The sequence below is a fragment of the Protopterus annectens genome, chromosome 14.part0 (assembly GCF_019279795.1).
Source record: "Protopterus annectens isolate FY-2018-M chromosome 14.part0, PAN1.0, whole genome shotgun sequence".
Taxonomy (NCBI): domain Eukaryota; kingdom Metazoa; phylum Chordata; order Ceratodontiformes; family Protopteridae; genus Protopterus; species Protopterus annectens.
The window spans coordinates 493,086,895-493,231,073 of NC_056748.1; positions in this window are offsets into that span (position 1 = coordinate 493,086,895).

A 144,179-nucleotide genomic window follows, 5' to 3' on the forward strand; every position below is an offset into this window, starting at 1 on the left:
TTCTGGTACTGGTTGAATAGCCCCCATGTTCATGAGGGGCAGTACTTGTTTCTGGGCCTCTGCCCACTGATTTGGGGGCAGGTCTGGCCATCCGTTTGAGATTGGCAACGTGTGGAAATGAAATCTGTATCCCTGGGATACTATATTTAAAACCCATTCGTCCTGGGTTATAAGTTGCCAGTTTCTTGCTTGAAGTGTCGGTTTCCCCCCAAAGGGGCGGCTAAAAGGTAAGTGCTTGGTAAGTGTAAAGGGAAGTCATAGAGACTGCTTACCATAGGGAGGTGTCTGGTTTCTTCCAGATTTCAAGGCACCTGATTTGTTTTGTTCTAAAAGTCCCTTGTGACTGAAACCTGGAGGCCTTTGGAATGTCTGGGTTTGACTTGAGTGGCTCTCAATGGAACTGGAAAGGACCAGTTCTTAGTAGGCCAGTGCCTACTAAATCTTGGAGATTGCACTTGTAAAAAAATCTTTCACAGTTTGCATAGATTTAGCTTTATATTCCATCTTTTTTAAAAGTTCTTCAGCCTCATTACCAAAGAGGCAGTCCTGTTGTAAAGGAGCATCCAACAATCTTGCTTTAACATGATCAGGCAGAGTTTGCTTTGAGCCAAGCATGCCTTCTTAGCACAGACCCAGTTACAGCAGCCCTGCAAGAGGCCTCCAAAGAATCAAAACATTGCAAAGTATGTTTTCCAACTTGTTCAGCTGAATGCAATAGATTCTGTAAATCTTTATTTTCCACACAGTCAGAAATTATCATAATTTTCTGACTAAGCAGCCCTATGATATGCTGTTGATATTTAAGCACATGAAATTGACAGTTTAAAGCCCTGATTGCCAAGGTTGCATTAGTGTAAACCTTCTTACCCCATCTATCCAGCGCCCTGGAATCTCTATCAGGAGGAGTAGGATTTTTAGCAGTAGAAGCCTTAATGCCCTTGGGACCCTGAGAAATGGTTTCAGGATCTGCAATAGGATTTTTGAAAAGAAATTTATGGGAGTCAGGAACCCTGTAGTATCTGCCTGGCTTACAAGGGGCCAGAGGCAGAGAATCAGGAGCCATACTAGATTCTGAAAAACCATCAATGTCAAGAACAGGAGGTATAGCCAAAGGCCGATGCTGAGGAAGAAGAAAATCCCCAAGTCTCGTTTAAGATTCAGAGAAATCCTGACTTTTCCAGTGGAAATGTTCCCTTAAGGTATGTAAAGTTTCCCCAAAAGAAAAATCCTCTGGGAGAAGCAGAAGGAATGGAATATTCTGCATCAGAGTCCTTATAAGTAGTTACAGACACATCCTGTTCATTAGAAGAGTCAGAAGAAAAGTACAGTTTTGTACCTACCATAAATGTAGATGTTCGAAGATCCACATTGCTGCAGTCATAACCTGTGGGTAGTCCGCTGTCCTCGGTCGGCCCGAATACCAAAGTATTAGGCTGGCGTCGGTCATGGGCGCTCAGATCTGACGTCAGTGCGTCATGGTATTAAAGCGCATGACCGACGTCATATCCTCAGTCTTTTCTTGCCCCAGATGTCAGAAAGGCCCTAAAAAGAAAGGCCACAGCCAAAAATAGAAAAACCTCCAAAACCCATGTACAAACAACATCTACGACCCAACCCATACAATCACTCCAAACTACAGAGGGGAAGGAGGGAGGGTAAATTGGACTGCAGCAATGTGGATCTTCGAACATCTACATTTATGGTAGGTACAAAACTGTACTATGTTCTTCATCTCACATTGCTGCAGTCATAACCTGTGGGTAGAATCCCAAAGCAAGTGTAAGGAGGTTGGCAAAATCATAAAGCATTGGGAGCTGCTAATATGCCCTGTAAGACTGCAGTGGCAAACCCAGCCCTAGATTTGGAATAAAGAGGGAGATGGTAATGTTTAGAAAAAGTTTGCACTGAACTCCAAGTAGCTGCTTCCAAAATATCTTTAGTAGCTACACCCCTTAAAAAAGCAGTAGAAGTGGCAGTAGCCCTAGTGGAATGAGGTCTGATACCAGCCGGAATCTCCTTACCATGATGAGAATAACAAAAAGCAATACAATGGCCAATCCACTTAGAAATAGTTTGTTTTGAAACAGGTTTCCCCTGAGAGCCCAAAGCAAAAGAAACAAATAACTGTTGAGACTGTCTGCACTCTTTAGTCCTGCTCAAATAATAACGCAACTGCCTGTGAATATCCAAAGTGTGCAAAATTTTCTGCCCTTTATTTTGGGGATCAGCATAAAAAGTAGGCAAATGAATAGATTGGTTCAAGGCCACATTTGAAACCACTTTGGGCATAAAAGTAGGGTTAGTCCGCAGAGATACCCTATCCTTATGAAAAATCAGGAAGGGTTCAACTGCCATTAGAGACTGTAATTCAGATACCCTTCTAGCAGACGTAATGGCCAACAAAAAAGCAGTCTTCCAAGACAAAAACTTTAACTCAGATGTAGCTGCAGGTTCAAAAGGAGGTAAAGTAAGTTTTTCCAACACAAAATTGAGATCCCAGGAAGGAGTAGGAGCTCTATGCGGGGGTCTTATATTCTTTGCCCCTCTAAGGAATTGCTTAAACAAAGGATGAGAAAATAATGGTGGGTCACAGTCATAGTGAGCAGAAATGGCTGCAGCATGAACTTTTACAGAGGAGAAAGACAAACCCTTGTCTAATAATTCTGTAAGGTATTGAAGAGAAACACTCAAATCAGGCCTGGAAACATCAAAGCACTTTGCTTTGCTCCAAATAAAAATTCTCCTCCATTTATCAGCATAAACTTTCCTTGTACTAGGCCTTCTGGCCTCCAAAATAACATTCAAAACTTGTTGAGGAAGCTGCGACCCTCCAGGTTCTAGAACAGAATATGCCAGGCTGTTAGATGCAGGGACTGAATCCTGACATTGAGGAAATGATTGCCTGCCTGAGACAAAAGGTGTGGAATTGAAGGCAAAGGCCAAGGAGGCTCCCGTACTAAACTCCTCAGCAGAGGGTACCAGTGCTGTCGAGGCCAATCCGGAGCTATTAGAATCATGGAGGGCTTGTCTTGTCTGACCTTCAAGAGCACCTTGGGAAGGAGAGGCAGAGGAGGGAAGGCATAAACGTGAAGATTGCTCCAACTGAATGATAGCGCATCCACTTTCCAAGCTGTTGGATGAAACATCTTTGTGCAAAACTTTGGCAACTGGAAATTTAGTGGAGAAGCGAACAGATCTATGTCTGGAGCCCCCATGTCACTGTCAACTGTCGAAATACATGAGGATCCAACTTCCACTCGTGGGGATCCACCATCTGTCTGCTCAAAACATCTGCTAAGGAGTTCTGTGCTCCTGGCAGAAACCTTGCCTGAAGAGTGAGGTGCAAACTGAGAGCAGTCTCCCACAAAATCATAGCTTGCCTGCAAAGAGGGTACGAATGTGTTCCCCCCTGCTTGTTGATGTACCACATGACAGTTGTGTTGTCTGTTTGAATCAACACTTGTCCTGGGTGAAGTAGATCCTTGAAAGCCATCAATGCAAATTGGACTGCTAACATCTCCTTCAAGTTGATATGTAAATGTTTAAGTCTGGCAGGCCACGTGTCTTGAACCCATTTTCCATTGAGGTGTGCTCCCCAAGCCTTGTCCGAGGCATCTGTCGTTAAGCTCTGACTCGCCTCTGGTCGGGTCACAGAGAGTCCCTTGTTTAGGTGACATTCCTGGGTCCACCACAAAAATTCCTTTTGAATGCAAGGTATTATCTGAATGACAGTGTCCAGATCGTGGCAGTGTTGTGTCCATACATTTTTGAGATACCATTGTAACTTCCTCATATGCAGTTTGGCATTGGGAAGCACCAGAATACAAGATGCCATGAACCCCAAGGCTTGAAGGACTGTCCTTGCAGTCAGCCTGGACCGTAGAGACAATTGTTGGAAGTAAAGTGTAAGGTTCCTTTGCTTGTCCAGGGTCAAAAAAGCCATCTGGGAAGCTGTATTCAGTCTCACACCCAGAAAGCACATTTCCTGAGAGGGTACTAGACTGGACTTTGTTTCGTTCACAGAATACCCTAGGCACCTTAACACTGCCATAACATACTGTAGGTGGTGTAGTAGCTTGTTTTTGTCTTGAGCAAGAATCAGGCAATCGTCCAAATAAGGATAAATTTGTATTCCTCTTAACCTTAAGAAGGCTATCACCGGAGCCAGAACCTTTGTGAACACCCTGGGTGCAGTAGATAAGCCAAAGGGCAATGCAGAGAACTGATAATGTAAAGTCCCAGCCCGAAAACGCAGGAATCTCCTGCAACTGGGTCTGATAGGAACATGAAGATAAGCCTCTGAGATCCAGAGTTACCATCCAGTGATCTTTGCCCAACAGGGGCAGAAGTTGTTGCAACGTCAACATTTTGAATTTTGGAATGTCCAGGTATGTGTTGAGAATAGATAAATCCAAAATTGGCCTCCAAGTGTCTCCTTTCTTTGGTACAAGAAACAGGCGAGAATAAAATCCTAGGCCTACTTCTGACAGAGGGACCTGCTGTATAGCCCCCATTTGAAGAAGTAAAGAAATCTGTTTGTGAGCTTCTACCCTTTGCTGAGGAGGAACGTCTGGCATGCCTTTGAAAGGAGGCAATGTGTGGAAATAAAACTTGTAGCCTCGGTCTATAATGTCCAACACCCATTTGTCCTGGGTGACTAAAAGCCAGTTTTGCTTGAAGAGCGCCAACTTTCCTCCCAGAGGAGCTGCCAGACAGGAAGGATCTGGCAGCTGAAGATGCAGGTCATTGGGCCTGTTTACGAAAGGACTGGCCCCTGCCCTCACCTGTAGATTGTGCAGGGGAACTCCACGTTCTAGTCCTGAAAGAACCCTGAGCTCTGCCCCTACCACATCTAGATCTGCCCCTAGACTGTAAATCAGAAGAAGGGTAAGCCCATCCCTTAGTAGGCCAATTCCTGCTAAACTTAGGGGGCTGCACCTGCAAAAAATCTTTAACAGCCTGCATAGACTTAGCTTTGTCTTCCATTTTCTTTAAGACAGACTCCACAGGAGAACCAAACAAAACTTCAGACTGCAAAGGAGCATCCAAAATTCTAGCTTTAACATGCTCTGACAAGTTCTGATCCTTAAGCCAGGCGTGCCTGCGAATAACTGATCCAGTGGCAGCCACCCTGGAAGAAGCCTGTAAAGCATCGAAACCACACTGCAAAGAATGCTTACCCACCTGGTCAGAGGCATGAACCAAATCCTGTAATTCCTTACACTCCATGCCCTCTGCCAAAGCATCTACCTTAGATTTTAACTGAGTAAGGAGAAAATTCTGGTACTTCAACATATGAAACTGGCAATTCAAAGCCCTCATTGCTAGAGTGGAAGAGGTATACACTTTTTTTCCCCACCTATCCAAAACTCTTGAGTCTTTATCCATAGGAACTGGATTCTTTACAACAGAATCCCTGACACCCTTAGGTCCCTGGCTAATAGTTTCTGGGTCAGCCCTTGGGCTCTCATACAGGTATTTATGAGCCTCTGGCACTCTGTAATACCTATCTGGTTTAACTGGCGCAGGAGGCAAAGAGTCTGGATTAAGAGAAGCCTCCGAGAAAACATCCTGAACAACATCCAAAACAGGAGGTACAGCCAAGGGCCGATGTTGTGGCAAAAACAAAAATTCCCTAAGCCTCTTTCGGGAATCTGAGAAATCCTGACCTTCCCATTTAAAATGCTCCCTCATAGAATGCAGGGTTTCTGAAAAAGAAAAATCCTCTGGAGGAGAAGCAGAAGGACTGGAATCCTCTGCGTCTGAATCAGAATAAGGAGGAAAATCCTGAATGTCTTCAGCCGAAGAATCTGAGTAATCTGAAGCCTGTTCCAAACTTTCCACCTCTGGCTCCACCCTAGGCCTCTTATCTGGAGGGGGCATAGAACCCCTGATTAAGGAAATCAAATCTTCTGCCATTTTAAGCATGTGTTTTTTAGGCACAGAACCTGCAGAACTAGGACTGACACCTGAGGAAGGCAAACCAGGCCTGACCTTGGAAGGTACCTTAGAGACAGAAGAAGGCCTAACCACCTTAGGCAAAGAAGGGAGTACAGCAACCTGAGAGGCCCCCTCAGCCTGACCTGACTCCTGAGTGGCCACATCCTGCAAAATTAACGGCTCCCCCTGAGACTCAGCTGAAACCTCGGCTGGATCCACAGATTCCACCGTAGTTTCTAAAGAACCGGCGTCCGGAACGGACGACTCGTACTGCTTGGACCTTAACGATTTTTCTTTGCGCTTCTTAGCGGTAGCGGGCGGAGGATCCGACGGCATATTGTAATTACACCGCTTACCGAAGACAAGCCTAGCGCAATCTAACCTACGTTTAATGGTGCGCTTATTAAACCTAGCACAAAAGCGACACCCGACTACGGTGCTCAGGCCCCAAACAAGGAATACAAAGAGTGGTAATCCCTATGCGGTATCTGTTTCCCACAAGAAATACAATTATTCACTTTTTCTGACATCCGGAATTAACTGAGGCAAGAAAAAACAAAAATATTCCCCAACGGGGTATTTAGCCCAACTTGGTTTCGGTCTGAAACTCAGAATACGAAAATTTCAGAACGCCGAACGGCACTTGCAAACGCTGCTTCTGCTTCGGACCATGCGGCAAAAAAGACTGAGGATATGACATCGGTCATGCGCTTTAATACCATGACGCACTGACGTCAGATCTGAGCGCCCATGACCGACGCCAGCCTAATACTTTGGTATTCGGGCCGACCGAGGACAGCGGAGTACCCACAGGTTATGACTGCAGCAATGTGAGATGAAGAACATCCGAATCCTGTTCAGAAGACTCATACAACGTCTTGCCTAGGCCTCTTAGAAGGGGAGGGGGTTCGCTACCCCCTGATCAGAGTAATTAAATCTTCAGCCATGTTGATAATTTGTTTTTTAGGCATAGGGGCTTACACGTGGCCCAGGCATCGGTTTTCTTAGGAATAGGTTTAGATTTTGGCCTTAGTTTTGAAGATGGTGTCGGTCTAATATACAAATCTGTAGGCCTGAAAACACCCACAGAAGCCGGTGCCTGTACAGCGGCTCCGGACCCATCTAAGGTAGAGACATCCGCGGGTTCCATAACTGAAGCATCTCGCGGACAACCGGACTCCGAATGGGTCTCAGTAGAGGCCTGCGAATCAGAAGTAGCAGGTATCAGGGGCTGCGAAAGCACCAGGCGAACTGGCGACTGGCTTAGGAGAAGCGTAGTCAGTTTTGGACCTCGACGGCCTCTCTTTTTCTTTGCATTTTTTTAGGTATTCCAGTAGTTGGATTGCTAACAGACGACATTTCTGGACAATTAAAGCGTGAGCCAAAATATTTAGAAGCAAAAATGTACAGACGTTTAATAGTGCATTGATTAAATTTAGCACAAAACCGACAGAAAGGTATGTTGTGGGCAGGGCCCTAGGCAAGGAATACAGTACAAATGAAAATCCTTATGAGGTATTTGCTTCCCACAAGTAATGCAATTAACTTTTACTGACATCGGTAAGAAGCAAGAAAAAGTTTCCCCAATGAGGTACTTGGCTTTTTAGTTGAGGACTTCAGTTCTGAAACTCTAACGAAAATTTCAGGAGTCGGCCGACTGGCACTTGCGAACTGCTTATGCTTCGGCCAATGCACGGCAATAAAGACTGATGTAATGGTGTCAGCTGCATGTTTTATACCCCTGATGACCTGACGTCATGGAAGAAGGGACAGCAACCAACGCAGGACCCAAGACTTTGTTAATCAGGCTGACTGAGGGCAACCTGTCAGCAGATTACCCAAATGTAATGACTGCAATAGTGAAACACGAAGAACATCTGTTTTGCTGACAAGCTGGTTTGTGTGTAGAAGGTCCTGGAAATCTCAGAGATAAATTTTTCTTGGGGTAAAAATGCCTTCATTAGGTCTGTCCAGATCCAGCACCCTAGGAAGACCTTGTCTTGTTCTGGGGATAGGGATGATCTGGGGAGATTCAGAGTTAAACCTAGTCCCTGAACCAGGGACATGGAGAACTGGAGATGCTTTTTCAGGATCTCCACTTGTTCTGCTGGAATGAGGATATCAGCCAAGTATGGAGAGATCTGTATGCCCTTGGTTCTGCAGAATGCTATGGTGGGAGCTAAGTATTTTGTGAAACCTCTCGGTGCAGTGGACAAAACAAAGGGCAAGGCAGTAGATTGAAAATGAGAGCAGGTACCAATAAACCTTAAGCATTTTCTGTAGTTTGGGTGCATGGGGATGTGTAGGTAACCCTCCTTCAGGTCTAAAATGGCCATGAAAGCTCGTGGTGGCAGTAGTGGAAGCAGGGTCTGTAGAGACAGCATTCTGAAAGAAGGGACTTTCAGATAAAGACTTAGGGTGGATAAGTCTAGGATAGGTCTCCATGGTCCATCTTTTTATGGCACTAGGAAAAGTCTGGAGTAGAAACCTTTTCCTTCTTGCCCCAATGGGATGGGTTCTATGGTTCCTTGAGCCTTTAGGTTCTGTATAATGTGAGGAATTATGTGGAGTTGATTTTTTGGTGGGAAAAGAATGACATGAAGCTATGTTTTTTCTACCAGAATAGGAAATATCAGTTTTCTACTATTGCCAGCACCCAGGTGTGTCTGAGGCGATTTCTTTCCAGACGGCTAGACAATGGGAGAAACTGGAAGTAGGGCAAGGCAGTCACACATTGTTGCCATTATTTCTGTCCTGAAAGGACCATCTTTGAGGTGGCTGAGAAGAGGTCGTCCCTTAAAGGAGGTAGTCTCCTAGTCCCTTTTCTGTACCTACAAGAGGGAGGAGGGGCCACAGAAGCTAGCCCTTCTGACATAGGATGTCTTAGCAGGAAAGTTTCTGTAGAACTCTGGTATGGGCGAGACCAGCAGGTGTTTAATTTCCTGCAACTCTCTGCTGTTTTCCTGCAGATTTTTAAAAAGTTATGCAGATTTCTTTCCAAAGTGGAGGTTATCATTAAAGTAGGGTTTCCAGGATTTTTCACTTGAAGTCCTCTGGTAGAGTTGGAGTCTGAGGCAGGAGTATCTACACAACAGATGCAGTTGTTCTAGCAGAGGCTTTTGCTGTATCATAACTACATCTTATAGAATACCTGACCACCTGAGATGCCATGGATAGCTTAGATGCTACCTTAGTTTTGTTAGGAAATCAGGCAGGAAATTGAGAAGAGTACTATCCTGGGAAACTTAAGTCCAAGGCAAATTTAACCATACGAGCTTGACAATTAATAGCGCTGAAGGCCAGGATAGAGAAGTTATACGTTTTCTTGCCCAGCCTACCCATAATTTTACCGTCTTTATCCAAAGGTAACAGAGGGGAGGAAGGGAGTAACCTAGATTGTCTATCAGGGGCCACAGCTATGACAGCAAGGTCTGCCAAAGTGGGCTCAACTAGGAATTTCTGGTCCTCAGACACTTTGTAGAAGCGGTCTGGGTCTCTTTGGGGCTGGTGGCTGTAAGTCAGTGTTCTTAGAGCAAGAAGTAAAAGCAGCAAGGAAAGCAGGGATCACCAAGGGAATGGCTGATGAGGAGGGTGATTCAACCTGCAGCAGTTCAAAGTATTTGAGTTTTTGACATTTAGGAAGAATCCCATTTGAAGTATTCCTTCATTTTTAGTGATGTTTTCACCAAAAGCAAAGTCCTCTGGAGGGGAGTCTCCTTCAATAAAATCTTCATCTGGACAATATTCCAAGGGTGAGGCCATTTCTGAAGCACAGGAGATAGACTCCTCAGAAGCAGATAAGGCCTCTTCATCTTCTTCCTGGGGATAGGAAGGAGTGAGGCAGCAGAGGTAGGCCTTCAACTGAGCAAACGAATGAAGGGGACTGATGATGTTGCAGGCCTTAAGGCCATGAAGGCCTGCATCAGGGAAAGACAGACTGGCAGTCAGGTTGACTACCAGGCAGGCTAGATAAATGCTTTTGTTTTCTTTTAGTAGTAGTTGTTTTGGAAGACAGTAGGCCTAGGCTCAAGGTTTTTAGCCGCTAAAGGAGCCTCGGGCTCGTGAGATCCTGTAGGGCATCAGGTAGAACCTTGTTCCCCCTTGACATCGGGAGAAACCAACGTCAGAGATATCTCCGCGGATGTGCCAGCTGACGAGTATGGCTACCTCAAGGGAGGACGTAGAAACGGATGGCTCTAGTGGGCATTCCTCAACCCCTATATCAGCGGTTTGCAGGGTGTCTGACGACGGAAAGGTAGTGGTAACAGGCCGTGAAACATTGGCCTTTTTCTTTGGCAGTTCTACTGGATCAGCAGATTCCGGATCCATCCTAAGGACGAGTTTTTGAAGCTAAATACAGGTTAAGGGCACCAAAGCAGCTTCAAAGGGTTTTAGGGATGAAAGACTGGCAGATGGCGCAGGAAGTATGGCCATGTTCCTTGCCAAGACAGAAGACGCAACGGTCGTGGGTGTCTATGTGGAATTTGACATCCGCATAGACATTTACCTTTCTTAGTTGACATTGGCTAAAGTAAAGGCAGCTAACCAAGCTTCAACCAACAAGTTAAGTAAATCCCCAATGGGGTAACTTCGCTTTAGACGTCTTGATTGAGAGGAGTGAGCGATCGATCTGATGTTCAACTGCAGCAGGAAAACTGAGGTCTGTGAGTGCAGACAGCACATTTAAGGCCCCTGCGTTTATGGCCCTACATGTGTCGTCCGACACACTTACAGCAAACCAGGCTGACAGCTGTTGTATAGGAGCAGATATGCGGGTCGCCTGAGGCGGAGAATCCCACAGTCATGACTACTGCAACATGAGAATAGAAGGATATGGTCGGTTTGGATACAATTTGGGGTGAAAGGGATACAAAGAGTTGTTTGGACTTCCTGATGTCCTTAGTCTTATCCAGATAAAACCTCAGTTGCCTGTGAACATATAGGGAATGGAGCGCACTGTTTTGTGGTGAAGGCAAGAAGGTACGCAAATGAAAAGATGACAGTTCATTGACCACTTTGGGCATGAAGGAGAAGTTAGTACCAAGAGAGACCCTGTCTTTATGTAAAATGGTGCAAGGTGGAGTACCCATGAGTGCTTGTAGTTCTGAGACTCTTCTAGCCGAAGTGAGGGCTACCAACAAGACAGTTTTTCCAAGTAAAGATCTTCAAAGTGGTGGAAGCTGCTGGTTTGAAGGGGGCAGAAGTAAGTTCTTCTAGAACAAAATTCAAATCCCGAGGGGGGTAGGTTCCCTTAGTTGTCTGATGTGCAGAACCTGCTTAAGAAACAGCTTCACCTCTAATCTTGACAACAGAGGTGGATTTTAGAGTTAAGCAGGTTGAAATGGCTGACAAGTGGACTTTCACTGAAGAGTATGAAAGTTCCGATATTAGGAGCACACACACACACAGTACAAAACTAGAGGCACATCTGCATGGACAGGGTCTAGTTGCCTTTGAAGACATCAGGAGGAGAACCTTTTCCGATCTGCTAAATGGGATATCCTAGTATTAGATTTCCTAGCCTCCTATAGGACAGATCGCACGTCCTCCGAGAAAAGGTGTCTGAAAGAGATCAAAAGTTTAAAACCCACAGGGTAAGACTGAGGATTTGCAGATCAGGATGGATGAGAGATCCCTTCTGTTGAGAGAAGGTCCACCTTGAGGCAACTTGTGGTGACTGCCCTTGGCAAGAGATAAAAGAAGGGGGAAAGAACAGCTGTGTAAGAACTTACCATACCCTTAGATGTCTTTCTATTCCATGTTGCAGTACTCAAAGTACAGTTTTGTACCTACCATAAATGTAGATGTCCGATAGGAATGCATCTGCAGTCCTTACAAATGGGTTGTCCTGTCGTCAGGCAGCCCTTCGGTCGGCCGGATTCCAAAGTCTGGGTCTGGCCTCGGCTGGTGTCGCACTTCATCCGACGTCATAGCTGCAGTTCTTCGGGTATAAAGGCATCAGCCAACGCCATTTTCCTCAGTGTTTCTTGCCCCAGATGCCAGTTGCCCTCTTGGAAGGCTAAATTTGGATAAATGCCAATGATTCCAAATAGTAGAGAGCAAACACAAAAAATAAGCATGTATGTACATATATACAAACAAATACACCATAATAGATTCCCCCAGCTAGCTATAAGATGGGCAAATACCCTAGGAGCACCACAGAGGGAAGGCGGTGGTAATGCTGACTGCAGATGCATTCCTATCGGACATCTACATTTATGGTAGGTACAAAACTGTACTATGTCCTTCAAGGATGCATCTGCAGTCCTTACAAATGGGTAGAATACCATAGCCAAACTGGGGGAGGTGGAAAAATAAAGTTATGGTGTAGTTAGGATCCCTTGCAAAACAGCAGTGGCAAAACCTGCTCGGGATCTAGAGTATAATGGTAAATTATAATGCTTGGCAAATGTATGCATGGAGCTCCAAGTAGCAGCCTCTAAAATGTCCTTGGTAGCCACTCCTCGTAAGAAGGCTGTGGTAGTGGCTGTAGCCCTTGTAGAGTGAGGCCTGATTTTCTCTGGAGTTTTCTTTCCATGGTAGGAGTAACAAAATCTAATGCAATTTCCTATCCACTTGGAGATTGTCTGTTTTGAAATTGCTTTTCCTTCCCTTCCTGTTGCATATGCTACCAGTAGCTGGTCAGTTTTTCTATTGCCCTTGGTCCTGTCCAGGTAGTAGCGTAATTGTCTATGTACATCCAAGGTATGCAGCAGTCTTGCTCCCCTGTTCTGTGGGTTGGGGAAGAATGTAGGTAGGTGGATAGCCTGATTTAAAGAAACTCTGGAGACCACCTTAGGCATAAAGGAAGGATGTGCTCTCATGGACACTATCTTGATGGAAGATCAGGAAGGGTTGTACTGCCATTAATGCCTGAAGTTCAGATACCCTTCTTGCTGAAGTGATTGCCAGCAGGAAAGCAGTCTTCCATGATAAGTATTGCAATTCTGCTGTTGCTGCTAGTTCGAAAGGAGGAAGTGTCAATTTTTCTAGCACAAAGTTCAAGTCCCATGCTGGTAATGGTGGCTTCCTAGGAGGCTTTACATTTTTAATTCCTCTCAGAAACTGTCTGAGCAGAGGATGTGAGAAGATAGGAGGATCCAAGTCGTATTCTGCTGAAATAGCTGATGCATGAATCTTGATGGAGGAATAGGACAGGCCTGTGTGGAAGAGCTCTGCCAAGTATTCCAGGATGTTGGCTATGTTTACCAGCGACACATCTTCTCCTTTTGCAGTACTCCAAATGAAATATCTTTTCCATTTTGCTGAATAATTTTTTCTTGTTGAGGGTCTGCGAGCCTCAAGGATAATGTCTTTAACCCTTTGGGATAAATTTGGGTTAATTGGTCTTATGCAATGTTCCAGGCAGTCAGCTGCAGAGTTTTCAGGTTTGGATGCAGATTGTTGTAGTTGTTCTGTGTAAACAGCAAGGGAACCAGGGGTAGTGGCCATATTTGTTCCCGAGACATGCACCTCAGTAATGGGTACCAATGTTGCCTTGGCCAGTCTGGAGCTATCAGAATGATCCTTGGACAGTCCTCTTTGATCTTCAGTAGCACCTTGTGCATCAAAGGAAGTGGTGGGAATGCATATGCTGTCAGGTTTTTCCAACTGAAGGATAGTGAGTCCACCTTCCAAGCAAGTGGGTGGTACGTCCTTGTGCAGAATTTCTGTAGTTGTTGATTGCGTGGGGATGCAAATAAGTCTATTTCTGGGAGCCCCCATTTTCTTGTAATGGTTTTGAAGATGTCCGGATTCAGCATCCATTCGTGGGCATCCGTGGTAGTCCTGCTTAATATGTCGGCTAGAATGTTTTCTTTTCCTGGTACAAAAATTGCTTTTAACTGAATGTTGTAGCTCAGGGCCACATTCCAGAGGTCCAGTGCCATCCGGCAAAGAGGATACGAATGTGTGCCTCCCTGTTTGTTGATGTACCACATAACTGTGGTGTTGTCTGTCCTTATCAACAATAGATCTTGTTTGAGGAATGGTCTGAATGCCTGAATTGCCAGTTTTACTGCCAGCATTTCCTTTAGATTTATGTGTAGGTGCAGCTGGTCTTGAGTCCATAAGCCTTGTATGCACTTGTCCAGCATGTGTGCCCCCCAACCGAGGTCTGAGGCGTCTGTCGTGATGGTTTGGCTTGGTTGAGTACTGTGGAAGGGCAATCCTGTGTTTGATTGACAAGCCTGAGCCCACCATAGGAATTCTTGCTTCAGGCATGGAATAATGGGAATCTTGGTTTCTAAGCTGTGCTTGTGTTGAGACCATAAATTCCTTAGGTACCACTGTAGTTTTCTCATATGTAGTCTGGCATGAGGAACCAATATTATGCAGGATGCCATGAAGCCCAAGGCTTGCAGTATTTTTCTTGCTGTCAGATGGTTCTGCTTTGTTAAAGCCAAGAAGTAGAGAGGTAGCTGCTCCTGTTTTTCTACTGTTAGGAATGCCATTTGCTTTGATGTGTCCAACTCTGCACCCAAAAAGGTTATTCTCTGGGATGGTATCAGTCTTGACTTTTTTATATTGACTGCGTATCCCAGGGCTTGTAGCAGGTAAATGACCCTTTGTAAGTCTTCTGCTAGCTTGTTTTTGTTGTCCGCTTGTATCAAGCAGTCGTCCAGGTAGGGGTAGATTTGGATTCCCTGAAGCCTGCAATGAGCAATTACTGATGCCAGGCATTTCGTGAACACTCTGGGTGCAGTAGATAAGCCAAAGGGCAATGCTGAGAATTGATAATGCTCTGATCCTGCAAAAAATCTGAGGTATCTTCTGCAGTTTGGTCGTATGGGGACGTGCAGGTATGCCTCCTTGAGATCTAGAGTCACCAGCCAAGACTCCTTGCCCAGCATGGGAAGAAGCTGCTGTAGGGTCAGCATTTTGAATTTTGGAACAATGAGGAATGTGTTTAATGCGGACAGGTCGAGAATAGGTCTCTATTTGCTCTCTTTTCTTGGTACCAGGAAGAGTCTGGAGTAAAATCCCTTTCCTTGCTCCATAGATGGTACCTTTTCTACAGCTCTCATCCTTAATAATTGGGATATTTGTTGTAGAGCTTCTGTCTTTTGATTTGGAGGTAGGTTTGGCATTCCTCTCTTCCCTGGTAGAGTATGGAAGTGAAACCTGTAACCTTGGTCTATTGTCTGTAAAATCCACTTGTCTCTTGTGATGTAATGCCAGTTTGTTGTAAATAAGGCTAGCTTCCCGCCTAAGGGTGCTTGTAGTTGTTCCCTGGTAGGCGGTGCCAGAGCCAAGTCACTGCGATTGACCTGTAGTTGTGGTGGTGGCTGTGTCTGTGGCTGTTCCTCGCTGGTTGTTGCCCTGCCACTGGCGTCCTCTGTAGGCACCCCTGGATTGGTTTCTGCCTCTTGAACGCCTATTCCTGCCTCTCTGTGTTCTGGAGGAGTCTGGAAAGGACCAATTCTTGGAGGGCCAATTCCTGCTAAACCTCGGAGGTTGGACCTGTAAGAAATCTTTCACTGTTTGGACAGATTTTGCCTTCTCTTCCATTTTCTTCAGCACTTGTTGTGCTGGAGAGCCAAACAAATTGATCTTATCCATAGGGGCATCTAATAGTTTTGATTTGACATGGTCTGGTAAGGCCTGTTCTTTTAACCATGCATGCCTTCTGATGACTGTGCCAGTCATGGCTGATCTAAAGGAAGCCTCCAGTGCATCATAGCCACATTTTAAGGAATGGTTACGGACTTGTTGAATGTTATGTACCATTTCCTGCACATATTTCTTGTCTACTGTTTCATCTGAGGACACTTTTTTAGTTAACTGGTCTAGCAAAAATTCTTGATACTGCATCATGTGAAATTGACAGTTCAAGGCCCTAGCTAAAAGAGTAGCAGAAGTGTAAACTTTTTTACCCCATCTCTAAGGATCTGGATTCCCTTTCAGAGGGGAGGGGTTTTTTGGCAGAGGTGGCTGCTACAGCCTTAGGTCCTTGGGAGATAGTCTCTGGATCTGCAAAGGGAGCCTTATACAAGTGGTAATGTGTGTCCGGGACCCTGTAGTATCTATCGGGCTTAACAGGGGCCGGAGGCAGAGAATCAGGAGCAGTACAAGCATCATTAAATGCATCATCTACAACAGAAAGAACTGGAGGTATGGCTAAAGGCCTATGTTGTGGTAAATGCAGAAAAGTTCTAAGCCTTTTTCTGGAATCTGAAAAATCCTGGCCCTGCCACTGAAATTGTTCCCTCATAACATGCAAGGTTTCCCCAAAAGAAAATTCCTCAGGCGAAGAGGCAGAAGGGATGGACTCTTCAGCATCAGAGTCTTCATAAGGGGAGTACGGAGCCTCTGGAGGGTCTGTATAGTTTGAATCATCAGAGGAATCATCTGTAGACACTGGCTCAGGGGGCTCTGCTCTAGGCCTCTTCTCTGAAGGCGGGTGAGAGGCCCTGTCTGGTTGAGGTTGGGATCCTCGGATTAAAGAAATGAGATCCTCTGCTAAACTAAGCATTTGTGAACTAGAGCTAGGCCTGTGAGAGGGGGGCTTAGCAGGCACAGATTTAGAAGCTTTAGCTGCTTTAGCCCTGGCAAAGGCCTTAATGGACATGGCTGCAGGTGGCCTAGCAGCTCCACGTGCAGGGGTTGAAATATCCAAGGGAATAGTGTCTGATAATTCTTGAGAAACTGCAACAGCAGGTGGGATTTCAGAAGCTGATTCCACGAGGTTGGAAGAGGCCTCAGTAGAAGGAAGGTTTTCGGCTGAAGGAAGAACCGCTTGCTCGGTTTCAGCCAAAACCGAGACACTCGCGTTATTTAACCGCGTTTCGGCCGAAACCGCGGACCGCGAGTGTCGGTCCTTTTCCTTGCGTTTTTTCAGATATTTGAGAAGTCGGAGGATCCGACGGCATAATATAAGCGAAATCGGAGCCGAAAAACTCCTCAGCAAATTCCGACCGACGTCTAAGCGTCCGCCAGTTAAAAGAAGCACAGGCTAGACAAGCTGCGACGTCGTGGTCTGGGCCTAGACAAGGTAAGCAGTGAGAGTGGAAATCTTTATGAGGTATTTGTTTCCCACAAGTTAAACAGTTATTCACTTTTTCTGACATCGGCTGAGGCAAGAAAGTGTCCCCAACGGGGTACTTAGCTTTTTAGAAGTCTTCGTAGTAGTATTCGGTAGTAGTAATCTCTGGTTCTGACCGACTGGCACTTGCGAACAGCTTCTGCTTCGGGCGCCACGCGGCAAGAAAGACTGAGGAAAATGGCGTCGGCTGATGCCTTTATACCCGAAGAACTGCAGCTATGACGTCGGGTGAAGTGCGACACCAGCCGAGGCCAGACCCAGACTTTGGAATCCGGCCGACCGAAGGGCTGCCTGACGACAGGACAACCCATTTGTAAGGACTGCAGATGCATCCTTGAAGGACATCAGTAGGGAGGTGGCTGAGTGCAGCACTGGACATCTGGCCAATATACTGAAGTCTTAGGATAAGGGGTATGTGCGACGTTGCATGTCAAAGCCATAAACCGACGTCTGGTATAAGTGACGTCTGCATGTATCCAAGCTAAGACTGACTGCCGCATATAGTAGTACCCCTGATAAACAGGGAAGAAAGCTTTCCTGACCCACACATCCCCAGACAAGGAGGTAAATATATTATAGAGGTATGTTGCAGTTGTGCCCTGCTTCTATGTAAGGAAGCAAGGGGAATCCTACACAAGAAAGAACAAACAAATGAAAGGGGGGGACTGAATACTGCATCATGGAAGAGGAGGACATCTAACATTATGGTAAGTTCTTACACAACTATTCACTGTCCTTCTATCCTCATGTTGCAGTACTGACAACAGTAGGGAGAGTAGCAAAGCTTTAGATAGGAGCCTGGAAGGCAGGTTGGGAGGTAGGATCAATGAGACCCTGTAAAACAGACCTAGCAAACCCAGCCCTGGCACAAGAAATCAAATCTAGTTTGTAATGCCTGGTAAATGTATATAAAGAGACCAAGGACCAAGTGGCCACCTCCAAAATGGAAGCATAGTAAACACCTCTTAAAATAAAAAAAAGGCTGTAGAAAAAGCAGCTGCCCAAGTGGAGTGAGCTCTCACGCTGGAGTTTATTTTCCAAGAAAGGAATAGCAAAAGGAGATTGCTTTAGAAATCCAAGATGCAACTGTCTGTTTTGACACAGCCTTCCCAAAGGCCCTGGGGGGAAAAGGAAAAAAGCTGGTCAGACTTCAACAGTTTTGGTCTTGTCCAGGCACTACCTTTGTTATCTATGCACATCTAAAGAATGTAAAGTTCTGAGAACTTTTGAGGTTGAGGAATGAAAACAAATTACTGGTCTGATTCAAGGAGAGTTCATTAAACACCTTAGGCATGAAAAAAAGGGTTGGTCCTGACGGGACCCTGTCTCTGTGGAAGGTAAGGAGGGGTAGCCATAAGGGCTTGGATTTCTGAGACCCTCCTAGCGGACATAAGGGCCACCAGCAGTACTGTATTCAAAGTACATAGTTTAAATGATGCTGAATGAGCTGATTCAAATGGAGGCTGAGTGAGTTTTCCAAGCACAAAATTAAGGTCCCATGAGAGAGGACTAGATTTACGAGGGAGTCTGGCATGTAGCACCCCTTTAAGAACAGTTTTACATCTAACCTGGATTCCAAAGGAGGTATCACATGAAGGCAGGTGGATATGGCTGACAAAAACACTGACAAAAGAGTACGTCAGTCCTGAATGTAGAAGAGCACACAATCAAGAAAGGACCAAGGGTACTGGAGCAAGATAAGGGTCCCGTTTGCTCAGACACCACCTGGAGAATCTTTTCTATTTAGATACATAATTTCTCCTGGTACTAGCTTTCCTGGCCTCCTGCAGGACATTGAATACATCCTCTGAATACAGGTGTCTGAAGGGGATCAGAATTCTATCACCCATAAGATCAGTTTGAGGTTGAGCAAATGAGAGTGGATTAGAGTTCCCTTGTCTTATGTGAGTATATCAAATCAACGAGATAACCTCTGGTGACTGCCCTTGGCTAATAGATGTAGTAAGGGAAACCAATGCTGTCTTGGCCAAAAGGTGTCACCAACAGGATTTTCAGAAGAACTTTTTAAATCAGTATGAAGGGGGGAGGCATAAAGAAAAGTACAGTTTTGTACCTACCATAAATGTAGATGTCCGAGAGGTATGCATCTGCAGTCCAAACAAACGGGTTGTCCTGCCTCAGGCAGCCCTTCGGTCGGCCGGATTCCAAAGTCTGGGTCTGGCCTCGGCTGATGTCGCACTTCACCCAACGTCATAGCTGCTGTCAATTGGGTATAAAGGCATCAGCCGATGCCATTTTCCTCAGTGTTTCTTGCCCCAGATGCCAGGTGCCCTCTAGGAAGGCTAAATTTGGATAAATGCAAATGATTCCAAACAGTAGAGAGTAAACAAAAATAAACATGTATGTACATATATACAAACAAATACACCATAATAGATTCCCCCAGCTAGCTACAAGATGGGCAAATACCCTAGGAGTACCACAGAGAGGAAGGAGGGTGGGAAATCCTGACTGCAGATGCATACCTCTCGGACATCTACATTTATGGTAGGTACAAAACTGTACTATGTCCTTCAAGGATGCATCTGCAGTCCTAACAAATGGGTAGAATACCATAGCCAAACTGGGGGAGGAGGCACTAAGAAGATTATGGTGTAGTTAAGATCCCTTGCAAAACAGCAGTGTCAAAACCTGCTCGGGATCTGGAGTATAAAGGCAGATTATAATGCTTGGCAAATGTATGCACGGAGCTCCAAGTAGCAGCCTCTAAAATGTCTTTGGTAGCCACTCCTCGTAAGAAAGCTGTAGTAGTGGCTGTAGCCCTTGTGGAGTGAGGCCTGATGTTTTCTGGAGTAGTCTTTCCATGAAAAGAGTAACAGAATCTAATGCAATTTCCTATCCATTTTGAGATTGTCTGTTTTGAAATTGCTTTTCCTTCCATTCCTGCTGCATATGCTACCAGAAGCTGGTCAGTTTTTCTATTGTTCTTGGTTCTGTCCAGGTAGTAGCGCAATTGCCTGTGAACATCCAAGGTATGCAGTAGTCTTTCCCCCCTGTTCTGTGGGTTGGGGAAGAATGTTGGTAGGTGGATTGCTTGGTTCAGTGATACCCCGGAGACCACCTTTGGCATAAAAGTAGGGTTAGTTCTCAAGGACACACTATCCTGATGGAAGATAAGGAAGGGCTGTACCGCCATTAATGCATGTAATTCAGAAACCCTTCTTGCTGAAGTGATTGCAAGCAGGAAAGCAGTTTTCCAAGATAAGAACTGTAATTCTGCTGTTGCTGCTGGTTCAAAAGGGGGAAGTGTTAACTTTTCTAGCACAAAGTTCAGGTCCCATGTAGGCAAAGGTGGCTTCCTTAGAGGCTTTACATTTTTAATTCCTCTCAGAAACTGCCTGAGCAGAGGATGAGAGAAGACTGGAGGATCCATGTTATATTCTGCTGAAATTGCTGATGCATGAATCTTGATGGAAGAGTAAGACAGGCCGTTGTGGAAAAGTTCTGCTAGGGTCTGCGAGCCTCCAGGATAATGTCTTTAACCCTCTGGGATAATTCTGGGTTATTTTGTTTTATGTAAGATTCCAAGCAGCTAGCTGCAGTGTTTTCAAGTTTGGATGCAGGATCTTGAAGTTGTTCTGTGTTAGCAGCAAAGGAACTAGAGGTAGAGGCCATGCGTGTGCCCGAGACATACTCCTCAGAAGCGGGAACCAATGCTGCCTCGGCCAGTCTGGAGCTATCAGTATGATCTTTGGTTGATCTTCTTTGATCTTCAGTAGCACTTTGTGCATCAAAGGAAGAGGTGGGAATGCATATGCTGTTAGGTTTTCCCAACTGAAGGATAGGGAGTCCACCTTCCAAGCAAGTGGGTGGTATGTCCTTGTGCAGAATTTTCTCAATTGGTGGTTGTGTGGGGATGCGAACAGGTCTATTTCTGGTAGCCCCCATTTCTTTGTAATGGATTTGAAGATGTCTGGATGCAGCATCCATTCGTGGGCATCCGTGGTAGTTCTGCTTAAGGTGTCTGCTAGTATATTTTCTTTTCCTGGCACAAATATGGCCTGGAGCTGAATGTTGAGGTTCAGGGCCACATTCCACAGGTCCATTGCCATCCGGCAAAGAGGATATGAATGTGTGCCTCCCTGCTTGTTGATATACCACATAACTGTGGTGTTGTCCGTCCTTATCAGCAAATGACCTTGTTGAAGAAACGGTCTGAATGTCTGAATTGCCTGCTTCACTGCCAGCATCTCTTTTTGATTTATGTGTAGGTTCAGCTGGTCTTGTGTCCATAGGCCTTGTATGCACTTGTCTACCATGTGTGCCCCCCAACCGAGGTCTGAGGCGTCCGTGGTGATAGTCTGGCTTGGGGAGGTCTGTGGAAAGGCAGTCCTTTGTTCAACTGACAGGCCTGAGCCCACCACAGGAATTCTTGCTTCAGGCATGGAATTATTGGAATTTGGGTTTCTAGGCTGTGCTTGTGCTGAGACCATAAATTCCTTAGGTACCATTGCAACTTCCTCATATGTAGTCTGGCATGTGGAATCAATATTATGCAGGATGCCATGTAACCCAGGCTTGCAGGACTTTCCTTGCTGTAAGCTGGTTCTGCGTTATTAATGCCATGAAATAGAGTGGTAGTTGTTTTTGCTTTTCTGCTGTGAGAAATGCCATTTGATTTGATGTGTCCAGTTCTGCACCCAAGAATGTAATCCTTTGGGATGGTACCAGTCTTGACTTTATGTTGACTGTGTATCCCAGGGCTTGCAGTAGGTGAATAACCTTTTCCAAATCTTTTGTTAATTTGATCTTGTTGTCCGCTTGTATCAGGCAGTCGTCCAGGTATGGATAAATTTGAACTCCCTGAAGCCTGCAATGAGCAATTACTGATGCCAGGCATTTCGTGAATACTCTGGGCGCAGTAGATAAGCCAAAGGGCAGTGCTGAGAATTGATAATGCTCTGATCCTGCAAGAAATCTGAGGTATCTTCTGCAATCTGGTCGTATGGGGATGTGCAGGTATGCCTCCTTGAGATCTAGAGTCACCAGCCAAGACTCCTTGCCCAGCATGGGAAGAAGTTGCTGTAGGGTCAGCATTTTGAATTTTGGAACAATTAGATATGTGTTCAGAGCGGACAGGTCGAGAATAGGTCTCCATTGGTTTTCTTTTCTTGGCACCAGGAAAAGTCTGGAATAAAATCCTTGTCCTTTTTCCATAGACGGTACCTTTCCTATAGCTCTCATTCTTAATAAGTGGTTGATTTGTCCTAGAGCGTTTGTTTTTTGGTTTGGTGGTAGGTTTGGCATTCCTCTCTTCCTTGGTAGAGTATGGAAGTGAAACCTGTAACCTTTTGTCTATTGTCTGTAAAATCCATTTGTCTCCTGTAATGTAATGCCAGTTTACTGAAAATAAGGCTAGCTTTCCGCCTAAGGGTGCTTCCAGTTGTTCCCTGGTAGGCGGTATCAGAGCCAAGTCACTGTGACTGACCTGTGGAAGTGGTAGTAGCTGGATCTGTGGCAGTACTCCTCTGGTTGTTAGGCTGCCACTGACGTTCCCTGTAGGTACCTCTGGATTGACCTCTGCCTCTTGAGCACCTATTTCTGCCTCTCTGTGCTCTGGTGGTGTCTGGAAACGACCAATTCTTCGAAGGCCAATTTCTACTAAACCTAGGAGGCTGGACCTGTAAGAAATCCTTGACTGTTTAGGCAGATTTTGCTTTTTCTTCCACCTTCTTTAACACTTGCTGTGCAGGGGAGCCAAACAAACTGAGTTTCTCCATGGGAGCATCTAGGAGCTTTGACTTTACATGGTCTGGTAAGGATTGCTCTTTTAACCATGCATGCCTTCTGATCACTGTACCAGTCATAGTTGATCTAAAGGAAGCCTGCAGTGCATCATAGCCGCATTTTAAGGAATGATTACTGACCTGCTGAGTGTTATGTACCAAATCCTGAAGGGACTTGCGGTCTATAGGTTCAGGAGAGGATAGTTTTTTATTTAGCTGATCTAACAAAAATTCCTGATACTGAATCATGTGGAACTGACAGTTTAAGACCCTAGCCGAAAGAGTAGCAGAAGTATAAACTTTTTTACCCCATCTCTCTAATGCTCTAGATTCTCTTTCAGAGGGAAGGGGGTTTTTGGTAGTTGCTACAGCTTTGGGGCCCTGAGAAATAGTTTCAGGATCTGCAATAGGAGCCTTATACAAGTGATAATGTGTGTTCGGGACCCTGTAGTATCTGTCGGGCTTAGCAGGGGCCGGGGGAAGAGAGTCAGGGGCAGTACAAGCATCATTAAATGCATCATCCACAACTGTTAGTACTGGAGGAATGGCTAAAGGCCTATGCTGTGGCAAATGCAAAAAGGTCCTTAGCCGTTTCCTAGAATCTGAAAAATCCTGGCCCTGCCATTGAAATAGCTCTCATAGCATGCAAGGTTTCCCCAAAAGAAAATTCCTCAGGAGGAGAGGCAGAAGGAATGGAGTCTTCTGCGTCAGAGTCCTCATATGGAGAATAAGGGCCTTCTGGAGGATTTGAGTTTTCTGAATCATCAGAGGAATAATCCGTAGAAGCTGGCTCAGGGGGCTCTGCTCTAGGCCTCTTCTCTGGAGGGGGATGAGAGGCCCTGTCAGGGTGAGGTTGGGATCCCCTGATCAAAGAAATGAGATCCTCTGCCAGGCTGAGCATTTGGGAACTAGAGCTAGGCCTGTGAGGGGTTTTAGCAGGCAAGGCCTTAGAAGATTTAGCTGCTTTAGCCCTAGAGAAAGCCTTGATAGACATGGATGCAGGGGGCCTAGCAGCTCCACGTGCAGGAGTAGATATGTCTAAAGGAATAGTATCTGATAAATCCTGGGTGCCTGCTACAGCAGGAGAAATTTCAGTAGCAGATTCAGCCATGCTGTGTGAGGCCTCGGCTGTGGGAGGTATGTTTTCGGCCGAAGGAAGAACAGAGGACTCTGTTTCAGCCGAAACAGAGACACTCGCGGTTGGCTTAACCGTGGTTTCGGCCGAAACAGCGGACCGTGAGTGTCGGTCCTTTTCCTTACGCTTTTTAGCTAATTGTGAAGTCGGAGTCTCCGACGGCATTTTGTAAGCAAAAGCGGGACCAAAAAACTCCTCCGCAAACTCCGACCGACGTCTAAGTGTCCGTCGGTTGAAGGAAGCACAGGCTAGACAAGCTGCTACGTCGTGGTCTGGGCCTAAGCAAGGAAGGCAGTAAGAGTGGAAATCCTTATGAGGTATTTGTTTCCCACAAGTTAAACAATTATTTACTTTTTCTGACATCGGCTGAGGCAAGAAAGAGTCCCCAACGGGGTACTTAGCTTTTTAGAAGTCTTCGGTAGTAGAAATCTCTGGATCTGACCGACCGGCACTTGCGAACAGCTTCTGTTTCGGGCACCGCGCGGCAAGAAAGACTGAGGAAAATGGCGTCTGCTGATGCCTTTATACCCAACTGACAGCAGCTATGACGTCGGGTGAAGTGCGACATCAGCCGAGGCCAGACCCAGACTTTGGAATCCGGCCGACCGAAGGGCTGCCTGAGGCAGGACAACCCGTTTGTTAGGACTGCAGATGCATCCTTGAAGGACATCATCCCCGCCTAATGAAAAGAGAAGGCATCCACCTTCCAAGATTGTGGATGTGGGTTTCTGGTGAAAAACAAAGGCACAGTACAGCTGCATACACTTACCATAAATGTAGATGTTAGAGTGCATTCACTGTTGCAGTCATCACACTTGGGTTATCCCCTGCCTGGGGTAGCCCTCAGTCAGCCCGAATACCAGAGGCTTACTATTTCTGCGATCACTCCAGGATTGATGTCAGGTAGTCAGTGGTATAAATTCAGGCAGCCAACGCCATCACATCAGTTTTTCTTGCCCCAACTTTCAGGAGCCTGCAAATAGGGAGCTAGGTTATGGTGGAAGAACACCAATAGAAAGTAAATACCAAAAAGTCCCTGTAAGGAGTGAGGAAGAGAGAGAAGTGAGAAAAGGGGGGTGGAGGGTGGGAAACTAGGACTGCAACAGAGAATACACTCAAACATCTACCTTTATGGTAAGTGTACACAACTGTGCTATGTTCTTAGTGTTTCACTGTTGCAGTCATCACACTTGGGTTGATTCCCAAAGCTGAAGGGTGGAAGCAGTCAAGACGACTGGGGGCTGGCTAGGATGCCCTGTAAGACTGTGGTTGCAAAGCCTGCCCTGGATTTGGAGAAAATAGGCAGGTGGTAATGCTTAGTGAAGGTATGTACAGAAGTCCATGTTGCAGCCTCCAGGATGTCCCTGGTAGCCCCCCCCCCCCCCCGAGTAAAACTGCAGAGGTGGAGGTTGCCCTGGTGGAATGCATCCTGACCCCCTTAGGGGCAGTTTCCCATGGTGTTTGTAGCAGAAATGGATGCAGTGTGCTATCCATTTGAAGATTCTTTGGATATGGCCTTGCCCTCTCTGCCCCTGCTGTAAAGCTGAATAGCAATTGGTCAGTTTTCCCAAAAGATTCAGTCCTATCCAGGTAGAACCTGAGCTGTCTGTGCACATCTAGAGAATGCAAAATTCTTTCCACCTTGTTTTGTGGCTGAGGGAAAAAGGTGGGCAAATGAAGAGACTTGTAGACAGCCACACTGGACACCACTTTAGGCATGAAAGTTGTGTTAGTCCTGAGGGAAAACCTGTCAGCATGGACAAAGATGAAAGGCTCTACAGCCATGAGTGCTTGTAGCTCTGAAACGCTTCTAGTTGGTGATGGCCAGAAGCAAGGCTGTTTTCCAAGAGAGGAATTTTAACTCTTCTGAAGCTGCAGGCTCAAAGGGGGGGGGGGTAAGTGTGAGCTTTTCCAACACAAAGTTAAGATCCCCAGCTGGGGTAGGAGCTCTTCTGGGTGGCCTTAAATTGTTAGCCCCTCTTACAAACTGTTTGATGAGAGGGTGAGAGAAGAGAGGTGGCTCTGTGCTGTAATGAGCAGAGGCATGAATTTTAACAGAAGATAAGTATAGGCCCCTGAGTAGCAGGTCTGCTAGGTAAATCCAGGATGAGAGGTAGGGAGAACTCTGATGTTTCAGCTCCTTCAGCCTGGATCCAGGTGCAATACATTTTCCACTTGTCAGCATAGGATGTCCTAGTGCTGGGGTGTCTGGCCTCACGTATAACATCCACGACTTGTTTGCTTAGGCTGGCAGCTGGAGGAGAGAGGTCAGGTGATAAGCCAGGCTGCCAATTTCTGGGTCTGAAATTGTGGATGCATGAATTCTCCATTCTTCTGCATCAGGAGTACTGGGATCTTAGGTAGGTCCCATTGTGGCAGGGGTGACAGGCTGTGCAGTAGTGGGTACCATTACTAGCACGGCCAATCTGGGGCAATCAATATTGTCCTTGTTTTTTCCTCACTTATTTTGAGCAGTACCCTTGAAATTAGTGGCAGTGGGGGAAATGCATAGACTGAGGGGCTTACCCATTGGAAGGATAGAGCATCCACTTTCCAGGCTTTGATGTGAGGTTCCCTGGTGCAGAATTTGCTGAGCTGGTGATTGTTGTGGGAGGCAAAGAGGTACACCTCTGGGGTGCCCCACTTCTGGGTTACAAAGTTGAAGGTACTGTGGTCTAGCAGGATTCTGCTTAGGTTGTCTCCCAGAGAGGTTTGGGAGCCTGGCAGGAATTGTGCTAGCAGATGAATTTGCATGGCTGAAGCAGTGTGCCAAAGGGTCATGGCGAGCCTGCAGAGAGGATAATAGAGTTCCTCCCTGCTTGTTGATATACCACATCACTGTGGTGTCTGTTTTGATCACTTGAGGCCCCAGGGACAGTAGGGGTCTGAAAGCTGTCAGTGCTGAACAGCTAGCATCTCTTTTTGGTTGATGTGCAGATGTATTTGATTTGGGCTCCAATGGCCCTGAATGCAACTGCCATCCAGGTGTGCACCCCAGGCATAATCTGATGTGTCTGTGGTTAGGGTCTGTGAGGCGTGGGGTTGTGAGAAGAGAAGACCCTTGCTGTGGTTGCATGCTGCTGCCCACCAAAGAAAATCTTTCCTTAGGGTATCATAGGTCTGATAGTTTCCAGGTCGTTAGTGTTGACACCAAAGGCTTTTTAAATACCATTGTACTTTCCTCATATGCAGTCTGGCATATAGAATGAGTAGAATGCAGGAGGCCATGAACCCTAACAGCTTGCAGGATTTTCCTTGCGGATAACTGGGTACTGGTGGCTAGTTGAGAGAAGTAGCCTGTCAGCTAGGCTTGTTTTTCTGGAGTAAGGAATGCCATCTGGGATGCTGCGTCCAGGCTTGCTCCCAGGAATACAATTTTTTGAGTAGGGACTAGCTTGGATTTCTATACCCCAGGGAGGGTCAGTAGGTCCTTTACAAATGTCAGGTGCTGTAACAGCTTTTCCTGACTGTATGCCTGAATCAGGCAGTCTAAGTAGGGGTAAATTTGAATATTCCTTTGTCTGCAAAAAGCAATGCCTGGAGCCAGGCATTTTGTGAAAACTCTGGGAGCAGTGGATAAGCCAAAGGGCAGAGATCTGAAAGTGCAAAGATCCTGCCCTGAAACAGATATTTCCCGCAAGATTCCTTGATTGGGATGTACAGACAGCCCTCTTTTAGGTCTAGGGTGGCTAACTAAGCATCCTTGGAAAGCATAGGAAGAAGCTGCTGGAGGATGAGCATTCTGAATTTTAGTATCACCAGGAAGGTGTTTAGAATTGATAGATCGAAGATTGGGCGCCAGGTGCCCTCTTATGGGTACCAGGAAAAGCCTGAAATAGAAACCTTGGCTTATCTGGTCTGCAGGAACAGGCTGTATTGCCCGCAAGGAGAGCAGGGAATGGACTTATTTTTAAGCCTCTGCCCACTGGTTTGGAGGAAGATCTGGGAACCCTTTTGGAGTTGGCAAAGTGTGGAAATAAAATTTATATCCGTGAGACATTGTTGAGGACCCATCGGTCGCTGGTAATACAGGCCCATTTTTTTGCATGGGAGGAGAGTTTTCCTCCTAGGGGCACAAGCAGGTGGGCAGAGATAAGGGGTGGAGGTGTAAAGTAATTGTGAGTTCTTTCCTTAAGGGGGTGGCTTAGCACTCCCTGTTTTTGAAGTGGAGGAACTCCATTGCTTAGATCTCTGCATTCCCTGGGACTGCTGTCTGGAGGGTCTGCTTCCCCAAGGTCTTGTCTGAACTGGCCTGGAGGGGGCCAGAAAGGACCAGTGCTTGGAGGGACAATGCCTACTGAACCTCGGAGGCTGGACCTGTAAGGTCTGTCTGCATAGATTTAGCTTTTTCTTCCATCTTTTTTAAGACCTCTTCTGCCTTGGTGCCAAACAAATTGTCTTTGTTCAATGGTGCATCCAATAGTTTTGATTTGACATGGTCTGGCAAGGTCTGTTCCTTAAGCCAAGCATGCCTTTTAAGTACAGAACCTGTGACTGCTGCCCTGCAAGATGCTTCTAGGGCATTAAAGCCACATTGCAAGGTGTGTTTAGTAACTTGGCATGCAGACTGCATAACTTCTTGTAATTCTTTATTTTCTGCACAAGCAGGAAAGGGTAGATATTTTTTGTTAGAGGAGTTTCATGGTATATTGAGGTATTTCAGCATGTGGGGCTGAATTTAGTGTTCTAATGGCAAGAGCTGCAGGTGTTTATACTTTTTTACCCCATTTGTCTAAAGCTCAGGAATCCTTGTCCAAGGGGGTGGGATTCTCATCTGTGATTGCTTTTATTCATTTAGGTTCTTGGGAGATTACCTCTGGGTCAGCAGTAGGAGTTTTGAAAAGAAATTTGAGAGAGTCAGGAACTCTAATACCAGTCTGGTTTCCTGGGAGCAGGAGGGTTTCAAAAGTCAAACTGGATTCCATAAAGACATCATTCACAACATCCAAGACAGGATTAATGGCTAAAGGTCTATGCTGTGGTAAATCTAAGAATTTCCCAAGTCTCTTTTTGGACGGAGGATAGTCCTGACATTCCCATTCGAAATGCTCCCTTAAAGTAGGTAGGGTTTCACCAAATGAAAAATCCTCTGAAGGACAAGCAGAAGGAATGGATTTCTCTGCATCTATATCCTCATAAGCACACACGGGTTGCATGGCTTCATGTTCAGAAACCTCTGTCATCTATCTCCTGGTCAGACAAAACTGCTAGGGCCAAGTCTCTTTCTTTTGGAAGGTGTAGGCTGGCTTCCCCTAATAAGCATAAGGTCTTCCGCCATTTTAAGCATTTGAGATTGAGGAATGGAAGCAGGTGCCAGAGAGCTTGGGTCGTTTTTTTCAGGAGTAGTTCATACATTGGGCCTTAGAAACTTGGTAGTTTTAGAAAGGACTGAAGACTTGAATCTGTTGGCTTGTGTCTAGTATTAGTAGTGCAAAGAACTTCCTCAGAAGCCGCTGCCTGCTCAGCAGCTCCGGACCCATCCAAGGCAGAGACATTTCACAGGATCCTTAATCAAAGAAGAGTCTTTAAGCATACCGGACTCCAAACGGGTCTTGGTAGCAGCCTGCGAATCCACAGAAGCAGGCATCAGGGGCTGCAAAACCACCTAAGGACTGGCAACTAGCTTAACGGAAGCATTGGCAGCAGTTTTGGACCCGTGTGGTCTGTCTCTGTCTTTATCCTTACATCTTTTCGGAAGATCGGTAGTCGGCTGGCTTACAGAAGCCATTTTGGGATACGGTCATAGAGAGCAAAAATATTTAGCTACAATAAGGGCTTGACAACGTATAGTTCTGGCGTTAAACAAAGCACAAAAGTGACAGCAAGGTACGTTGCGGTCTGGGCCTAAACAGGTGACCAGTAAGAATGAAAATCTCACTGTGGTATTTGCTTTCCACAGTCAAGACAGTTAACTTTTTCTGACATCGGTTAGAGCAAGAAAAAAGGATCCCCAACAGGATACTTAGCTTTAGAAGACTTCAACTTCAATTTGAAAACTAAACTTCGGTAGCGGCCGACCGGAACGTGTCGGAACACCTTCTGCTTCGGGCTCCTCAGCAAGAAAGACTGATGTAATGGCACCAGCTGCCTGATTTGATACCTCTGATGACCTGACGTCAGTCCTGCAGCGACAGCAACCGACGCAGAAATACTAAGCCACTGGTATTTGGGCCAACTGGGGGCTACCCCTGGCAGGATAAACCAAGTATGATGACTGCAACAGTGAAACACGAAGAACATCTGTCTGTTCTGGGAGGAGGCAAAAAGATCTGCCCGAGGAATACCCCACCTGTGAATAAGATCCAAGAACATCTCCCTGCGAAGCATCCATCAGTGAGACGGTGCTGAGGGTGTCTGCCATCACATTCTCTGCTGAAGGAATGCAGACCGCTAGCAGGTGAATGCGGAGTTTTGTTGCTAAGGACCAAATCTGGATTGCCAAAGTGGATAGGACCTTCTCTCCCTGCTTGTTGATATACCACAAGACAGTCATCGTCTGACTACCCTTCAAGGTGCCTGATAGGAGAATTTGTTGGAATGTATGAAGCACCAAGAGAAAGGCCTTCAATTCTTTGACATTGACATGCTCCTTTTGTCTGTGTGGAACACTCTCCCTCAACTTTGTTCTGGTGAATTTCTAGAACCCCAACCCAGATCTGATGCAGCTGTGTAGAGATTTTGAGAGGGTGGGTGGGGGGGGGGTCTACAAGGGTATTTCATGACTGAGGCTGGAGGAGGAAATCCACCATTACAGCTCTCTTTTCAGGAGAAAAGGGAAGGAAACATCCAGAGGACGGGTGTGTTGGCTCCACAGATTCTTCAAGACCCACTGGAACTTTCTCATATATAGTCTTGCAAAGGGAAACATGGGAATCGATGCCATATGGCCTTGGATCCTCAAATTCCCTGGCTGAGATGGTTTGGAAGGGAAGAGGAGCTTAGAGCTTGGACGTAACCGGTGAGGGCTTCTACCTTCTGGCTGGGGATGAAGGCTGCCATCTTGTCTGTTCTTATTCTGCATCCTAGGAAGACCAGGACCTCGGGTAGGTTTCATACGAGATTTTAGTTGGTGAACCCTAGGTCTGCCAAGATCTTGCACACCATGTGTGGGCGGTGGTACAGATAGTGGCAGTCCTGGTGTAGGATTAACAGGTCATCTAGGTAGGGATAAAAGAGTTGTGTAAAATCTTACCATAACCACAGATGTCCTTCTCTTCCATGTTGCAGTATTCTTCTTGTGGGATTTCCTGTCTTCAGGCAACTTGTACGTCAACGCCTATACAAAAGTTTCAGCTGGTCTGCTGCAGCTGCGAAGGATGTCACACACAGGGCCATAAACCAGGGACCTTAAGTATGATGTCTGCATGCACAATCCTCAAAACTTGAACCTAAGCAAGCAAAGTAGATGGCCCAACAGGATAGGCTGCCAAAGGTGACATGAATAAGGCCCTGGGTCTCTATTGTAATGGAGAGAGGCATCAGGGATCAGTTAGATTGGTAGTCTGCGAGGGGGAATGGTGGGTAGGAAAGAATACTGCAGTATGGAAGAGGACATCTATGGTTATGGTAAGACTTTAAACTATTCTATGTCCTTCTATTCCTGTGTTGCAGTATTCTTGGCGTGGGAGAGTACCACAGCTTAGTTTGATGAAAGGGTGGTGGATGCAGAAGATGATTCCGCAAAGCCTTGTAGGAGTGCCCTGGCAAATCCTGTACGTGTTTTGAAGATTTGTTCCAATTTGTAATGTTTGGTGAAAGTGTGGATAGTGGACCATGTAGCTGCTTCCATAATGGAAGCTGTGTCCATGCCTTTTTGGAAAGCCTTGGAAGTGGCCACTGCTCTTGTGGAGTGTGCCTTAACCCCAACTGGAGAGTTTTTTCCATGGTGTGAGAAGCAGAAACAGATTGCTTTTCTAATCCAGGATGCAATGGTCTGTCTGGTGATGGTCTTGCCCAATGCCCTTGGGTGGAAAGATACAAAGTTGTTAGGATTCCTAATGTGTCTAGTCTTGTCAAAGTAAAATCTCAGTTGCCTGTGGACATCTAGGGAGTGGAGTATCCTCTCTCCCTGGTTGGTGGGAGAGGGGGGAAAAAATTGTGTAGGTGAATGGATTGACTTAGAGAAAAGTCACTAAATACCTTGGGCATGGAGGGGTTAAGTCCTCAGTGTGACCATGTCCCTATGAAAGATGGTGTAAGGTGAGCATGCCATTAAGGCTTGTAGCTCAGAAACCCTTCTGGCAAAGATAACAGCCACTAACAGTACTGTTTTCCAAGTACAAAACTGTAGATTGGCTGTATTAGCCAGTTCGAAGAGGAGCTGGGTGAGTTTTTCCAGGATGAAGTTCAGGTCCCATGGAGGAGGGATAGGCTTCTTAGGTGGTCTGATGTGTAAGACCCCTTTAAGGAAACGTTTCACATGTAGCCTGGCTAACAAGGGAGGCTCAAGAGGTAAGCAGGCAGATAATGTGGAGAGATGCACTTTCACGTATGAATAGTAAAGTCCCCCATTTATAAGTTGACACATATATGAAAGGACTAGGGGTGTCAGCCTCGTAAGGGTCCCTTTCCTGTTCCAGACACCACTGAGCAAGTCTTTCCCATTTAGCAAGGCATGATTTTCTAGTAGTGGGTTTCCTGGCCTCCCTCAGGACTGACAGCATGTCCTCTGAATAGTGGTGTCTGAATGGGGTTAGTAATTTATCACCCACAGAGCCAGGGATAGCATTTTCAAGTGTGGGTGTAGGAGAGTTCCTTTGTCTTGTGTCAGAAGGTCCACCTTGCGGGGTAACTTGCTGTGATTGCACTTGGCTAAATTGTGTAGAAGGGGGGAACCATTGCTGCCTTGGCCAGTAGGGAGTCAATAGCAAGAATTTTGGTTTGTCCTTCCTGATTTTCAGAAAGACTTTCTGAATTAGAGGGGAGGGGGGGGAGAAGTAAAGGAACTTCCCCTCCCAGGTGAAACTGAAGGTGTCTTACTCTCCAGGCTTGGGAGGAGTAAGCCTTTGTGCAGAAGGTCTGCAGCTGCCTGTTCTGGGGGAGGCAAACAGGTCTATTTGTGGAGTGCCCCACCGGTGGACTATGTCTAGGAAGATTGTCCTGTCCAACATCCATTTGTGTTGTGGAGAGGATGTTCTGCTCAGGAGGTCTGCTTGCTTGTCCTGCGAAGGGATGTAGCTGGCCTGCAGGGATAGGCTGTGCTTGGATGCTAGGTCCCAAATGAGTAGGACTAGCCTGCACAACTACATCGACAGACGGTGTCTGAGAAAGCTCCGTGGCCGTGCTGGTCTTCGAATGTGCATCGGCCTCCACGAAGGTTGATGGAGCCGATGGATCCGCCGAGCACTCAACTCCTACATCAGTAGCTGGCAGGGCGTCCGGGTGCGAAGCGGCAGGCAATGAAGGCCTAGGCATCTTGGCCAGCCTTTGAAGTGGGATCCATCCTTAGAGCCAGCCAATTGAGCTACGCAAGGTCTTGGGCACAAAAAATTTACAAACGGGGCAGGCATTACGGTCGTGTTCCAGGCCGAAGCACAAAACGCGTTTGTCATGGGCGTCCTTATGGGGAATTTGGCACCCGCATTGGCACTTTACCTTTTTCCCTGACATCAGCTGAAAGCTACAACAATCAAGCCTAAGCAATTCAAAAGACTGGTAAAAAAATGAAATGCAAAAACCCAACGGGTTACTTATCTAAAATCGATAGAACGTATGAAGAGAGATCATACGATGCAAAGTCATCTGCGGCTGAAAAGTTCTGAGGATTGTGCGTGCAGACGTTATTATTCAAGGTCCCTGGTTTATGGCCCTACGTGTGACATCCCATGCTGCTGCAACAGCCAAACTGAAGCTTTTGTATAGGAGCTGACGTACGAGTCAACTGAAGGCAGGAAATCCCACACCAAGAATATTGCAACATAGGAATAGGAGGGCATATATTTATATACCCAGGGCAATAACCAGAGCTACACACGGAACACTCTTGGAGATGTAAACTATCCAAATGGCAATGCAGAAAACTGAAAATGTGAGGAACTTACTAAAAAACACAGGAATTTTCTGTAGCTGGGGTGAATGGGGATATGAAGGTATGCATCTTTCAGATGCAGGGATTCCATGAAGGCTTGGCTGGGGATAAGGGGTAAGAGATGGTGCAAGGTGAGCATCTTCAAGATAGGCACCTTGAGGAACAGATTAAGGGTAGACAGATCCAGAATTGGCCTTCAAGGCCCATCCTTTGAGACCAAAAACATCCTGGAGTAAAATCCCTCATTTGATCTGCAGAGACTACTTCTATTATGCCCTGGATTAGGAGGTGATCCAAAAGTGTAAGGACGAGATGAAGCTGGCTTGAAGTGTCCCCTGGAAGGGTGGAACTGACCACAAGAGTCATGAAATGACCTTTTTGGATGACGGGAGAGGACCCAAGCCTCTGAGGTGATTTTCCACCAAGAAGGAAGGGGGGCAGGGGAGTGGATGTGGGTAGTGGGTTTGAGTCACAGTGGAGGAGCTCTGTCTGGGTCAGGCTGCCTCCAAAAGGGAATAGGGGGGTTGAGATGGAGGAGGGTCTAGCAGTGGTTTCCTTCCTAGGGTGCTTCCGTCCTTTGGATTGGGGAGCAGTAGAATGAAAACTGCCTCCTTACAAAACTGGTCCGTCATGGGTAGTTCCTCTGGTACCTAGAATTGGGCAAGACTAGCAAATGTATTAAATTCTGCAACTCCTTGCCCTTCTCTTGGAAAGACTTTAAGAGCTCTGCAGAAGCAATGCTAAAGAGAGTCTTATTATCAAGTGGAACGTCCAAGTAATTTGGCTTGAACATTCAAGGGCAGGGGCTGGAGTCTCACCCAGGAGTGCCTTCTGAGGACTGAATGTGATGCTGCAGATTTGGATGATGCCTCTACAGCATTGCATTTGGAGTGCCTAATCACGCGAGAAGCAGTAGAGAACAGGGCAAAGAACTGAGACTTTGCAGGAAAATCTGGCATTAATGCAGAAGCCTCGGATAGGGTATCTAGCACAAACTTAGCCATGTGGGTCTGACAGTTAATAACTCTAATGGCTACTGTTGAAGTATATATTTTCTTCCTCTGCCTATCCATGAATTTGCTATCCTTGTCTGTGGGAAACAGACTTGTCTGCTGACACAGCAATGGCTGCTGGGTCTGCGGGGGGGGGGGTTCTTGAACGAGAACTGTGCATCCTGGGGGACTTTGTAAAACCTATCAGAACATTTAGATGTTGGTGGCTGAGAATCTAGAGTCTGATATGCAGCCTAAAAAGGAACCATTAAAACCAGGAGATTCAAGACTAATGGTATCCTCATCAGGAGTAGCAAAGTCCTTGAGAGACTCAATTTGGGAACAGTAAGTGAAGCATTCATCAGAAGAATAGATCTTCCTCCAACTCCACCAAGGTCTGCACAGGCGGTAGGGGAAGGTTGGGGCACCTGGGACTGCAGGGCCTGGAAGGCTCGGAATAAATTCTGGGAAAAGGCTTCCCATCCAGGTGCTGGTTCTGTAACCCTGTGCTTTTATGCTTCTTCTTACAGAAGAGGAGTGTTTTGTAGCCAGGGTGGATGGTAAGGCGGTAGGTAGTAGACCCGCCTGATATCATGAGCCGTGGTTCCCACTCGCCATCAGGGCCTGATGGCTGATCAACCTCAGCAGACGTACTCTGTTTCCGCTGAACCGGCCTTCAACCACGGTTCCCGGTTCCAACTGTAAAATTGATGTCCGATGAGACCCTGGGGTAAAATTTGCCTCGAGAATCTCACTGGACTCCTGAGGTGCAACATGGGCATAGAGTCCAACTCTTTTGGCCTTCTTCTGAGGTGGCTCCACAGAGGTACCTACCCCACCCTCCATACCAAACGACAGAGCCTATGGTTTTCCAAGTACAACTTTAAAGCAGCCAGGCGGATACGCAAAGTTTTAGGTACAAAGGACTGGCAAGTGTCAAGACTTAGTCGTGGCCTTCTTCTAAACAAACCAAACACTGATCCTGTGTGCCCTTATGTGGAATTGGTCTTCCACAAGCACTTTCCCTTCCTAGCAAACACGTACGTCCAGAAAGCAAGGAGGAATATAATAATAAAAAAAACAAAAGGGTACTTATCTGCAGTGGACAGCTGAAGTCAGACAAGCAAACATTCCTGAAGATGGCGATCGGAGGTACGTAGATCACTGCAGCAGAAAAGTTCTAGCTTGGTTAAGTGAATACGTTGGTTTATGGCTCTGACATGCAACATCGCACATACCCCTTATCCTAACACTTGTGTATATTGGCTGGATGTCCGGTGCTGCAGGCACAGCCACCTCCCTATTGTTATGAATACAGCAACATGAGAATAGGACATCCATTGCTGTCTTGGCCAATAGGGGGTCACCAGCAAGATTTCTGGTTTGTCCCGCTGAAGTTTCAGCAGAACCTTCTGTATAAGAGGGAAGAGGGGAAAAGCATATAGGAACATCCCCTTCTAAGAGATTGTGAAGGCATCCACTCCTCAAACTTGTGAGGGGGGCCTTGAGCAGAAAAGCCGTAGTTGTCTGTTCTGAGGGGAGGCAAACAGATCTGTGTAATCCCCCATTGGTGGACAATGTCTAAGAAAACATCTCTGTGTAACATCCATTCATGGTTCTGAGACAATGATCTGCTGAGAGCATCTGCCTGATGCTTGTCTTCTGATGGGATGCAGACCACCTGTAATGTTATACTGGAATGAGTGGCCAACTCCCATGCTTGTATGGCCAGCCTGCACAGTAAATAGGATCTGGTCTCCCCTTGCTTGTTGATGTACATCACTGTGGTATTGTCTGTGAAGACTTGGAGGGGGCCTGGGTGTAGGAGGAGGAGGAAAGTCTTCAGAGCTACGAGAAAAACAGTAATTTCCCTCACACTATGTTTTTTCTGGGGGGAGGCCTCCCACTGAGAGCCATTCATAGTGCCCCCCCCCCCAACCCACATCCAAGGTATCTGTGTACATGTGTTGCACTGCCTTTATTGGCTGTAGTGGAAGCCCTAGATTCTGTAGGATTTGGTGGATCCACCATCTTAACTTGTTTCAGACGGACCAGAAAAATCCGATGGGTGGTTGTGATGGGACCAGACATTTTTCAAGTACCGCTGGAACTTCATGTGTAGTCTGGCAAGGGGCACCATGGGAAGAGTGGCTGTCATTAAACCCAGAAGTCAAAGAAATTCCATAGCTGACATGTGGGTGACTAGGAGTAAATTTTGGAAACGGCTGGTTAGAGAAGTGACCTTTACTGGTGGGAGTAAGGCTTTCATTAGAGCTGTCCTTATTCTGCAACCCAAGAAGATTTGGTCTTGGGATGGAGTGAGGGAGGACTTGAGTAGGTAGAGTGTGAAACCCAGAATTCCTAGGAGAGAAATAGTGAATTGCAGGTGTCTCTGAAGAGTGCTTTCTTCTGCTTGGATGAGAAGGTCATCAAAGTATGGGAAGATTTGTATGCCTTTTGTTCTGCAGAAGGTTTCTGCTGGGGCTAGACACTCTGTAAATACCCTTGGCTCTGTAGACAAGCCAAAGGGAAAGGCAGTAAATTGATAATGTGAGGATGGTATGGCAAAACATAGGAATCTCCTGAAATCTGAGTGGATATGGATATGAAGATATGCCTCTTTCAGGTCCAGAGTGGCCATAAATGCCCCGAGTGTCAAAAGCAGAAGAAAGGTTTGCAGGGACAGCATGCAGAAGGAAGGTACATGTAGGAAGGGATTTAGCAGGGACAGTTCCAGGACTGGCCTCCATGGGCCAACCTTTTTGGAACCAGAAGAGTCTGGAGTAAAAACTTTGACCCTCTTGTCCTGGTTGAACCCTCCCTATAGTTCCTTGTAATACCAAATCCTGAATGACTGGGGGTATCAGGTGGACCTGTTTTTTCTGGAGGGAGGGGTATGCCTTTTGGAGAAGGCTTCTCCTGCCAGGTCATAAATTACCCCTTTTTCCACTACTGATAGAACCCAGCAGTCTGAGGTGATTTGCCACTGGAGAAGACGGTGAGAGATGCAGGCAGAAAGTGGGAGATGGTGAAGGGTATTTAGGCAGCCGCACATAGTTAGGTCTACCTGGAAAGGGCTGCCTGGGAGTAGTGTGAGAGGAGCTAGTCCTAGAGGATGAGGGTTTTCTGGCCCCTTTCCTGGGCTTTGAAGAGGAGGGTGCAGGTGCCCTTCTAACAATGCTTGGTTTTGCTGGGCAGTTCCTACAGAATTTAGGAACTGTAGATACCAGTAGATGCTTCAGATCACGGAGTTCTTTGCTTTTTTCCTGCAGATTTCTAAAAAAATTCTGCAAATTGCTTACTAAAAGGGAACATGTTCACAGGGCATCCAAGATCTTGTTTTTGAAGTCATCTGGCAGAGGTTGAAGTCTGAGCCAGGAATACCAATGCAAGACAAAAGCAGATGCAGCTGACCTGGCTGAGTTTTCAGAAGCATCGTAGCTGCATTTTATGGAATGCCTGGCTACGTGTGCTGCCAAGGAAAGTTTTGAGGCAACTTGAGGCTAAGTTGGAGAGTCAGGCATAGTGGAAAGTAGACTAGAAGTCTGGGAAACTAGATCTTGGGCATACTTTACCATACGAGTCTGGTATTTGATTTCTATAAAGGCCAGGGATGAGGAGTGTAAATCTTCTTCCCTAGCCTTTCCATTACCTTACTGTCCTTATCAGATGGCAGAACAGAAGAGGATGGACCTGCCTAGATTTGTTTGTCAGCTGCCACAGCAATCACAGCATGGCCTGCCATGGGAGGTTTTATGGGGTTGGTGGCTAAGATTCTGGGGTCTTGGAAGCAGAGGCAAAGACGTCCAAGTATGCAGGAATCACAGGAGGAATAGCAGAGGGAGGGGTGGACTTCACCTGCAGAAGCTGGAAGCATCTCCTCTGCACATCTGTCATTTGAGTTGAGTTGAGTCCCACTTGACATTCTCTCATTTTGGAAACTGTTTCTCCAAAGGTTGTGTCTTCTGGGGGAACCTTCATCTGGTGAGTAGTATTCCAGGGGAGAGTCCAACTGGGAGGCGTAAGTGAGAGACTCATCAGTGGAAGAGGAAGTATCTTCTTCTTGGGTATGTGGACGTGGAGGCCTGGGACCAAGAGTTGGCAAGGCAGGTGTTCGTGAAGCAGCAGGCCTCAAGGCCATAAAGGCCTGAAAGAGTGAGTGGGAAAATAAATGCCTGCCAGTCAGGCTGATTTTCGGATGGGGGAGATAAATGCTACTCTCTTGTTTTCTACTGAGAGGAGAAATCTTTTGAGCTGTCCAAGAGGCTAGAGGCCTGGTATCAGACGGCAGGCCTGGGGTAGTAGTGGCTTCCTTGGAAGCAGACAACGGTGGCTGTATGGGTGAGCCAACCCCCCCCCCCCAAACGGCAGAGAGATGTTGCAGAAACCTCAGCAAGCATGCTGGCTGGAGAAGCATGGGTGGCTTCCGAAATAGTACCCTAAGTCTCCATACCTATCGGATATTCCTAAGCCCCTAGACTGGAAGCTGGCAGGACGTCCTAAGTGAGAGGTGGCATGTCAGGCCTAGAGACCTTGGTCTTCTTTTTAGGCAGCTCTGCCTGGATAGCCGATTCAGGATCCATACAGGGGAGCAAGACATTTCAGGCATTGGTTTTCGACAAACAGTTTGAGGGCTGCCAGATGGCTGTGAAGGGTCTTATGGATGAACGGACTGGCAGATTTTACATGCTGTATGGTCATGGGACAGTCCAAGGCAAAACAAGCAGAGGTTGCGTGCATCTTTGTGCGGAATTTGCCAACCGCACTTATATTTTCTCTTCCTAGACGAAATGAACGGAAGTGAATAACCGATATACAGCAACCTAAGCTTAGGCAAACAAAGAAATATTCCCCAGCGGGGTACTCATCTTAAACATAGTCAGTAGCGCGGAGCAGAACAAGCAAGCTGACAGACTGTGGCCAAGAAGTTCCGAGGTCTGTGCATGCAGATGTCACATTTATGGACCATGGTTTATGGTCCCTACATGTGACGTCCCACACACCTTCCAGTAACCAGGCTTAAGCTTTGGTATACTACCTAGACGTTCAAGATCACTTGAGGCGTAGGATATCCCATAAGTGAGAATACTGCAACATGAGTAAAGGACATCAGTAGCTGCCTAACAGAAAGGCGCTAAAAGTCTTAACATTCTAGAGTCCAAACAGGATCAGATTATACTATAGTACACACACACTACAAATGTTGACTGTCTGCTCTTTTTAACCATTCATCACTTCCCTCACCATGTACTGAACTTCATGCATTACATTCTGCAACTTATGTGATGTCTTACTTTTTTTCCATTTGCTCATTCATGTTCGTGTTACTTTTACTGCATGCAAATTCTATGCCATGATTTCTTGGCTTGCCTGAATTTAGTGGTACATAATTTCTTTGCCAATTTTTCTGTTCTATGTTCCCTTTGAAAAACAAACTGTTGAGTAGGGTTAGCAGTAAACAGATTAAATCAACTCTCTCTAGTTACTGCACTTGTATTTGGTTTCATTGCAAATTACAAAGCCTTCCAACTCCGTGATCTCTCGTTAAGATAGGTTGTCTAAGACACTCCGTATGAAACCTGTTCCCTTGCATCTAAAATACACAACTGTCATTAAAGATTGAGGTTTTAATCTCTGAGCGAACACTCAAAGCAAAGAACATTCACTCTAGTGGATTCAATAGTGTCACAAAAAGGGTGGTTTTTTTCCAGCATTCTCTCTCCAGCTGTCCAGCCAGGTTTTTTGCTCTTTTGGGTTGCAGGCCATAGTAAGTAGTACCTTCTGCCCTTCTTATAAGAAGCCTTTTAAAAAGCTGAAGCTCTCATTGCGTATTCTCATTAGATCTTGTACAGTATTCAAAAAGACTAACCAAACATGTATTTCCTATTAATACGTAAAAGATAAGGCTGTTTCAATTGCTCTACATCACCTGTAAATTAAAGCTTAAGGAGAGTAATGTGAAGTTACACAATGGATAGGCTACGACTAAGTTTGAAGTACACGAGTATAACCATAAAAAGTGTTCAAAATGAAAAAAAGGAAAAAAAAAACTCAAACACTATAATAAACACTGCAAACAAGTTAAGAACAGAACTAAGTCAATCTCTTGGGTGTTCATATCACTCCATATTTAGACCTAAACTATGGCTCAAGACACATCTTATGGAGCTGGGAATCTGCTGTAGTGCAGGACGTCCTTCACTGATCACTACTGCAGTACTGCTTACATATGGGAGTATCCTGCCAAGGACACTGTACGCCCAATGAAGCATACCAAAGTTTGTCTTCCTTTCAACATATGGCTCAACAGAGAGCACTCTGTGGTTCATAAGTGACCTACAGGCATAAAAATCAGCACAGTCCTGTCACCGATTTAAGCAATACGTTGACATTTGCACCGGCCAGTAAGCCCTATGGCCCCTGCCAATTTCTACTGTATGTAGGCAGATTAAGTATCTCCACTGGGAAGCCTGCTTTATTTTTGGATGGGAAAAAATGTACCCGTTTTGCTGACAAGATTTTTTTATCTGCAGGAGGCAGATATATAGAAATAGGTCCAAGACCAAACACTGACTGACTATAAGGAGTGTTGTGTGTAGGTTGCTTAGCTTCCTTTACAATCTACTTAGAAAGCAGATATGAAAGGAGCTTGTGGGGTAGGATGGCTGCTAAATCTTAACGCAACATTTCCTGCCAGTTAAACAAGAAGCCGAAGCTGTTGCCTTTAGAGTTTTCTGCTATTTACACTAGGAGGCCTTTGCTGCGGCAGTTTATGAGCCCTCAGACCATCCTGACAGGGCACAGCAGAGGCATACCTAGCATGACCAATCAGCCAGTAAGGATGCGAAGTGGGGTAAGCTCTGAAGAACCAGAGTGCATACCTCAATTCTTAGACAGGAAGTTCATGGTAGCCTTAGAGAGGTACAACAGGGTCAGATGCTCCTTAGTATGTTTTAGCAGACATCCCCAAAAAGTAACAGAAAACTAAACGCCTCAATTCCTTCTACCCCCTAGGGACCTCAAAATAAGTGATAGGATTTTGCTCCAGAACTGTTAGAGGCTATGTCTTTAAAGCCACCTCCAGTTTCTTTCCCTCATAAGATAGTTAAGGAAACTTTTTTTCTGAACAGGAGGACAGAGTCAGAGGTGGAGTCACTGGCTTATTCCTCACCAATCTACATTCCTATCTGTTTTGAATTAATGAATGAGGCTATTATGTCTCTTGATTCTCTCCTTAAAGTGCACTTTTTGAAGAGAGCGCTTTTGAAATTCTAACAGCATTTTCACTGGGAAGGAAAATAAGTATCTTGATGTATGAAGACTGCAATGCACCCTGAGACACACAGGTGTTCCCAAATCCTCTGCCATTCCTCCTGTGCCAGAAACCTTAACAGGACACCTTTGCACAGCCTGTTTGATCCCAGAAAAGTAACCTCCACCCCCACCCCACAAAAAAAAAAAAAAAGAAAATTGACAGGTTTTATAAGGACCCTATAACATACAGTTATCTGTAGAAAAATACTTACTCAGATCCAGCAACAATTTCCATAGGAAATGCTAAACTACTCCTATCTTCTAATGCCCTACCTAATGGACAATGCCAGAGCAGCTATGGACAAGTACAGAAAAAAAGTGTACTTTGTCATGTTTATTTCTTCTGTTTTGCATCAGTACACAAAAAATCTAGATGGGCTCACAGCTGCTGTAATTTTTAAAAACCTGTAAGGAAATAATTAATATGCAATATTTCAAGCATTTTTTCTTCTTTCCTCTGTCTCCAGATTTCAACTAGACGATCTTTTCAAATCAGGTCATTTTTTTTTTTTATTAAAGTACCAAAAAGCACAGAAGAGTAAAAATGTTCACTTAAAAGTTTCAGATGAAAACCAAATCAAACTTTAAGGGATCTAAAGATTCCATCCCTGAAAGCCAGCAAGTCTGACTCTGTTCTCTCCCCCGTTCCCCAATGGACCATCTCCTCTTCCTCTCTCAAGGAGACCCATTCCCTTCCTGTTTAGTGACTTGCAACTTCACTTCAATTAGTTCTCATCAAGAAAGGCTACAAGCTAACACGGCTTCTCTCTTCAAACTATTCAGGTATTCTTCTAATGCCCCCAACACACCACCTGGCTTTACCTATCCTGCAGGGTTTCTACCATTAGGGAATTAAGACAGGCTGTTCCTCTCCTCCAGCAAAAGATTTTATTCAGAACTCAAGAGGGAACCTGGAGGCTCATTACAGGTTCATCAATCCACAACACCTTTTTGTGGATACCAAAATTCATAATGTCTCTGCAAATTCTTCCTATGATCCTTCCTCACTTTCCTGGTTAGCCTGGACCTGAAGGACATTTACTTTTTACATTCCCATTCATCCAGATCACAGAAAATGTACGGGTTTTTGTGCTTTATAATTTCACTTTTTCTGCTTTGTTTTGCCCTCAAGTATCTTTGGAGCTGCAGAAAGACTGATCAAAAGTCTTGGCTCCTGTCAGTGTTGTGCAGGGTCCAGGATATACACATTTTTCTCTTACCTGTAAAATTGTCTCCACAACCCTTCAAGGGACAACCTTTAAGATCTCCAGTTCATAGTGGAACTTCTAAAGCCAGAGTTTCCCACTGAAGTTGTAACAAAAAATCTGTCCTTCCATCCAAAGATCTGTCTCCCCACCCCTTCTAAGGTGTCATTTGAACACACACTACAATGGCATCTCTTCCTTGAGACAAAAGGTAGTTTCTAATCTCTTATTACCAATCTCTCCTTCTCCTAGAATTCAACTCTGCAACCGAGGGGGATTAACAGCCCTTGGTACAGGGCTTCTACCATACAAATAACACATTTTGCTAAACTCATGAGGGAGACTGGTATAACTCGCATCTGTTTTGTCACAGCCCTGCCACCCACAGATTTTCCCAATTCTTCTTTCTCTTTATAAATGACTCTCTCTGGTGGATGAACCAGATATCACTCAATTCAAGACTACCTTTCTTGGTTTCCTCTCCTTGCAAAGAAGTTTCCACAGATGTTCCAGACCTGGCTTGGGCAGCATGTTCCATTAAAATAGGTCCAAAGTATATGGTCAAGGCAGGAAAACCATATACAGGTCAAGGAAATTAAAGCCCCGATACCAAAAGACAACCATCTTTGGTATACAAGACCAACACCCCCCCCCCCCCAATCCTCTCACACAGTGCCACAGTAATATGCACATTAAACTGAGAGGGACTCTACCTTAATCTCTGCAAACTGGCCATGACAGCCTAGGAGATAAAAATTCAAAAAAGCCTGTCTTCCGGCCATTTATATTGCCTTAGAAAGGAGTACAGTGGCAGATAGGTATTCCTGTAGTTTGTCAATCAATGGAAAACTCCCCAAATAAATTTACAACCATTCTGACCAAGTATCTCTGACTACACTGCTCCATGGTTCCAAACTCAAAGGCTTTGAAGAAAGAAGCTAATCACAGGAAAAGGGAAATTACTTTTTGTTTTTCCATTTTCCCCTTTCTCAAAACTGAGGACAATTCAAAAACTTTGTTAGTGGCCCCTTTTAGGCCCTAACGGTGGTTCTCCCTTTTCCACCTGGCCAAGGAAATCAGCACAAGTTACCCCACAAGACAGATTCACACAGAGACTCGTTTACCAAAGCTTGCAAACCCTGAAGATGACAGTTTGCACTATAGGATTTTGATACCATTCATGTACCTTATATCTGATGCCATGCTATAGGAGGCTAGAAAACCTTCTACAAGATCTTAGGTTTTCAAATGGAAAAAGGATGTTCTACTTGTTGCCAAAGGAAAGAACAGGATCCTTTACTATAAGGGTATTTTGCTTGCATGAGACCCTCAATTAAGGATTGGCATATTCTTCCATTAAAATGCAGCTGTCTGCCATCTGTGCTTGCTTGCCTCTGGATCCATCTTTATCAGCATGCATTTTTAAAAGACATCACAAATATTCCTCCAATTCAGGACCAGAATTGTGTCTTGGATAAGCTAACACCCTCTTTTAGGACTAGCCTCTTTCTTCTTTAAAATACTGTGCTTGAAAGATTTATGCTATTGTAAGGGTAACAGCAACACCTTCATGGCTTCGCCACTGCTTAACTTTCACAATGGCAGTGTAAGCCTAAGATTGATCCTTTTTGTACCCAAATAGTTAAATACCCCTAAACCAGTCTATTAACGTCACTGCTTTCTTCCCCAACACCCCCAAAAAGGGGAAATAATTCTGCATAGTCATGACATTCACAAACAGTTCAGGTTTTACCTACAGAAAGACCATTAAGAGTCTGATCAACTGTTTCTTTCAAGGACAGAAAGATGGGTCATCTTGTTTCCGAACAGATAATTTCTATGTGGATTTTTTAGTCTTTTTATTACTCCTTTCAAATTAAACCCTTCCATAACAGGTCAGAGCTCATTCTACCATGACTGTTGCACACACATGGTCCAGGGTCTAAACACAAAAATCCATTATAGAAGGAGCCACTTCACTGCCCAGTCACACTTTTGCAAAGCACTATAAAACCGATGCATTTTTCAGGGCCAGAACTGGTTTTGGTAGATTAATCATCTAAGGAAAGAGACTCCAGTTCCACTCCAAAGTAGTCTCCCCACACATTCTTAAAAGCTTGAAGAATATGCATATTAACAATACTGTAATAGTGATCAATGAAAGGCATAATACAGTTATGGAAGATCTTGTAATGGTAGATGTTCAAACAGATCACTGTGGCAGTATTGGTATGCACCCTCCTTTCCCACTTTTCTTTTGTTCGCTTATTTCCTTTTCTCCTGCCAAAGGTGGACCAGATGCAATTTCTATTACTCTTATTGCTGTGCTGTATTTCTTTCCTTTACTCTGTGTGCTTGTTTCCTTGGTCTGGGGCACAAAAATTGAGGATTTTTCACATCCATACATCCCTCATGTACTGCTTAGCATTCTTGTGCTTCGGTCTTATGGGGCAAGAGGAAGGCTAAATGCACAGTACCCTTGGCAGAATATTCTCGTATGTGAGCAACACTGATCTAATCAAACATTTACTGCTACGGCAAGTTCATTTACAACTGTACTTTCTGACTTGGAAAAGGGGAGAAGGAGAAAAAAAAGCAAAGAATCTCAGAAATTCATGTTTGGCATCCAGTATAAAGTCCTCCTGTAGTCTCTCAATAAATGCCTCTCCTGTGTCTGTTGTATGAAGGGTTTTAAGACGGCATAAATTACCACAGATTCCTTCTGCTTTTGTGCATGGTCTAGGGAGTTTTGAACCTGTTCTATATTACCTAGATAAAATTTTTTTGGAAATATGAGCTACGCTATTAGTAGGCCTTTTCCATTTGCTGTGCTTTTGGTTTATGCTCAAGATGGGTGCTAGTGTTAACGTTGCTGAGGTTTGTAATCTTGTGTAAAGACACAAAAAGCACCAGGGCCACACTGCTTATAGACAGCGAAACGTCAATCCTAGTTTCCTACCAAAGCAAATTTCTTAATGTTCTGAATTGCTCACACAGTATTCAACCTGGACATATAGCTGTCAATACATGGAGCTAACAAGTAACACAGGTACACCCTCAAGCAGTGAAAAGCTGACACATTTTTGGCTTTTAAATGCTGGACCTTCTAAAACACCACCAGGACCTTTAGTATGCTGTGGTGTGAAAAAAAGAAGTTATGTACTTACCATAACATTCCATGTGAGTTGTTTTTCTCGCCTTCATTAATACTGATGGGTTCGGAGCTAATCTCTAACTACGAGGCTTAAGCCCTATCCCACAATGCACCACTACTTTCCCCAGATAATTTCTGCTGCCAATGTAAAACCTACCCCAGATTTCAAGGAAATCATACAGACCACTTGAGAGAGGAAACTCCTCAGGAGAACCAAAACCAAGATAGAAACTCTTGAACTTCCAGACATTGGATGGGGGTAGGTGGGGGGGGGGGTCGTAATAATGAAGGCGAGAACAACTCACATGGAATGTTACAGTAAGTACATAAGGTCTTATGTGAAGTTGTTCAATCTCACCTTCATTCTTACTGATGGGTAGCATCCCCAGCACCAATCTTGGGTGGCTTACAGGAGTACCTGCTTAAGGACAGTAAACCCAAATGAAGGTCTGTCCTTAGAGGCCTTGTCTACTTTGTAGTGAGATATAAAGGTATACGGCTTTGACGAGGTGGCAGATGCACAAACTGAATCAAGAGGTAGCCTGGTCAAAAAGGCTACAGAAGTAGAAACCTATTTTGTAGAATGAGCTTTGACTCATGTAATGCAATGCCTGCTTCAAGGTTAATAAAAGATATACAATCAGAGAGCCATTCAGACAAGGTAGATTTGCATACCGGTGCACCTTTTTTAAAATCTGAGTAGGAGACAAACAGCTGCTCAGCCCTTCTATGGTCTTTTGTCCTGTCCAAAAAGAAACTAAGTTGTCTATGGACATCAAGTTTGTGAAGCATATATTCCAGCTGATTTGAGTGACTGGGAAAGAAAACAGGTAATTCAATCATCTAAGTGTGAATTCGGAACAAACTTTTGGTAAGAACAGATTCGTCCTGAGGAAAACCCTATCTTTCTGAAATATTAAGTAAGGCTGCTTAATACAAAGGACTTGCAACTCTGAAATTCTGCATGCTGATGTAATGGCCATCAAAAAAATGGTCTTCCAAGCAAGATATTTCAGCTCATGAGGAGGCAGGTTCAAAGGGCAGGAGAATAATCTTGGACAGGACTAGGTTCAAATTCCATGGAGCAGTAGATCTGACCGGTGGTTTTAATTGCATCGTAAACTTCAAAAAAGCCTTAGCCAACTTCTTAGACATATCATTTTCAGATGCACCTATATGAAAATTAGAAATAGAAGCCATTTGCACTCGAATGGCTGCTGCTGCAGCTCCTTCATTGAACAGTTTTGTCAAATTCCAAAATATCTGAAATGGAAGCCAGAAAGGGGCCAATGTTCTTTTGCCGAGCCCAGATGGAAAACCTTTTTCCACTTACTTAGATAAAGTTTCCTGGTTGAAGATTTGGGTGACAAGAAAATATTTCGAGCCTCTTCTGATAAATTCTGGAACCTGGCTATTCTGGGAATTGGAGCAGCCAAGCTGTCAGTTTGATGGACTGCACAGAAGGGTGAAGAGCTCCTGAAGAGTGGGTCAACAGATCTAGCACTGGGTCCAGGATCCAAGGCTCCCACAGTAGACGAGGCTTACACCATTGCCTCCCCCCCTGCCCCTGGAGGAGGCTTCACCATGCAAGTTTGGAAAGTCTGCTTGGGTCTTAAGGAACCACATTTTCCCTCTCCGTTGACCTTTGGGATAAGGTCTAGTAGGGGTAGAAAAACGGACTCCTACAGCAGATAGAGTCTTACCATCTTGCCCACAGCTGGTGAGGGTCTCTAACTTTTGGTCCAAACAAGGAAGAACCATTGAAGGGGGCATTCATAAACTACTTAAAAAGTTTCGCAAAAGAACGCAAGTGCATCCAGGAATGTCTTCGCAAAGCAATTCCTGTACCTGCTGCCCTACTCGTTCCATCAGCTGCGTAAGACAGGAGGCACGTGGAAGAGTTTACGATGAAACTGAGGGTAGCAAGCTGAGATCACTGTCCGCCACTGAATCGGCTACTGCATTATGGAGAGCATTTCCAAGCTCCTTCAGAAGATCTCTCTGAAGCTTTGTGAAGTGGGTTAGACAGTTCAACGACCGAAGGGCAAAGGTCGTAGAACTGAACATGAGCTTCCCGTATCTGTCCATGATACTAGATTCTCTATTAGAATAGACAGACGTAGAAGTCTCAGACATCTTTCTTAGTTTGCCGTTGCCACCAACATGGCATCAACAGGTATGGGTTTGGATAAGAAGGACTTATCTTAAGGTGCAGAAATGTATTTGTTGGGCCTCCCTAGGGACAGGCTCCATAGAATCAGGTGACTCCCACGCCCTTCGAGACAAAAGATCCATCAACTCATCGAAGGGTGGAAAAGCACAGTTTTGTACCTACCATAAATGTAGATGTCCGATAGATATGCAACTGCAGTCATAACATATGGGTTGTCCTGCCTCAGGCAGTCCTCGGTCGGCCGGATTCCAAAGTCTGGGTCCGACGTCGGCTGATGTCGCATTTCTCTCCGTCAGAGCGGCTGGAGTATATAAGCATCAGCCGACGCCATTTTCTTCAGTGTTTCTTGCCCCAGATGCCAGGTGCCCTCCAAGGAAGGCTGTAATCAAATTGGAAGACAAAAACAGGATTCCAGACAAATAAGTAAGCAATAAACAGATACACCATAACAGATATCCCCAGCTAAGAGAAACAGGGATAGGAGTGGACCCAAGGCATAGAGGGGTATGGAGGGAGGGAAAATCGACTGCAGTTGCATATCTATCGGACATCTACATTTATGGTAGGTACAAAACTGTACTATGTCCTTCAAGAATGCAACTGCAGTCATAACATATGGGTTGAATACCATAGCTTAGCTGGGGGAGGAGGAATGCTCTAGGAAAGAGATGGTGTGGCAATCAAGCCCTGCAGGACTGCTGAAGCAAAGCCTGCTCTGGATCTGGAATATAAAGGGAGATTGTAGTGTTTGGAGAATGTATGCACGGAGCTCCATGTAGCAGCTTCTAGAATGTCTTTTGTAGGCACCCCTCTTAAAAATGCTGTAGAGGTGGCTGTAGCTCTGGTGGAGTGTGGTCTGACATTGGCTGGAACATTCTTCCCATGGAAGGAATAACAAAATCTGATGCAATGTCCAATCCATTTTGAAATAGTCTGGTTGGAAATTGCTTTTCCTTGTACTCCAGAGGCGTAAGCTACAAAAAGCTGATCAGACTTCCTACTGGTCTTGGTTCTGTCCAGGTAGTAGCGAAGTTGTCCGTGAATGTCCAAGGTATGTAACAGTCTTTCCCCTTTGCTCTCAGGATTGGGGAAGAAAGTAGGCAGGTGAATGGCTTGATTTAAAGAAACCTTAGATACCACCTTTGGCATAAAAGTAGGGTTGGTTCTTAAGGAGACCCTGTCTCTGTGAAAGATTATGAACGGTGGTGTTGCCATTAGGGCCTGTAGTTCCGAAACCCATCTTGCTGAGGTAATTGCCAACAGGAAAGCTGTCTTCCATGATAAGAATTGTAAGTCCACTGAAGCTGCTGGCTCAAAGGGAGGTAGAGTCAGTTTTTCTAGGACAAAGTTGAGGTCCCAAGCTGGCACTGGAGCCTTTCTTGGTGGCATAATGTTCTTGATTCCCCTGAGGAATTGCCTTAACAAAGGATGTGAAAACACAGGCGGATCGGTGTTATATCTAGCTGAGATAGCTGAAGCATGTATCTTTATGGAAGAATATGAGAGTCCATTCTGTACCATATCTGCCAAATATTCCAGGATGAGTGGGATATTCAATAATGATGCATCATGTCCCTTGCTGGTATTCCAAATGCTGAATCTCTTCCATTTTGCTAAGTAAACCATTCTGGTGGATGGTCTTCGAGCTTCTGTTAATATCCGCTGAACTTCCTTGGAGAGAGATAGATTGAGGTTATTCATGGGATCTCCCAGGCTGTTAGTTGTAGTGTCTGAAGGTTTGGATGCACTGTTTTGAAGTTGTGTTGAGTCAAAAGTAGGGGCCATTGGGGAAGGGCCCACTTTTTGTTGTGACATATGCTCCGTAGTAGAGGGTACCAGTGTTGTCTTGGCCAGTCTGGAGCTATTAGGATCCCCTTGGGCCTCTCTGCTTTGATTTTTAGTAATACTGTGGTCATCAGTGGCAGAGGTGGGAATGCATAGATTTTTAGGAAGTTCCAGTTGAATGAAAGAGCATCTACTTTCCAAGCTTGTGGATGGTATGTCCTTGAACAGAATTTTTGTAAATGATGGCTGAGGTGGGAGCAGGGTTGCCAGACGTCCCTATTTGGGCGGGACTGTCCCGAGATCAGCAGCCTGATCCCGAGTCCCGCCCTGCCGGTTTAAATCCGGGCCAGCCTCAGTTTTTTTTTTTCGATTGTCCCGTATACCTGGCATATGGGCCAATGAAAAATTGCTAAACATGGAGCTTCTTGTGTTCCGCATTAAACACAAGAAGCTCCGTGTTTAGCGATTTTTGACTGGCCCATATGCCGGTATACGGGCCAATCAAAAATCGCTAAACACGGAGCTACTTGTGTTGAATGCGGAACTGCAATGCATTAAACACGAGAAGCTCCGTGTTTAGTGCAGAGCGACAGCTACTGCAGGTACTGTTCTTTAATGTGGTACTGTGTTCCGCATTAAAGACCTTTTTTTTTTTTTGGACTTCACTTGCCGTGATAGACCTTTTGTCCCTACCTGGGGTGCTGGAAATCTGGCAACCTGGGTGGGAGGCAAATAGGTCTACTTCTGGCCTGCCCCATGTCGAGGTGAGTTGTGTGAAGATTTTCGGATGTAACCTCCACTCGTGTGGATCTATGAAATTCCTGCTTAGGCTGTCCGCCAGCACATTGTCTTTGCCTGGAACGAACTGGGATTGCAACTGAATGTTTAGGCTCAGTGATTTTTCCCAAAGATTCATTGTCAGTCTGCAAAGGGGGTAGGAATGGGTGCCCCCTTGCTTGTTTATGTACCACATCACAGTGGTGTTGTCTGTCCGTATCAGTAGATGGCCTTGCTGAAGTTGTTGTCGAAAGGCCTCGATGGCATGCATTACTGCCAGCATTTCCTTTTGGTTTATATGCAGATGTGTTTCCTTTGGAGACCATTGTCCTTGTATACATCTGCCCTCCATGTGCGCCCTCCATCCAAGGTCTGAGGCATCTGTGGTCATGGTCTGTGTTATCTGAGGTTTTTTGAATGACATACCTGTGTTTGCCTGGCTTACCGAGGCCCACCATAGGAATTATTTTTGTAGGCATGGAATGAGCGGTATGGTTGTCTCTAGGTTGTTGCTGTGCTGAGACCATAGGCTTTTTAGGTACCATTGAAGCTTTCTCATGTGTAGTCTCGCTAATGGAACCAGGAGAATGCAGGATGTCATGTAACCCAGGGCCTGTAGGAATCCCCTTGCAGTCATCTGGGTGAGTTTTGCCAAACCTTTGAAATAATGAGTTAACTTCTCTTGCTTGTCTTCTGTCAGGTTTGAGAGGCTGTGTCTAGATTGGCTCCTAAGAAGGTTATTTGCTGGGATGGCTGAAGTCTTGACTTTTGAATGTTGACTGTGTATCCCAGAGCCTGTAGCAATTGTATGACATAGTTCAAGTTTTTTGTCAAAATCAATTTGTCGTCCGCTTGTATGAGGCAGTCGTCCAGGTATGGGTAAATTTGGATCCCCTGGAGCCTGCAATGAGCAATTACTGAAGCCAGGCATTTTGTAAATACTCTGGGCGCAGTAGATAAGCCAAACGGCAATGCTGAGAATTTCTAATGCTCTGGCCCTGCAAGAAATCTGAGGTACCTTCTGCAGCTGTGTCTGATAGGGACATGCAGGTATGCCTCCTTGAGGTCCAGAGTAATCAGCCAAGACCCCTTGCCCAGCATGGGAAGGAGTTGCTGTAGAGTCAGCATTTTGAACTTTGGTACTATGAGAAAGGAGTTTAATGCGGACAAATCCAGTATTGGTCTCCATTGAGTTTCTTTTCTTGGAACAAGGAACAGTCTTGAGTAAAACCCCTGGCCTTGTTCTTGTTGTGGAACTCTTTCTATTGCTTTGATCTGAGCAAGCAGAGAAATTTGCTTGATAGCCTCTGCCCTCTGGTTTTGTGGTAGGTTTGGCATGCCTTGTTTTCTTGGTAAGGTATGAAAGTGGAACCTGTAACCTTGGTCTATAATGTCCAAAATCCATTTGTCCTTTGTCAATCTGTGCCAATTGTCTGAAAACAGAGAATTTTCCGCCCAAGGGAGCTTCTATTTGCTCCTTGGTCAGCGGAAGTAGAGGAAAGTCATTGAGATTGTCCCTGTGTGGCAGGGGGGACCCCTGTGTCACTTCTTTGGTTTGCTGGTTGCCATTGTCATCCCCTGTAAGAACCTCTGTATTGTCCTCTTCCTCGGCCACGCCTGTTTTTACCCCTTTGAAATCTTTCAGGATTAGGAAAGGACCAGTTTTTAGAAGGCCAATTCCTGCTGAATCTGGGTGGCTGAACCTGGAGGAAATCTTTGACAGTCTGAACTGATTTAGCTTTTTCCTCGATGGACTTTAATACATCTTTAGCATTAGTACCAAAAAGCTTGTTCTTTTCCAAAGGTGCATCAAGAAGTTTTGCCTTAACATGATCTGGTAGAGGTTGTTCTTTTAACCATGCATGTCTACGAATGACCGCCCCTGTCATAGCTGCCCTACATGAAGCTTCCAATGCATCATATCCACACTGCAGAAAGTGATTGCTGACTTGCTGAGAATTATGTACAGCTTCCTGCAAAGACTTCCTGTCTAAAGGTTCAGGAGGCGCCAATGGTTTCTGTGAATCATCTAACAGGTAATCCTGATATTGAAACATATGAAAGAGGCAATTCAGAGCTCTCATAGATAAAGTAGTGGAGGTGTAGACCTTTTTCCCCCATCTCTCTAATGACCTAGCTTCTCTGTTGGAAGGCAAGGGATTTTTGGAGGTGGATGCTGAAACCCCTTTAGGTCCCTGAGAAATAGTTTCTAAATCAACAGCATGGGCCCTAAAGAAATGAGAATGTGTCTCTGGGACCCTATAATATCTGTCTGGCTTGGCTGGAGCAGGGGGAAGAGTATCCAAGGTAACACTGGAGTCAGAGTACAATTCATCCAAAACATCAAGCACAGGAGGAATAGCCAGGGGCCTGTGTTGGGGCTTTTTAAGGAAGGTTCGAAGGCGCTTTCTGGAATCAGAAAATTCCTGGCCTTGCCACTTAAAAAGTTCCCTCATGGTATGCAGAACTTCCCCAAAAAAAATATCCACAGGAGGGGAGGCCGAGGGGATAGAATCCTCTGCATCAGAGGCCTCATAGGTCTGGAAGGGCTCTTCCTGGCCATCGGAGTGAACACAGTCCTCAGAATCTTCACCTGAAGGGATAGGGTCAGAGGATTCAACCCGGGGCCTCTTATCAGGAGGAGGCTGGGATCCTCTCTCAGGATGGGCCTGGGAACCTCTAATCATGGAAATTAAGTCTGCGGCCATAGTCAAGATTTGTGTTTCAGGAGTAGGCTGAGGTAAGGCCTTAACAGTAAGGTGCTTGGTCTTGCTGGCTACCTTAGCACGTGTGTAGGCCTTAATAGACATGGCCATAGGAGGCCTAGCAGCTCCACGTGCAGGAGTGACCTTATCTACAGCAATGGTCTCGGGCATTTCCTCGGTTTCAGTATCCGGAGGAAAATCTATAATTGGCGTCGGTGTGGCCTCCGGTATCGGAGGAGTCGGTAAAGCGGTGTCTTCAGTTCGGAGTGGTGAAATAACCATCTCAGGGGGAACCGGAGCACTCGCGGTAGGTTTTGTCGTGGAATCGGTGGAAGACGTGGGCCAAGGATGTCGGTCCCGGTCTTTTCGTTTCTTAGGAGTCTACGATGTCGGAAGTTCCGACGGCATTGTATAAGCAAATTTATCGCCGAAAAAGTCTTCAGCGAACTCCGCCCGGCGCCTAAGAGTGCGCTTACTGAAGCGAGCACAGGCGACAGGCCGAGACGTCGTGGTCTGGGCCAAGGCAAGGAAGACAGTAAGAGTGGAAATCCTTATGAGGTATTTGTTTGCCACAAGACAGACAATTGTTAACTTTTTCAGTAATTTCTGACATCGGCTGAGGCAAGAAAGGTCCCCAACGGGGTACTTAGCTTTTTTGATGACTTCAGATTCGAAGAATACAGGAGCTGACCGACCGGCACTTGCGAACTGCTTCTGCTTCGGGCACCGCGCGGCAAGAAAGAGTGAAGAAAATGGCGTTGGCTGATGCTTATATACTCCAGCCGCTCTGACGTCGGAGAGAATTGCGACATCAGCCGACGTCGGACCCAGACTTTGGAATCCGGCCGACCGAGGGCTGCCTGAGGCAGGACAACCCATATGTTATGACTGCAGTTGCATTCTTGAAGGACATCACCCAAGAGGTGGAGGGTCGTGACCAGAGAGCCTTCAAGAGCACCGATTCGTCCTCAGTAGGGTTTAGGGGCTGCCAGTCACCCCTCTGGTTAATGATCTCAAGGATATCCCCAAAGGAGAAATCCTCAGAGGGGAGACCTTGGGGACACTTCCAATTCCTCCAAATCAGTGTCCAACGTGATGGATTCCTGGGGGGAATCTAAATGTCTCCTCGTGCATAACCTCTTCCGAGGGACCTTCTCAGTGGGAACTTCTGGGGAGGTCTCAGAAGAACAGGGTTCCCCCAAAGGGCTATCCTGAGGCTCTGGGTCCCTACGCTTACGGTGGATCTGTGGTAGCAGAGAAGATTCAGGTGCTCTATGGGAGGAGGTGGCTATATCAGAGGGTTGTGGCAATCCAGGGTGACAAAGCCTTCCTCATGGCATCGCATGCACCACAAGGCTTCGATGCAAGGACGCACTCTGGTCCGAAGACAACTCCCACACCAGAACCAGCAGCTCCGAGCCAGAGGTAGGAGCCAAACTCATCCATGCCGAAGCCCCAAGGGGTAGAGTCGGAACAGACATCGGTTTGACTACCACCACCCCCCACCCGGAACAGACATGAGAGTGTCGGCTCCCAGATTCCACAGCCACAGCAGAGGACATCAGGGTTGTCAGTACAGACAGGTCAGAAGTGAGTGTCGGTACTGACAGTTCCACAAACGACTGAATAGCCTCCTCCAGCTCAAATGTCTCTATTAAAGTCAGAGGAGAAGCAGAAACAGGACAGGACTTTGTGGCTTCTGAAGCTGCTTGAGTCGAGGCAGACAGAATTTTAGCTAGCGTTGGATACTGTAAAAAAAACCTCTCCCTACCACTCGATCCACATCCGAATCAGAGAGTCTGGAAGCCCAAGAGGAAACCACAGACTGAGCCAGTGAACCCAGAATCGGGGATCTCAAGGTAGGAGATACCGATTCCAAGACTGGGGACCGGCTCCTACCAACTGCCTGTATGGTCGGTTCCGATGACAATGGAGCTTTCTTGGATGATTTCCGAACCGAAGAGCCCTTCGGACCCAAACTAGTTGAAGAAGCTGGTGAAGAAGGTTTTGGTTTTCCCAGAGCAGAATCAAAGTCGGATTGAAAAGCAGACTTAATCAATCCATGCTCCTCTAATTAGAAGTTATGTACCTACCATAACGTTCCATGTTAGTTGTCTTCTCGCCTTCTTTCTTGCTGGATGGGTTCGGAGCCGATCCTCGGCTCCGACTCGGCCACTCTAAAAGCTCGAGAGCTAGTTCCACCGGCTCGAGGCTCCCCTATATCCCACAATGCTAGGCGGTAACTCCTCAGATCTCGTTTGAAAGCTAAGCCCAGCAAGGAAATTCCATAAAAGGAACAAAACAAACTCCTCTAGGTCTGTCCAGGCTAGGGGGAAGGAGGGTGGGGCCTTAAGAAAGAAGGCGAGAAGACAACTAACATGGAACGTTATGGTAGGTACATAACTTCTAAATGTTAAGTTGTCTATCTCGCCTTCATTCTTGCTGGATGGGACCGCGTCCCTAGCACCTTGTCCCGGGTGGCCTATCGGAACGGACTCGAGTACAGTGGAACCAAAGTTGGCTCGGTCCCTAGAGGCCAAGTCCAACTTATAATGAGAAATGAAGGTATGGGGAGAAGCCCAAGTAGCTGCAGAACAAATTGAATCAATAGGCAGCCTATCTTGGAAAGCTATGGATGTGGCTAAAGCTCTAGTTGAATGAGCCCTGGGTTTGGATGGCAACTGTTGATGTCTGATCTCATACACAAGGGTAATCAACGAAGTAAGCCATCTAGAGAGAGATACTTTAGAAACTGGAAGGCCCATTCTACCTTCTGCATAAGAAACAAACAGTTGATCAGACTTCCTGAATTGTTTGGTCCTGTCTAAATAGTACCTAAGTTGGCGATGAACGTCTAAGCAATGTAATTTTTGTTCTGACCTGTTCGAATAATTAGGGAAGAATACAGGAAGATCAATGGTTTGATTCAAATTTGCCAGTGAAGCTACCTTAGGCAAAAAGGAAGGGTTAGTACGTAAGGACACCCTATCCTTATGAAACAAAAGATAAGGGGTCGACCACACAGAGCATGGAGTTCAGAGACTCTTCTAGCTGAAGTGATAGCTACTAAAAAGAGTGTTTTCCAAGATAGTAACTTCATTGAACATGAAGCCGCAGGTTCAAAGGGGGGAAGAATTAAGGACGCTAGAGCCAAGTTGAGATTCCACTGAGGAGGAGGATCCCTGATAGGTGGTTTGAGGAGAAAAACTCCCTTTAAAAAGGCTTTGCAGAGTTTGTGAGACATAATGGAGGACTCAGACTCCAACATGAAAGTTCGATATTGCTGCCAACTGAACTTTGATGGTAGACGGAGACGAACCTGAGTGGAAAAGTTCGGCTAGAAAGTCTAAAACTGATTGAATGGAAGCAGTGAAAGGATCTATATTCTTTGACTGCGCCCAACAGGAAAAACGTTTCCACTTACTATGATAAATCTTCCGAGTGGAAGATTTATGAGAGACTATCAAAATATCTCGAACTGAGTGAGATATTAGAGGAAGCCTGGCTAGAGTTGGAATTGGAGGAACCACGCTGTGAGGTTCAGAGAAGGGAGGGAGTGGTGCAACTGACCCGACTGATGGGTCAAGAGGTCTGGAACTGGGTCCAGATGCCAAGGTTGCTCCAACAGATAACAGTGGAGAAATGGGAACCAAACCTGTCGAGGCCAATAAGGGGCAATGAGGATCATGGAAGCTTTCTGAGTGATGGCTTTCTGTATTAGCTGAGATATCAGTGGGAGGGAGGAAAAGCATACATAAGTCCCCGGGGCCAATCGTGTACTAGAGAGTCTCTGCTGGGGTGGCCTGGTTGGGGAAAGAGGGTGAAGAAATAGTCGCACTTGCTGTTTTGGGGAGTAGCAAAAAGGTTGCAGCAAGGCCAGCCCCACTTTCGAAAAACTTTCTCCAACACTGAATTCTTCAGAGACCACTCGTGAGGCATGAGAATAGCTCTGCTCAATTTGTCTGCAATCACATTGGACTTCCCAGGAATGTGCGTTGCTAACAGAAACCGCTGAGAAGAAATCGCCCATTGCCACAGTCCGAGTGCCTCTCGACATAGGGGGTAAGATCTGGTTCCGCCTTGTTTGTTGATGTACCACACTACAGACATATTGTCTGTCTGAATTTCTATAGTTCCCTTGGGAAGAGAGTCTTGTAAGGCTTGCAACGCTAGAAGCACTGCTCTCATCTCTAGGACATTTATGTGCAAGTGGCACTCGAAAGGTTGCCACATGCCTTGGACCGTCCTGCCCTGGTAATGCCCCCCCCCCCCACCCGATCAGGGAGGCGTCCGTTGTCACTGCAGCAACCGGAGAAGGGACGAAAGGTCTCCCTAGGAAGAGCTGGGGAGATGTGATCCACCAAGAGAGATGATTCTTGCACGATTGTGTTATCCGAATAGGATGGGACATTGGAAGTCGTTGAAAAGACCATTGTGTGAAGAGCATCCATTGTAAGATTCTCATATGGAAGCGAGCTAATGGTAGAAGAGGGATGGCCGCCGCCATAATCCCTAAGACCTTCAGGATCAATCTGGCTTTGACTTTGTTGCTCTGCAAGACAAGAGAGACCTGTCTGTGCATGTCTGCTATTATCTGCTTTGTGAATCTGGCTGACATGTTGACTGTATCTAGATTTGCGCCTATGAAGGTAATAACACGACAAGGCGACAAGACAGACTTTTCGTAATTTATTGAAATGCCTAGTGTTTGACATGTGTGAAAAGTGTAGTCTCTGGCAAGAAGCAAAAGATGCTTGGTGGGGGCTGTAAGGAGCCAGTCGTCTAAATACGGAAACACCTAGAATCCTTGTCGTCTCAGATGAGAGGCGACCACTGCCATGCATTTGGTAAACACTCGGGGGGGCTGTAGTGAGTCCAAAGGGCAGGGCCCTGAATTGGAAATGACTGGTACCCAGCCTGAAGCGGAGGAATCTCCTGGAGCGTCGACTCATTCTGATGTGATAGTACGCATCCTGGAGATCTACTGAGCACATCCAGTTGTCCCGCCCCAAAAGGGGTAGAATGGACTGCAGCGTGACCATCCGGAACTTTGTTTTCTTGACAAACTTGTTCAAGTTGCTGAGATCTAAAATGGGTCTCCAGTCCCCCGTTTTCTTTGGAACCAAAAAGAATTTGGAGTAGATCCCGGATCCTTGTTGATCTGCTGGAAAGTACAGTTTTGTACCTACCATAAATGTAGATGTCCGAACTGGATAGCATCTGCAGTCATAACAAGTGGGTTGTCCTGTCGTCAGGCAGCCCTGCAGTCGGCCGGATTCCAAAGTCCAGGTCCGGCTTCGGCTGATGTCGCACTCCACCCGACGTCATCTCTGTTGGTCTTCGGGTATAAAAGCATCAGCCGACGCCATTTTCCTCAGTGTTTCTTGCCCCAGATGCCAGTAGCCCTCTTGCAGGCTAAAATTTGGATAGATGCCAATGTTTCCAAATAGATAGAGGTAAACACAACAATAAGCATATATGTACATCTATACAAACAAATACACCATAAAAGACTCCCCAACAGCTAGCTATTAGGAGGGTAAACACCCTAGGAGTACCACAGAGGGGAAGGAGGGAGGGTAATCCTGACTGCAGATGCTATCCAGTTCGGACATCTACATTTATGGTAGGTACAAAACTGTACTATGTCCTTCATGGATGCATCTGCAGTCATAACAAGTGGGTAGAATACCATAGCCAACTAGGGAGGAGGATAAAAGTAGATTATGGTGTGTTTAGGATCCCTTGCAGTACAGCAGTGGCAAACCCTGCTCGGGATCTGGAATATAGAGGCAAATTATAATGCTTGGCAAATGTATGCACGGAGGTCCAAGTAGCCGCCTCAATAATGTCTTTGGTTGCCACTCCTCGTAAGAAGGCTGTGGTAGTGGCTGTTGCCCTTGTAGAATGAGGTCTTATGTTCTGTGGAATCGGTTTTCCATGGAAGGAGTAACAGTATCGTATGCAATTTCCTATCCATTTGGAGATTGTCTGTTTGGAAATAGCTTTTCCTTCCCTTCCTGTTGCATAGGCTACAAAAAGTTGGTCAGTCTTTCTGCTATTTTTTGTTCTGTCCAAGTAGTAGCGTAGCTGTCTATGTACATCCAAGGTATGCAGTATTCTTTCCCCTCTGTTTTGTGGGTTGGGAAAGAAGATAGGTAGGTGGATTGCCTGGTTTAAAGATACTCTGGATACCACCTTGGGCATAAATGTAGGATTAGTCCTCATGGACACTCTGTCTTGGTGGAAGATTAGGAAGGGTTGCACTGCCATTAAGGCCTGTAGTTCTGAAACCCTCCTTGCTGAAGTAATTGCCAGTAGGAAAGCAGTTTTCCATGACAGGTGTTGTAGGTCTGCTGTTGCTGCTGGTTCAAAGGGTGATAGTGTCAACTTTTCTAGCACAAAGTTTAAATCCCAAGCTGGTAATGGTGGTTTCCTTGGAGGTTTTACATTCTTGATTCCTCTGAGGAACTGCCTGAGCAAAGGGTGCGAAAAACAGGTGGATCAAAGCTGTATTCTGCTGAAATAGCTGATGCATGTATCTTGATGGAGGAGTAGGACAGGCCTGAATGAAGAAGTTCGCCAGTTACTCCAGAATGTTAGGCATATCTATGTTTGACACATCTTTTCCTCTTTCCGTACTCCAGATGACAAACCTTTTCCATTTTCCAGCATAGTTCCTTCTTGTTGAAGGTCTGCGTGCTTCAAGAATAATGTCTTTAACTCTTTGGGAAAGTTCTGGATTAGCTGCTGCTATGTGATGTTCCATGCAGTCAGTTGCAGCGTTTTTAGGTTTGGATGTATGATGCTGTAGTTGTTCTGAGTTAACATCAAAGGCATCAGGGGTATTGGCCACATATTGTTCCGAGACATGCTCTTCAGTAGTGGGTACCAGTGTTGTCTTGGCCAGTTTGGAGCTATCAGGATTATCCTTGGACGTTCTTCCTTGATTTTTAGTAGTACCTTGTGTATCAAAGGAAGAGGTGGGAATGCATATGCTGTTAGGCCTTTCCAGTTGAAGGAGAGTGAGTCCACTTTCCATGCTAGTGGGTGGAATGTCCTTGTGCAGAATTTTTTGAGTTGGTGATTGAGAGGTGATGCGAATAGGTATATCTGTGGCATTCCCCATTTCCTTGAGATGGTCTTGAAGATGTCCGGGTGCAGCTTCCATTCGTGGGCATCCGAAGTAGTTCTGCTTAATATGTCTGCTAGAGTATTGTCTTTCCCCGGTACAAACATTGCCTGTAACTGAATGTTGTAGCTGAGTGCCAGGGTCCACAGCTCCAAGGTCATTCTGCATAGGGGGTATGAATGAGTGCCTCCCTGTTTGTTGATGTACCACATGACTGTGGTGTTGTCTGTCCTTATCATCAACTGGCCCTCTTTGAGGAATGGTTTGAACTTTTGGATTGCCAGTTTTACTGCCAGCATTTCTTTTAGATTGATGTGCAGGTGAAGTTGATCCTGTGTCCACAATCCTTGCACGCATTTGTCCAGCATGTGGGCCCCCCATCCTAGGTCTGAAGCGTCTGTTGTGATGGTCTGGCTTGGTTGACATCTGCGAATGGGTAGGCCTGGGTTTGACTGGCATGCCTGAGCCCACCATAGGAACTCCTGTTTTAAGCATGGAATTAGTGGGATTTCTGTTTCTAGACTGTGTCTGTGTTGGGACCATAAATTCTTTAGGTACCACTGTAGTTTCCTCATATGTAGTCTGGCAAATGGGACCAAGATTATGCATGATGCCAAGAAGCCCAAGGCCTGCAGAACTTTTCTTGCTGTTAACTTGTTCAGTTTTGTTAGTGCCAAGAAGTAAAGAGGAAGTTCTTTTTGTTTTTCTGTAGTCAGGAATGCCATTTGTTGTACTGTGTCCAATTCCGCCCAAGAATGTCCTTGTTTGGGATGGTATCAGCCTTGACTTTTGTAAATTGACTGTGTATCCCAGTCCTTGTAGCAAGTAAATGACCCTTTGTAAATCTGTTGTCAGCTTGCTTTTGTTGTCCCTTGTAGCAGGCAGTCGTCCAGGTATGGGTAAATTTGAATTCCTGTAGTCTGCAATGGGCGATTACTGATGCCAGGCATTTTGTGAATACTCTGGGCAGTAGATAAGCCAAAGGGCAATGCTGAGAATTGATAGTGCTCTGATCCTGCAAGAAATCTGAGGTATCTTCTGCAGATTGGTCGAATGGGGACGTGCAGGTATGCCTCCTTGAGATCTAGAGTTACCAGCCAAGACTCCTTGCCCAGCATGGGAAGAAGTTGCTGTAGGGTCAGCATTTTGAATTTTGGGACAATGATGTATGTATTTAAGGTGGACAGGTCGAGAATTGGTCTCCACCTTTTTTCCTTTCTTGGAACTAGGAATAGTCTGGAGTAGATCCCTTTCCTTGTTCTGCTGTTGGCACTCTTTCCACAGCTCTCATGTTTGCTAACTCCATTATCTGGCGTAGAGCCTCTGTTTTTTGATTTGGAGGTAGATTTGGCATTCCTCTTTTGACTGGTAAAGTGTGGAAGTGAAACCGGTAACCTTGATCTATGGTTTGTAAAATCCACTTGTCTTTTGTTATGTAGTGCCAGTTCTTTGAAAATAAGGTTAACTTTCCGCCTAGAGGAGCTGCTATTTGTTCCCGGGTAGGCGGATTTAGGATTAAGTCACTGTGGTTGTGCTGATGTAGTGGCAGTGGCTGTGTCTGTGCCTAGGTTGTTACCTTGCCACTGTCGTCCTCTGTAGGCACCTCCTCTGGATTGGTTTCTGCCTCTGGAACGTCTATTCCTGCCCCTTTGAAATTTTGTGGAGTCAGGAAAGGACCAATTTTTGGCAGGCCAGTTCCTGCTAAACCTTGGGGGTTGAACCTGCAAGAAATCTTTAACAGTTTGAACAGATTTTGCCTTTTCTTCCATTTTCTTCATAACCTGCTGGGCAGGTGTACCAAACAAACTTGTCTTGTCCATAGGAGCATCTAGCAACTTAGCTTTAACATGATCCGGTAAAGCTTGTTCCTTTAGCCATGCATGCCTTCTTATCACTGTGCCTGTCATGGCTGATCTAAATGAAGCCTCCAGTGCATCATAGCCACATTTTAAGGAATGGTTGCTAACCTGTTGTATGTTATTTACCATCTCTAATACATATTTCTTATCAAGAGATTCATCAGTGGTTAGTTTTTAGTTAACTGATCAAGCATAAACTCTTGGTATTGTATCATGTGAAACTGACAGTTTAAAGCTCTAGCTGAGAGAGTAGCTGAAGTGTAGACCTTTTACCCCATCTGTCTAATGACCTTGCTTCCCTTTCAGAAGGAATAGGGTTTTAGCTGTGGTCATGCTACTGCCTTGGGACCCTGGGATATAGTTTCTGGGTCTGCAAGTGGGGCCTTGTAAAGGTGGTGATGAGTATCTGGCACCCTGTAAAATCTGTCTGGTTTGGCAGGGGCTGGGGTAAAGAATCTGGAGCGGAGCAAACATCATTGAAAGCATCATCCACCACAGAGAGAACAGGAGGTATAGCTAAGGGCCTGTGCTGTGGGAGGTGCAGAAAGGTCCTAAGTCTTTTCTGGAGTCTGAAAAATCCTGTTGCTGCCATTGGAACTGTTCTCGCATGGCATGCAAGGTTTCCCCAAAGGAGAATTCTTCTGGTGGGGAAGCAGCTGGAATGGATTCTTCAGCATCAGAATCTTCAAAATTGGAGAAGGGAGCCTCTGGCTGGTCAGTTATGTCTGATTCATCAGCAGAATCATCAGAAGACACTGGCTCAGGGGGCTCTGCCCTAGGTCTCTTCTCTGGGGGCTGAGAGGCCATGTCTGGGTGAGATTGAGATCCTCTAATTAAAGAAATGAAATCTTCTGCCAAAGAAAGCATTTGAGAACTAGAAGAGGGCCTGGATGTGGGGGGTTTAACAGGCACTGATTTAGTAGTCTTGGCTGCTTTAGCCCTGGCGAAGGCCTTAATGGACATGGCTGCTGGAGGCCTAGCAGCACCACGTGCTGGGGTAGAGACATCCAAGGGGATGGTGTCTGATAAGTCAACCACCGTAGTGGGTAAAATTTCTGAGGTCGATTCAAGAGTTGTAGCAGGGGCCTCAGTTGTAAGAATAGGTTCAGCTGTACTTTGATCAGTTTTCTCGGTTTCGGCCGAAACCGAGACACTCGCGGTTTGCTTTACCGTGGTTTCGGCCGAAACCGCGGACCGTGACTGTCGGTCTTTATCTTTGCGTTTTTTGGTAGATTGGGTAGTCGGAGGATCCGACGGCATAATGTACGCAAAATCAGTACCGAAAAACTGTTCTGCAAACTCCGACCGACGCCTAAGCGTTCGGTTGAAAGAGGCACAGGCCGAACAGGCTGCTACGTCGTGGGCTGGGCCTAAACAAGGCAGACAGTAAGAGTGGAAATCTTTATGAGGTATTTGTTTCCCACAGGTTAAACAATTGTTAACTTTTTCTGACATCGGCTGAGGCAAGAAAGAGTCCCCAACGGGGTACTTAGCTTTAGAAGTCTTCGAAATAGTATTCGGTAGAAGTAATCTCTGGATCCGACCGACCGGCACTTGCGAACAGCTTCTGCTTGCGCCACGGCAAGAAAGACTGAGGAAAATGGCGTCGGCTGATGCTTTTATACCCGAAGACCAACAGAGATGACGTCGGGTGGAGTGCGACATCAGCCGAAGCCGGACCCGGACTTTGGAATCCGGCCGACTGCAGGGCTGCCTGACGACAGGACAACCCACTTGTTATGACTGCAGATGCATCCATGAAGGACATCTGGTTGAATGGCTCTTTTTGCAAGCAGCTTTGAAATTTCTAGTGCTGCTTGCTCCCTTTGACTGGGTGGAACATCTGGAAGGGATTTTTTGGATTCCTTTGGAATGAAAAAGAATGGGATTCTGTAGCCTTCGGAAATGATAGACTGTACCCACTTGTCTTGAGTTAGGGATAAGCCAGGCTTCTGGGTACAGAGATAATCTTCCCCCGACTGCCTCCGAAGGTGGACAGTCGGGCAACACCTCAGGGATGCTGAAAGGGCTTGTCGGAAAAGGTTTCTCGACTGCCCTGATTCTGCGGGCCCCCTCTGCCTCTAGGACGGCGTCTACCATTATTGTTCCCCCCTCTGCCTCTAGAGGGGAATCGACTGTGCGTCAGGCAAATCTCCCGGAGATGGTTTGCGGAACCACATCTTTCCCCCCTTCTGGCCTTTGGGGTAAGGCCTAGAAGGAGTAGAAAAACGGACTCAGACGGCAGAGAGAGTTTTGCCATCAGTCTCGCACCTAGTCAGGGTTTCCTTCACTTGAGGACCAAAAAGGGATGATCCATCAAAAGGGGAATTAGTGAAGGACGCCTTGAAAGGGTCCGCAAAGTTACATAGCCGCATCCAGGTGTGCCGACGCAAGGCCACACCTGTACCTGCCGCTCTACTCGCTCCATCCGTTGCATATGAAAGGAGGCGCATGGAGGAGTTCTAGAATTAAGGGTCGCCAGCTGAGAGTTCATCCTATCCTGAAAACCCACAGCTGTTGGGTCCTTTAACATTTCGCTCGCTTCCTTGAGCAAATCCCTCTGAAGACGAGTGAAATGACACAGGTAATTCAGCGAGCGCATAAAGGTCGCTGACGAGAACATCCGCTTCCCGTACCTGTCCATAGACCTAGACTCCTTGTTAGGAGGATGAACAGGCACCGAAGGATCAGCTAACTTCTTCTTGGTGGCCGCAGCCACCACCATAGCATCAACAGAGACATCTTTGGTTAAAAATTCTTTGTCCTTGGGGGCAGTGATAAATTTTGATGGTCGCCTGGGGGTGGGTTCCACTGAGTCAGGAGCCGTCCAGGCCTTCTTTGCCACCACTTGCATGAGGGGGTCAAAGGGGGGGGGGGACCCAGAAGGTGGAAGGGCGAGAGCCAAATGCCTCAAGATACACCGATTCATCCTCTGAAGGGTTGAGGGCTGGCCAATTCCCCCTCTGTTTTAAGATTTCGAGGATGTCTGCAAAGGAAACATCTTCAGAGGGGGAACGAGGGGAACCTTCAGAATCCTCTAAATCAGTGTCAGAGGTGACAGACTCAGGGGAGTCAATGTGCTTCCTCTTGCACTGCCTCTTCCTAGGCGGCTCTCCTATCGGGTCAGGAGAGGCCTCGGAAGAGGAGGAGATCCCCACTGGGGATACCTGAGGAGCTGGCTCTCTACGATCCGGGATGAGAGAGTGAGCAGAAATTACCGGAGGCACCGTGGAGGGAGGGGCAGACGGAGCAGACTGTGGAGTTGAACCAGGTTCTAACACGCTCTTCATGACCTCGGAGGCACCCCTGTCAGGCAGAGCCAGAGGTCTCCGCTCCGAAAAGCTGAAAACCTCGCCCGGCACCGACAGTGATGGCTCCGAGGCCGATGTCTGAGCCGAACTCACCGGCGCCAAAGCACCGAGAGGGAGAGCGGGGTCGGACAAGGGTCCGATGCCACTCACCCCCTCGGAGCCGACGAGGGAAGTCTGGCGCCGAGATTCTTCCAAGGAAGACATCTGAGCAGACGACGGCACCGAAGACAACGGTATCGGTTCCGACGCCACCACAGTCTCGGGTCTGAGCCGCCCCGGCTCCGAACTCAAAGGAGTCAGAGGAGGAACATTCTGAGTGATGGGATTAGTCCTCGACTGTTGAGTCGGACTTTGAAGCATCTGGGCCAGTGCCTCGGACTTAAGAAGTCAACTCACTACCCTCTGAAAGTCGTGATCTGATAGTCTCGACGACCTAGAGGAGTGAGATCTATGGCTCCGTTCAGACAGCAATGGTGATGCTGGAGCCGAATGAACTGAGCCGATAGATGGTGATCGGGACCTTTTTCTGGAGGTCGGTTCCGACAATTTGATCGGAGCAGACTCACCCATGTTTTCCTCGGCTCCGGCCAGGGCCAAGGAAATAGTAGGGACAGGAGTTCGACAGTCATCGGCTCCGGCCGGAGCCGATGTTCGAACAGCCTTCGGAGCCCCAGAAGACGACTCAGAGACCGGAGCCAAAGGTCTGGGAGGCTTCGAGGGTTTCCCCGAGGACTGAGTCGGGGGACCCTCAGGCTTCAATAAGCCCCTTAGAACGAGCTTATTTTTACGCTCCTGCAGGACTCTAGGGCTGAAGCCATGGCAAACAGCACAAGAGTCCTGCAGGTGCAAAGGTCCCAGGCAGTATACACAAGAAGTGTGACCGTCTGTCAGAGACATCTTCTGACAGCACGAGTCACACTTCTTAAAGCCTGAGACCTTTGATTCCTTAGACATGTCTAAAGAAGAAAAAGTGTAACCACACACACACCCCGATTACACTTATTAAAAATTAAATTATAAGTAATTTAGAAAAATTAAATCCCTACAAAAACACAGTCACTCCAACTACTAGGAAGGGAGGGACTGGGCCTAAAGCCCAAGGGAAGAACTCTAGTGAGTTTAGGAAAAAAGGGGAAAATTTGAACTAGGAATGGAAAGAAATTACCTAATTTATAAAATTATGAAGAAAAATTAACTTAAAAGGGGGTCTTATCTAAGATGACTAGATTTTAAAACTAACCTGACGAGCCGGTTGAAAAGCACCTCGATCGCTATAGCGGCAAACAAGATCTGAGGAGTTACCGCCTAGCATTGTGGGATATAGGGGAGCCTCGAGCAGGTGGAACTAGCTCTCGAGCTTATAGAGTGGCAGAGTCGGAGCCGAGGATCGGCTCCGAACCCATCCAGCAAGAATGAAGGCGAGATAGACAACTTAACATCTTATGTTTCCTTTCAGCCAAAACTCTAGCGCTGAAACCATGGCAAATGGAGCAAACCTCCTGTAGATGGACTTCACCCACCAAGCAATATACAAAGGTGGCGTGGCCATCAGTTATAAACATCTTCTGATTGCATTTAGACCATCTTTTAAACCCTGAATTTGCCCTCTCAGACATAGTAACAAGAATACAGTAGTCAGTAAAGAAAACAATATACGGTCAGCAAATGAAACTGAGCCTAACCGGCTAAAAGTTAAAAAAGGCAGCTTACTGTAGCAGATTCCTATACGTCTATAGCAAACAGAATAAGCCTAGCAGGCTAAAGGTAAATAACAGAAAAGAGCCTAAAAAACTGCTAAGAGCCTAACCGGCTAACAAAAAAATTGCAGAAAACTGCAAAAGCCTAACTCGGCAAAGGATAGGGCAAATAAGCCAACTGCTAAACACAGATTTAAAAAAAAAAAAAAAAAAAAAAAAAAACGGGCCAATGCCAAACAAACCAGAAGAGATGGTTTATGCCAAAAAGAAATAAAATCTGTAAACGGATAAACTGTCCAAACTACAAGGCTATGTTCATAGGTTCATACTAGACTATCTGCCCTAGGGCATTTATAAGCCTAGCCAGAGTGTGTATGGCTTTCGCCACCCATTTTAAATTAATTTTGCTATGCCCTTTTTCGAGGTTATTATACTGTCTAACAGTGACACAGAAGTGATACCCGGGGTAAACCTACGATCTCCCATCCACTCATCAAGATTCCTCTTGGAGAGTCAGTGAGGGACTCTGCCTAACCTGGACTGGCATTTTATTCCAGAGTGAAGGGAGCCTCTGGGTTATGAATCTGTCCCTCCAGCATGTTCTATTTATTTCAGTGCTGAGGTTTAAGTCCCTCGAGCGTGTAGCTGGATGGGATTTGGATTTTCTGAGGTGCAGCATGTCCATTAATTCCGGGTTGGACATGGCTTTATACGTCAGGCACAGATCGCCTCTGAGCAGGCGGTATGCCACTGAGTAGAGCTGAAGTTTCTTTAACCGGGCAGCAAACGGCATCTGTTTCTTTCTGATACTGATTATTATCAGGACCAGTTATCCCAACTAGCTAAAGAACTAAACAACATAGAAGTAGATCTCAAGAAAAGAAAATTACATAAATTCAACAGAGATTTAGGGGATTATGAAAAGGGAATATCCTTTGTTACTTCTAAGAATGTGAGGTTCAATGAGGGCACATACAAACCACCCAGGGGTAGGAAAAGACCTAGACCCATTTTAAAAAAACATGAAAGCAGAACTCAGTTTACTTCTGATGATGATTTTTCATCTACCACAGAAGGTGATGTTTCTTCCAACCAGGCGTCCCCAGTGGCCAAAAGAAAGCAATCCATCCCTTTAGGGGTAACAAATGCAGGGCAGGGAGGAAGCACAAGCACGTGTGCAGAAATGGGTACAACCAATTTACAAACACTTTTGAAAAAAATAACGACACAGTAAACAATGTACTGAATATTTCATCAGTGGTACTTACAGAAACTCAATATAAGGTGTTAAATAAAGGACTTAATTTTGTACCCACTACACCGGTGTCTGAACATTTATTGGTGGATGGCATCAATAATTTTTGTAGAACACTTAATTTAAAGTTATTCTTTTCAGATGCAACCAACTCTCAAAGATCTATTGGTTTCAGGTTTGGAAAATCTTCAGTTACACCACCAATGGACAAACATGTGTCTATATTTAAGGAGTGTGTTTTGAAAGATTTACATTTTTCTAAAAAACATGGATAGTTGTCGTAACAATCTTAACCAACAAGAACGTGAGGCTCTTAGGCAATTACAACAAAACAGAAACATTGTGATTACAACTGCAGATAAAGGTGGAGGTATTGTGGTTATGGACCATTCAAAATACAAGGTAGAGGCAATGAAACAGTTATCCCAAACCCAGTTTTATATAAAGATGGTAGTGGATCCAACTCCCAATTTTAAAACAGATATAGATTCATTTATAGATTTAGCTGTGGAAGAAGATATCATTACTCTACAAGTGGCCAATCAACTCAAAGTTCCAGAACCAATGCCACAATACCTCTATTTAATACCCAAGACACAAAGATCTCAATAATCCGCCAGGTAGACCGATAGTGTCAGGTCGTGGTTCTCTTACTGAACCTTTATCTGCTTTTCTGACTGAATATCTGAAACCATTATTGTCTATGATCAGATCACGTATCCAAGATACAACACAATTCTTGAATATCATTGAAGATTCTCAACTGGACGAAGACTGGCTGTTATGTACATTAGATGTAACATCTTTATATACAAGTATCCCACACAAAGCAGGCATTTTGGCAGTTACATATTGGTTAACAGAATCAAAACTATATTCTACAGGATTTAACAACTTTTTGATTAAGTTAACTGAATTTGTATTGCAAAAAAACATATTTTATTTTGAAGGTAACTCCTTTTGGCAAATCAAAGGGACAGCCATGGGGGCATCTTTTGCCCCAATTTATGCTGACTTATTTATGGGGTACTACGAACTAACCTTCATATATGATGCTCAGCGGAATATTTATATAGAATACATGGACATATGGCGCAGGTACTTGGATGATTGTTGGTTGGTGTGGCGGGGCAGCAAGGAGGTACTATCTAACTTTGTGGATTATCTCAATAACAACCCATTTGACATACAATTTACGGTCAACATTGGATATAATGAGATGGTATTTTTGGATGTGGCCATTAAAAGATTACCGGACCACACTTTAGCAACAATACACAGGAAATTTCCACAATATAACACCATTCTCCATGCAACCAGTTCTCATCCCCGTCACATTATCAATAACATTCCCAAGTCACAATACATGCGCTTGAAAAGGATTTGTTCAACTACAACAGAATATTCCAGCCAAACACAAGAATTAACAACCAGATTTGTGGACAGAGGATACAATCCTAACCATTTAAACAAAACAGCCAAACAGTTAGAAACCAAGAGCAGACATGATCTTCTCATGTATAATAGATCTACAGAAGGTTATAAAGCAGGGCAGGCAACCAATTAGATTAGTTACCACGTATGGCAATAATACATTTTGGTTCATACAAATTGTTAACAAACATTGGAATATATTACAGTCAAATTCATTTCTTTATGATATTCTTCCAGATACCTGCTTTTTTTCTTATCGTAGGGGACGCACAATCCAGTTCCAGTCAACACACTATAAAAGGTTCACACCAGGGATCAAACATCAAACCACATTGTTTGGGGATGCTTTAGTTGGTTGTTACCCCTGTGGACACTGCAGTTTATGCCAATATATTTGGAAAACCAAAGAATTCACTAGCAAGAACACACCAAAGATATTTAACATAACTTTTGGAAATTGCAGTTCAGATTGGGTGATATATTTGGCCCAATGCTCTTGTTCTGCTTTCTATGTTGGGCAGACCTCTAGGCCCATCAGAATCAGGATTAGCGAACATCTGAGTTCAATCAGAAATAGAAAAATAACCAATACTTTATACAAACATACTCAACACACAGGAGCATCATTTAAGTTCACCATAATAGATAAAAAACAATTACACAGGAATTTCAAGATGGGGTGGCACACTAAACTCAACAACATGGAGAATAAGTGGATTACCACCCTTGGGGCTTTCTTCAAGCCAGGATTAAACGAATATCAAGTACATGAGGGATAGTCCCCTGGTGCCCCATATGATTTATCAGATTATAGTATCACTATTAGGTAGCCAAATATCCAATCAGTTGATCTCTACATACTATATATCAATATTAAGAGAACCAACAAAGTACAGTTTTGTACCTACCATAAATGTAGATGTCCAATAGGAATGCATCTGCAGTCCTTACAAATGGGTTGTCCTGTCGTCAGGCAGCCCTTCGGTCGGCCGGATTCCAAAGTCTGGGTCTGGCCTCGGCTGGGGTCGCACTTCACCCGACGTCATAGCTGCAGTTCTTCGGGTATAAAGGCATCAGCCGACGCCATTTTCCTCAGTGTTTCTTGCCCCAGATGCCAGGTGCCCTCTTGGAAGGCTAAATTTGGATAAATGCCAATGTTTCCAAATAGTAGAGAGCAAACACAAAAAATAAACATGTATGTACATATATACAAACAAATACACCATAATAGATCCCCCCCAGCTAGCTATAAGATGGGTAAATACCCTAGGAGTACCACAGAGGGGAAGGCGGGTAATCCTGACTGCAGATGCATTCCTATCGGACATCTACATTTATGGTAGGTACAAAACTGTACTATGTCCTTCAAGGATGCATCTGCAGTCCTTACAAATGGGTAGAATACCATAGCCAAACTAGGGGAGGAGGAAAGAAGAGATTATGGTGTAGTTAGGATCCCTTGTAAAACAGCAGTGGCAAAACCTGCTTGGGATCTAGAGTATAAAGGTAAGTTATAATGCTTGGCAAATGTATGCACGGAGGTCCAAGTAGCAGCCTCTATAATGTCCTTGGTAGCCACTCCTCGTAAGAAAGCTGTGGTAGTGGCTGTAGCCCTTGTAGAGTGAGGCCTGATGTTCTCTGGAGTTTTCTTTCCATGGTAGGAATAACAAAATCTAATGCAATTTCCTATCCACTTGGAGATTGTCTGTTTTGAAATTGCTTTTCCTTCCCTTCCTGTTGCATATGCTACCAGTAGCTGGTCAGTTTTTCTATTGCCCTTGGTCCTGTCCAGGTAGTAGCGTAACTGTCTATGTACATCCAAGGAAGGCAACAGTCTTTCTCCCCTGTTCTGTGGGTTGGGGAAGAATGTAGGTAGGTGGATAGCCTGATTTAAAGATACTCTGGATACCACCTTAGGCATAAAAGTAGAATTTGTTCTCATGGACACTATCTTGATGGAAGATCAGGAAGGGTTGCACTGCCATTAATGCCTGTAGCTCAGATACCCTTTTTGCTGAAGTGATTGCCAGTAGGAAAGCAGTCTTCCATGATAAGTATTGTAATTCTGCTGTTGCTGCTGGTTCGAAAGGAGGAAGTGTCAATTTTTCTAGCACAAAGTTCAAGTCCCATGCTGGCAATGGTGGTTTCCTAGGAGGTTTTACATTTTTAATTCCTCTCAGAAACTGCCTGAGCAGAGGATGCGAGAAGACAGGAGGATCCAGGCTGTATTCTGCTGAAATTGCTGATGCATGTATCTTAATGGAAGAATAGGACAGGCCTGTGTGGAAGAGCTCTGCCAAGTATTCCAGGATGTTGGCTATGTTTACCAGTGACACATCTTCTCCCTTTGCAGTACTCCAAATGAGATATCTTTTCCATTTTGCTGCATAATTTTTCCTTGTTGAGGGCCTGCGAGCCACAAGGATAATGTCTTTAACCCTTTGTGATAAATTTGGGCTAACTGATCTTATGTAATGTTCCAGGCAGTCAGCTGCAGAGGTTTCAGGCTTGGATGCAGGATGTTGAAGTTGTTCTGTGTTAACAGCAATGGAACCAGGGGTAGTGTCCATATTTGTTCCCGAGACATGCTCCTTAGTAATGGGTACCAATGTTGCCTTGGCCAGTCTGGAGCTATCAGAATGATCCTTGGACGGTCCTCTTTGATCTTCAATAGCACCTTGTGCATCAAAGGAAGTGGTGGGAATGCATATGCTATCAGGTTCCTCCAACTGAAAGATAGGGAGTCCACCTTCCAAGCATGTGGGTGGTACGTCCTTGTGCAGAATTTCTTTACCTGGTGATTGCGTGGGGATGCAAATAAGTCTATTTCTGGGAGTCCCCATTTTCTTGTAATGGCTTTGAAGATGTCCGGATGCAGCATCCATTCGTGGGCATCCGTGGTAGTCCTGCTTAATATGTCTGCTAGAATGTTTTCTTTTCCTGGTACAAAAATTGCTTGTAACTGAATGTTGTAGCTCAGAGCCACATTCCATAGGTCCAGTGCCATCCGGCATAGAGGGTATGAATGTGTGCCTCCCTGTTTGTTGATGCACCACATAACTGTGGTGTTGTCTGTCCTTATCATCAATTGACCTTCTCGGAGAAATGGCCGGAATGTCTGGATTGCCAATTTTACTGCCAGCATTTCCTTTAGATTTATGTGAAAGTGCAGCTGGTCTTGAGTCCATAAGCCTTGTATGCACTTGTCCAGCATGTGGGCCCCCCAACCGAGGTCTGAGGCGTCCGTCGTGATGGTTTGGCTTGGTTGAATGCTGCAGAAGGGCAATCCTGTGTTTGATTGACAGGCCTGAGCCCACCATAGGAACTCTTGCTTCAGGCATGGGATTATTGGAATTTTGGTTTCTAGACTGTGCTTGTGTTGAGACCATAAATTCTTTAGGTACCACTGTAGCTTCCTCATATGCAGTCTGGCATGAGGGACCAGTATTATGCAGGATGCCATGAAGCCCAGGGCTTGCAGTACTTTTCTTGCTGTTAGATGGTTCTGCTTTGTTAATGCCAAGAAGTAGAGAGGTAGTTGCTCTTGCTTTTCTGCAGTTAGGAATGCCATTTGCTTTGATGTGTCCAGCCCTGCACCCAGAAAGGTTATTCTTTGGGATGGTATCAGCCTTGACTTTTTTTATACTGACTGTGTATCCCAGGGCTTGCAGCAGGTAAATGACTCTTTGTAAGTCTTCTGTTAGCTTGTTTTTGTTGTCCGCTTGTATCAGGCAGTCGTCCAGGTAGGGGTAAATTTGGATTCCCTGAAGCCTGCAATGAGCAATTACTGATGCCAGGCATTTCGTGAACACTCTGGGCGCAGTAGATAAGCCAAAGGGCAATGCTGAGAATTGATAATGCTCTGATCCTGCAAGAAATCTGAGGTATCTTCTACAATTTGGTCGTATGGGGACGTGCAGGTATGCCTCCTTGAGATCTAGAGTTACCAGCCAAGACTCCTTGCCCAGCATGGGAAGAAGCTGCTGTAGAGTCAGCATTTTGAATTTTGGAACAATGAGGAATGTGTAAAGCGGACAGGTCGAGAATAGGTCTCCATTTGCTCTCTTTTCTTGGTACCAGGAAGAGTCTGGAGTAAAATCCCTTTCCTTGCTCCATAGATGGTACCTTTTCCACAGCTCTCATATTTAATAATTGAGATATTTGTTTTAGAGCTTCTGCCTTTTGATTTGGTGGTAGGTTCGGCATTCCTCTCTTCCCTGGTAGAGTATGGAAGTGGAACCTGTAGCCTTGGTCTATTGTCTGTAAAATCCACTTGTCTCTTGTGATGTAATGCCAGTTTATTGAGAATAAGGCTAGCTTTCCGCCTAAGGGTGCTTTTAGTTGTTCCCTGATAGGCGGTGCCAGAGCCAAGTCACTGTGATTGTCCTTTTGCAGTGGTGGTGGTTGTATCTGTGCCTCGCTGGTTGTTACCCTGCCACTGGCGTCCCCTGTAGGCACCCCTGGATTGGTTTCTGCCTCTTGATCGCCTATTCCTGCCTCTCTGTGCTTTAGAGGAGTCTGGAAAGGACCAAGTTTTGGAGGACCAATTCCTGCTAAACCTTGGAGGTTGGACCTGTAAGAAATCTTTCACTGTTTGTACAGATTTTGCCTTCTCCTCCATCTTCTTCAGTACCTGTTGTGCAGGAGAACCAAATAAATTGGCCTTGTCCATGGGAGCATCTAACAGTTTTGATTTGACATGGTCCGGTAAGGCCTGCTCTTTCAACCATGCATGCCTTCTGATAACTGTGCCAGTCATGGCTGATCTAAAGGAAGCCTCCAGTGCATCATAGCCGCATTTTAAAGAATGGTTACTAACTTGCTGAATGTTATGTACCATTTCCTGAACATACTTCTTATCAAAAGGTTCATCAGAGGACACTTTTTTAGTTAACTGGTCAAGCATAAATTCTTGATATTGAATCATATGAAATTGACAGTTCAAGGCCCTAGCTGACAGAGTCGCTGAAGTGTAAACTTTTTTACCCCATCTCTCTAAGGACCTGGAATCCCTTTCAGAGGGGAGGGGATTTTTAGCAGAGGTAGTTGCTACAGCCTTAGGCCCCTGGGAGATAGTCTCGGGATCTGCAAAAGGAGCCTTGTATAAATGGTGATGTGTGTCCGGGACCCTGTAGTACCTATCGGGCTTAGCAGGGGCTGGAGGTAATTAATCAGGAGCAGTACAAGCATCATTAAATGCATCATCTACAACACAAAGGACTGGAGGTATAGCTAAATGCCTATGTTGTGGTAAATGCAAAAAGGTTCTAAGCCTTTTTCTGGAGTCTGAAAAATCTTGGCCCTGCCACTGAAATTGTTCCCTCATAGCATGCAAGGTTTCCCCAAAGGAAAATTCCTCAGGTGGAGAGGCAGAAGGGATGGACTCTTCAGCTTCAGAGTCTTCGTAAGGGGAATAAGGAGCCTCTGGAGGGTCTGTATTATCTGAATCATCAAAGGAATCATCTGTGGACACTGGCTCAGGGGGCTCTGCTCTAGGCCTCTTCTCTGGAGGTGGATGAGAGGCCCTGTCTGGATGAGGTTGGGATCCCCGGATTAAAGAAATAAGATCCTCTGCCAAGGAAAGCATTTGGGAACTGGAGCTGGGCCTGTGAGAGGGGGTCTTAACAGGCACAGTTTTTGTAGCTTTAGCCCTGGCAAAGGCCTTAATGGACATGGCTGCAGGAGGCCTAGCAGCTCCACGTGCAGGAGTTGAGATATCCAAGGGAATAGTGTCAGATAATTCCTGAGAAACCGCAACCGAAGGATGGATTTCGGAAGCAGATTCCACCAGGTTTGAAGAGGCCTCGGTAGAAGGTATGTTTTCGGCTGAAGGAAGAACCGCTTGCTCGGTTTCAGCCGAAACAGAGACACTCGCGGTTGGCTTAACCGCGGTTTCGGCCGAAACCGCGGACCGCGAGTGTCGGTCCTTTTCCTTGCGTTTTTTGGATATTTGTGAAGTCGGAGGATCCGACGGCATAATATAAGCAAAATCAGAGCCAAAAAACTGCTCAGCAAATTCCGACCGACGTCTAAGCGTCCGTCGGTTAAAAGAAGCACAGGCTAGACAAGCTGCGACGTCGTGGTCTGGGCCTAAACAAGGTAAGCAGTAAGAGTGGAAATCTTTATGAGGTATTTGTTTCCCACAAGTTAAACAATTATTCACTTTTTCTGACATCGGCTGAGGCAAGAAAGAGTCCCCAATGGGGTACTTAGCTTTTTAGAAGTCTTCGAAGTAGTATTCGGTAGTAGTAATCTCTGGTTCTGACCGACCGGCACTTGCGAACAGCTTCTGCTTGCGCCACGGCAAGAAAGACCGAGGAAAATGGCGTCGGCTGATGCCTTTATACCCGAAGAACTGCAGCTATGACGTCGGGTGAAGTGCGACACCAGCAGAGGCCAGACCCAGACTTTGGAATCCGGCCGACCGAAGGGCTGCCTGACGACAGGACAAACCATTTGTAAGGACTGCAGAATATATATATATATATATATATATATATATATATATATATATATATATATATATGTGTACACTTTCATGGGTAAAGGTATATCACATGATTCTGGTCCGCATTTCATTTTAACATTTTACATTATAATCCCCAAATATCAAACAATTAAGGTAAACAATAATATGCTTCATCATAATAAATATATTAATGATATGCATATTATCTGTCTTTTGCCTCTAAGTATGATATAAATATGTAAACATTTAGGGCTACAGTTTACATTAGCCTTATTAGGCATGATATTATCAGGGGTTAAAATATGTTTACAACATATGTTTAATGAGCATGGGCCAATTAAACATGCTTTATAATATATTTCAAATAAGTAAGTATCTATAAGCATGTAAATATGTTCACCAAATATGTTTCACTATGTATAAAAAGTAAAATCAGTTTTATCATATTCAATACAATATACTGCATAAGTACTCTGCATACAAATATAGAAATGGGCAATACCACTAAGTTGTGGGTATAAATGGAGAACCAGGATGCAATATGGTTTTTGGAATCTTATGTTTTTGGAGAAGTCACATTGAAAAAGGCTATAACAGCCGAAACCGGTTTGTGCAAATTGAGTTAGGTTGACTTTTGCAACCTTAAATAAATATAATTTTATCCTGCTGCCGCCGAGTGCTGGTCTCTCTTTTTGTTTGAGCATTCATGGTTTGGACCGTGCACCAACAGTCCTACGTGCGTGCCTTGGTTTTTTCAGACGTGGGAAACGACCAATTTTTGGAGGGCCAATTTCTGGAAAATCTAGGAGGCTGAACTTGTAAGAAATCTTTAACAGTCTGCATAGATTTCACTTTATCTTCCATCTTTTTAATAACCTCCTCAGCCTTAGACCCAAACAAAACATCATGCTGAACAGGGGCATCTAACAATTTAGCCTTAACCTGCTCAGGTAAATTCTGCTCTCGAAGCCAAGCATGTCTCCTGATAACAGTACCAGAGGCTGCGGCCCTGCAAGAAGCCTCCAAGGCATCAAAACCACAATGTAAACTATGTTTGCTAACTTGTTCAGTTGCATGCAATACATCCTGTAATTCCTTATCCTCTGCACATGCAGGAAAAGTAGAAAGTTTTTGCTTTAAAACAGACAAAAGAAATTACTGATACTTGAACATATGAAACTGGCAATTTAAAGCCCTAATAGAAAGAGTAGCAGAAGTATACACCTTTTTGCCCCATCTGCCCAAGGCACGAGAATCCTTTTCAGAGGGAATAGGATTTTTAGATGAAGCGGCCTTAGCAGCCTTGGAACCCTGAGTAATAGTTTCAGGATCTGCAGAAGGGTTTTTATACAAAAAATTGATGGGAATCAGGGACTCTGTAAAATCTATCCCGCTTAGAAGGAGCAGGCAGAAAGGAATCAGGATTCAGGTTAGCTTCAGAGAAAGCATCATCCACAATATCAAGAACAGGAGGAATAGCCAAAGGCCTGTGTTGAGGGAGAAGGAGAAACTCCCTAAGTCTCTTAGTAGCAGAATAATCCTGACCTTCCCAATGAAAATGCTCTCTCATCTCATGCAAAGTCTCCCCAAAAGAAAAATCTTCAGGGGGAGAAGCAGAGGGAATAGAATCCTCTGCATCAGAATCCTCATAGGGAGGAAAAGAGTAGTCCTGGTCAGAGGAAGAGACTGAAGACACAGAGGCCTGATCAGAGGAATCCAAAGGAATATCCTGCCTAGGCCTTTTTTCAGGAGGAGGGTGAGAGCCTCTAATCAGAGTAAGCAAATCTTCAGCCATTCTTAATTGCTTCTGGGTCTTGAGAGCTGAATCCGAAGAAGCTTGAGAAGAAACCCTTGGCTTAACAGGGGGTCTTTGACTTTGCCTTTGTAGTAATAGTGATATGAGAAGGCCTGAAACCCCCTCAGAAGCCGGTACCTGCACAGCGGTTCCGGACCCATCTGAAGGAGCGACGTCCGAAGGTCCTGCAGCAGCTAAAGCACTAGGCCTAGTTGGCTCCACATGGGAGTCCGTGTCGGCCATCGGCTCCGAAGTGGCTGACAACAGGGGCTGCAAAAGCGCCTCACTGACGACAGCCGAACCCGAAGCTGGCTCCGGCTGCAAGGTATCCTGTTTGGACCTCGGAGGCCTATCCTTGTCCTTGCGTTTCTTGTGAATTCCGGTTGTCAGTAAAGTATCCGACGACATCCTATAATTGAACAGTCTACCGAAATAATTCAAGGCCCAATCGTACCTACGCTTAATCGTGCGAGAATTAAACCTGGCACAAAACAGACAGCAAGAAACCTCGTGATCAGGGCCCAAGCAAGGAAGACAGTAAGAGTGGAAATCTTTATGAGGTATTTGTTTTCCACACGATATACAATTATTAACTTTTTCTGACATCGGAGGAGCAAGAAAAAGTTTCTAACGGGGTACTTAGCTTGAGAAGAGAAGACGACGACTTCGGACCGACGACAATCAAAGCACATTGTCCGGAATCCGCCAACCAACAACTTGTGAGCTGCTTTCCACCACACGGCAAGTAAGACTGGAGAAGATGGCGTCGGCTGTCAGCTTTATACCTCTACGTTCTGACGTCAGGGTACTTGCTGGTACAGCCGACGCCGGACCCAGACTTTGGAATTCTGGCCGACCTCGGGCTGCCTGCCGGCAGGAGCACCCCTACAGTTATGACTGCAACAGTGAAACACGAAAAACATCTGGATTTTTAGTAGTGGAAGCCTTTACCCCTCTGGGACCCTGGGAAATAGTTTCTGGGTCAGCAGCAGGATTTTTATAAAGAAATGTGCGAGAGTCAGGGACCCTGTAGTACCTGTCTGGCTTGACTGGTGCTGGGGGCAAAGAATCAGGGGTTAAACTGGATTCAGAGAACACATAATCCACAATATCGAACAGGTGGAATAGCAAGGGGCCTGTGCTGAGACAATAAAAGAAAATCTCTGAGCCATTTCTTGGATTTTGAATAATCCTGGCTCTCCCAATGGAAATACTCCCTCTTGGTATGTAAAGTTTCCCCAAAAGAGTAATCCTCAGGAGAAGAGGCTGAAGGGATTGATTCTTCAGCATCAGAGTCCTCATAGGGGGTAAAGAGTATCCCTGGTCTGATGAGGAATCAGAAGAAATGGAAACCTGGTCAAAGGAATCAGTCTGTATCCTGCCCAGGCTTTTTATCAGGAGGGGGATGGGAACCCCTGATCAGAGTAATTAGGTCTTCAGCCATTTTGAGCATCTGTTTTTTAGGCATGGAGGCCTATCCAGGTGAATGCCGTACTTGTTTCTTTGTCTTTAATGGAGTTTTAGACTTGGTTGTTGTTTTGATGGTAAGCTGTGAAGGTCTGAAAACACCCGCAGAAGCAGATGCCTGCTCAGCAGCTCCGGACCCATCTGAGGGGTTAATTTCCGTAGGCCCAATACCTTGAGTTTCCAGAGGCCTAGAAATCTCCAGGTAGGAGTCGGAGGCGGCCTGTGGCTCTGAGGTAGTGGGCATCAGGGCTGCGAAAGCAGCTCACTGAGAACCGGCGAACCAGCGACTGGCCTAGAAGAAGCTTTATAGTCAGTTTTGGACCTCGGATGCCTGTCATCTTTGTCGTTGCATTTTGTGTGTATTCCGGTCGTCGGTTGTTCCGACGGCATGGTATAATTGAACCTTCAGCCAAAATAATGGCGAGCAAAAGCAAACCGACATTTAATAGTGTGCTTGATAAATCTAGCACAAAACTGACAACTAGTGACGTCATGGTCTGGGCCTAGGCATGGAACACAGTAAGAATGAAAATCCTTATGAGGTATTTGCTTCCCACAAGAAATGCAATTAACTTTTACTGATATCGGTCTGAGGCAAGAAAAAGTTTCCCCAACGGGGTACTTAGCTTTATTGAAGACTTCGGTTCTGAAATTCTAAATCGAAAATCTCAGGAGTCGGCCGACCGGCACTTCCAACTGCTTTTGCTTTGGGCACCACGCGGCAAGAGACTGAAGAAAATGGCGTCAGCTGCACCTTATATACCCCTGGCGCACTGATGTCAGGGAATAAGCGACAGCAACTGACGCCGGACCAAGACTTTGGAACTCTGGCAGGCTGTGGGACTGCCTGATGGCAGGATAACCCAAGTGTAATGACTGCAGCAGTGAAACATGATGATCATCATGCAGCTGACGCCATTACATCAGTTTTTCTTGCCGCAGATGTTAGGTGTCCCCCAAATGGGGAGCAAAAAATATTTTTATGTATATGCAAGTATATAATTTAAAACAAAAATATACCTCCAAACAAAAGCAAATAAACCCAAAAAGGCTTTTGAGGATAGTAAAAGAAAGAAGAGGTATAGTAAGAGAAAAACAGGGGGTGGAGGGTGGGTAAACAGGGCTGCAACAGTGAATACACTAACATCTACATTTATGGTAAGTGTACACATCTGTACTACGTTCTTTGTGTTGCACTGTTGCAGTCATTACATTTGGGTAGAATCCCAAAGCTATGGTTGGGAGAATGGCATTATACAACATTAGGAGCAGCTATAAGGCCCTACAGGACCAGCAGTGGCAAAGCCAGCTCTGGATTTAGAGAAGAGAGGCAAACGGTAATGTTTGGTGAACATATGAACTGAGCTCCAAGAAGCAGCTTCTAGAATGTCTCGTAGGAACCCCTCTGAGAAAGGCAGCAGAAGTAGATGCAGCCCTGGTGGATAGAGACCTGATCCCCTTGGAAATACGTTTACCATGGTGTATATGGCAGAAACGAATACAATGGCTTATCCATTTGGAAATAGGATGCTTTGAAATAGCCTTTCCCTCTGCCCCTCTGCCCCTGCAGCAAAGGCCACCAATAGTTGTTCAGATTTTCTTAGAGATTTCGTCCTGTTTAAGTAGAATCTAAGTTGTCTGTGTACATCCAATGAATGCAGAATCCGCTCACCTTTTTTCTGTTGATTGGGGAAGAAAGTTGGCAGATGAATGGTCTGATTAATAGCCACAATGGATACCACCTTAGGCTTGAAAGATGGATTGGTCCTCAGAGCCACCCTGTCTGGATGAAAAATAATGAAAGGCTCCACTGCCATAAGCCTGCAATTCTGAAATCCTTCTAGCTGAAGTGACTGCTAAAAGGAATGCTGTTTTCCAGGAGAGAAACTTTAGGTCTGCAGTAGCAGCTGGCTCAAAAGGAGGGAGAGTGAGTTTTTCCAAAACAAAATTGAGGTCCCATGCAGGAGTTGGTGCTCTCCTGGGAGGTCTTAAATTGTTGGCCCCTCTGAGATACTGCTTTAGCAGAGGATGAGAGAAGAGGGGAGGTGTTGTGTTGTAATGAGCTGAAATGGCAGAGGTATGGATTTTTATGGAAGAAAAAGATAGGCCCCTGTGAAGCATCTCAGTTAAGTATTGCAGAATCTGAGGAATATTGGTCATTGCTGTGCTTATTCCTTGTGATTGGTTCCTGGCACAGTATCTTTTTCCATTTGTCAGCATAAGATTTTCTAGTACTAGGCCTTCTAGCCTACAAAACGACATCCATCACTGGTTTGCTGAGGGATGCCAAGGGTGAAATTAGTTGATTAGCCATGCTACAAGATTCAAAGTTTGGAGCAGAGTATGCAGAATTTGGTAGTTCTGCTGAGATGTGAAAAGACAGGTGGATCAAAGCTGTATTCTGCTGTGATAGCTGATGCATGTATCTTGATGGAGGAATAGGACAGGCCTGTATGTAGAAGCTCTGCCAAATACTCCAGAATGTTAGCAATATCTATATTCGACACATTTTTTCCTCTTTCAGCACTCCAAATGACAAACCTTTTCCATTTTCCTGCATAGTTCCTTCTTGTTGAAGGTCTGCGGGCTTCCAGGATAATGTCTTTAACCCTTTGGGAAAGATTTGGATTAGTTGCTGCTATGTGATGTTCCAGGCAGTCAGTTGCAAAGTTTTTAGGTTTGGGTGCATGATGCTGTAGTTGTTCTGAGTTAACATCAAAGGCATCAGGGGTATTGACCACATTTTCTCCTGAGACATGCTCCTCAGCAATGGGTACCAGTGTTGCCTTGGCCAGTTCGGAGCTATCAGGATTATCCTTGGACGTTCCTCTTTGATTTTCAGTAATACCTTGTGTATCAAAGGAAGAGGTGGAAATGCATATGCTGTCAGACCTTTCCAGCTGAAGGAGAGCGAATCCACCTTCCATGCAAGTGGGTGGCATGTCCTTGTGCAGAATTTTTTGAGCTGGTGATTGAGAGGGGAAGCGAATAGATCTATTTGTGGCATTCCCATTTCTTTGTGATGGTCTTGAAGATGTCCGGGTGTAGCATCCATTCGTGAGCATCCGAGGTGGTTCTGCTTAACATGTCTGCTAGGGTGTTCTCTTTCCGGTACAAATATTGCCTGTAACTGGATGTTGTAGCTGAGTGCCAGATTCCATAGGTCCAAAGTCATTCTGCATAGGGGGTATGAATGAGTGCCTCCCTGTTTGTTGATGTACCACATGACTGTGGTGTTGTCTGTCCTTATCATCAAATGGCCTTCTTTGAGGAATGGTCTGAATTTTTGGATTGCCAGTTTTACTGCCAGCATTTCTTTTGGTTTATGTGCAGGTGCAGCTGGTCCTGAGTCCACAATCCTTGTACGCATTTGTCCAGCATGTGCGCCCCCCATCCTAGGTCTGAGGCGTCTGTTGTGATTGTTTGGCTTGTTCGAAAGTTGTGGAAGGATAGGCCTGGGTTTGACTGGCATGCTTGAGCCCACCATAGGAACTCCTGTTTTAGGCATGGGATTAGTGGTATTTCTGCTTCTAGGCTGTGTCTGTGTTGAGACCATAAATTCTTTAGGTACCACTGTAGTTCTCATATGCAGTCTGGCATGTGGGACCAAGATTATGCATGATGCCATGAAGCCCAAGGCCTGCAGAACTTTTCTTGCTGTTAGTTTGTTCTGTTTTGTTAATGCCAAGAAGTAAAGAGGGAGTTATTTTTGTTTTTCTGCAGTTAGGAATGCCATTTGTTTTACTGTGTCCAATTCCGCGCCCAATAATGTTCTTGTTTGGGATGGTATCAGCCTTGATTTTTGAAAATTGACTGTGTATCCCAGGGCTTGTAGCAAGTAAATGACCCTTTGTAAATCTGTTGTCAGCTTGCTTTTGTTGTCCGCTTGTAGCAGGCAGTCGTCCAGGTATGGATAAATTTGGATTCCCTGTAGTCTGCAGTGAGCGATTACTGATGCCAGGCATTTTGTGAATACTCTGGGCGCAGTAGATAAGCCAAAGGGCAATGCTGAGAATTGATAATGCTCTGATCCTGCAAGAAATCTGAGGTATCTTCTGCAATTTGGTCGAATGGGGACGTGCAGGTATGCCTCCTTGAGATCTAAGTTACCAGCCAACACTCCTTGCCCAGCATGGGAAGAAGTTGCTGTAGGGTCAGCATTTTGAATTTTGGGACAATGACATATGTGTTTAAGATGGACAGGTCGAGAATAGGTCTCCAACTTTTTTCTTTTCTTGGTACTAGGAAGAGTCTGGAATAGAATCCTTTGCCCTGTTCTGTTATTGGTACTCTTTCCACAGCTCTCATCTTTGTTAATTCCGTTACCTGCTGTAGAGCTTCTAATTTCTGATTTGGAGGCAGGTTTGGCATTCCTCTTTTTACTGGTAAGGTGTGGAAGTGGAACCGGTAGCCTTGGTCTATGGTTTGCAAAATCCACTTGTCTTTTGTGATATAGTGCCAATTTTTCGAAAATAAGGCTAACTTTCCGCCTAATGGTGCTGCTATTTTCTCCCTGGTAGGCGGAGTTAGAGCCAAGTCACTGTGATTGTCCTGTTGCAGTGGTAGTGGTTGTGCCTGTGCCTCTGTTATTACCTTGCCACTGTCGTCCTCTGTAGGCACCTCCTCTGGATTGATTTCTGCCTCTGGAGCGTCTATTCCTGCCCCTTTGGGATCTTGCGGAGTCAGGAAAGGACCAATTTTTGGCAGGCCAGTTCCTGCTAAACCTTGGGGCTGAACCTGTAAGAAATCTTTAACTGTTTGTACAGATTTTGCCTTTTCTTCCATTTTCTTCATTACCTGCTGGGCAGGTGTACCAAATAAACTGGCCTTATCCATAGGAGCATCTAATAGCTTAGCTTTAACATGATCCGGTAAGACCTGCTCTTTCAACCATGCATGTCTTCTTATCACTGTGCCAGTCATGGCTGATCTAAATGAAGCCTCCAGTGCAACATAGCCACATTTTAAGGAATGGTTACTAACCTGTTGTATGTTATTCACCATTTCTAATACATATTTCTTATCTATAGATTCATCAGAGGATACTTTTTAGTTAACTGATCAAGCATAAACTCTTGGTATTGGATCATGTGAAACTGACAGTTTAAAGCTCTAGCTGAGAGAGTAGCAGAGGTGTAAACTTTTTCCCCATCTGTCCAAGGACCTGGATTCCCTTTCTGAAGGAATAGGGTTTTGCTGTGGTCGAGGCTACTGCCTTAGGCCCCTGGGAAATAGTTTCGGGTCTGCCAGTGGGGCCTTGTATAGGTGGTGATGAGTGTCTGGGACCCTGTAAAATCTATCAGGTTTGGCAGGGGCTGGAGGTAAAGAATCAGGAGCAGTGCAGACATCATTAAATGCATCATCCACAACAGGCAAAACAGGAGGTATAGCTAAGGGCCTATGTTGTGGTAAATGCAGAAAGGTCCTAAGCCTTTTTCTTGAATCTGAGAAATCTTGTCCCTGCCATTGAAATTGTTCTCTCATGGCATGTAAGGTTTCCCCAAAGGAAAATTCCTCTGGTGGAGAGGCAGCTGGAATGGATTCTTCAGCATCGGAGTCTTCATAAGTAGAAAAAGGATCCTCTGGCTGTTCTGTAATGTCGGAGTCATCCGTAGAATCATCAGAGGACACTGGCTTGGGGGGCTCTGTCCTAGGTCTCTTTTCTGGGGGCTGAGAGGCCCTGTCTGGTTGAGATTGGGATCCCCTAATTAAGGATATTAAATCTTCTGCCAGAGTAAGCATTTGTGAACTAGAGGTGGGCCTGTGTGAGGGAGGTTTAACAGGCACTGACTTGGCAGATTTGGCTGCTTTAGCCCTGGCAAAGGCCTTGATAGACATGGCTGCAGGGGGTCTAGCAGCACCACGTGCTGGGGTAGAAACATCCAAAGGGATGGTGTCTGATAACTCACTAGAAACCACAATTGTAGGCAAAATTTCTGAGGCCGATTCAGGTAAGGTAGCAGGAGCCTCAGTAGTAGCCATGGATTCGGCTGAGGATTGACGAGTTTTCTCGGTTTCGGCCGAAACAGAGACACTCGCGGCTTGCTTAACCGTGGTTTCGGCCGAAACCGCGGACCACGAGTGTCGGTCTTTTTCCTTGCGTTTTTTAACAATTTGGGTAGTCGGAGGATCCGACGGCATAATGTAAGCAAAGTCTGAGCCGAAAAATTGTTCAGCAAACTCCGACCGACGCCTGAGCGTTCGTCGGTTGAAGGAAGAGTAGGCCGAACAGGCTGCTACGTCGTGGTCTGGGCCTAAGCAAGGCAGACAGTAAGAGTGGAAATCTTTATGAGGTATTTGTTTCCCACAAGTTAAACAGTTATTGACTTTTTCTGACATCGGCTGAAGCAAGAAAGAGTCCCCAACGGGGTACTTAGCTTTTTAGAAGTCTTCGAAGTAGTATTCGGTAGTAGTAATCTCTGGATCGGACCGACCGGCACTTGCGAACAGCTTCTGCTTCGGGTGCCACGCGGCAAAAAAGACTGAGGAAAATGGCGTCGGCTGATGCCTTTATACCCGAAGACCAGCAGAGATGACGTCGGGTGAAGTGCGACATCAGCCGAAGCCGGACCCAGACTTTGGAATCCGGCCGACCGAAGGGCTGCCTGACGACAGGACAACCCATTTGTTATGACTGCAGATGCATCCATGAAGGACATTTTGGTAGTTCTGCTGAGACAGTAGGTAAGGTGTCCGAGACAGGTGCCAAGGAGGAAGGTGCGCAGGAGTGGGTACCAGTGTTGGAGAGGCCAGTCTGGAGCAATCAGATTCATTTTTCGCTTGTCCTGTTTGACTTTTAGTAGAACTTTGGAGAGCAGAGGCAGAGGGGAAAAAGCATAGACTGATAGAGCATCCACTTTCCAAGCTTTTTTTGTGATCAATTCTTGTGCAGCATTTGTCTAACTGATAGTCATCTCACCCAGAACTATGTCTGGGTTCCTCCATTTGCGTGTCAACATAGTGAAAACTTGCAGTGCCAGTTTCCTTTCGTGTGGGTCCATAATATTTCTGCTTAGTTCGTCTGCTAGAGTATTTAACTTTCCTGGCAGGAATTGAGCTTGTAGTTGTATCTGACAGGTCATGGCCGTGTTCCACAATGCCATAGCTAGTCTGCAAAGGGGGTAGGAATGTGAACCCCCCCTGCCTGTTTATGTGCCACAACTGTGGTGTTGTCTGCTGGCTCCATACACTTTTTAAGTACCACTGAAGTTTCCTCATATGCAGTCTTGCATATGGAATTAGAAGAATGCAGGAGGCCATGAACCCTAAGGCTTGCAGAATTTGTCTTGCAGATAAGCAGGGTTTTTGTGGCCGCCTGTTTGAAGTAAGTCATAGATTGAATTTGCTTTCTGGCGTAAGGCAAGTCATCTGGGCAGTTGTATTCAAGCTTGCACCCAGGAATGTAATTTTTGGAGTGGGTACCAGTTGTGATTTCTTTTCGTTTATGGTGTACCCTAGACAAGTTAGAACCCTTTTTACAAACGCCAGATGCTTTAGAAGAATGTCTATTTTCTGCCTGAATTAGACATTCGTCCAGGTTTGGATATATCTGAATATTTCTTTGCAAAATGTAATTACTGGTGCCAGGCACTTTGTGAAGACCATGGGCGCAGTAGATAAGCCAAAGGGCAGTGCAGAGAACTGGTAATGCAAGTAGCCTGCTTTGAAGCGGAGGTATCTTCTGCAAGATTCCCTGATTGGGATATGCAGGTAAGTCTCTTAAGTCTAGAGTTATCAACCAGGCATCTTAGCCTTGGCATAGGTAGTAACTGTTGAAGAGTCAGCATCATGAATTTTTGAATGTCCAGAAATGCGTTTAGAGTGAATAAATCCAGAATTGGATGCCATATTTTGTCTTTTCTGGGTACCAGGAAAAGTCTGGAGTAGAAACCTTGTCCCTTTTCCTCTTCTGGTACTGGTTGAATAGCCCCCATGTTCATGAGGGACAGAACTTGTTTCTGGGCATCTGCCTACTGATTTGGGGGCAGATCTGGCCATCCGTTTGGGATTGGCAACGTGTGGAAGTGAAATCTGTATCCCTGGGATACTATATTTAAAACCCATTTGTCCTGGGTAACAAGTTGCCAGTTTCGGGCATGAAGTGCTAGTTTTCCCCCAAAAGGGCGGCTAAGAGGTAAGTGCTTGGTGATTGTAGAGGGAAGTCATTGAGACCGTTTACCATAGGGAGGTGCCTTGTTGCTTCCCGTTTTGGAGGTGGAGACACCCCATTGTTTTGTTCTAAAAGTTTTTTGTGACTGAAACCTGGAGCCTTTGGAATGTCTTGATTTGACCTGAGTGGCTCTCAAGGGGACTGCCTACTAAATCTTGGAGGTTGCACTTAAGAAATCTTTCACAGTTTGCATAGATACAGCTTTAGCATCCATCTTTTTTAGCACTTCTTCAGCCTTATAACCAAAGAGACGGTCCTGTTGTAAAGGAGCATCCAACAATTTTGCTTTAACATGGTCAGGCAGAGTTTGCTCTTTCAGCCAAGCATGCCTTCTTAGCACAGATCCAGTTACAGCAGCCTTGCAAGAGGCCTCCAAGGAATCAAAAAGTACAGTTTTGTACCTACCATAAATGTAGATGTTAGAGTGCTCATACAGCTGCAGTCATTACAGGGTTATCCTGCCGTCAGGTGGGTCCTCTGTCGGCCGAATTCCAAAGTCTAGGTCCGGTGTCGGTGGTCGTCGCTTCTTCCCTGACGTCAGTGCGGCAGGGGTATAAAAGAGGCAGCCAACGCCATCTTCTTCAGTTTCTTGCCCCAGATGTCAGGTGCCCCCAGAAGGAAGGCAAAACATAAATTTATGTAATCATGCAATATAGAATAATCAAAAAACAGTAGTTGCAAGCAAATACACCATAAAGGAATACCCCAAATAGGTTGTATGAGAAGGTGTTTGTCATAAGGTCTGTCCTAAGAGGGGACGGAGGGGGGGGGGTAACCTGGACTGCAGCTGTATGAGCACTCGAACATCTACATTTATGATAGGTACAAAACTGTACTATGCTCATCGTGCATACAGCTGCAGTCATTACAGATGGGAAGAATCCCAAAGCTAAGTAAGGGTGGCAGGCACTAAGTGGAACTAGGAGCAGCAAGGATGCCCTGCAAAACTGCTGTGGCAAATCCCGCTCTAGATTTAGAGTATAGTGGAAGGTGATAGTGTTTGGAGAAAGTGTGCACTGAACTCCAAGTGGCTGCTTCCAAAATGTCCTTGGTAGGAACCCCCCTGAGGAAAGCTGCAGAGGTAGCTGTGGCCCTGGTGGTGTGGGATCTGATGCTTGTAGGCACAGTTTTTCCATGAAATGACTAACAAAAGCGTATGCAGTGGGCTATCCATTTTGAGATTGTCTGTTTGGAGATGGCCTTTCCTTGAGCACCTGTAGCATTGGACACAGAGTTGCTCGGATTTCCTGAATGGCTTTGTCCTGTCCAAGTAATAACGAAGTTGTCTGTGAATGTCCAAGGAATGTAGTAGTCTTTCCCCTTTGTTTTGTGGATTAGGATAAACGGTAGGTAAGTGGATAGTCTGATTCAAAGCTACACTGGATACTACCTTTGGCATAAAGGTAGGGTTGATTCGTAAGGAAACTCTGTCCTGATGGAAAATGATGAAAGGTTGCACAGCCATGAGGGCCTGTAGCTCAGAAACCCTGCGTGCTGAGGTGATAGCCAAAAGGAAAGCTGTTTTCCATGACAAGTATTGTAGTTCTGTTGAGGCAGCTGGCACGAACGGAGGAAGGGTCAGCTTTTCCAATACGAAGTTGAGGTCCCAAGCAGGGACTGGGTTTCCTTGGGGGTTTTATATTCTTTGCCCCCTCTGAGGAACTGTCTTAAGATAGGATGAGAGAATAAAGGAGGATCTGTGTTGTATTGTGCAGAAATAGCTGAAGCGTGGATTTTGATGGAGGAGAAGGAAAGTCCACTGTTTTAACATCTCAGCTAGGTACTGTAAAATTTGAGGTAAATTTATTACCCAAGGATTCTGGCCCTTTTCTTGATTCCAGGCACAAAATCGTTTCCATTTGGCGGAATAGGCTTTTCTAGTAGAAGGTCTTCTGGCCTCCAAGATGACATCCTGCACCTCCTTGGAGAGGAGGGTCTGTTGGGAAATCAAGGAATTCTCCATGCAGCTAGATTTAGGGTTTTGAGCTGGCTGTGAAGAGTCTTGTAGTTGTGCTGGGACAACAGAAGAGGGACAAGAGGTAGGATCCATGGTGGGGAATGTGTCAGGCTCTTCAGGAGCGGATACCAGTGTTATCTTGGCCAGTCTGGAGCAATGAGAATCATTTTCGGCCTCCCTGCTCTGGCTTTTAATAGAACATTGGGCAGCAGAGGAAGAGACGGAAAGGCATAGACTGTCAACCTTGTCCAATTGAAAGAAAGTGCGTCCACTTTCCAGGCCTGTGGGTGATAGGTCCTTGAATAAGTTTTTTTCAACTGATAATTTCTGTGGGTAGCAAAGAGATATATGTCTGGCTGTCCCCATGCCCGAGTTATCTTTGTGAAAACTTGAAGAAGCAACTTCCATTCATGTGGATCTGTCATATTTCTGCTTAGGCTGTCTGCCAGTGTGTTTTCTTTCCCTGGCAGGAATTGTGCCTGTAGTTGAATTTGCAATTCCAGTGCTGTGTTCCATAGGGTCATGGCTTGCCTGCACAGGGGGTATGAATGAGTTCCCCCCTGTTTATGTACCACATCACTGTGGTGTTGTCTGTCCTTACCAATAGCTGGCCTGGATGCAGTAGGTCTTTGAAGGCCATAATAGCATTTTGCACGGCTAGCATTTCCTTTTGGTTGATGTGTAGGTGCTTCTCTTTTTGGGACCATTTTCCCTGAATGCACTGATCTGTCATGTGTGCCCCCCAAGCGTAGTCTGAGGCGTCTGTTGTGATGATTTGAGTTGCTTGAGGTACACAGAAAGGGAGACCTATGTTTCTTTGGCATGCTTGAGCCCAACACAGAAATTCCTTTTGAAGGCATGGAATGAGTGGTATAATTGTTTCCCAGCTGTGGCTGTGTTGAGACCATAAGCTTTTTAGGTACCATTGAAGTTTCCTCATATACAGCTTTGCACATGGGATTAGTAGGATGCAAGATGCCATGAATCCCAGAGCCTGCAGGACTTTCCTTGCAGTCAGCCTGGTGAAGGTTGCCATTTTGCTTAAGTATTGAGACAGTTGCCCTTGTCTGGCGTGAGGTAGGCCATCTGGGTGATTGTATTCAAGCTGGCACCCAGGAAAATTATTTGTTGAGAGGGTATTAGTTTTGGATTTCTTTTTGTTGACTGTGTATCCCAGAAAGTTCAACAGTTTTATTAAAAACGCCAGGTGTTTCAGAAGTATGTCCTTGCTGTCCGCTTGGATCAGGCAGTCCAGATATGGGTAGATTTGTATTCCTTGTAGTCTGCAGAAAGCGATTATTGATGCCAGGCATTTCGTAAACACTCTGGGCGCAGTAGATAAGCCAAAGGGCAATGCAGAGAATTGATAATGGGTTGAACCTGCAAGAAATCTGAGGTATCTTCTGCAATCTTGTCTGATAGGGACATGCAGGTATGCCTCTCCTTGAGGTCCAATGTTGCCAGCCAAGACTCCTTGCTCAGCATGGGAAGAAGCTGCTGTAATGTGAGCATCTTGAATTTTGGTACCTGTAAATATGTTTAGGATGGATAGGTCTAAGATAGGTCTCCAATCTTTGTCTTTCCTTGGTACCAGGAATAGTCTGGAATAAAACCCTTGACCTTGTTCTTTTGCAGGTACCTCTTGAATCGCTTTCATGTCCATGAGAACTGAAATTTGTTTTTGTGCCTCTGCCCTTTGATTTTGTGGCAGGTTTGGCATGCCTCTCATTTTTGGAAGGGTGTGAAAGTGGAACCTGTAGCCTCTCTGTCTATAATGTCCAGAATCCATTTGTCTTTTGTAACAATATGCCAATGTTTTGAGAATGCCAGTTTTCCGCCCAAAGGTGCTGCCATTAAAGCTTTGCTTGGCAGGTAAAGGGGGAAGTCATTGTGTCTGTTTTCTAAATGACTGTGATCTATCTTCTCCACCTCTTGGGGTTGGTGCTTGCCACTGTCTGGCTCTGAAAGATCCTTGAGGTTGCCCTCTACCCCTTGGGCGTCTGTATCTGCCCCTTTGAGGTCTGTCCGTGGCTGGAAAGGACCAATTTTTTGAAGGCCAGTTTCTGCTGAAACATGGAGGTTGTACCTGCAGGAAATCTTTCACTGTTTGCATTGATTTAGCTTTTTCCTCCATTTTGTTTAGTACCTCCTCAGCTTTAACACCAAACAATACATCTTTTTGAAGATGTGCATCTAATAATTTAGCTTTGACATGATCTGGAAAGGCTTGCTCTGAGCCAAGCATGTCTACGTATAACAGACCCCGTAACAGCAGCTCTACATGAGGCCTCTAAAGCATCAAAACCACACTGCAAGGTATGTTTACCCACTTGCTCTGCACCATGCAACAAATCCTGCAACTCTTTTAAATCTGGTTGTTCTGGTTGTGTCATTTTGCTTTTCAACTGAGATAACAAAAACTGTTGATACTTTTAACATATGGAACTGACAGTTTAATGCCCTCATGGTTAAAGTGGCCGAGGTGTACACCTTTTTCCCCCACCTTTCTAAAGCTCTGGAATCTCTCTCTCTGAAGGTAATGGGTTTTTAGCAGTAGAGGCCTTAATTCCCTTGGGACCCTGTGAAATAGTTTCTGGGTCAGCAGTATGGCTTTTGTATAGGAACTGGTGTGAATCAGGAACCCGGTAATACCGGTCTGGTTTAACAGGAGCTGGAGGCAAAGAATCTGGATTAAGGCTGGCTTCTGTGTACACATCCAATATATCTAAAACAGGAGAGATAGCCAGGGGCCTCTGCTGGGGGAGCAAAAGAAAATCCCTGAGCCTTTTCTTGGAATCTGAGTAATCTTTGCCTTCCCAGTGAAAGTGTTCCCTCAATGTATGTAGGGTTTCCCCAAAAGAGTAGTCCTCGGGGGGGGGGGGGGACCGAGGGAATAGACTCCTTTGCATCAGAGTCTTTGAAAGGAGAATAGGCATAATCCTGGTCCACAGAATGTTCAGAAGTAATAGAGGCTTGATCTGAGGAAGGGTAGTCTTCCTCTAATCTGGGCCTTTTATCAGAGGGAGGTTGAGAACCCCTGATAAGAGTAATCAAATCTTCAGCCATTTTGAGCATCTGTTTTTTAGGCATGGGGCCTTGAGAGGGGGTCTGAGGTCCCTGTTTTTTGGTTTTCATGGCTGCTTTAGATTTAGTGAAAGCTTTACTAGAGAAAGAGGAAGGCCTGAAGACACCTTGAGAAATGGCAGGCCTGTCTAAATTAGAAGTTATGTACTCACCATAACGTTCCATCTGAGTAGGTGTATTCATTTGTCTGCAACCTGTGGGTATGGATCCGATATCGGATCCGAACCAGCATGGTTTACCAGCTATGGATCCGAGCTCTCAGCTCCTCCCCTCACCCATAATGCCCTGCTCTCCCTACATGACCTCAGATCGAGTTTGCCAACAGCATGAACACCCTGAAAAGGGTAACACATCATATGCAGGAAACTGAAAAGGCCAGGGGGATATAGGAGGGCGGGATGGTTGCAGACAAATTAATACACCTACTCAGATGGAACGTTATGGTGAGTACATAACTTCTAAATCTGAAGTAGGAGATTCATTTGTCTGCAACCTGTGGGACAGAGTCCCCAGCTACCTGAACCTTGGGCGGCCATCATGGAAGGATATTCCGGAGCACCGCGGAGCCAAAGGATGCTCTACCCCTAGATGTAAGATCCAACTTGTAGTGGGCAATAAAGGTATGAGATGAAGCCCAAGTGGCTGCTGCACAAATATCATCTAGAGGAATCCTAGCCTTAAAGGCGGCCGAGGTAGAGACTGACCGGGTTGAATGGGCATGTACACCCTTCGCACGGCCTTCCAGAAGCTTGATAAGCCAATAAGATACATTGTGAAATCCAGCGAGATAATGAGACTTTAGAAATTGGCTTGCCCAAATTAAATTTAGCAAAGGAAATGAACTGGTCGGATTGCCTATGACCAGCCGTCCTGTTTAGATAAAATCTAAGTTGCCTGTGAACATCTAAGGAATGAAGCTTGTATTCACCCTTGTTTTGATATTTAGGAAAGAAAACAGGGAGGTTAATGGATTGATTAATGTTTGTTTCGGAAGCTACCTTAGGAAGAAAGGACGGGTTGGTCCTGAGGTAAACACAGTCCGGATGAAAGACCAAGTAGGGAGGTTTAGCTGATAATGCTTGAAGCTCTGAGACTCTCTTGGCCGAAGTAATGGCTACTAAAAATGCGGTCTTGAAAGATAAGAATTTCAGATCTACCGTAGCCGCTGGTTCGAAGGGGGGGGGGCGGTCAAGGCCTGGAGGACTAAAGAAAGGTCCCAAAGAGGAACCGCTTGCTTTACCGGGGGCCTGAGAAGGAAAGTACCCTTTAGGAAAATCTTACACAATTTGGCAGACATCAGAGGACTGGAGTCATGACCAATATGATAATGAGAAATTGCCGCAAGTTGTACTTTGACCGTGGAACTGCTGGCACCATCATTAAAAAGAGAGGTTAAGAAGTCAAGCACCAAAGGGAGAGGAACTGTGAAGGGGTTTAGGCCTTGCCGCTCCGCCCACAAGGAGAACCGTTTCCACTTACTGTGGTAGACTTTCCTAGTGGATGGCTTATGGGCTGCCACCAGGATGGCCTTAACAGGGGACGAAATACCGGGAGTCCTGATCAGGAGTGGAACTGGAGCAGCCAAGCGGTCAGCTTCAGGTTGTCCAGATTCGGGGGAGATAAGCGGGAAGGATGAGATATCAGATCCGGAATGGGATCTAGAATCCAAGGAGGATTCACTGAGTGAGACCTTAGGAAAGGGAACCAGATCTGTCGAGGCCAAAATGGAGCAATGAGAATCATTCTGCACCCCAACCGAGAGGCTTTCTTAAGAACTTGGAGCATCAGAGGCAAGGGGGGATAAGCATACAGAAGACCGGGTGGCCAAGTATGCACCAGAGCGTCTCTTGGGGCACCTCCGGGAGGAGGTATTAGAGCAAAAAAACTGTCGCACTTGGTGTTTGAGGGAGACGCAAAAAGATTGCAACAAATAGTTCCCCACCGTGCGAAGATGCGCTCCGCTACCTGAGAATTGAGAGACCACTCGTAAGGGGTAAGAATGGTGCGACTGAGTTTGTCCGCCAGGATGTTAGACCGACCCGGAATATGCGTTGCTATGAGAAAGCGGTTGGTGGAGATTGCCCATTCCCACACTCTCATGGCTTCTCGACAAAGAGGGTAAGACCTGGTTCCTCCTTGTTTGTTGATATACCAGACAACAGACATGTTGTCCGATTGAATCGCAATTGTTCCCAAGGGAAGAAAGGCCTGAAGTGCTAGCAACGCTGGGAGCACTGCTCTCATCTCTAGAACATTGATATGCAGTGAGGTCTCTGAATCGTTCCACGTGCCTTGGACCGTCCGGCCTGCAAAATGCCCACCCGAGGCGGGAGGCGTCCATAGTCACCGTGGCGAGAGGGGGAGAGGCACAAAAGGGGCGGCCTCCGTGGAGATCTGGAGAGTGTAGCCACCACAGGAGGGACCGCTTGCAAGCCTTGCTGATCGCAATGGGATGATGCATAGGAAGAGCAAGATACAACCACTGAACTAGGAGAGTCCATTGAAGGATGCGCATATTGAACCTGGCGAGAGGAAGAAGTGCTATCGCTGCCACCATGGACCCTAGGGCCCTCAGGACCAACTCCGCCGGAACTGAACTTGAGTGGAGAATGGCCCGCACCTGGAGCTGCAGGTTTTGAACTCTGTCCGCAGTGAGGAAGGCTCTCAATCTCCTCGTGTCTAACCTGGCACCTATAAAATCTATGAACTGCGTCGGTGCTAGGTTGGATTTTTTTGTGTTTATCGTGAAGCCCAGATGAGGAGCAAGATGGAGAAAGGAGTCTCGCGCCAGGAGAAGTAGATGCCTTGTTGGGGCGGTGAGAAGCCAGTCGTCCAGGTAGGGAAAGACCTGCACCCCCTGAAGCCTCAGGTGGGCCGCTACCACTGCTAATACTTTGAACACCCTGGGGGCTGTGGTGAGGCCAAAGGGAAGGACCCGAAATTGGTAGTGACTGGCTCCCAGCCGGAAGCGGAGAAACCTCCTGGAGCGCCTGTCCATTAGAATATGGTAGTACGCATCCTTGAGGTCTATGGAGCACATCCAGTGGTTTTCTCCCAGCAGGGGGAGAATAGACTGCAATGTAACCATTCGGAATTTCTCCTTGGGAACTGCCAGGTTCAAGAGAGAAAGGTCTAAAATTGGTCTTAGATCCCCCGTCTTTTTTGGCACTGAAAAGAACCTGGAGTAGAACCCTGATCCGATCTGGTCTGGGGGGACGGGCTGGATGGCTCTTTTCTTTAGCAGATGGCCAATTTCTGCCAAAGCAGCCTCCCACTGACCGGGTGGAACGCCGGGAGGGACTTCAATTTTGGCATGTGACTGAAAGGGATACGGTATCCTCTGGATATGATCTGGAGGACCCAGCGGTCTGATGTTATGGACTCCCATGCCGCTAGGTGCTCCGAAAAACGTCCCCCGACTGCCTCCAGAGTGGAGCAGCCGGGCAACCCTTCAGGGCTGCTGCTGGCCGTTCAGAGAAGGGTTCTCTGGACCCGAAGTTCCTGGGAGCCCCTCTGCCCCTAGGGCGGCGTCCTCCCTGTCCTCCTCTGCCACGGAAGGACTGGTTGTCCGGAGCAGGCTGGGATTGCTGTGACTTCCGGAACCACATCTTCTTCTGACCCTTTTGGTTCCTAGAATAGGGCCTCTGGGGAACAGAGAAGCGGATTCTGACGGCAGACAGCGTCTTCCCGTCCTTTTCGCTCTGGGTCAAGGTGTCACGAACTGTTTTGCCAAAGAGGGCAGAACCATCGAAGGGGGCGTTCGCAAATGACGCCTTGAAGGGCTCCGTGAAATCGCAATGACGGAGCCAGGCCTGACGTCTAGTAACTAGGCCTGCCCCTGCAGCTCTAGCGGCACCTTCCGTAGCATGGGACAGTAGCCGCATAGAGGTATTAGTGACGGACCTGAGAGTGGCCATATGGGTGGAGTGCAGCACTTTGTCCTCCTCCGACATGGACTCTGGGGGGGATGCAGCGTATTTTTATAAGATCGCGCTGCATCCTAATCACATGTGCCAGGTAGTTCAGCGCCCTCACTGAGAAGGTCGCTGAACTAAACATCCGCTTCCCCAAGCAGTCCATCATCCGAGACTCCTTGCTCGGGGGATGGACTGAGGGACTCTCCTGAGCAAGTTCCCTCTTGGTGGCAGCCGTCGTCAACATGGCATCTACCGGAGGCCCCTTACTCCAATGGGCACGGTCAGCCGGGGGACTGAGAATACGGTCGGGCCTTTTTGGGATTGGCTCCACGGTGTCCGGTTCTTTCCACGCCCTGGTGGTAATGAGGTCCACCAGGGGGTCGGCAGGAGGGGACACCCAAGAGGTAGACGGGCCCGCTTCAAATGCCTCCAAGAACACGGACTCGTCCGAGGAAGACTTGGGGCAGACCACCCCCTTATGCGGAGCATTCCCAAGATGTCTGCAAATGAGACATCCTCAGGGTGATCTTGGGGAGCCTTCCCTTCCTCCAAGTCCGTGTCTTCTGTGAGACTCGGGAGTCAATGTGCCTCCTTTGCACGATGCTTGCGGGGAACATCCTCCGGGGCTGTCAGAGGACTCCTCAAACAGCGACCTGTTCCAAGGGAACAGCTTGGGGCAAAGGAGCGGGCTGTCCCAAGGGCCGGATGGTGGAAGCCTGACCCAGTACAGATGGAGCGCGGGACGGAGCCGAAGCAAGTGCCGGGGGTCCGGAGACCCTCAACAGGGCCCTCTCCACTACATCAAACGCCGAAAGGGAGCCGACCTCGACCAATGGATCCGACAATCGGCTCCCCCTCGGATCCGAGGAGTGGATCGGAGCCGGCGCCGAAGCACTCTGATCCGAAGGGACAGTGCGCTCAGACACCGACGGCGCCGAAGGAGCACTGATCCCCCCGGATCCGAAGCTTGGATCCAGGCTCAGAGAGGTCGGATCCGAAGTACCAAGTACTATCGGCGCCGACCCACCCCCGGCTCCGAAGCTGCTCGGCTCCAACTGCTCCGAACCCGGGTAGCGGGTCGGAGAAGGAGCAATAGGTTTAAAGAAAGGGGTCGAGCTCCCCCCCAGAGGGGGGGGGAGGCAAGAGCACTCCCATCTGAATTTGGGCCTGGATGAACCTTCTCATCATCCGGTCCAGATCAGCATCTGACAGGCTATAGGTTGATCTCGACGAGGCTACCGAGGTAGGCCTTGAGTGCCTCCTGGATAGCCTCGACGGAGATCGGGTCTCATCCTCTTCAGGTCCCGGTGAAAAACACACGGGTGACCGGAGCCGAGGAGGGGGAGAACCAGCAGACAAGGACGCCGGAGGAGAAGCCCGCTTGGCAGGCGGGGCCGAAACAGAGGTCTCGGCCCGCCGCTTATGGTGCTTCTCCCTCCGGTCCCTCTTTCTAGCTTCCCTCTCCTCCGAACCACTACAGGGAGGTTGAGTCCCAGGAGGAGGAGGGGAGCCAGGGAGGAGGTAACCGTCGAAATGGCTCCCCCCGAAGGAGCGGAGGCCGGAGCCGAGTCCGGGGGCAAAAGTCCCGCCAGGACAAGCTTAGACCTTCGCTCCTTCAATGCCCTGGGGTTGAACCCTGCACAAATGGAACATCCAGATGTGAGGTGTTCAACCCCAAGGCATCGAACGCACCGAGTGTGGCCATCAGCAGGGGAAAGCTTATGGCCACACTCGGAGCACTTAGAGAAAACAGCTTTAGGTTGCTCTGACATCCTAAAAGCTAAAAAGTTACTTAAACTAAAAGAGAAAAGTAAAAGTAACTAAACACACACAACAGGCCCAAGCACACACTATGCTACCAGCGAGGGGAGGGAAACTAAGTAAAAACAAATTTAAATCACTAAACAATTATAACTATCAAAGGAGGATCCTAAACTTTCACTCAACTTTCACAAAAATTTTAAATTTTAACAATATAAAACTTTGAAAACACCACTTAGCTGAAGAGCTCGAGAACACTAATCTGGTCAACAGCGCGGCAAACTAGATCTGAGGTCATGTAGGGAGAGCATGGCATTATGGGTGAGGGGAGGAGCTGAGAGCTCTGATCCATAGCTGGTAAACCATGCCGGTTCGGATCCATACCCACAGGTTGCAGACAAATGAATCTCCTACTTCAGATCTCCGAGTTTCCCCGCCAAGGGTGGCGTCGGTATCTGTAGTAGGAATGGGGACCGAGGAGCCTGCGACCTCGGGTACTGTTGACACCGGTAATGTTGTGTCATCGGTACTCGGGGGGCTGCGTAGGTGCCTCGCTGAGAACCGAAGAACTGTTAGTCGGCCTTAGCGTGGTGTCAGTAGTCGGTGCAGACCTCGTATGTCAGTCCTTATCTTTGCGTCTTTTACTCAAAACTGGAGTCGGAGTATCAGACGACATATAATTACATTTTTTACCAAAATAGTGAAGGGCGAACTCCGCCCGGCACTTAATAGTGCGCTTGTTGAATCTAGCATAAAAACGGCAGGCCGAGACGTCGTGGTCTGGGCCTAAGCAAGGTATACAGAAAGAGTGGAAATCCTTATGCGGTATTTGCTTCCCACATGAAATGCAATTATTAACTTTGTCTGACATCGGTCTGAGGCAAGAAAAGTTTCCCCAACGGGGTACTTAGCTTTCAAGAAGACTTCGGCTGAAATATTTTCATAAATCTCAGGAGCTGGCCGACTGGCACTTGCGAACTGCTTCTGCCGGCACCGCGGCAAGAAAGACTGAAGAAGATGGCGTCAGCTGCCTCTTTTATACCCCTGCCGCACTGACGTCAGGGAAGAAGCGACGGCAACCGACACCGGACCTAGACTTTGGAATTCAGCCGACCGAGGACCCGCCTGACGGCAGGATAACCCTGTAATGACTGCAGCTGTATGCACGATGAACATCCACACTGCAAAGTATGTTTTCCAACTTGTTCAGCTGAATGCAATAAATCCTGCAATTCTTTATTTTCCACACAGTCAGAGATTAACATAATTTTCTGTTTTAAGTAGTCCCATGACATGCTGTTGATATTTAAGTATATGAAATTGACAGTTTAAAGCCCTGATTGCCAAGAGTGCAGAGGTGTAAACCTTACCCCATCTATCCAGCTCCCTGGAGTCTATCAGAAGTGATAGGATTTTTGGCAGTAGAGGCCTTAATGCCCTTGGGACCCTGAGAAATGGTTGCAAGATCAGCAAAACGATTTTTGAAAAGGAATTTGTGGGAGTCGGGAATCCTGTAGTATCTGGCTGGCTTACAAGGAGCCGGAGGCAGACAATCAGGAGTCATACTAGATTCTGAAAAAACATCAATGTCTAGAACAGGAGGTATAGCCAAAGGCCTATGCTGAGGAAGTAAAAGAAAATCCACAAGTCTCTCTAGATTCAGGGAAATCCTGACTTTCCCAGTGGAAATGTTCCCTTAAGGCATGTAAAGTTCCACAAAAGAAAAATCCTCAGGGGGAGAGGCAGTAGGAATGGAATCCTCTGCAGAGTCCTTGTAAGTAGGAATAGACAAATCCTGTTCATTAGAACAGTCAGAAGAAATAGAATCCTGTTCAGAAGATTCATAATCAATGTCTTGCCTAGGCCTCTTAGGAGGGGGTTGGCTACCCCTGATCACAGGAACTAAATCTTCAGCCATTTTGATCATTTGTTTTTTACGCATAGGGGCCTGCACATGCGGGCCAGACATCAGTTTTTAGACATAGATTTTGGCCTTAGTTTTTAAGATGGCATTGGTCAAATATACAAATCTGTAGGCCTGAAAACACCGTCAGAAGCCGGTGCCTGCACAGTGGCTCCGGACCCATCTAAGGCAGACACATCCACAGGTTCCATAATTGAAGTATCTCGTGGCATTCCTGACTCCGAATGGGTCCCAGTAGAGGCCTGTGAATCAGATATAGCTGTTATCAGGGGCTGCGAAAGCGCCTCACTGAGTACCGGCGAACTGGCTTAGAAGTGTTGTCGTCGATTTTGAACTCTACGGTCTGTGTCCATCTTTTTCTTTGTGTTTTTTAGGTATTCCGGTAGTCGGATTGCTAACCGACATTTCTGGATAATTAAATCTTGAGCCAAAATATTTAGAAGCAAAAATATACCAACATTTAGTCGTGCGTTGATTAAATTTAGCACATAACCGACAGCAAGGCACATTGTGGTCAGGGCCTAGGCAAAGAATACAGTACAAATGAAAATCCTTACGAGGTATTTGCTTCCTACAAGTAATGGGTAAGGAGCAAGAACATTTCCCCAACGGGGTATTTAGCTTTTAGTTGAAGACTTTGGTTCTGAAACTCGAAAAAAAAAAATTTTAGGAGTCGGCCGACCGGCACTTGCGAACTGCTTCTGCTTCAGGCACCATGCCGCAAAAAAGACAGATGTAATGGCGTTGGCTGCATGTTTTATACCATACGACCTGACATCATGGAAGGGACAGCAACAGACGCAGGACCCAAGACTTTGTTAATCAGGCCGACTGAGGGCAACCTGCCAGCAGATTACCCAAATGTAATTACTGCAACAGTGAAACACGAAGAACATCAGGGCCAACCTTCCCCCTAAAGGACTCTCTGGGCAAGCAAGAACAGGCAGGAGTTGGACAGTTATTGATAATGTTTAGATTGAGATGCAGGTTTAGAACTTCCCACCTTGGAAGAGGAAGCCTGCCACTGCTTAGACCTTTGAGGGGTAGCCCTCTGCCCCCTAGATGTGTAACCTCTAGCCCTAGAACAGCTCTGTCTGCTAGTATCAGGGAACATCCAACTCTTAGAAGGGTAATTCTTGCTAAAGTGAGGAGGCTGAACTTGTAGAAAGTCTGTCTGCATAGACTTGGCCTGGTCTTCCATCTTCTTGAGCACTTCCTCTGCTTTGGTGCCAAAAAGACTGTCCTTATGCAAATATACATCTAAAAGCTTAGCTTTAACAGGCTCAGGCAGGGGCTGCTCCCGGAGCTAAGTGTGCCTTCTAACAGAGCCAGTAGCTGTAGCCCTACAGGAGGGCTTCTAGAATGTCAAAACCACAATGTAAAGAATGCTTATTGACTAGACTGGCAGAATTCAGCAAATCCTGCATATCCTTACTGTCCACCAACTGAGGCACACCTGCTATCCTAGCTTTAATAAGAAGTTATGTACCTACCATAACGTTCCATGTTAGTTGTCTTCTTCTCGCCTTCTTTTTGCTGGATGGGTTCGGAGCCGATCCTCTGCTCAGACTCGGCCAATACTAAAGCTCGAGGGCTAATTCCACCGGATCGAGGCTCCCCTATATCCCACAATGCTAGGCGGCAACTACCCAGATCTCGTTTGATAGCTATACCAAGCAATTCCAGTCTCCATAGTATGGAGAAAGGTAACCCACCTCTATATAAACCTGAGTGTAAGGTATCCCAGACATAACAAAAAGGGGAAATAGAGGTGGTAGAATGTGTGGGAATGAAAAACTTCCAGAGGAAGATCACAAAATGAATTCCTATCGGTCTGTCCAGGCTTGGGGGAAGGAGGGTGGGACGCAAGAAAGAAGACGACAACTAACATGGAACGTTATGGTAGGTACATAACTTCTTAATGTTAAGTTGTCTATCTCGCCTTCATTCTTGCTGGATGGGACCGCGTCCCTAGCACCTTATCCCGGGTGGCCTATTGGAACAGACTCTTGAGAACAGTGGAACCAAAGTTGGCACGGTTTCTGGAGACCATGTCCAATTTGTAATGTGAAATGAAGGTATGAGGAGAAGCCCAGGTAGCTGCTGCACAAATGGAATCTATTGGCAGCCTATCCTGAAAAGCTACGGACGTAGCTAATGCCCTAGTTGAATGAGCTCTAGGTCTTGAAGGTAGTATTTGATGTCTGATCTCATTGATGAAGGTAATTGTAGAGGTGAGCCATCTTGAAAGGGATACTTTAGTAACTGGAAGGCCCAATTTCCCTTCTGCGTATTAAAGAAAAAGCTGATCAGATTTCCTGAATTGTTTAGTCCTGTCTAAATAATATCGAAGTTGGCGGTGAACATCCAGAAAATGTAGCTTTTGTTCCGACCTGTTGGAATAGTTAGGGAAAAAGACGGGGAGATCAATGACTTGGTTTAGATTTGTTTGAGAGGAAACCTTAGGTAAAAAGGATGGATTAGTACGGAAGAATACCCTATCTTTGTGAAACACTAAGTAAGGAAAACGACTGCACAGAGCATGCAGTTCAGACACCCTTCTCGCTGAAGTTATGGCTACCAGAAAAAGTGTCTTCCATGAAAGCAACTTCAGAGAACATAAAGCCGCTGGTTCGAAGGGGGGAAGGATTAAGGATGCCAGAACCAAGTTCAAGTCCCATTGAGGCGGGGGATCTTTGATTGGAGGTTTGAGAAGAAATACGCCCTTTAAAAAGGCTTTGCAAAGCTTGTGAGCCATGATACTAGATTCCGAGACACCTACATGATAATTAGATATAGCAGCCAGTTGAACTCTAATGGTAGATGAATAAGAGCCTAAATGAAAGTTCTGCTAGGAAGTCTAGAATAGACTGGATAGGTGCAGTGAAGGGATCTATATTTTTTAATGCTGCCCAAAAGGAGAAGCGTTTCCATTTGCTATTATAAATCTTCCGGGTAGAAGATTTATGAGAGGCTATCAAGATATCTCGGACCGAGTGAGATATTAAGGGAAGTCTGGCTAAGGTCGGAATCGGAGAAACCACGCTGTGAGGTTGAGAGAATGAAGAGATTGGTGCAGCTGGCCCGATTGGTGGGTCAACAGATCTGGCACTGGGTCCAGATGCCAAGGCTGCTCCAAAAGGTAACGATAAAGAAACGGAAACCATATCTGTCGAGGCCAATAAGGGGCAATGAGGATCATTGTCACTCTCAAGGCGATGGCTTTCTGAATTAGTTGGGTCCTCAGTGGAAAAAGGGGAAAAGCATACAGAAGTCCCCGGGGCCAATCGTGGACTAGAACGTCTCTGGTGGGATGGCCTGGTAACGGGAAGACAGTGAAGAAGTCGTGACACTTGCTGTTTTGGGGAGCAGCAAAAAGATCACAGCAAGGCTGGCCCCATCTTTGGAATACTTCTTCCAGTACTGATTTCTTCAGAGACCACTCGTGGGGCATGAGAATTGCCCTGCTCAACTTGTCTGCAATCACGATGGACTTCCCGGGAATGTGCGTTGCTACCAGAAAACGCTGAGAAGAGACCGCCCATTGCCAAAGTCTGAGTGCCTCTCGACATAAGGGGTATGATCTGGTTCCGCCTTGTTTGTTGATGTACCACACGACAGACATGTTGTCCGTCTGAATTGCAATAGTCCCTGTGGGAAGAGAGTAGTCAAGGGCTTGCAATGCTAAAAGCACTGCTCTCATCTCTAAGACATTTATGTGCAAGTGGCACTCGAAAGGTTGCCACGTGCCCTGGACTGTCCTGCCCTGATAATGCCCCCCCCACCCGATCAGGGAGGTGTCTTGTCAACGTGGCGACTGGAGGGGGATGAGTGAAGGGTCTTCCTTGGAGAACCTGAGGTGATGTGATCCACCAAGACAGTTGATTGTTGCATGATTGAGTTATCAATATGGTGTGGGACATCGGGAGCTGTTGGAAGGACCATTGTGTAAACAGCATCCATTGGAGGATCCTCATGTGGAAGCGAGCTAAGGGGAGAAGGGGGATAGCTGCTGCCATGAGTCCTAATACCTTCAAAACTAGTCTGGCTTTGACTTTGTTGTATTGCAAGAGAAGGAAAAATTGCTTGCGGATGTCTGACACTCTGCTCTGCAAGTCTGGCTGAAAGATTGTGTGTGTTTAATGTGGCGCCTATAAATGTAATAGATTGACAAGGCAAATTTTTCGAAATTTATTTAAATGCCTAGAGTTTGGCAAGTTTGGATAGTGAAGTCTCTGGATAGAAGTTGATGTCTGGTGGTGGCAGTAAGGAGCCAGTCGTCTAAATATGGAAACACCTGGAATCCTTGACGTCTCAAGTGATCCACGACCACTGCCATGCATTTGGTAAACACTCGGGGGGGCTGTAGTGAGACCAAAGGGCAGGGCTCTGAACTGGTAGTAACTGGCTCCCAGCCTGAAGCGGAGAAATCTCCTGGAGTGTCTGTTCATCTTGATATGGTAGTACGCGTCCTGAAAATCTATCGAGCACATCCAATTGTCCGGACCCAAGAAGGGTAGAATGGACTGTAGCGTGACCATCCGGAATTTTGTTTTTCTGACATACTTGTTTAAGTTGCTGAGATCCAGTATGGGTCTCCAGTCCCCTGTTTTTTTTGGTACCAAAAAGAATTTGGAGTAGATTCCAGATCCCTGTTGGTCTGCTGGGACCGATTGGATAGCTCTTTTTGACAGCAGCTTTGAAATTTCTAGTGCTGCTTGTTCCCTTAGACTGGGTGGAACGTCTGGAAGGGATCCTTTGGGTTGGGATGGGATGTGAATAAGGGGAATTTTGTAGCCCTCGGATATGATCGACTGTACCCATTTGTCTTGTGTAAGGGAAAGCCAGGCTTTTGGGTACAGGGATAATCTTCCCCCGACTGCCTCCGAAGGTGGACAGCCGGGCAGCTCCTCAGGGATGCTGAAAGGGTTTATCAGAGAAAGTTTCTCTGCTACCCTGGTTTTGCGGACCTCCTCTGCCTCTAGGGCGGCGTCTATGGTTATTCCCCCCTCTGCCTCTAGAGGGGAATCGCACTTGTGCGTCAGATGAGACTCCCTGGGTTTGTTTGCGGAACCACATTTTTCCTCCCCTCTGACCTTTGGGATAAGGCCTAGAAGGGGTAGAAAAACGGACTCCCACGGCAGAGAGTCTTACCTTCCACCTCGCACCTAGTCAATGTATCCTTCACCTGAGGACCAAACAAGGATGATCCATCAAAGGGGGAATTGGTGAAGGACGCCTTGAAAAGGTCCGCAAAGTTGCACAGCCGCATCCAGGCGTGACGTCGTTAAGGCAACGCCTGTGCCTGCGACTCTACTCGCCCCATCCGCAGCATATGAGATAAGCCACATGGAGGAGTTAACGATGGAGTTCAGGGTTGCCAACTGGGAGTTCATTCTGTCTTGGAACCTCTCAGCTGTTGGATCCTTTATCGCTTCACTCATATCCTTGAGTAAATCTCTCTGGAGACGAGTGAAGTGACATAAGTAGTTCAGCGACCGCATTGTAAAGGTCGCTGATGAGAACATCCGCTTACCGTACCTGTCCATGGTCCTAGATTCCTTATTAGGAGGATGGACAGGTACCGAAGTATCGGCTAACTCCTTAGTGGCCGCGGCCACCACCATGGCATCGACGGGGATGCCTTTAGATAAAACATCTTTATCTTTAGGGGCAGTAATAAACTTAAGACGGCCTCCTCGGGGTGGGTTCCACTGAATCAGGAGCCGTCCAGGCCTTTCTTGCCACCACTTCCTTAAGGGGGGGTCAAAGGGAGGGGACACCCAGGAGGTAGAAGGGCGAGAGCCGAACGCCTCAAGGCACGCTGACTCATCCTCTGAAGGGTTAAGGGCTGGCCAGTTCACCCTCTGTTTCAGGATTTCAAAGATGTCAGCAAAGGAGACATCCTCAGAGGGGGATCGAGGGGAACCTTCAGATTCCTCTAAGTCAGTGTCAGAGGTGATAGACTGAGGGGAGTCAATGTGCTTCCTCTTGCACTGCCTCTTCCTAGGGGGTTCTCCTACCGGGTCAGGAGAGGCCTCGGAAGAGGAGGAAATTCCCAATGGGGAAACTTGAGGAGTTGGCTCTCTACGGTCTGATGCAAGGGGGTGGGTAGAAATCACCGCAGGCACTGAAGATGGAGGGGCTGACGGAGCAGACTGTGGGGCAGACACTGGTTCTAGCACGCTCCGCATGACCTCGAAAGCACCCCTATCGGGCAAGGCCGGAGGTCCCCGCTCCGAAGAGACAAGAAACCCCCCAGCACCGACAGGGACGGCTCCGAGGCCGATGTCGGAGTCTAACTCACCAGCGCCGAAGCACCAAAAGGGAGAGCGGGGTCGGACAAGGGTCCGATGCCACTCGCCCCCTCGGAGCCGACGAGTGAAGCTGGGCGCAGAGATCCCTCCAAAGAGGAGATCAGAGCAGACGACTGAGCCGAAAGGGAAGGTATCAGATCTGACGCGCTGACAGTCATGGCTCCGAAGAGCCCCGGCTCCGAGCTCAAAGGAGTCGGAGGAGGAACACATTGAGGGACAGAAATAGCCGCTGACTGATGAGTCGGGCTATGTAGCATTTGGGCCAGTGCCTCGGACTTGAGAAGTCAACTCACTACCCTTTGCAAATTGTGGTCAGATAGACCATGAGGAATGCGATCTATGGCTCCGTTCCGAAAGAAGAGGGGATTCTGGTGCCGAGTGAACGGAGCCGATGGAGGGAGACCTGGATCTCTTCCTCGAAGGTTGCTCCGATAAGAGTATCGGAGCCAACTGAGTTTTCTCAGCCTCCGGAGCAGAGGTAACAGTATGAGGCTTGGAAACATCGGCTCCAGCCGGAGCCGATGTCGAAGCAGCCTTGATGCTTCCAGAGGACGGCTCTGAAGCCAGAGCCAACTGTCTGGAAGTCTTAGAAAGCTCCCCCGACACAGACTGGGTCGGGGGACCTTCAGGCTTTAATAAGCCACGCAAAATCAATTTATTTTTGCGTTCCTGCAGGACTCTAGGGCTGAAACCATGACACAGCACATGAGTCCTGCAGGTGCAAAGGTCCCAGGCAATACACACAAGAAGTGTGACAGTCTGTCAGAGACATTTTCTGACAGCACGAGTCACACTTCTTGAAGCCTGAGACCTTAGAGTCCTTAGACAAACTAAAGGCCTAATTAAGAAAACACACACACACACAGGCCTTTAAGAAATATTACTTTCCAGTCACACTAAAGGACTAGGAGAAGGAGGGCAAGGGGCCTAAGGCCTAAAGTTAAAAGGGAAATAAAGGAAGGGATTATGGGCAAAAGAGATGTCGATCCAAGGAAAAAGAAAATTAAAACTAAAAGTTATACTAAGGTAAGTAATAGGGGTCTAAAGATTTGTGAAAATAGAATAATTTTTCACTAACCTGCCAGAGCCGGTAGAAAAGCACCTTGTCAGCCAAGCGGCAAACGAGATCCGAGTAGTTACCGCCTAGCATTGTGGGATATAGGGGAGCCTCGAGCCGGTGGAATTAGCTCTCGAGCTTTAGTATTGGCCGAGTTGGAGCCGAGGATCGGCTCCAACCCATCCAGCAAGAATGAAGGTGAGATAGACAACTTAACATTAGCTTACAAGGTGTGCCACTGGTACTTCAGCATATGAAAGACAATTGGTAGATCTAATAGCAAGAGTGGTATAAGTATAAACCTTTTTACCCCATCTATCCAGGTTTCTGGATTCCCTGTCAGAAGGAACAGGATTTTTTGTAACAGTGGCCTTAACACCTTTAGGGCCTTGAGAAATAACCTCTAGATCAGCCAATGGATTCCTGAAAATAAACAAATGAGAATCAGGAACTGTATAGTACCGGTCAGGTTTCCTGGGAGCAGGAGGAACAGAATTTGGAGTCTAGGAATTTTCCAGAAAGACATCAACAACTTCCAACACAAGAAGAATAGCCAAAGGCTTATGCTAAGGCAAATCCAAAAACTCCCTAATCCTTTTCTTAGAAAGGGGGTAATCCTGACTTTCTCATTTAAAATGTTCCCTGAGAGTATTTAAAGCATCACCAAAAGAGAAATCTTCTGGAGAAGCAGAAAGGATGGAGTCCTCTGCATCTGAATCCACAAAAGGAGAGAAAGCTTGAGAAACTTCATCCACAGAAATATTAGAAGTATCCGAAACTGAAAAGGACAAAGCTTCAAGACAGACATCCCTAACCTTTTTTGAAGGAGGAGGCTGTGAACGCCTAATAGTCAAAAGATCATCAGCCATTTTGACCATTTGAGAATGAGGGGAACAAGAGGAAACTGGAGCCAGCTTCTTCACAGGCTTACGACTGGAAGGTTTACCTGCAAGTCTAAAGGACTTGGGAGGCCTGGCTACCGCCGAAGTTGTCAGTATGAGCTTGCTGTCTGAATGAAGAACTGAGGCCACGAACACCAGAGTCAGTTTTGCGGCTGAAGAGGCAACAGGAAGGTTGGAAGGCAAATTGGACGCCAGCAGCCTACGAACCTCAGAAATGGTCTGAACTGAGGCCTGCAGTTGAAAATCTGCGGACTGCAGGGGATGCAAAGGCGCCTCACTGGCTACCGCATGACTGACTACCAACCTATCATCATCTGAGGACTTGACCTTCAGAAGCCTGTCGCAGTCGTTATCCTTAAGCTTCTTGGGGATATCCAAAGCCTGAAGACCAGCGGACGCCATACTGACAAACTTGGGCCAAACTCCAAAATGCTTAGCTAAAAGCTTAGCCCGATGACGAATAGTATGCGGATTAAAGGAAGCACAAAGATCACAATTAGGAACGTCATGGTCAAGGCCTAAACAAATACAATAGGAATGAAAATCTCTATGGGGAATCTGCTTTCCACAGTTAAGACAATTAACCTTTTCTAACATTCATTAAGGCAAGAAAAGAGGAACCCCAACGGCATATTTAGCTTTAGTTGACTTCAACTTTGTAGTCGGAAACACAAAAGGTAAACTGCCGACCGGCACTCATGCAAAAAATGCTTCTGCTTCAGGATTCGCAGCAAGGAAGACTGAGGAAGTGACGTCGGCTGCCTGCATTTGTATCAGATGCCCAGATGTCCTTTACAACCGACGGCAGCCGTCATTTTTACTTACCTTTGGTATTCTGGCCGATCGAGGGCTACCGGGAGCCGGATAACCCATTGGTTAGGACTGTAACAGTGAAACACGAACATCTAAGTAGGGGCTTTAATGTTTCTCATTCTCAAAGATGCAAAGAGAGTTTAACATGCACTTGGCAATACAGATTTCTGGAAAGTGTGACAGTAGTAGATTTTCTTTTCCCAAATCTATCAAAGATTTTCCCATCCTTATCACAGGAGAAAAGATTAGCATTTACCAGATGCTTAGCAGCGGCAGCCTTTACAAAGGAAATCACTGCAAGGTCAGATCTCAGTTTACAAAATGAAATTTGCAAGACTGAGAAACTTTACACAATCTGCTTTGAGGGGCAAGCAGGTTGGCTGACAAGGAAGTTAAAAGATGTAATAAAACATCCTCCAATGCTGGAAGAAATAAACAGGAGTGGATTTCAGAAATTCCAGATGCATTTTTTCAAGGTCAGTAGAAATACTACGCTCCCACTGAAACAACCAGTTAGCTCTGAATATGGTAAAAAAAAAAATTTAAGGGACTATCAGACGAAACAATCTTTAAATAACTGTTAGAGAACAGAAATCAGAAGCTGTCAACACAATCATTTTCTTATTCAATACACTGGGAACCTTAGGAAAATAAGCTCCTTTTTCTCTTACCAGTAACAGAACTGAAAGGGTCAAGAGTCTGAGCAAAGCCCAATAAAAGATTCCTATCTAGAGGACAGCAGACAGAAACAATTTACTTTCTCCTTTTTAAACAAGCTTTTCCACAAAAGCAGACAGATTCCTATCAAGGACATTAACCCTAGGGGCAGGCAGAGAAGCATGCACTGCACCTTCCTCAGAGACTGACAAGAGTGGTTTTCACCTGCCTGCCAAGGGCATTCCAACAGACACAGAGGATGTGTTCAGCCACCAGTCCATGGTGGCTGTAGGGATTACAACAGGAGAAGGCAAGCAGTAGTAGTCTGAGGAATCGGAAATGGATACAGCGGAGTCACCCATCTGCAGCATGCTGAAGAGGCAATGGCTGCTTAGAAATTTCCTTTCTGGGGGTGGAGGAAGGGAGAACAAAGTGGCAAGATGTTTCACAGTGAAGTCAAAAAAAAGTCACGCGAAGACTGACAGCAAAAGTCAGTAAAACATGCAAGTATTAAAATATTTTTTCCACCGAAAAAAACAAAGCACCAGAAAAACTTACCAAAGCACCAAAAAGTAACATTTCAAGTAGAAAAACAAAAAAACAAAAGTCTCAACTTCCCCACAAAAGTAAAAATTCACACATCACTGTAAAAGTAACGGAACACTTTTTCCTGACAAAGTTATACATAAAGTTAAGTTTCTAATAAAAATGAATGTGAAAGTTCCCCACCCTCAAGGAATTTATCTGACAACAATGGAGAAAAGCAAGCAAGCAATCTTCAATAGCCCACAGGCAGTGTTCTTCAGATGCAGGAAATTCCAACCAGTTGGTTTTCTTCAGTAAATCAAAAACACTAACAGCCTTTTATTTATATGGAATGCATGGTGCAAGTCTCTGCTATATTTGGCAAAGGCACTGAAAATGCACAGTGCGTCCAGCTGCTGGACAATTTACCAGAATTATGGGTTTTTCAGTGAAAAGAAGAACAAATGTTACAAATACTGCTACAGGATTCCACCCCACGGAAAGATCCCTATTTTCTTGGAGAAATGTTCCACTTCCTCCCTAAATCATGCAATGGACAAGACCTTTGACAAACAACTTCTGCATACCCGGAATTCCTGAAGTGACCTTATCAATGGTTAAAATCAAAAGCTGTTAAATGGAGGCGCTTATAACCAAGAACATTAAGCCTCACTGCAGCCTGTGGCACTAAAAAAAGTTATGTACTTATGTCACTTATAACATTCCATCTGAGTAGTTGTACTTCATTTATCTTCAATCTGTAGGTTTTGGATCTGAATCAGATCAGTCACGGCCGCATTTTTAGGCTACTGATCCGAGCTCCCAGCTCCTCCCCTTACCTATAATGCCAGTCTCCTCACTCCATTCAGACAGAGTTTGCTGCCATCTACGTAACACATACCCAACCCAAGACCCATCCTTACTGGCAACCCAAAAAAAACCCTGAACTTCCATACTGACCATAAGCAATTCTGGGGTATTCATACTCAGATTGGCAGTACCAAAGTGACAAGGTCAGAAGGGGGGTTAAAGATAAATGAAGTACAACTACTCAGATGGAACGTTATAGTGAGTACTTAACTTCTTTATCTGAAGCAGTCGACTTCATTTGACCTTCAGCCTGTGGGACAGAGTCCTCAGCTACCAAACACCTGAGAGGTCCTCATGGAAGGATATTCAGGAGCACTGCGCAGCCAAAGGATGCCTTGTTCCTTGACAAAATATCCAACTTGTAATGCGAAATGAAGGTATGAGATGAGGACCATGTAGCTGCAGAACAATCATCATCCAATGACACTAGACCAAAAGCCAGCTGAAGTAGCCTTAGATCAGGTAGAATGCGCTTTTACCTGACCCGGAGGAGAAATTCCTCTAGAAGAATACGCTCAAATAATGCAGTGGGAAATCCAACGAGCAATCGTCACTTCAGAAATTGGTTTCCCTAAGAAAGGTCTTGAGTAAGAAACAACTGATCCACTTTACGAAATGCTTTAGTCCTGTGCAAGTCAAATCTCAATTGCTTATGAACATCCAACAAGTGCAGTTTATATTTCCCTTTTATTTTGAAAATTTGGGAAAAAAAAACACTGGTAGATAAATAGTCTGGTTAATATTTGCCTCTGATGCTACTTTGGGAAGGAAGGGTTAGTGCGCAAGGAGACTACCTTTACGAAATATATATGGAAGCTTGATGGAAAGAGCTTGAAGTTCAGACACTCTCTTGGCAGAAGTGATGGCCACCAAAAAAGCAGTCTTCCAAGACAGATACTGTAATTCTACTGAAGCTGCTGGTTCAAAAGGTGGAGAGACTTAACGCCTGGAGTACAAGGGTAAGGTCCCAGGGAGGAGTGGGATCCTTAACTAGAGGTCTAAGTAGAAAGGTACCTTTAAGAAAGGACTTGCAAAGATCTGAAGGAGCTAAAGAAGACATGTTTTCCCCTCCATATGAAAATTAGAAATGGCAGCCAATTGAACATTCACTGTGGAGAAACTGGCCCCTTGACAAACAATTCCCACTAAACGTCTAGTGCTGCAGACACTGGAGCTGTGAAAGGGATTCAAGGAATGCTGTGAGGCCCATATAGAGAAACATTACCATTTGCTACGATACACCTTTCTGGTGGAAGACTTGTGAGCCGCCACCAAATCATCCTTAACTGGAAAAGATAAACCAGGAGTCCTAACAATCACAGGAACTGGAGCAGCCAAGCAGTGAGCTTCAGACTGTCCAGGTCTGGATGAGGAACTCCAGAGGGATGAGAGATGAGATTTGGAACTGGATCCAACGTCCATGGTGGAACCAGACATGGCGAGGTCAGAATGGAGCCATGATCACAGTACGCCCCAGCCTGCGAGCTTTCTGAAGAAACTTTGAATGAAGGATAAAGGATAAGCATAAAGTACAGGAGGCCAAGCATGAATCAGTGCATCTCTGGGGGCATCCCCCTGAAGGGGGCTCAGAGCAAAGAACTCACTGCATTTCATATTGGGAGATGCAAAGATATCGCAGCAAGGATGACCCCACTTTTGAAAGATCTGTTCCGGTACTTAACCCACTCATAAGGCATCAGAATAGATCTGGTGAGCCAGTCCCCTACAGTGTTGGACCGTTCTGGAATGTGCGTTGCCACCAGAAAATGGCTGGTATATATCGCCCATTCCCACACACTCATGGCTTCGCGACAGAGGGGACGAGATCTAGTTCCCCCTTGTTTGTTGATATACCATTCCAGACCACCGACATATTGCCCATCTGAACTGTGACCGTTCCTAAAGGAAGATGAGCATGAAGGGCCTGCAACGCAAGAACCTCCATCTCCAGGACATTAATATGCAAACTGGTCTTGGATGGGGATCACATGCTTGGACTGTCCTTCCTGAGCAATGACCCCCCACACTAGCTGGGAGGCATCCATGATCACAGTGGCTTTGGGGAAGGCCAGAAAAAAAGGAAATCACTTCAGCAGGTCCGGGGACTGAATGCACCGAGAGTCCCTGCACACTCGGGAAATTCAAATAGGATGAGACAAAGGAAGACCTAACAAGGATCACTGAACCGCGAGGGTCCACTGGAGAATTCTCATATGGAGGCATGCTCAAGGCAACAGCTTGATCGTGGAGGCCATAGACTCTAATGTTCTTAAAACTGCTTCTGCTGTCGGAACATGGACCTGAAGGACATGCATCTTCAAACTGCACATCCTGTCCAGGGTGAGGAAAACTTTTATTTGAACTGTGTTCAACTGAGCCCTGATGAAATCTAGAACCTAAACTGGGGCCAGTAAAGATTTGCTTTGGTTCATGGTAATGCCCAGCTTATTTGCTAGGTGAAAAATGCAGTCCCTAGCCTGACAAAGTAGATGCTTGGAAGGGGCAGCAAAGAGCCTATCATCCAGGTAAGGGAAGACCTGAATACCCTGAAGCCTCAGGTGAGCCGCTACTACAACCATCACCTTGGCAAACACCCTGGGGGCTGAGGTGAGGCCAAAGGGAAGGGCTCTGAACTGATGATGATTGGCTCCTAGCCAGAAGCAGTGGAAATTTCTGAGCGCGCCTGTCCATCTTGATGTGGTAGTACATATCCTGGAGGTCAATCGAGCACATCCAAACGTTAAATTGCAGATAGTGCAAAATGGACATAAGAGTGACCAGCCAGAATTGCGTTTTGGTTACAGACAGGTTCAAGGTGAACAGATCCAGGATAGGTCCAAGGTCCCCTGTTTTCTTCGGTACTAAAATGAACCTGGAGTAAATGACTGATCCGGGTTGGTGTGGGGGACATTTTGAATGACCCAACTGATTACCAGCTTTATTTCTAGTGCTGCTTCCTCTCTCTGTGTGGGTGGAATATCTGGGAGGTGTTTCTTCAGTCATGGTGGTTCTTTGAACGGGATGAAATATCCTCTGGATATAATTCTCAACATGAGATCTCTTGTAATGGACTCCCATGTCATTGGGTGTATTGAAAGGCGACCCCCAACTGCCTCCAGAGACGAGCAGTCGGGCAACCCTTCAGGGCTGCTGCCTGGGTTTCTCGGAAAAGGGTTCTCGGACCCTAAGTTTCTAGGAAGTACAGTTTTGTACCTACCATAAATGTAGATGTCCGAAATGGATAGCATCTGCAGTCATAACAAGTGGGTTGTCCTGTCGTCAGGCAGCCCTGCAGTCGGCCGGATTCCAAAGTCCGGGTCCGGCTTCGGCTGATGTCGCACTCCACCCGACGTCATCTCTGTTGGTCTTCGGGTATAAAAGCATCAGCCGACGCCATTTTCCTCAGTGTTTCTTGCCCCAGATGCCAGTAGCCCTCTTGCAGGCTAAAAATTTGGATAGATGCCAATGTTTCCAAATAGATAGAGGTAAACACAACAATAAGCATATATGTACATATATACAAACAAATACACCATAAAAGACTCCCCAACAGCTAGCTATTAGGAGGGTAAACACCCTAGGAGTACCACAGAGGGAAGGAGGGAGGGTAATCCTGACTGCAGATGCTATCCAGTTCGGACATCTACATTTATGGTAGGTACAAAACTGTACTATGTCCTTCATGGATGCATCTGCAGTCATAACAAGTGGGTAGAATACCATAGCCAACAAGGGAGGAGGATAAAAGTAGATTATGGTGTGTTTAGGATCCCTTGCAGTACAGCAGTGGCAAACCCTGCTCGGGATCTGGAATATAGAGGCAAATTATAATGCTTGGCAAATGTATGCACGGAGGTCCAAGTAGCCGCCTCAATAATGTCTTTGGTTGCCACTCCTCGTAAGAAGGCTGTGGTAGTGGCTGTTGCCCTTGTAGAATGAGGTCTTATGTTCTGTGGAATTGGTTTTCCATGGAAGGAGTAACAGTATCGTATGCAGTTTCCTATCCATTTGGAGATTGTCTGTTTGGAAATAGCTTTTCCTTCCCTTCCTGTTGCATAGGCTACAAAAGTTGGTCAGTCTTTCTGCTGTTTTTGTTCTGTCCAAGTAGTAGCGTAGCTGTCTATGTACATCCAAGGTATGCAGTATTCTTTCCCTCTGTTTTGTGGGTTGGGAAAGAAGGTAGGTAGGTGGATTGCCTGGTTCAAAGACACTCTGGATACCACCTTGGGCATAAATGTAGGATTAGTCCTCATGGACACTCTATCTTGGTGGAAGATTAGGAAGGGTTGCACTGCCATTAAGGCCTGTAGTTCTGAAACCCTCCTTGCTGAAGTTATTGCCAGTAGGAAAGCAGTTTTCCATGACAGGTGTTGTAGGTCTGCTGTTGCTGCTGGTTCAAAGGGTGATCGTGTCAACTTTTCTAGCACAAAGTTTAAATCCCAAGCTGGTAATGGTGGTTTCCTTGGAGGTTTTACATTCTTGATTCCTCTGAGGAACTGCCTGAGCAAAGGGTGCGAAAAACAGGTGGATCAAAGCTGTATTCTGCTGAAATAGCTGATGCATGTATCTTGATGGAGGAGTAGGACAGGCCTGAATGAAGAAGTTCGGCCAGATACTCCAGAATGTTAGGCATATCTATGTTTGACACATCTTTTCCTCTTTCCGTACTCCAAATGACAAACCTTTTCCATTTTCCAGCATAGTTCCTTCTTGTTGAAGGTCTGCGTGCTTCAAGAATAATGTCTAACTCTTTGGGAAAGTTCTGGATTAGCTGCTGTTATGTGATGTTCCATGCAGTCAGTTGCAGCGTTTTTAGGTTTGGATGTATGATGCTGTAGTTGTTCTGAGTTAACATCAAAGGCATCAGAGGTATTGGCCACATTTTGTTCCGAGACATGCTCTTCAGTAGTGGGTACCAGTGCTGTCTTGGCCAGTTTGGAGCTATCAGGATTATCCTTGGACGTTCTTCCTTGATTTTTAGTAGTACCTTGTGTATCAAAGGAAGAGGTGGGAATGCATATGCTGTTAGGCCTTTCCAGTTGAAGGAGAGAGTGAGTCCACTTTCCATGCTAGTGGGTGGAATGTCCTTGTGCAGAATTTTTTGAGCTGGTGATTGAGAGGTGATGCGAATAGGTCTATCTGTGGCATTCCCCATTTCTTTGAGATGGTCTTGAAGATGTCCGGGTGCAGTTTCCATTCGTGGGCATCCGAAGTGGTTCTGCTTAATATGTCTGCTAGAGTATTGTCTTTCCCTGGTACAAATATTGCCTGTAACTGAATGTTGTAGCTGAGTGCCAGGGTCCACAGCTCCAAGGTCATTCTGCATAGGGGGTATGAATGAGTGCCTCCCTGTTTGTTGATGTACCACATGACTGTGGTGTTGTCTGTCCTTATCATCAACTGGCCCTCTTTGAGAAATGGTTTGAACTTTTGGATTGCCAGTTTTACTGCCAGCATTTCTTTTAGATTGATGTGCAGGCGAAGTTGATCCTGTGTCCACAATCCTTGCACGCATTTGTCCAGCATGTGGGCCCCCATCCTAGGTCTGAAGCATCTGTTGTGATGGTCTGGCTTGGTTGACATCTGCGAAAGGGTAGGCCTGGGTTTGACTGGCATGCCTGAGCCCACCATAGGAACTCCTGTTTTAAGCATGGAATTAGTGGGATTTCTGTTTCTAGACTGTGTCTGTGTTGGGACCATAAATTCTTTAGGTACCACTGTAGTTTCCTCATATGTAGTCTGGCAAATGGGACCAAGATTATGCATGATGCCATGAAGCCCAAGGCCTGCAGAACTTTTCTTGCTGTTAACTTGTTCAGTTTTGTTAGAGCCAAGAAGTAAAGAGGAAGTTCTTTTTGTTTTTCTGTAGTCAGGAATGCCATTTGTTGTACTGTGTCCAATTCCGCGCCCAAGAACGTCCTTGTTTGGGATGGTATCAGCCTTGACTTTTGTAAATTGACTGTGTATCCCAGTCCTTGTAGCAAGTAAATGACCCTTTGTAAATCTGTTGTCAGCTTGCTTTTGTTGTCCCCTTGTAGCAGGCAGTCGTCCAGGTATGGGTAAATTTGAATTCCCTGTAGTCTGCAATGGGCGATTACTGATGCCAGGCATTTTGTGAATACTCTGGGCAGTAGATAAGCCAAAGGGCAATGCTGAGAATTGATAGTGCTCTGATCCTGCAAGAAATCTGAGGTATCTTCTGCAGATTGGTCGAATGGGGACGTGCAGGTATGCCTCCTTGAGATCTAGAGTTACCAGCCAAGACTCCTTGCCCAGCATGGGAAGAAGTTGCTGTAGGGTCAGCATTTTGAATTTTGGGACAATGATGTATGTATTTAAGGTGGACAGGTCGAGAATTGGTCTCCAACTTTTTCCTTTCTTGGAACTAGGAATAGTCTGGAGTAGAACCCCTTTCCTTGTTCTGCTGTTGGCACTCTTTCCACAGCTCTCATGTTTGCTAACTCCATTATCTGGCGTAGAGCCTCTGTTTTTGATTTGGAGGTAGGTTTGGCATTCCTCTTTTGACTGGTAAAGTGTGGAAGTGAAACCGTAACCTTGATCTATGGTTTGTAAAATCCACTTGTCCTTTGTTATGTAGTGCCAGTTCTTTGAAAATAAGGTTAACTTTCCGCCTAGAGGAGCTGCTATTTGTTCCCTGGTAGGCGGATTTAGGATTAAGTCACTGTGGTTGTGCTGATGTAGTGGCAGTGGCTGTGTCTGTGCCTCTGTTGTTACCTTGCCACTGTCGCCCTCTGTAGGCACCTCCTCTGGATTGGTTTCTGCCTCTGGAGCGTCTATTCCTGCCCCTTTGAAATTTTGTGGAGTCAGGAAAGGACCAATTTTTGGCAGGCCAGTTCCTGCTAAACCTTGGGGTTGAACCTGCAAGAAATCTTTAACAGTTTGAACAGATTTTGCCTTTTCTTCCATTTTCTTCATAACCTGCTGGGCAGGTGTACCAAACAAACTTGTCTTGTCCATAGGAGCATCTAGCAACTTAGCTTTAACATGATCCGGTAAAGCTTGTTCTTTTAGCCATGCATGCCTTCTTATCACTGTGCCTGTCATGGCTGATCTAAATGAAGCCTCCAGTGCATCATAGCCACATTTTAAGGAATGGTTGCTAACCTGTTGTATGTTATTTACCATCTCTAATACATATTTCTTATCAAGAGATTCATCAGTGGTTAGTTTTTAGTTAACTGATCAAGCATAAACTCTTGGTATTGTATCATGTGAAACTGACAGTTTAAAGCTCTAGCTGAGAGAGTAGCTGAAGTGTAGACCTTTTTACCCCATCTGTCTAATGACCTTGCTTCCCTTTCAGAAGGAATAGGGTTTTTAGCTGTGGTCGCTGCTACTGCCTTGGGACCCTGGGATATAGTTTCTGGGTCTGCAAGTGGGGCCTTGTAAAGGTGGTGATGAGTATCTGGCACCCTGTAAAATCTGTCTGGTTTGGCAGGGGCTGGGGTAAAGAATCTGGAGCGGAGCAAACATCATTGAAAGCATCATCCACCACAGAGAGAACAGGAGGTATAGCTAAGGGCCTGTGCTGTGGGAGGTGCAGAAAGGTCCTAAGTCTTTTCTGGAGTCTGAAAAATCCTGTTGCTGCCATTGGAACTGTTCTCGCATGGCATGCAAGGTTTCCCAAAGGAGAATTCTTCTGGTGGGGAAGCAGCTGGAATGGATTCTTCAGCATCAGAATCTTCAAAATTGGAGAAGGGAGCCTCAGGCTGGTCAGTTATGTCTGATTCATCAGCAGAATCATCAGAAGACACTGGCTCAGGGGGCTCTGCCCTAGGTCTCTTAAGCTGGGGCTGAGAGGCCCTGTCTGGGTGAGATTGAGATCCTCTAATTAAAGAAATGAAATCTTCTGCCAAAGAAAGCATTTGAGAACTAGAAGAGGGCCTGGATGTGGGGGGTTTAACAGGCACTGTTTTAGAAGTCTTGGCTGCTTTAGCCCTGGCGAAGGCCTTAATGGACATGGCAGCAGGAGGCCTAGCAGCACCACGTGCTGGGGTAGAGACATCCAAGGGAATGGTGTCTGATAAGACAACCACCGTAGTGGGTAAAATTTCTGAGGTCGATTCAAGAGTTGTAGCAGGGGCCTCAGTTGTAAGAATAGGTTCAGCTGTACTTTGATCAGTTTTCTCGGTTTCAGCTGAAACCGAGACACTCGCGGTTTGCTTTACCGTGGTTTCGGCCGAAACCGCGGACCGCGAGTGTCGGTCTTTATCTTTGCGTTTTTTGGGGGTAGTCGGAGGATCCGACGGCATAATGTACGCAAAATCAGAACCGAAAAACTGTTCTGCAAACTCCGACCGACGCCTAAGCGTTCGTCGGTTGAAAGAGGCACAGGCCGAACAGGCTGCTACGTCGTGGGCTGGGCCTAAACAAGGCAGACAGTAAGAGTGGAAATCTTTATGAGGTATTTGTTTCCCACAGGTTAAACAATTGTTAACTTTTTCTGACATCGGCTGAGGCAAGAAAGAGTCCCCAACGGGTACTTAGCTTTAGAAGTCTTCGAAGTAGTATTCGGTAGAAGTAATCTCTGGATCCGACCGACCGGCACTTGCGAACAGCTTCTGCTTCGGGCGCCACGCGGCAAGAAAGACTGAGGAAAATGGCGTCGGCTGATGCTTTTATACCCGAAGACCAACAGAGATGACGTCGGGTGGAGTGCGACATCAGCCGAAGCCGGACCCGGACTTTGGAATCCGGCCGACTGCAGGGCTGCCTGACGACAGGACAACCCACTTGTTATGACTGCAGATGCATCCATGAAGGACATCCCCCTCTGCCTCTAGGGCAGTGTCTGTCATAGCTCCCTCTGCCTCTGGGGGAAGGAGAGCCCTGAGTGACTCGGGAAAACGCCTAAGACTTCAGGAAACGCATCTTCTTTGTCCCTCACTGATTCCTGGAAAAGGATCGTTGCAGGGAGGAGAAGCAGATTCCGACAGCAGACAGTGTCTTCACATCATTGTCACTCTGAACCAGAGTCCAACAGATTTCCCAAAAAGGAAAGAACCATCATAAGGGGCATTTGTAAATGATGCCTTAAAGGGTTCCAAGAATTGACAAAGCCGGAGCCAGGCATGGCACCTGATGTAAATGCCTATCCCAGCAGCCTTGCGGCCCCCTCTGTAGCGTGGGAGAGCTGGCGCATGGACGTTTTTTAAACTTCAAGAGTGGCCATTCACATGGAGAACTTTGTCCTCTGCTGACATGGACTCTGGGGTCGATTCAGTGACTTCTTTGACCAAGCCTCGCTGTAATCGAATGACATGTGCCATGTAGTATAGAGCACTGACCAAGAAGGTTGCTGAAGCATACACCCGCTTTCCAAAACAGTCTAATGCCCTTGATTCACAATCAGGAGGGTGAACCGTGGAGCTCTCCCTGCAAGAGCTCCTTCTTGGTGGTGGCTACCACAACCATAGCATCCACTGGGGACCCCTTATTCCAGCACGTCCTGTCCAATGGGGGACTCAAGACATTGTCCAGGCACCTGGGGATAGGCTTGATGGTGTCCGGTTCCTTCCATGCCCTAGATGTTATAATATCCACTAAAGGATCTGCAGGAGGGGACACCAAAGATGTAGATGGGCCTGTGCCGAACGGCTCCATGAACACTGACTCGTCAGAAATCTGTTTTGGAGCAGAATACCCCTGCCTTCTGGCGGGGTAGTTCCATGAGGTTTCCAAAGGAGACCTCCTTGGGGGGGGGGGTGACCTTGGGAAACCTTCCCTCTCCTCCAAGTCAATGTCTTTGGTGAGGCACTCTGGGGTAGAGTCCAAGTGCCTCCTCTTACACATCCATTTGAGAGGTACCTCCTCAGTAGGACTCTCTGGAGAGTATTCACAAACCTTCTGTTATTTCTATGGGGGAGCCTCCTGAGACAGGACGGACACGGGCTGTCCCTGAAAGAGTAAGACGGTTGGGAACGCACCCAAAGCGGAGGGGGTCTGGATGGAGTCAGAGGAAGATATGGTCAAGGGTCTCAAAACCAACCCTCTCCACTACATCAAAGGCCTAAGGGGAATGAACCTCCAGGGAGATGCCGGTGGAGGTTGTCCCCCTCTGACGCGACAGGGGTGTCATAGGTTCATAGGTTCATACTAGGCTATCTGCCCGAGGGCATTTACAAGCCTAGCCCATAGTTTTGTGGCTTACGCCACCCCTTTAGTATGGGGAACTATACCCATTATTTTGCTGTGCCTCTGTTGAGCAGTGACACTGAGGTAATCCCTGGGGTATATCTGTCAGTGCAGAGACTCTCGGAGCAGAGATGCTAAGAGGGATACTGCACTCCAAAACAAACTGAGCAGACAGCACCCCCTCGGATCTGACTCCGAAACTACATCAGAGAGCTCAGATATGAACCAGTCGGATCAGACACACTCAAGGCAACGACTGCCATTGAAGTACATGGGACCGTCTGCACCTACCCCTTGATCCAAAGGGTCCTCGGATCCAAGGACTCAAACCAAAGGTCGGATCCGAGAAGGAGTTATAGGTGTAGAGAGAGGTTACGAGCTACCCCCTCTAGAGGGAGAGGGCGTCAGCAAGACCCCCATCTGGATCTGGGTGAGGATAAACAATCATCTTGTACATCCCTGCCAAACTGAAGCTCCAGGTAGATCGAAGAAGCCACCAAAACAGGTCTAGATAGCCAGTGAGGAGAAAATGTAACTGGGGACCAGACAAGGGCTTCCTCTGGCATAGCAGAAAATCTGGGAGATCTTAGCCGAGGAGACCCAGGCCTAGTCGGAGGCCATACCTTTGGTGGCAAAGCACCCTGAACCAAGCGGTCAAAGGGACCGCTTACGTGGCTTGTCCTTCTAAACCTTTTCTCCATCCCAGGACTTCCAGGTGGGAGTTTTCAAGTCCCAGAGGCTGGGAAGGAGGAGGAAGATGCAGTAGCTGCTGCTCCCGCTAGAAGTGAAGGAGGAACTACTGTCCCCGAGGAGGGAAGCAGCTCCTTCAGAATCAGTTTGTCCCTCCTGTCCTTCAGTGGTCTGGGGTAGAACCCAGCAGAGATAGGACAGGAGGTCTGAGGGTGCACTGCTCCCAGACACACCACACACAGAGTGTGGCCATCTGCTGGTGAAAGCTTATGGCCACTCTGTGCATTTACAGAAACCTAATTTAGGGGCTTCAGACATCCCTAAAAGTAACAGACCCAACATGCACATACTCATAAGAAAGACTGAAAGGAGAAGCTGAAAAGTAAACTTTTTTTGTGCAGTCTACCTCGCGAAAAGGTAAAGCAAGAAATTAGAAAAGGAAATATCAAAAAGCATCAGATTTTCTCAAAAAACTTCCAACTACGCTAAGAGCTCAGACCAAGCTTGTTGCTTCCCTAGCAGCAAACGAGATCTGAAGGAAGAAAAGAAACAGGGAGCATTATGGGTAAGGGGAGGAGCTGGGAGCTCAGATCAGTAGCTGGAAAATGCGGCAGTGTCAGATCAGATTCGGATCCAAAAAGCACAGTTGTGTACACTTAACAAATGTAGATGGAGTGTACTCATTGTTGCAGTCATCACATTAGGGTTATCTGCCTGCAGGTAGCCCTCAGCCGGCCTGAATATCAGAGCCTTCGGATTTCTGCGTCGGATGCTGTCGCTTCTTCCTTAATGTCAGGTCGTCAGGGGTACAAGACATGCAGCTGACGCCATTACATCAGTTTTTCTTGCCCCAGATGTCAGGTGCATCCATAAGAAGCAATAAAAATGGTATGGTAAAACCCCCATCAAAAAGCAGACGCATAAGAAAAAATAGACATACCAACCATAAGGAGAGATAAAGCCAGGAGAAGTCAGGGGGCTGGGAAGGAGATTAACCAGGACTGCAACAGTGAATACACTCTAACATCTACATTTATGATAAGTGTACATAAGTGTACTATATTCTTCGTGTTTTACTATTGCAGTCATCACATTTGGGTTGATTCCCAAAGCTAAGGAAGGGAGGAGGAAGTCAAACAGCATTAGGGCCAGCTATTAATCCCTGCAAGACTGCAATGGCAAATCCAGCTCTGGATTTAGAAAAGATAGGCAAGGGGTAATGCTTGGTGGAGGTATGTACAGAGCTCCAGGTAGCAGCTTCTAGTATGTCCCTGGTAGGGACCCCTCTGAGAAATGCAGCAGAGGTAGATGTAGCCATTGTGGAATGGGGTAGGTTTTCCATGGTGCTTGTAGCAGAAATGAATGCAATGGGCTATCCATTTGGAAATGGTTTGCTTTGAAATGGCCTTCCCCTCTGCCCCTGCAACAAAGCTAACTAGCAGCTGTGTACATTTTCTGGTAGGCTTAGTCCTGCCCAAATAGAATCCAAGTTGTCTGTTCACATCCAGAGTGCAGTGTTAGTTCCCCTTTGTTTTGTGGATTAGGGAAAAAAAAGTAGGCAAATGAATGGACTGATTTAGGGCCACAGAAGACACCACCTTGGGCATAAAGGAAGGGTTAGTCCTGAGGGAAACCCTGTCCGCATGGGAGATAATGAAGGATTCCACTGCCATGACAACCTGTAATTCAGACACTCTTGCTGAAGTGATTGCTAGAAGGAAGGCTGTTTTCCCAGAAAGGAATTTCAACTCTGTTGTAGCCACTGGTTCAAGGGGGGGGGGGGGGGGTGAGCTTTTAAAATACAAAGTTAAGTTCCCAGGCTGGAGTGGGAGCTTTCCTGGGGGGGTCTTAAATATTTGCCCCTCTAAAGAATTGCTTTAGCAAGGGGTGAGAGAAAAGGGGTGGCTCTATTATAATGTGCTGAAACGGCAGAGGCATGCATTTTAATTGACGAGAAGGATAGCCCTTGTGGAACACTTCTGTTAAGTACTGTAGAATCTGAAGTAAGCTGAGCACCGTTGTGCCCCTTCCCCGAGTCAGGCTCCAGGAACAGTATATTTTCCACTTTTCAGCATAGGATTTTCTAGTACTAGGCCTCCTTGCCTCCAGAATGACATCCAGTACCTGCTTACTGAGGGATGCTAAGGGAGGGCTTAAGGAATTAGCCAGACTGCAAGGTTCATGGTTTGAGTGTGCAGAATCTGGCCCACCTGCTGGGACAGCAGGGAATGGATTTGAGGCAGGTGCCATGGTTGTAAGCAGTGCCATACTGCACAAGAGGGGTACCAGTGTTGGGGTGGCCTGTCTGGTGCAATCAGTATTGTCCTTGGCTTGTCCCGTTTGATTTTTAGTAGAACCTTCGAGAGGAGAGGCAGAGGGGGAAAGACAAACAGAGGCTTTCCTAGGTAAAGGACAGGTCATCTACTTTCCAAGCTTGGCTGTGGGGAGTTCTTGTGCCAAATTTGTTCAACTGGTAGTTGAGGGGAAGCAAACAGGTCCATCTCTGGAGTCCATTTGTTCAAGAGGTTCAATATTTTGCCATTTAGTTTCCATTTGTGTGGGTCCATGAGATTTCTGCTTAAGTAGTCTGCCAGTGAATTTTGTATGCCTGGCAGGAAATGAGCCTGCAGGTGTACTTGGTACCTCAAGGATGTGTTCCACACAGCCATGGCTAGTCTGCAGAGAGAGTACGAGTGGGATCCCCCCTGCTTGTTTATGTACCACATAACTGTGGTGTTGTCCATCTTTACCAATAATTGTCCTGGAAGAATACGGTCTTTGAAGGCTGTCCGAGCATTCTGTACAGCTAACATTTCTTTTTGACTGATATGCAGGTGCATCTGTCTCTGGTTCCATTTGCCTTGAATGCAATGCCCTGCCATGTGAGCCCCCCCACGCATAGTCTGATGCATCTGTTGAGAGGGCTTGGGCGGCACGGGGTAGAGTGAAAGGGAGTCCCTTGTTGTGGTAGCAGGCCTCTGGCCACCACAGGAACTCTGTCTTGATACAAGGAATGATAGAAATCATTGTTTCCAGGTCCTGAGAATGTTGACACCATAGGCTTTTTAGATACCATTGGAGTTTCCTCATTTGCAGTCTTGCATATGGAATTAGTAAAATGCAAGAAGCCATGAACCCCAAGCCTTGCAGTATTTTCCTTGCAGATAACTGGGGTTTTATGGCCAATAGTTTGAAGTAGGTTGTCAAGTAAACTTCTTTCTCTGGTGTGAGGAATGCCATCTGGGAAGTTGTGTTCAAGCTTGCTCCCAGGAATACAATCTGTTGGCAGGGTACTAGGAAAGATGTCTTTTCGTTGATGATGTACCCCAGTGAGGTTAGAAGTTTCTTTACGAATGCCAGGTGTTGCAACAGTAAGTCCTGGCTTTCTGCCTGAATCAGACAATTGTCCAAGTAAGGGTAAATTTAAATATTTCTCTGCCTGCAAAATGCAATGGCTGGAGCTAGGCACTTTATAAATACCCTGGGCACAGTAGCTATGCCAAAGGGAAGTGCAGAGAACTGATGGTGCATGGAGCCAGCCCTGAAGCGTAGGTATTTCCTGCAAGATTCAGCAGGTTCTCTCTCTACTTAATATCAGGGCTATTCAGCCTGTCCCAGCAGACCAAAGGGGACAAGGCTTTTATTCAAGACTATTCCTGGTACCCAGAAAAGACAACTCCCGGCGTCCTATCCTGGACCTCTCTATTCTCAACACCTTTCTGGTAGTTCCAAAATTCAAAATGCTAACTCTGCAACAGCTCCTTCCCATGCTAGCCAAGGATGCCTGGCTGACAACCCTAGACTTAAAGGAAGCAAGATTGGGATATGCAGGTAGGCTTCCTTTAAGTCTAGGGTTGTCAGCCAGGCATCCTTGGCTAGCATGGGAAGAAGCTGTTGCAGAGTTGGCATTTTGAATTTTGGAACCACCAGAAAGGTGTTCAGAATAGAGAGGTCCAGGATAGGACGCCAGGAGTTGTCGTTTCTGGGTACCAGAAATGGTCTTGAATAAAAGCCTTGTCCCCTTTGTTCTGCTGGGACAGGCTGAATAGCCCTGATATTGAGTAGAGAGAGAACCTGCTGTTGGGCCTCCACCCATTGATTTGGGGGTAGGTCTGGCCAACCATTTGGTGTTGGTAAGGAGTGGAAGTAAAATCTGTATCCTTGGGAAACAATGTTCAAAACCCAAACGTCCTAGGTAATGACTTCCCAGGTTTTTGTATGCAGGGTGAGCTTTCCTCCTAAGGGAGAAGGTAGTAGAGCAGGTCTTGGAAGGGTTAAAGCTTAAGTCATTGTGCCATTTTTCGGTAGGGGGTGGCTTACTACTCCCTGCTTTGGAAGTGGGAGCCCCCCACTGCTTATGTTTGCACAAAGCCTAAGACTGTAGCCTAGGTGTGATCTGCTGTTCCTGGGTTTGGGATGAAAAGGTCTAAAAGGGACTGGAAAAGGACCAGTTCTTTGAAGGCCAATGCCTACTGAATCTGGGAGGCTGTACTTGTAGGAATTCTTTAACAGTTTGCATGGATTTAGCTTTTTCCTCTATACTTTTGAGGACTTCTGCTTTGCTGCCAAAAAAGGTGGTCTTGGTTTGAGGGAGCATCCAGTAATTTAGCTTTTACATGATCTGGCAAGTTTTGTTCCTTAAGCCAAGCATGCCTTCTAAGTACAGACCCAGTGACAGCAGCCCTGCAGGAAATGGTCTCCGGATCCACAGAAGGATTCAAGAGGAACTTGTGTCAAGTACTCTAATACCAGTCAGCTTTTCTGGGAGCTGGAGGTGAAGTGTCTGGGGAAAGGCTAGATTCCAAGAAAGCATAATCTACAATGTCCAGAACAGGAGGGATAGCTAAAGGCCTGTGTTGAGGTAGGAGTAACAATTCCCTAAGCCTCTTTTTGGGGTCAGATTAATCCTGGATTTCCCAGCAGAAATGCTCCCTAAGTGTGCAAGGTTTCACTGAAAGAAAAATCTTCTGGAGGCAGATGGAATGGAATCCTCTGCATCAGAATCCTCATAAGTAGATAAGGGCAAATCCTGGTAATCAGAAGGAGCAGAAAAATCAGATTCCTGATCAGAAGAATCAGAAACAAACTCAGTTCTAGGTCTGAGAGATAGAAGGCTGGCTTCCCCTAATCAAGGTAATGAGGTCTTCAGCCATTCTAAACATTTGTTTTTTTAGTCATATGGGCCTGGGCCTGGGCCTGCGGTTTGGTCGTTGGTTTTCTAGGTGTGGTGCGAGTTTAAGACCTGGATGAAAACAATGGTGTCAGTTTAATATGAATGTCCGCAGGCCTGAATACACCCTCAGAAGCCGGTTGCTGCACAGTGGCTCCGGACCCATTCACAGTAGAGACATCCGCAGGTTCCATAGTCGAAGAAGCATCTCATGGCATACCAGACTCCGAATGGGTCTCAGTAGAGGTCTGTGAATCAGAAGTAGCGGGTATCAGGGGCTGCGAAAGCACCTCACTGAGTACCGGTGGACTGGCAACTACCTTAACGGAAGCTCCGTTGGCAGTTTTGGACCTATGCAGTCTGTCTCTGTCTTTATCCTTACGTTTTTTTCGGAAGATTGGTAGTCGGATGGCTTAACGTATCCATTTCTGAGTACACAGAACAAGTACGAAAATAGCTAACTGCAAAAATAGCCAGACGACGGATATTTTGGGCGTTGAATAAGGCACAAAACCAACAAGGGTCAATGTGGTCTGGGCCTAAGCAGGGGATGCAGTAAGAATGAAAATCTCAATGAAGTATTTGCTTTCCACAGGTAAGACAATTAACTTTTACTGACATCGGTTAGAGCAAGAAAAAGGATCCCCAATGGGGAACTTAGCTTTTTTAAAGACTTTGGGTCTGAAACTTGAAAACGAAAATTTCAGGAGTCGGCCGACCGGCACTTGCAAACTGCTTCTGCTTAGGGCACTGCACGGCAAGAAAGACTGATGTAATGGCATCGGCTGCATGTTTTACACCCCTGACTACCTGAAGTCAAGGAAGAAGCGACAGCATCTGACGCAGAAATCCGAAGACTCTGGTATTCAGGCTGGCTGAGGGTTACCTGCAGGCAGATAACCCTAATGTGATGACTGCAACAGTGAAACACGAAGAACATCCCAAAGGTTGAAGATCAAATGAACTCAGCTACTTCAGATAAGTTCCCAATTTCAGCTCACAATGGAGTTAAGAACATCTGTCCTGAAAATTGAGTGCACAAGAAATGAAACTTCGCCGCTTCACAGTCATCTTGAAAAAGTTGCCATCGACTGTCTTTTGCATAAATCATCTTCTACGATCCAGGTTTCCTGAAAGTCATCCAACTATTAACACAACGGAGCTAACTATTTCAAACTACACAGTAGTCCAAACACCTTAAACATCCTGTTGGGAGAAAAAAATTGACATGAAAAAAGAGCAATGTCAAAGGCTGAAAAAGTACAGTTTTGTACCTACCATAAATGTAGATGTTCGAGTGCTAATACAGCTGCAGTCATAACAGATGGGTTCTCCTGCCGTCAGGCGGGTCCTCGGTCAGCCGAATTCCAAATTCTAGGTCCGGCGTCGGTTGTCGTCGCTTCTTCCCTGACGTCAGAGCAACAGGGGTATAAAGGAACCAGCAGACGCCATTTTCTTCAGTTTTTCTTGCCCCAGATGTCAGGTGCTCCCAGAAGGAAGGCAATACATAAATTTGTGTAATAATGCAGTGCAATATAATCAAAATACAGTAGTTGCAAGCAAATACATCATAAATGAATACCCCAATCAGGTTGCATGAGGATGTGTTAGCCTATAGGCCTGTCCCAAGAGGGGAAGGAGGGAGGGAAACCTGGACTGCAGCTGTATTAGACCTCGAACATCTACATTTATGGTAGGTACAAAACTGTACTATGTTCATCGTGCATACAGCTGCAGTCATAACAGATGGGTAGAATCCCAAAGCTAAGGAAGGGGTGGTAGGCACTAGGTGGAACTAGGAGGAGCCAAAACGCCCTGCAAGACTGCAGTGGCAAAGCCTGCTCTAGATTTGGAGTATAATGGTAGGTTGTAGTGCTTGGAGAAGGTATGCACAGAACTCCAAGTGGCTGCTTCCAAAATATCCTTGGTAGGAACTCCTCTGAGGAAGGTTGCAGAGGTGGCTGTGGCCCTGGTGGAATGAGTTCTAATGCCTGTAGGTACAGCTTTGCCATGAAAGGAATAGCAAAAGCGTATGCAGTGGGCTATCCATTTTGAGATTGTCTGTTTGGAAATTGGCTTTCCTTGAGCTCCTACCGCATAGGCCACAAAGAGCTGTTCTGATTTTCTGAAAGGCTTTGTTCTGTCAAAATAATAACGTAGTTGTCTGTGGATGTCCAAGGAATGTAGTAATCTCTCCCCTTTGTTTTGAGGATTAGGATAAAAAGTAGGTAAATGTATGGCTGATTTAAAGCTACCCTGGATACCACTTTAGGCATAAAGGATGGGTTGGTTCGTAAGGAAACTCTGTCCTGATGAAAGATGATAAAAGGCTGGACAGCCATGAGAGCCTGTAGTTCTGAAACTCTACGAGCTGAGGTGATAGCCAGAAGGAAAGCTGTTTTCCAGGACAAATATTGCAAATCTGATGAGGCAGCTGGCTCAAAGGGAGGCAAGATCAGTTTTTCCAGAATGAAATTAAGATCCCAAGCATGTATTGGTTGTTTCCTTGGAGGTCTTAAATTCTTAGCCCCTCTGAGGAACTGTCTTAAGAGAGGGTCAGAGAATAAAGGTGGATCAGTGTTGTATTCTGCAGAAATGGCTGAGGCATGGATTTTGACGGAGGAGAAAGTCCACTGCTAAGCAGTTCAGCCAAATATTGTAGTATTTGAGGTAAATTCAGTTTTCCAGGATCCTGGCCCTTTTTCTCATTCCAGACACAAAAACGTTTCCATTTTGCGGAGTAAGCTTTTCTAGTTGATGGTCTTCTGGCCTCCAAAATGACATCCTGCACCTCCTTGGAGAGTAGGGCCTGTTGTGACGCTAAGGAATCTTCCATGCGGCTAGATTGAGTGTTTTTAGCTGGCTGTGAAGAGTTTTGAAACTCTGCTGAGTCAGAAGAGGCATTAGAGGCAGGGTCGATGATGGGGAATGCGTCAGGCTCCTCAGGAGTGGGTACCAGTGTTGCCTTGGCCAGTCCGGAGCAATGAGAATCATCTTTGGTCTGTCTGCTCTGGTCTTCAATAGAACTTTGGGCAGCAGAGGAAGAGGTGGGAAGGCATAAACTGTCATTGATCTCCAACTGAAAGAGAGAGCGTCCACTCTCGGGGCCTTTGGATGGAAGATCCTTGAGCAGAATTTTGTCAATTGATGATTTTTGTGGGAGGCAAAGAGATCTATGTCTGGCCTTCCCCATTCTTGGATTATTTCTGTAAAAACTTTTGGATGCAATTTTCATTCGTGTGGATCTGTCATACTCCTGCATAGGTTGTCTGCCAGCGTGTTTTCCTTGCCTGGCAAGTACTGTGCTTGTAGTTCCATTTGTAAGTCCATAGCCATGTTCCAAAGTGACATGGCCAGTCTGCATAGGGGGTAAGAATGTGTTCCTCCCTGTTTATGTACCACATAACTGTGGTGTTGTCCGTTCTTATCAATAGTTGACCTGGTTGTAGAAGGTCCTTGAAAGCAATAATAGCATTTATTACTGCTAGCATTTCTTTTCGATTGATGTGAAGGTGCTTTTCTTTTTGGGACCATTTGCCCTGAATGCACCGATCTGTCATGTGCGCCCCCCAGGCGTAGTCCGAGGCGTCTGTTGTGATGACTTGATTTGCTTGAGGCTTGCTGAATGGAAGACCTGTGCTTGTTTGACATGCTTGAGCCCACCACAGAAATTGCTTTTGCAGACTTGGAATTAGTGGTATTATTGCTTCCAAACTGTGGCTGTGTTGAGACCATATGTTTTTCAGGTACCACTGTAGTTTCCTCATATGCAGCTTTGCACATGGGATTAGTAAGATGCAAGATGTCATGAATCCCAGAGCCCGCAGGATTTTCCTTGCAGTCAGCCTCGTGCAATTTGCTAGTGTTCTGAAGTATTGAATTAGTTGCCCCTGCTTCTCTGACATGAGGTAGGCCATCCGGGTGTTTGTGTCCAAATTGGCACCCAGGAAAATTATCTTCCGAGACGGTATTAGCCTTGATTTCTTTTTGTTGACTGTGTATCCCAGAGAGTTCAATAACATTATTACATAAGCCAGATGTTTCAGAAGAATGTGCTTGCTGCACGCTTGGATCAGGCAGTCGTCCAAATAGGGGTATATTTGTATCCCTTGAAGTCTGCAGTAGGCAATTACTGATGCCAGGCATTTTGTGAATACTCTGGGCGCAGTAGATAAGCCAAAGGGCAATGCAGAGAATTGATAATGGGTTGAACCTGCAAGAAATCTGAGGTACCTTCTGCAATTTTGTCTGATTGGGACATGCAGGTATGCCTCCTTGAGGTCCAATGTTACCAGCCAAGACTCCTTGCCCAGCATGGGAAGAAGTTGCTGTAGAGTGAGCATCTTGAATTTTGGTATGAGTAGAAATGTGTTTAGGATGGACAGATCCAAAATAGGCCTCCAATCTTTTCCCTTCCTTGGCACCAGAAATAGCCTGGAATAAAAACCTTGACCTTGTTCGTGCGTAGGTACCTCTTGAATAGCTTTCATGTTTATGAGATCTGTAATTTGCCTTTGTGCCTCTGCCCTTTGATTATGTGGCAGATTTGGCATGCCTCTCATTTTTGGAAGGGTGTAAAAATGGAATTTGTAGCCTCTGTTTATAATGTCCAGGATCCATTTGTCCTTTGTGACAATATGCCAATTTTTTGAAAATAATGCCAGCTTTCCTCCTAAGGGGGCTGCCATTTGAGACCTGGTTGGCATGCAAAGGGGAAAGTCATTGGGTTTGCTTTCTGAAAGATTGCGAGTTGTCCTCACCACCTCTGTGTAGGAGCTTGCCATTGTCTGCCTTTAAACGATCCTTGGGATTGTCCTCTGCCCCTTGGGCGCCTGTATCTGCCTCTTTGGGGTCTGTCTGTGGCAGGAAAGGACCAGTTTTTGGAAGGCCAATTTCTACTAAAACATGGGGGTTGAACCTGTAGAAATTCTTTCACAGTTTGCATTGATTTAGCCTTTTCCTCCATTTTCCTTAATACCTCCTCAGCATTAGCACCAAATAGTACATCCTTTTGAAGAGGGGCGTCTAGTAATTTAGCTTTGACATGATCAGGCATGGCTTGTTCCTTGAGCCAGGCATGCCTACGTATGACTGATCCTGTAACAGCAGCTCTACATGAGGCCTCTAGAGCATCAAAACCACATTGTAAGGTATGCTTACCCACTTGTTCTGTACTATGCATCAAATCCTGCAAATCCTTCAAGTCTGGTTGTTCAGGTTGTGACATTTTACTTTTCAATTGTGATAACAAAAACTGTTGGTATTTTAGCATATGAAACTGACAGTTTAAGGCCCTCATGGATAAGGTAGCCGAGGTATATACCTTTTTTCCCCACCTTTCTAAGGATCTGGAATCTCTCTGAAGGCAATGGATTTTTAGCAATGGAGGCCTTAACTCCCTTGGGGCCCTGTGAGATGGTTTCTGGGTCAGCAGCATGGCTTTTGTATAGAAATTGGTGAGAGTCAGGAACCCTGTAGTACCTGTCAGGCTTAACTGGAGCTGGAGGTAGAGAGTCCGGGTTAAGGCAGGCCTCCGAGTAAACATCATCTAGGATGTCCAAGACAGGAGGTATAGCCAGAGGCCTGTGCTGAGGTAGCAAGAGAAATTCCCTGAGCCTTTTCTTGGAATCTGAATAATCCTGGCCTTCCCAGTGGAAGTGTTCCCTTAAGGTATGAAAGTTTCCCCAAATGAGTAATCCTCAGGGGGGGGGGGGGATACAGAAGGGATGGACTCCTCCGCATCAGTCTCTTCAAAAGGGGAGTAAGAATGTTCCTGATCATCAGAGTGCTCTGAAATAATGGAGCCCTGATCAGAGGAGGGGGAATCTTCCTCCACTCTGGGCCTTTTGTCCGGTGGGGGCTGAGAACCTCTGATAAGAGTAATTAAATCCTCAGCCATTTTAAGCATCTGTTTCTTAGGCATGGGGCCTGGAGATGGGCCCTGTGTAGCTGGTCTCTTAGAGTGCATGGTTGCTTTAGACTTTGTGAAAGCCTTGATGGAGAAAGAAGAGGAAGGTCTGAAGACACCTTGAGTGGAGGTGGACCTGTCCACATTCTGAGTTTCAACGCCAAGAGTGGCTTTGGTATCTGTAGTCGGGGTGTGGGCCGAGGAGCCTGCAACCTCGTAGTCAGGGGCTGCGTAGGCGCCTCGCTGAGAACAGGACCACGTGTAGTCGGCTTTGGCGTGGTGTCGGTAGAGGCCGCGGACCTCGTGTGTCGGTCCTTGTCTTTGCGTTTTTTAGACAAAACTGGAGTCGGAGTATCCGACGACATAGTATAGTTAAATGCTTTCCCAAAATAATGCTGGGCGAACTCCGCCCGACGCTTAATAGTGCGTTTGTTGAATGTAGCACAAAAGCGACAGACCGAGATGTCGTGGTCTGGGCCTAAACAAGGTATACAGAGGGAATGGAAATCCTTACGCGGTATTTACTTCCCACAAGAAATACAATTATTAACTTTGTCTGACATCGGTCTGAGGCAAGAAATGTTTCCCCAACGGGGTACTTAGCTTTTAAGACGACTTTGGTTTCCAAATTTTTGTAATCTCAGGAGCTGGCCGACCGGCACTTGCGAACTGCTTCTGCTTCGGGCACCACGCGGCAAGAAAGACTGAAGAAAATGGCGTCGGCTGGTTCCTTTATACCCCTGTCGCTCTGACGTCAGGGAAGAAGCGACGACAACCGACGCCGGACCTAGACTTTGGAATCCGGCTGACCGACGACCCGCCTGATGGCAGGAGAACCCATCTGTTACGACTGCAGCTGTATGCACGATGAACATCTGTGTACAGCAGGTATAACACTTAAGGGCCAGACACTTACCTCGGTTTATAGAAACAGTCACTGTACTACCAGAATATTTTAAAATTTCCATACCTTTAAACACACTTAAATCTTCCACGAGTCCAGGTCCAAACAGTCCTTCAAGAATACTTTCAAAGCCTGAAAAACAAGGCATAACAATTCAGGAAAGAACTACTTTACTGGCATGCATTCAACAATGCTACATAAATACAAATCAGATAAAATATTAGCCTGCCCATGTGACATAAAGGGATAAAACTTGGACTGCAATCCAAATGTCCATGCTACAATTAGTGGCTGGAAGGGATGGACAAGGGATGATAATGGCAATCAGCCACTGCCATCTCACCCATCCTGGGGGTGTGACCGCTCTGGCTCGCTGCTTGGGCAACACCTAGGAAGAATACAGTTAAGTAATCTTATCCTAACAGTAAATGTTCAAATAATTGCTACAGCAGCTTTAGCATTCCAGGTTAAATACTATGTAAGATACAACAGCCAGCTTCCACAGCTTCAGTTCCACGCACCTAGTCAGCTAGCTTAAGCATTGTTGACTTTAGACAGAGGTTTGAGTGCCAAACCCTTCACAGCTTTCATGCTACCAAAGAAACAGACTGAACCCTGAAAGGACAAGGCTAGGAACAAAAAAAATAAATGGCCACACCCTGACCAACACCACAGCAAAACAATGGGAATGGAGAGAGTATGTCTACTACAGCAGTGATCATTCAAACATCAACTGTTGTAATTTTACTTAAATGTATTACAAACCACTCCTGCAATTACCTTATCTGCATAAGTAGATTACCTAACTTACTACCTTTGACCGGGGGACGGGGGGGGGCGAGGATCCCCAGAATGGTCCTAGCAAAGACTGATCTAGACCTAGAACAGGAACCAACCTTGAGCTGCTTTGTAAAATATGTACAAAGGACCAAGCTGCAACTTCTAGAACACTTCTGCAATCAAAACAATTCCAAAAAGCTACAGAAAGCCACACCCTGGTAGAATGGGCCTTGCCCTGGCCTGGAATAGTTTTACTGCGACAAATTTAGAAAAAGTTAACAGCCTCAGACAACCATCTGGAAACGGTCAACTCTGACACAGACTGTCCCTTCACCTTCACAAGAAATAAACTGATCCGAACAGCTGAAAGCTTTGGTTCTGTCACAACAGTACGAGAGTTGTCAGTGGAAATCCAAGATATGGAGCATCTTTTCGTCCACATTTTTAGGCTCAAGAAAGAAAGACAGGAGATGGACAGTTTGGCTTAAACTCAGATACCACTTTAGGCATAAAATAAGGATTAATTCTCAAAGATACCTGATCTCTGTGGAAAATGAGATGGGGCTGACTCACCATAAGAGCTTGCATTTCAAAATACTCTTCTTGCAGAGGTCAGAGACATCAGTAAAAGTGTTTTCTGTGTTAAGAACCTCAAATCAGACAGGCTAACTGTTTCAAATGGAGCAAGTGTTAGCTTCTCTAACACAAAATTAAGATTCCAAGGAGGGACCACTGGTTTTCCTGAGGCCACTTATGCAAATCCCTTTCAAAAATATTCTGACATGAGAATGCACTGAAAGAAGGACCCTTGGCCAGACATGCTAAAATGGCCACTAAATGAACCTTGACAGATTAAGATCGATCAGAGGATAGTAAATCTTAAAAATGTTACAAAGCCAAAGTACAGTTGTGTAAAATCTTACCATAACAGATGTCCTCCTCTTCACTGCTGCAGTATATGCCCTTCCATATCATTGAATACTTCTTATGTAAGAGAGAATACAAAAGCTGGAGAGGAAACCAGGGAGAAGGAAGGAACTGAACAGCACTCTATAAACCCATGCAGGATAGCCCTGTCAAAGCTGTCGCTTATTCTGGTAACATTCCAACTTGCAATGTTAAATGAAGGTATACACAGAAGTCCAAGTAGCAGCCTCAAAGTTGGAATTGGAACCCAGTACTTTGAAAAAGGCAACAGAAGCAACAGCTCTGGTAGACTAAGCCTTAACAGAATAGTTGTGTAAAATCTTAACATAACCATAGATGTCCTTCTCTTCCATGTTGCAGTATTCTTAGTGTGGTATTCCCTACCTCAGGTGACCCGAATGCCGGCTCCTATACAATGGTTATGCTAAAATTTTACACAACTATTCTATGTCCTATTCCTATGTTGCAGTATACTTAGTGTGGCAAAGTGACACAGCTTAGGATGAAGGAAGGGTAGAAGAAAAGGTAGCTGACTCCAGAAAAGCCTGTAGTACTGACCTAGCAAACCCTGCCCTGGCTCTGGAGACCTGGCCAATTTGTAGTGTCTGGGAAAAGTGTGTATGGTGGACCAGGTGGCTGCCTTAAGATATGGAGGCTGTGTCCAGGCATTTGAGGAAGGCTTTGGAGGATGCCACGGCCCTGGCAGAAGAGCTCTTACTCCCTGCCATGGTGGAACTAGCAGAAAATCCGGCAGGAAATTGTTTAGAGACAGTCTTGCCCAGGGCTCTGGGGTGGAAAGACACAAATTTAGCTGGATTTTCTGATGGACTTAGTTTTTTCTAAATGAAACCTTAGTTGTCTCTGCACATCCAGGGAATTGAGTAGCATCTCATTGTCATTAGTGGGAAAGGGGAAGAAGGTGGGTAGGTGAATGGATTGGTTTAAGGACAGTTCGTTGACCACCTTTGGCATGAAAGACTGGTCACCCTACCCTTGTGGAAGTTGGTGTAGGGTGAGCAGGCCACGAGAGCTTGTAACTCTTCTAGCAGAGGTACGTGCCACAAGCATTACAGTCTTCCATGTACACATCTGGAGCGTTGCAGCACTGGCTGGCTCGAATGCAGGCAGTATGACTTTTTCCAGGATAAAGTTTAGGTCCCTAGGGGGTGGGATAGGCTTACTTGGTGGTCTGATATTCAAGACCCCTTTCAGGAATAATTTAACATCTAGGCTGGCTAGCAGAGGGGGTTCAAGTGGTAAGCAGGCAGAGACTGCAGACAGGTGGACTTTCACTGAAGAGTACGAAAGGCCAGCCTTGAGAAGCTCATACACACAAGGACGAGAGGGGTATCTGCTTGAAAGGTTTCCCTGTGCCTATAGAGACCCCACTTGGAGAATCTTTCCCATTATGACATGTAATTGGTTTCCTGGCCTCCCTCAGGACTGAAAGCACATCCTGAGAGTAGTGGTGTCTGAAGGGAATTAAAAGTTCATCATCCAGAGTGTTAGACCTAACATCTGTAGGTGAGGAAGAAAGATCCCTTTTGCTGTTTGGGTAGGACCACCTTGTGGGGCAACTTCTGGTGATTGCCCTTGGCTAGTGAGAGTAGTAGGGGGAACAAGTAATGCCTTAGCCAATAAGGAGTCACCAGCAAGATTTTTCATTTGTCCTTCCTGATCTTCAGGAAGACCTTTTGAATGAGAGGGAAGGGTGGAAATGCATATAGAAACTGTCCCTTTCATGGAATGCTGAAGGGCATCTACCCTTCAGGCAAGTGGAGGGTGATCCTTGGTACAGAATTTCTTCAATTGTCTGTTCTGGGGGGAGGCAAACAAATCTACCTGACGTGCCGCACCAGTAGACAATGTCTAGAAAAATGCCCTTGTTGAAGTACCACATGACTGGTATTGCCTGTGAAGATTTGAAGGAGGCCTGGTTGTAGGATTGGGAGAAAGCCTTTCAGGGTCAAAAAGACTGCTGTCATTTCCCTCACACTGATGCGTTTCTTTTGGAGAGTAGGATGCCAGGTCTCATGTTCCATGAAGCCCTTTATGGTAGCCCCCCACCCTAGGTCTGATGCATCTGCATGCATGCATGTACTGGGTTGGGGAGGAAGGCCTGGGTTCATTTGTATTTGTTGAATCCACCACCTTAGTTCTGCCTTGAGGCAAGGCAAGAGTGCAATCTGAAACTCTACAGTGTGTTCATGTTGAGACCACACATTCAAGTACTACTGCAGTTTTCGCATATGCATTCTGGCCAAAGGCAGCATAGGGATGGTGGCTGCCATCAGCCCCAAGACCAGTGTAAGAATGGTCTTGCAGAGACCTGCTGTACCTGAATTAGGTCTTGGAAGTGGATAGAGAGGGAGAGAACTTTGCCCCGAGGGAGGAATGCCCTCATCAGGTCTGTTCTGATCCTGCAGCCCAGAAAGATTTTGTCCTGCTGAGGGGTTAGGGATGATTTTGGAATGTTGAGGGTGAACCCGGGGGGCTCTGAAATGGGGAAAATGTGACCTGCAGATGGTTTTTGTAGGGTGCCCTCTCTTTACTAGAATTATGTCATCTAGGTAGGGATAAATTTGTACGCCTTTGGTCCTGCAAGCCTATAGCTGGAACGAAGCATTTTGTAAATACTCTTGGTGCAGTAGATAAACCAAAGGGCAAGGCTGTAAATTGAAAGTGCGAACAGGGCCAAGTGAAATACAAGTATGTTCTGTGGGAGGTTTTATTGATATATGGAGGTAGGCCTCCATCAGATAGAGTGCGGCCATAAAGGCCTGAGCTGGCAATAGTGGAAGAAGGGTAAATAGGGATAACATTTTGAATGATGGAACTTTTAGGAATAGGTTTAGAAAGGTCAGATCGAGTATTGGCCTCAAAGGCTCATTTTGGGGGGGGGGGGGATGAGAAATAATCTTGAGTAAAAACCTTTTCCTTCCTGTCCTGGAGGGACAGGTTCTATAATTCCAAGGTTCAAAAGGTCCTGTAAAACCAGATAAATAAGATCTAGTTGATTTTTGGGAGGGAATGGAATGCCCCTTGTAAAGGGCTTTTCCTTCCAAGAGAGGAAATAGCCCTCTTGAACTATTGCCAGCACCCAGCAGTCTGAGGTGATGGATCTCCTCCAAAGGGCAAGGCAGTGGGGAGAGGTGGGCTGACAAAAGGTGGGCAAGGCAGTCGCACATTGTTGGAGCCATTTCACTCATGAAAAGGATGTCTTTGAATAAGCTGTGAGACTGCTGGTCTGGAGGTGGTCTGCCTCCAGGTTCCTTTCCTATGCCTGGAAGTGGATGGAGTACCAGAAGAGGGTGTTCTCCTGACAAAGTTAGTCTTAAGCAAAGTAATTTCTGTAATATTTAAGAATAGGAGACACCAGCAGGTGCCTGACGTCTTGAAGCTCTTTACTTTTCTCCTGAAGGTTTTTAAAGAGGTCTGCAGACTGTTTACCAAACAGGAGGGTGTGGTCTAAAGGGGCATCTAGAATTTTTGACTTGAAATCCTCTGACAGAGGTTGAAGGTGTAGCTATGAATATCTGTGTAGTACTGATGCAGAAGCAGAGGACCTTGCAAAGGCCTCTGCTGCATCATACCTGCATCTAATAGAATGTGTGGCCACTTGAGAAGCTAGGGACAGTTTTGATGCTACCTCTGTCTTACTAGTCAGGCATGGACGACAGGAGGGCAAGAAGCTTGGTATACAAGGTCCAAAGCATATTTTATCATATGGGTTTGGTAGCTGATAGCTCTGAAAGTGAAGGTGGAAGAGGTATAAACCTTCTTGCCTATCCCTGTCCATGTTTTTACCATCTTTGTCAGTAGGTAAAAAAAGAGACTATAAAGGAATCAGTCTTGACTTCTTGTCAGGGAATACAGCAAGCACTGCTAGGTCTGCCACAAGTAGTTTCATCAGGAATTTTTGTTCTTCTGGCAAATTATAGAAACGATCAGACCTCTTAGGGGCAGGGGGTTGAGAGTCTAGGTTTTTAGATGCTGCACAGAATGCATCAAGGTAGGCAGGAATAACTGGTGGAATGGCTGAAGGGTAGGGGGATTCCACTTGAAGCAACTCAAAATATCTCTTGAGTTTCAGTCATTTAGAAGGTGTCCCATTTAAAGTATTCGTTCATTTTTGTGAGGTCTCCCAAAAGCTGATATCCTCTGGTGGAGAGTCCCCTTCTATGGTTTCATCAGAGAAATAATCTAGCGGGGAGGCAATTTGAGACTAAGTAATGGATTAATCTGAAGATGAAAAGCAAGCCTCCTGTTCTTCCCCTTCATGCGCAGTGGGAAGGAGAGAAGCAGCTGAGGCAGGCCCAAGTCTGAGAACAGAAAAGGTGGAGGAGAAGAGGCCGTGGGCCTAAGGGCCATGAAGGTCTGCATCAAGGAGCTAGTGAAAGATTGCCAGTCGGGAACTCTTCACTGTGGATGGAGGTAGGTGCTTAGTTTTCCGCTTCCTTTTCAAAGGAGCAGTTTTAGGAGAAGGCCTGGTTTCAGGGGCCTGAATAGGTGGTGGGACTTCAGGCAATAACATCCCAGTCGGTCCGGTGATACCTGGTTCCTCCACGACATAGGTAGGGACAAATGTCTGAGCTCTCTCTGTGGAGGTGCTGGCCGTAACTTCCTAAGCATCTTCCAAGAGGAGTCTCCGAAGCAGACTGCTTAAACGGACATCCCTCAACTCCTAAATCAGAAACTGGCAGGACATCCCATGGCAGAGAGGCAGAAGTACTAGGCCTTGGAATCTTGGCCTTTTGCCGTGGTGGTCCTGCCGAGGCAGCCGACTCGGGATCCATCCTGAGCGCTAGTGTTTTTAGACTCCAGTTTTCTAAATATATATTTAGGGCAGCCCAACGGCTTCGGAGGGTCTTTGGCACAAAGGACTGACAAACAGGGCAAGAGTTATGGTCATGTTCTCGGCCTAGGCAGAAAACACAACGGTCTTGCTTATCCTTATGCAGAATCTGGCACTTGCATCGGTATTTACCCTTAGTGGACTTTGACTAATGGTTGGGTACACCAAAGCAAGCTCAAAAAGGAATTTAAAACAAATTCACCAACCGAGTACTTAGCTTTAGACGTCTTCAAAGTAGAGGAGTGAAGCAATCGATGTGATGGTCGACCGGGGCTAAAAAGATGAGGTCTGTGGATGCAAACAACACATTTATGGTCCCTGATTTATGGCCCTACGTGCGACGTCCCACGTACCTACAGCAGCCAGGCTTAAGCTTTTGTATAGGAGCAGCCATTTGGGTAGTCTGAGGCAGGGAATCCCACACTAAGAATACAACACAGGAACAGGAGGACAAATGCATTTTCGATGAAAGGAATAACATGAAATGCCCTTAGAAATCCAGGAAGAGAGAGCTTCTTTAGAATCTGCCAAACTCAGACACCTGGAATGAAAGAAAACAAAGCTGTTAATATTAACAAACAACCTTAGTCGTATCCAAGTATCAGAGCTGTCTAAGCAAACCCAAGGTGTGAAAAACCTTCTCAGTAGCAGACTGTGGAGAAGGAAAAAAGGAGGGCAAATTAATAGACTAAGAGACGACTTGCTGACCACCACAGTTATAAAAGGATGAATACAAAAAGGAAGGAACAGCCATAAGAGCCTAAAGCTCAGATAATCTTAGATGAAGACGAAAAGAAGTCTTCCAAGTAAAATGCTGCAAAGAAAATGCAGCAGCAGGTTCAAAAGGAGCCCAATCAATATTTCAAGAACAAAACTGAGGACCCAGAAAGATGGAATAGGCTCCCTGGGAGGCCTGATACGAAAGGCACCTTAAAGAAATTGTTTAACCTCAAACCTAAAGGCCAGAGGAGGAGTCAATGGCAGATAAGCAGAAATTGCTGACAAGTGAGCTTTAACCGAACCAAGCACGGAAATAAATCAGAGAACTAGAGGAATCCCCCACTGAAGAATGGTCCAGGTTACATCAGGTCGTCGGGGGTATAAAAAATGCAGCAGACACCATTACATCAGTTTTTCTTGCTCCAGACGTCAGGTGCCTCCATAATGGGAAGCAATTGTATACAAGGTTACACCTCCAACAAAAAGCAAATACAGCAGAAAGCTTAAATACAGTAAACAAGAAGAGGTATAGCCAACAGAAGTCAGGGGGCTGGAGGGAGGGTAACCAGGACTGCAACAGTGAATACACTCAAACATCTAGCATTTATTGTAAGTGTACACAACTGTTCTATGTTCTTCGTGTTCCACTGTTGCAGTCATTACATTTGGGTAGATTCCCAAAGCTAAGGGAGGGAGAAGGCAATTGAGAGAATTAGGACCAGCTATTAGGCCCTGCAAGACTGCAGTGCCAAAACAAGCTCTGGATTTAGAAAAAATAGGCAAGTGGTAATGCTTAGTGAAGGTATGAACAGAACTCCAGGTAGCAGCTTCTATGATGTCCCTGGTAGGATCACCTCTGAGAAAGGCTGTTGAAGTAGATGCAGCACTGATGGAATGTGATCTTATCCCCTGTGGGGTAGGATTTCCATGGTGCTTACAGCAGAAATGAATGCAATGGCTTATCCACTTAGAAATGGCTTGCTTTGAAATGGCCTTCCCCTCTGCCTCTGCAGCAAAGGCAACAAAAGCAACAAAAGCAGCTGTTGAGTTTTACTGAGAGGCTTAGTCCTGTCCAAATAAAATCAAAGTTGCCTGTGCACGTCCAGAGTGCAGTATTCGTTCTCCTTTGTTCTGTGGATTAGAAAAGGTTGGAAAATGAATGGACTGATTAAGGGCCACACTGGATACCACCTTGGGCATAAAGGAAGGATTGGTCCTGAGGGACACCCTGTCTGCATGGAAGATGATGAAGGGCTCCACTGCCATGAAGGCCTGTAATTCAAACTCTTCTTGCTGAAGTGATGGCTAGAAGGAAGGCTGTTTTCCAAGAAAGGAATTTCAACTCTACAGTTCTAGCTGGCTCAAAAGGAGGTAGAGTGAGCTTTTCCAATACAAAGTTAAGGTCCCCGGCAGGAGTAGGGGCTCTCCTGGGTGGTCTTAAATTTTTGGCCCCTCTGAGGAATTGCTTCAGCAGGGGGTGCGAGTTGAGGGATGGCTCCATATTATAATGTGCTGAAATGGCTGAGGCAAGAATTTTAACAGAACAGAAGTTAAGGCCCTTGTGAAGCATCTCTGTTAAGTATTGAAGAACATGTGGTAAGCTGGGCACGGTTATGCCCATCCCTTGAGTCTGGCTCCATGAACAGTATATTTTCCACTTTTCAGCATAGGATTTTATAGCACTAGGCCTCCTTGC